This window comes from Mus caroli, unplaced genomic scaffold, assembly GCF_978045245.1.
Source record: "Mus caroli unplaced genomic scaffold, Mus_caroli_1 scaffold_2, whole genome shotgun sequence".
Lineage (NCBI taxonomy): Eukaryota > Metazoa > Chordata > Mammalia > Rodentia > Muridae > Mus > Mus caroli.
This window is the reverse complement of record NW_028227257.1, coordinates 10,546,222-10,690,400: the sequence shown is the minus strand read 5'-3', so window position 1 is coordinate 10,690,400 and position 144,179 is coordinate 10,546,222. Positions and strand designations below refer to the sequence as shown.

The following is a 144,179-nucleotide window of genomic DNA, read 5'->3' as shown; positions in this document are numbered from 1 at the left end:
ACACTTGAACTCACAGACAGACTGACTTACATACTTACACACTGATGATACAAAGTCACATACTCCCACTCACAGACACACTCACACATACACTCACACACATACTGACACACACTCACATACACACTTGAACTCACAGATACACGCACAGACACGCACCACTCACACACACTCATACACACACACACAGAAAAGGGCTTAACAGCACCCTTAGTGTTAATGAGAGGTCACAGCTCCAGTTATGACCTTTGTTTGGTTAATACCAACACAAAGTAAGCTTCTATTTGTAGCTTTGATTTTCATTGTTTAGGATAAAACCAAGTTCAACTAACTCCCTGGCTCCCCAGAACGTGTAGAATTTTATTTTATTTTTTTGGTTTTTCGAGACAGGGTTTCTCTGTGTAGCCCTGGCTGTCCTGGAACTCACTTTGTAGACCAGGCTGGCCTCGAACTCAGAAATCTGCCTGCCTCTGCCTCCGGAGTGCTGGGATTAAAGGCATGCGCCACCACGCCCAGCTAGTAGAATTTTAATTACGGCTAAAAGGAGATTAATTTGAGAAATTGTTCTGCAGAACAGAAAGTCCTATGTTTTTCGTGAATCTTGGACCCGTATTTTCTCTTTCCTTCCTTCTTTCTTTTTTCTTTTCTTTTCTCTTCTTTTCTTTCTTTCTGTCTTTCTTTTGTTCTGTGTTTTGTCTTCTTCTTTTAAATTTTTTTGTTTGGTTTTATTTCTTTATTTTTAAAGATTTATTTATTTTATATATCTGAGTACACTGTAGCTATACAGATGGTTGTGAGCCTTCATGTGGTTGTTGGGAATTGAATTTTAGGACCTCTGCTCACTCCAGTCAACCCTGCTTGCTTTATTATTTATTATTATACATAAGTACACGGTAGCTGACTTCAGACGTGCCAGAAGAGGGAGTCAGATCTCATTTCAGATGGTTGTGAGCCACCATGTGGTTGCTGGGATTTGAACTCAGGAGCTTCGAAAGAGCAGTCAGTGCTCTTACCCGCTGAGCCATCTCTCCAGCCCTTTTGTTTTGTTTTAAATATCACCATAAAACCATAATTTGGTGTACCATTCTTCTTAAGTACAGATGTTGGCACAAAAGTTGCTCCCAGGACATGGACACTAAGTTCAAGTTTGGCCCAGTTTTTACGTGCTTGTGTGTGATTTTTGAGAGGACTGGGAGTAGCTAGAATTTCAACAAAGTCAACTTGTGTTTTTCCCTCATTGTCTTTCTGTTGACCCAACAAACAACCCCAGAGTGGCATGGCTTAAGAAAGGGAGGCTGTGAGGCCTGGCAAGTTTTCTCACTTGCAAAGAGGGAAGAGGAAGCCTGTATTCCTGCCAATTATTTACGTCTCATGGTGGTCGCCAGATAATCCTTCTTTCTCCCCTACTGTCTGTGCTCTGGAACCCAACTTTGTAGTAAGAACGCAATTGACACCCCAGTGTATGGAAAGCAAGTCCTTTGTATGTGTCAGAATGAACAATTTTTCCTCTGGGCTCACGAAGCTGTTTAAACAAGAGCTCCGTTGTCCCTTTCAGAAGTGGATAATAGGAAACTGAAACGAAATCTGGAGGTCATTTGGCCTCTTCCACTCGGAGGACACAGACATAGCATCTCCAAACCCTGGAGCGTGCGAACACGTGACCAGTTACCCACGCTTGAATGTTTCACCAGAGACCAGGAGGACGCCCATGCTCTGGGTAGCTGCAGGATGGAGACTCACTCACCTTGTTGGGATTCTGACTCTACAGCAGACTGGGACCCCACCAATCAGGCTTTATCGAATCCAAGATAATAGTCCAGGAAGAGTCAGGGTGAGAACACCAGCAGGCATGGCAGGAACTGCTGCTGCTTTAGTGTGTGGTGGAATACAAGGGGAAGAACACGGTGTCTGCTCCACACACAGGGGACCAAGGGTCAGAGACAACGGCACTGGAGCCTTGAAGTTGGAACTCTGGGTTATTTTAGAAATTATCTTCTTTTCTTCCCCCTCCTTCTTGAAATTTAACTATTATTATTTCAGACAGGATCTCATTCCATAGTCGTAGTTGACCTACAACTCCATATATAGACCAGGCTGGCCTTGAACTCACAGAGATCTGTCTCTGCCTTTGCCAGTGCTAGGATCAAAAATGTGGGCCGCACTGTATCTTTTTTTATTTTTTTATTTTATTTATTTATTTATTTATTTATTTTTGAGACTAGGCCTCTCACTGAACCTGGAGCTAGCCAGGGAGCCCCAGGAGTACTCCAGTCTCTGCCTCCCCAGCTCCAGGACTACAAGTGGACACAAGTATGTTCAGCATCTCAGAATTCTCATGTTAATTGCAGAACTCACAGTCAAGTTGGAAGGAGTCAGTAATGCTAAATGAGATAAAGGGAGCTTAATGTGTTTTAAAAATTCTATCAAATTATAAGCGATAAATACATATTTTATAATTATTGTGAGAGTTGTCACAAATATGGAGAGGTCAGAGGACACCCTCTGAAAGTCTGTTCTCTCCGTCCACCATGTGGGTCTGGAGAATCAGACACAGGCCATTAGGTTTAGCAGCTAGCGCCTTTATCCACTGAACCATCCCACCATCCCCCACAAAGTGTTTGATTTTGGCATTTGTGCATTTAAAATGCTGTAAAAAGGGGCTAAGTAGCACACCACAACCTCGCTTTGGATTGGGGCGGGGCTGGGGAAGGCTGTGCCAACAGCCTTGGGCTCTGTATGTGTCTTCTGCTATTAAATATATTAAATGTATTTTCAGAGCTAGAGGAAGCAAGTGCAGGTTGGTGGGCGTTGAAATTCAATATTTTCCATACAAATGCATATCACTCTTCAAAAAAAAAAAAAAGTAATTTTAGGCTTTCAAAATTCGTTCTTCGGGGCATAGCTGCTGGTCCACTTGGGGCGCATTCATTTCCCCCAGTGTAAACCCAGCGGCACGTAGATGCCTGCATAGGGGAAGATGCGCTGTTGTTACACTAGACCCTTTTCAGCTTTAAAACGTGGACCTTCACCAAAAACTCTGACCTCCGTTCCCCCCTCCCATCCCGAGGCAGAGTGGGGACGAGGCATTGAATTACCAGCTTGTCACTGACGCCACGGGCTCTCTCAGTCCTTTGAACAGGAGCTGGGCTTAAGAAGAAAGTTTTTCTTAATAAGTAGCTGCCCCCGCTTTGATATGCACATCTGGATGCGAGGTCTTATCTGCAGCCAGCTAAGACTGCTTCCTGTGGGTAAATGATAAAAGAACAGCTCAAAATAACAAAAACGGAATAAAATGTGCCAGATGCCTCCGAAAAGCCGGACAATGTGAAGAAAGCAACTACTGACAATTGAAGCAATCATTTTAGAGGCCTACTGGCTCAAGATTTTTTTTTTTTTTAAGGGATTAGGAAGAAGAGAAAGAGGGGGGTGCCAACCTCAGCTGACAGGCACGGCTGTATTCTGTTGGAAATGAAGGGGGGGAATAACTCGAAGCGTGCTATCAATCACGTTGGGGGTTAATTTTGCTTCTGTCCTGGCCTGTTTCTGAAGCTTAAAAAAAGAAAAAAGAAAAAAAAAAAAACTTCCCTTTTCTTTGTCACCCTCTGTTTAGCACAGTTAACTCTGAGGCCCCTACTCAATGATTCTGATTCACAAATTCTTTCAGGAATGACAAAGGATTTCACACAGACCGAAACCACCAAGAAGAGTGACCCTCTGGTGGGGCCAACTTCCACTTTCTCTCCGTTTGGTTTTAAAGAATAAGTTTTTCTTTATTCCGATTCCTTCCATAACGGTTTTTTTTTTTTCTTTTTTCTTGATCTCTTCACCATCTTTGTTAGAAAGATTCTTATGAAAACCTTATGATTATCTCAGCTTGGGGACATTTTGAAGGAGCTTCGGTCCCCTCCTCCATGTGGACTGGTCTGATGTTTTCGAAGTTAGGGTGGAAGGGCAGGACTGTCTTAGGTGACACACAAAATATGAGTCTAGCTCTCTCCTGTTCATTTCAAAGCTTGCTTTGTAAACACACGCTGGGGACTTCAGTTACTCTGTGGCTGATTGTAACTGATACGTTAATAAGCAAATGAAACTTAGGGCTTTACACACATCACTCCTTAGAGAGGAAACTGAGGACAGGGTTTGGGGAGGGGACCGGGAGGGCAGGCTGCCCCGCCCCCCCCCCCCCCCCCCCCGCCCCGGAGCCTAACCAGATAACGCCTGCATTGATTCCACATTAACATACAGCAGGCATGGGAAAATGATAGACTCCTACACCACTGTCATAGCAACTGAAAAAATGGCTGCTTTAGAGGGGAAGGGGGAAGAGGGCCACAGGGAAAGAAAAGCCAAGGCCCGTCTCTTTTTTTCTGTTTGACATCTGTTGTTTAACATACAAAATTGTATTATCGTGATGAAGCCGCCGCCGCCCGGCTGAAGCCTCGCCTAAGTGAGAAGGGAGTGTAGCCCCAGTTCTGAAGTCAGAGTGAGTCCCCGACATTTCCACCTAGAGACCCCCGACCCCCAATATTCCAGGTGTGAAAAGCTTGGCGGGTGTAGGGAGCAGGGCAGGGAGGGGCCAGTAAGGCACACGCCGACTCCTATCCGCTACCTTCATTTCTCCTCTTTAAAACAGATTTTGGATTTTTCTAAAATGCCCATTTGAGAGGGCTTGTTGTCACCCACACAGCAAATCCTGAGACTACAGCTACGGTTTGTAAACACAGGTGCGGCCCAGGGTTTAAAATGCTTATTGCAGGACGGGAAGGGCTTGCCCCTCCCCCACAGATCCCAGGACCTTGCACCCATCAGGGACTCCAGCCAGAGAGGTGGCTTTTATTTCCTTCCTTCTGCGGCACCTTCCCAAATTTGTATAAAGCGGCCACTCACATAGTAACGAAATGTTCCGAATGGGACTGGAAACTGATATTTAGGACTCCCAGCATTGATATAAAACTTTCATATCGCCCCAACCGTATTACCTGGAGGAGATTCCTTCTTTGCCACATATATATTAATATATATGTTTATATATATTAATATATTATATATATATATTTCTTTTTCTTAACAATAAGTGACGTGGGCTGGCCAGATGGCTCAGTGGGTAAAGGTTCCTGTTGCCAAGGCTGATGGATGTCTCCAGTTCGATTCCAGAAACCCACTCAAAGTGGAAGAAGAGAATTTAATTCCAAAAGCTGTCCCCTGACCTCCGAGTGTGCACACACGCACACGCACGCATGCACACAGTCTCTCTAAATAAACGCATATTTTTTTAAAAAAAAAAACAGAATTTTAAATGCAGCAATTCTTAATCGCAAGCGGGGGCTTACAAGGGTAAACAGCTCACAGCAGGGGCTCAGAAACAGCTGTGGAAGATTGCTTGCATCTTCACAGTCAAACTGAGGCTTTCCAGGAAGGCTGAGATTAAACCCCTTGATAGGGAAAGATCAGATAAGTCCAAACAAAGACCATTTATATAATTGCCATCGGTCACCAGCTAAGTTAGCATTTTAAGGTGGGGAAGCAGGAAAGAAGAAAAAAAAAAAAAAAAAGAAAGAAAGAAAGAAATACCCCAAGCCAGGGCCATCAGTTAGTGACCTCAACTGTAATAACGGGGTCCCGACAAAGGCAGACTTGGGAGGGGAAGGCAGAAGCCTACGAAATTGGAAGGTCAGAATGGAATTGTTTGTTTTTCCAAATTGTCGAGTAAAGTTACAAGAAGCCACCTGGGTAAAGCCACAGCCTGAGTCTGAACCCCCAGATAAAGCATACAGGGGCTGCAGGGTGTCGCCAGTAGATTGGAGACTGGAAGGTGGAATTTACTTGGGGGGAGGGAAGGAGACCAAAGGACATTAGAGGATCAAACCTAGCTAGGAGGGACACGCTGGGTGCTAGGCGTGAAGACGCCTGCCTTCTCACCCTACAAGGGCTTTTCGGGAAAGGGCGTTGGCCAGCCTGCTCCATCCTAGCCGTGAATAAATTTTTTTGTTCCCTTTTTGTTTATTTTCTGCTTCAAGGTTAAATCAGCATAGTCTTTGTCCCGAGGGCCCACGACTTTGATATTTGCAATTCTAGATTTTTTTTTTCATTCTGTTTAGATTCCGGAAGGGCGACTCACAGTTTTTGTTTTTTACATTGTCATATTTATTGCACTCCAATTGAGGAAAGCCTTCCCAGGGGCCCTCAGACTCTGCGGGGATGGGGTGGGGGAGGGCAGAGTTCTCCCCGGGAACTTTTCCTATTCGAATCTTTTTTCTACCTAAGTCTCATCCATGGGTTTTTGAAAACCTGAACATGCTCCCCAACAACCGTCCAATAAAGTGGATCCCATGTCATCCTGCACTGTTTGAGAGTCACCCAGTGAGTGCACAAAGTGGAAACTGGCTTCAGATTTTCTGACTCAAGCTCCAAAATACGAGATTTTAGACCAGTCCGGAAAGTATCTCAACAGCCAGGAAAAAAAACCAAAAACCAAAACAAACAAACAAAAAAATCAAAACTGAGTACACGTAAGTATATGAGGATTTAAAAATAACAAGAATCCCTGATACACTGAAGGCGGCTTCCAATCCGACCAGCATCCGGGTCATATTACCCGTGAACAGCGCCTCCCCAGAGCTCAGCATCTGGCTCTTACACCTAACTCCAGCTCTCTCTAACTATGAAAACTGGGTCTGGCGGTGAGGGTCAGAGGCTGGGGTGTGTGTGTGTGTGTGTGTGTAAAGACTCTTCCCGCTAAGCTTCATCACCTGAGCTGGATCCCGGGGACCCGCATGGTGGAAAGAGAGAACCATGCCTTGCAAGTTGTCCGCTGAGGACACTGGTGAGGACCTGACTCATGTGTGCTCCAATGCACAAAGTGACTGTGGTTGGAGACAGACGTTTTAAGAAGAAAACTAAGGTTAAACCAATTATTTGATGGTTCCCAGGGCTCGAATTTGGGTCCCATCACCCCTCTTGGGCAGCTTACATTGCCCTCTTCTGGCATCCTCTGGCATTACAGGCATGCGTGTGGAGTACATACATACACATATAAATAAAAATACAAAAATGTAAAACAGTTGCTTTTCTCACCACGGCCATGAAAATGCCTGACAGAAGCAATGGAGGGAGGGAGGGAGGATACATTTTGACTCATGGTTTCAGAGTGCATCCTGGTGGGGTGAAAGAGTCTCGCTTGGTGGCAGCCGACCGGAGCAGCCGTTTGCTTGTCCACTTGGCAGCAGGCAGGGCTCGGAACACTTAGGATCAGAACAGAGGGTGTGCTTCATTTTTAAAGAGCCGCCACTAGTGACCTGTTTCCATCACCTTAACCCTCAAAATCACACCACGAGTCGGGGACTGAATGATCAGAGCGTGTGCCTGTGGGGAGATACCTAGATTCAAAGTCCAGCCGTGAGGTCAGAAGGCTGGGCTCTAAGTGGCACACTGTTGCCTTCATCTGTCATTACTTCATTATTGATTTAGTTTTTAGGTTATCACACAGAGTAATAAGGTGCTTGTTTGTTTGTTTTTGTGGTGCCTTTAAAAGACAAAAAGGTGGTGGTGGCGGGGTGAGGATAGAGGGATGGCCCAGTGGTGAAGAGCATTTGCTGTGCTTACGGGGGACCCGAGTTTGTGTCCCAGAATCCATGTTGGACAATTCATAACAACCTGTAACCCCAGCTCCAGGGGGACTCCATGGGCTCCAACTTGGCCTCAGTAGGCATCTAGCTCAAGAGCGGGTGGGCGCCTGCACACACACACACACACACACACACGCACACACACGCACACACGCACGCGCTCCTGCTTCTTTTCCTGTAAGGGGATAGAGTTACACCATGCATGTTCTCTAGGCTAGTTCTCAGATGCAGGTACCAACTGTGGGACAAAATTTGCACCCGATGCCACTGTTTTCTTCCCTTAGCAAGAACCCAAGGGTCGGGCTGGAGAGATGGCTAAGAGCACTTCTAGAGGTCCTGAGTTCAATTCCCAGCAACCACATGGTGGCTCACAACCATCTGTAATGGGATCCGATGCCCTCTGGTGTGCCTGAAGACAGCTACAGTGAACTTATACACACAAAATAAATAATTTGAAGGAGAAGGAGGAGGAGGAGGAGGAGGAGGAGGAGGAGGAGAAGGAGAAGAAGAAGAAGAAGAAGAAGAAGAAGAAGAAGAAGAAGAAGAAGAAGAAGAAGAAGAAGAAGCCGCCAAAGGTCACCGATACCAAAGAGAAACCAGCCCTACCCTTTCCTGGGTCCCTACCGGGTCCCCAAAGTCACAGCATGGCTGCAGCAACCTGAGCTCACACTCATGGAACTGGCACCGTGCAACCTCTTTGGTTAAAAAAATAAAAATAAAAGCATCAACAGCTCTCAGGCCCACAGCCACCTAGGAGCCAGATGGACGCCAGATACCCCTGCCTTCATTTTGTGCTGAAGGCACTGAGATAAGTTACTGTCCTAACACCGCGGGCCCTTAGATTCCAGGAAGAGCTGAACCTAGAAGAACAATCCACTCCCCCTTAAAGGAGGATAATTACCTAAGAGGGTGAGGCCACACCCTGGTTAAACTGCCTGACTTATCCCCTCAAGTGCAGGACAGAGGACCAGATCTCAGGATAAGGATAGTGATCATGGAGAGTAGCCCCCTGCCCCCCAAAGTCTTTGCTAGGGTACCCTTGCTCAATCTTGCATTTAAGTTTAAAGGTCATCCAGTTCCCCGAGGATGGACTCAGGGGTCTCTGGATCGCTTTGTCTTTATGCAGTTTGATTGCACTGAGTGCATCTCCTCTCTTCTCTCTGCCTCTCACCAGGACTTGCTCCTTGGAGTGTTAGGGGCAGGTGGCCAACCCTTGCCTGTTGGGGCTGCTGGCACCCAGGCTCGCACCTTAAAGACACTCCTAGCACCCTTGAGATAATGTCCAAAGCAGTAGGAGGAAATCTGGATTGAACACCCATCTTCTTGGCGGAGGGGGGAGGAAAACCCCCCAGAAAGTCATTTTTTAAGGTGCATTTATTTTATGTTTATGAGTGTTTCGTTTGCGTGCATGAATGGGTACCAGGAACATTCCTGATGTCCTCGGAGTTTAAAAGAAGGCATGGACTGGAGAGATGGCTCAGTGGTTAAGAGCACTGACTATTCTTCCAGAGGTCCTCAGTTCAAATCCTAGCAACCACATGGTGGCTCACAACCATCTGTAATTGGAACTGATGCTCTCTTCTGCTGTGTCTGAAGACAGCAATAGTGTACTCATATAAATAAAATAAATAAAAGAAAAACAAAAAAAGAAAAACAAAAAAAGAAGGCATGGAATCCCCTGAAACTGGGGCCATTAATGGTTGAGAGACACTATGTGCGTGCTGGACATTGAACTGGGTCCTCTGCAGAAGCAAAGAGTGCTCCAGGGACTGGAGAGATGGCTCAGCGGGTAAGAGCACTGACTGCTCTTCCGAAGGTCCTGAGTTCAATTCCCAGCAACCACATGGTGGCTCACAACCATCCATAATGAGATCTGACATCCTCTTCTGGCCCGTCTGAAGGCAGCTACAGTGCACTTATGTGTAATAATAAATAAATCTTTGGGGGGCTGGTGAGATGGCTCAGTGGGTAAGAGCACCCGACTGCTCTTCCAAAGGTCCAGAGTTCAAATCCCAGCAACCACATGGTGGCTCACAACCATCCGTAACAAGATCTGGCGCCCTCTTCTGGAGTGTCTGAAGACAGCTACAGTGTACTTACATATAATAAATAAATAAATCTTTAAAAAAAAAAAAAATCTTTGGGCTGGAGTGAGCGGGGCTGACCGAAGAGAGCAGAGGTCCTAAAAGTTCAATTTCCAACAACCACATGAAGGCTCACAACCATCTGTACAGCTACATTATACTCACATGCATAAAATAAATAAATAAATCTTAAAAAAAAAAAAAAAAAAAAGAGTACTCCAAACTTCCAGGTCATCTCTCCTGCCGGGAAAGTTTCTTCCTCTTCTGTTCTTGTGGTCACAACTGGGTGACATACTTGCTTCTGGAACGATCTCTGGTTCTAGGCTCTTATCAAGAGAAGTGACTTGTGGGGAGGTGGACAGGAACACTGGCCACAGCCACATTTCCCAAGTACTTTCCTGGTGAAGCAGAGCTGTTTCAGGCTACTTCCAAGTCTCTGGACCCGCTACCGCATGACCTTCTTTTTTTTTTTTTTTTTTTTTTTCCGAGACAGGGTTTCTCTGTTTAGCCCTGGCTGTCCTGGAACTCACTTTGTAGACCAGGCTGGCCTCGAACTCAGAAATCCTCCTGCCTCTGCCTCCCGAGTGCTGGGATTAAAGGCGTGCGCCACCATGCCAGGCTCCGCATGACCTTCTTGTTCACATTCCAGACCTGAAATGACCAGTTTGATGCCAGGGTGATAAAGGGGGGTGCTCTGCTGCAAGGTGGAGTCCTCCATTGCAGCCACACTCGTGGCACAGAAGCACCCAGCTGCAGACAGCTGGGAACATTCGCGCTAGCGCTGGTGAAAGTCGAGAAATCAGAAGAGGCTTCCAGCTCTGCTCAAACTGCGACCTCTCCCAGAAGGACAGAATTCTGGGACAGAACTCTTCCTCGGCCTTCCTCTCTGCTTAAAAGGAGCTGAACACTGGTCCTGAGAAGGAGGTGACTCATTGGGGAAAGATGTTTGCCACCAAGCCTGACCGAGCCTAAGCACGTGAGTTTGATCATCAGAGCCCACAAGATGGATGAAGAGAACCGACTTCCTCTGTCGTCCATGTGTGTGTTACTGCATTTCTGCGATCGTATACAAAATAAATAAACAAACACGCACAAAGCAGCTAATGGTCGTGAACAATCAGTCCAGAGCCATCTTATTTCCCTGGTGCCTGAGAGTGTGTATGCATTTGCACTACCTGTGTGCAGGTGCCCACGGAGGGAGACGAGGTCAGGGCCCCTGGAGCAGGAGTTATAAGTGGTTGGGAGCCTCTGTGGGTTCTGAGAACCAAATCCAGGAGAGCAGTGAGTGCTCCTTACCCCTTCGCCATCTCTGCGACAACCACTCCTTTATGCAGAGAATGAAGAGAAATGCACAGAGTGTGAGTGTGCTCTGGTCCCTTCCCTTCATTTCAAAGGGGGTCAGGTTCTCCACAGCCTCTACCACCCACCACCCACCACCCACCACCCACCACTCTTTGTATCTTTTTGGTCGTTACTTTTTTTTTTTTTTAAAGACAATGTCATGTAACCCAGGCTAGCCCAGAACTCAGGCGCCTCTAACCCCTCAGGCCTCTAAGGACTAGAATTCCAGGCATGCACCCAGCTGGCTCTCTGTACCTTGGAGAAAGCTTTCCCTCAGGCTACTTCCTTCTACTTGATTGAGGTTGAGATTGTGATAAGGAATGGAGGATGGGGTTGAGGCCAGCGAAGGTTAACGCTGTGGTACAGTTGCTATAAGCCACACATCATGGAAGGCACCTTCTTGCATAAAGTGCGTTTCATACTTGGTTGTGGTGGTGCACCCCTGTCACCCCAATATTCGAGGGGTGCAAGCAGGAGGACCAGGAGTTCAAGACCAGTCTCAGCTATATAGAGACACTTCCTCAAAAGCAGTGGGCTGAGAGATGCCTCTGTGGACAGAGGACTTTCTGTAAAGCACAAGGACTTGAGTTTGAAGGGCCAGTACCCACATGAGGAGAAGCTAAGTGTGACAGTGTGTCCTCCCCCTGCTGCTGGAGGCTTGGAGACAGATGGATGCCAGGGACTCTCTGTCCAGCCAATTCATTCAAAAAGAACTCCAGGCTAAGTGAGAGGCCCTGTCTCCAAAAGCATAAATGGAAGATGTTTAAAGAAAGACATCAACCCGCAGGCTCTGGCCTCCATACTGCACATGCTGGTGAACTGGTGAGCATGCTCATGCACACACACAGATTCAAATACACAGATGTGTGAGCACACACACACATGTATCAAATACACAAGTGCTTGCACACACATACACATACACACATCTAAATACATATACACATACACACATGTATCACATACAGTTGTGCACACACACATATTCAAATACACATATGTGTGCGTGTACACACACACACACACACACACACATGGATTCTAAGCTAGGTTGCAATGAACCATCACACTACAAAGTAGGCCTCTTCTCAGGGTCCCCTTACAGACACAGAAGCTGAGCCTTGTGCAGGCTAAGGAATTCCAGCAGGAGCCAAAGGACTAACACCGCTGCTGCTCCAACACTGTGCTGTGCAGGGTGTGTGTGGGTGTGTGTGTGTGTGGGGGGGGGGCTTGTTGGAAAGAGGGTGCGGCACCTGTGCTAAAGTGGGGGAATGAAAGGAGCCTGGGTTTATGAGGTGCAGACCCTCAATCCAGCGATAACCAAACTTATGAGAGAAAGAGCGAATCTGGAGGAGCCACTGAGGCATGGTTTCAGGCCAAGGCTGTCTCGAGCCAGCAGGGGATGGACCAAGCAAGGATTTTTTGCCTAGAGCGCCAGGGCAAGTGCAGGCTCTGGTGCCATGCTCAGAGGCAGACTTCCGTTTTCCAGAAGTGGGAGAGAAAACAGCTGGCGTTCTGAGCCAACGCCTCTGGGTCTGTGGTAGATCATTACAGAAGCTCCGAGAGATAGCGGGAGATAGCAGGTGCTACTGTCGACAAGCACCTGGCGACCAGTGACTGGTGATAGGCGACTGGCGACTGGGCGACTGTCACATGGTCTTCAACTGGTGACTGAGCCGCTGTCACATGGTCTTCAGCCCTCAAGGCTTGAATGACAGCAGCGACTCTGAGGAGACTGTGCCTGTGGCCATCTGAGGGGGTGCATACTGAATGCTTGCTTGCAAACCAAACTCTCTCTGTCTCTCTCTCTGTTTTTGGTTTTGTGACTGGCTGGGAATGGGCTGTAGGATTGCTCCAGACATCTAGTGAGTAGTGTCTTGATATTCTGATCAAGCTGGCCTCATGCCAGAGGTGTGTCTGAGCCTGTGATGAGGGTTGGGAAGGCACAGGGATGCTATGCTGAAGGACTTCCTGTGGTAAAATCTCCCAGCTTAGCCGGGCAGTGGTGGCTCATGTCTTTAATCCCAGCACTCGGGAGGCAGAGGCAGGCAGATTTCTGAGTTCCAGGCCAGCCTGGTCTACAAAGTGAGTTCCAGGACAGCCAGGGCTATACAGGGAAACCCTGTCTCAAAAAACCAAACAAGAAAGAAAGAAAGAAAGAAAGAAAGAAAGAAAGAAAGAAAGAAAGAAGGAAGGAAGGAAGGAAGGAAGGAAGGAAGGAAGGAAGGAAGGAAGAAAGAAAGAAAGAAAGAAAGAGAGAAAGAGAGAAAGAGAGAAAGAGAGAAAGAGAGAGAAAGACAAACCAAAAACCAAAAGAAATCTCCCAGCTCTGGCCTGATACCTCCCCACACACTTAGGATCCCAGTACTTGGCAGGTAGAATTATCCCCCTGTCCCTGGCCAGCTTACAGTCTAACCATGCAACCCCGACTGTCCAGGAATTTGTCATGTCAACCAGGTTGCCTTTGAACTTGCTATATGATGAGGCTAGCTAAGGCTAGCCTTGAACTCCTGATTCTCCTGCATCTGTGTGCCAGGAACGGAGATTATAGCCTAGCTACACATTTGCTCACACACTCACTCATTCACACATACACACACACACTCACTAACAAATACACATTTACTCACTCATATACACTCATACACTCACACTAACTCACACATGCACACATACCCACTCACACACTGACACACACTCACACTCACTCATTCACATAGCTAGTATTCTTAGAGTTCCCATTTGTGAGCCTGACTTTGTATCTGGGCTGTGATGTCACATCCTGTCATTTTGGGCCACTTGCTTTCAGGTTATTGACTGAGCCCTCTTCTAATCACCGGACCTGTGCCCTCACCCACTCCTTTCCTCAGGCTATAGGAGGGGACTTGCTGAATAGCTGTTCCCCTTCTCTTTTTCCCTTCTCTCTTCTCTCTCTCTCTCCTTTTCTTCCTCTGCCTTGCTGAGGCAAACATGGCAGTATCTCACACTTTGCTGGTGAGAATCCCAGGGAGAGAGCCATCCATGGACTGCCTGCCTGAAGTCCTGATGGAGGCAGGGTTACAGTCTACTCCAGAGAACAGATTTTTAGTCAGTGTTCAAAACCACTCCTCTGACCAGGCAATGATTCGATGCAGGCCAGCAATCCTGCATTCAGAAAGCAAAGGCACAGGGACAGGAGAGTTCCGGGCTAGCCTGGGCTAACAGCCTGCCTCTCCATTTCCCCAAAAATATTATTATGTATTTTTTTTTTACCCAAGCCAATCAGGCAAATAGAAATTTAAAGTCTTGCTTGCATTTTAGATGGCACTTTCCATTTATTTATTTATTTATTTATTTATTTATTTATTTATTTATTTATGTTTTTCAAGACAGGGTTTCTCTGTGTAGCTCTGGCTGTCCTGGAACTCACTCTGTAGACCAGGCTGGCCTAGAACTCAGAAATCCACCTGCCTCTGCCTCTGGAGTGCTGGGATTAAAGGCGTGCGCCACCACTGCCTGCCTTGCTTTGCATGTCTTTAGGGGACAAGATGGGAGAGCCCATGAGATGGCTCAGTGGGCTAAGTAAGGTGCGAGCTGTCCAGCCCGACCACGTGAATTTGATCCCCAGGACCCAAATGCTGAAAGGAGAGAGCTGATTCTTGCAAGTTGCCCTCTGACCTCTACAGGCATGTCATCTCACACACACACACACACACACACACACACACACACACACGCATGCACGCACACGCACATGCACACACTCACACACACACTCACTCACACACACACGCACGTGCACACGCACACACGCACGCACGCACACACATGCACACATGCACATGCACACACTCACTCTCACACACACATTCACACTCTCACACTCATACACACTCTCACACTCACACACACACACACACTCACACACACACACACACCACTGTGCTCCATTTACATACATGTACAAGTAATAAAATAAAATTCTAAAAGAAACTTAGAAAAAAAGAGCAGAAACAAATGTTTTAATGGAAAGAAGAAAAGAAACACGGAATCTGGAAGCAAGGCAGATAAGAGAAAATAAATCTCTGTGCTCACTGGGAGCGCCGGCTTCCCTTCCAGGACAAAATGGAATGTTGCAACTAAACTTAGGTTGTGTTGGGTGAATTGTCATCATGTCTATCGTGCTTAGGTCCCCATTTGCCTCCTTCCTGTGAGTTTTGGGATCCTGTTTCCCTGCTTTGGGACTTTTGGAATTGAATTTACTGTGTGTGAGATGTCTCGATTTCCATTTTTTTTTAAGTTTTTATTTTTATTTATTATATCTAAGTACACTGTAGCTGTCTTCAGACACACCAGAAGAGGGCGCCAGATCTCATTATGGATGATTGTGAGTCACCATGTGGTTGCTGGGATTTGAACTCAGGACCTTTGGAAAAGCAATCAGTGCTCTTACCCACTGAGCCATCTCTCCAGCCCTCGATTTCCATTTTAAGACTCAAGAACATGAGGGATAGTTTCCCTCCTCTGGGCAAATGGGATTGAGTACGGGCTGGATCCTGAGAGCAGTTCACCCACCGTTTCCACTCCTCTTCTAGCGTCTAATATATTAAGAGCAAAGTTTGTTTCGTTCCCCAACATTTTAATTGCTACTTAGATGACTGCGCTGTAATTTTGTCGCTATGTAAATTACATCACCAGCAGGGAAAGCCAGCAAACAGCATTTATTTCCATCCTCCCCCTCAGAAAGTGCTCCTTCTAGAAGCGCAGAAACTTCATTAGCAAGACCCGACTCCCAGTCCCACCCTTTGGCTTAGATTTTAAACCAGTCCCCAGAGCAAAGGACAGACAAAAAAGATACAAACCCTAGGTATTGCTCTTAGCTCTTTCTGACAATCTATCAAGCAATATGCCACAAGAAAAAAAAAAAAACATTTCCTTTTGAAAGCCATAACAATGTCTTACAGCAACCACCAGGAAATCTATAGGACAAAGACCCCAGAATTGGGAGCCTCTGGTGGCTTGGTGACATTCCTGCAGCAGAAGGATTCTGTGTCATGTTGGGTGATGTCTGGAAGGTGCTTGCCAATTGCACATTGAAATTAAATGGAAACCTAGTTTAATTTTTATCCCTGTCTAAAAATGCTTATTATATACATTCAGCTGAGAGGGGCCCGGGAGCTACCCCTGCCTCCCAGGGCTTCCCACAGGATCAAAGTTTATTTTCTTTTGATTAAAAGCTATGTAGGTGGTCCCGGGCCCAGTGGCCTTCTTTCAATCTCAGCCTCTCTCCTGGTGTCCCACCCTCCACCCCTGCCCCCTTGAGGCTGGATTGCATGCACATGGCCGATGCTGGTCTTTAAGTCACTATGTACTGGAGGATGGATGACCTTGAACTCCTGACTCTCCTGCCTGGCGAATATGACGCTGGGGATTGAACTCAGGACCTCATGCATGCTGGGTGTGTACTCTCCCCACTGAGCCACGTCTCCTGTCACTTCTTTGGGCATTTTACAAACGTCATAGGCTCGAGATGACAACATCTATGTGGAGGCAGCAAGAAAGATGGGAAGAAGGAGAGGCCGGAGAAATGGCCACATGCTGAACAGTGCTTGCTGCTCAGAGGAACCTGAGTTCGGTTCCCGGAGAATCTGACACCCTCTTCTGGCTTCCATACCAGGAACACACAAGACGCACAGACATACATGCAGGCAAAATACCCATGCACATACAAAAAAAAAAAAAAAGAAAAGTTTATTTTTAAAAATCAATAAAGATTTGAGTCATTTGGAGTTTGCTCTCTTTGCTGCCTACTTGTAGATCAAGAAGCCCTCAGCTTCCAGCCCCTGCTGACATGACTGCTGCCTCTGTCTTGCTCCCATGCATTCTTTTCTTCTTTTCAGAGACAGGGCCTCACTATGCCTAGCACTCACTACATAGACCAGACTGGCCTCAAACTCACAGATCCCTCTGCCTCTTTCTCTCTTCCTTCCTTCCTTCCTTCCTTCCTTCCTTCCTTCCTTCCTTCCTTCCTTCCTTCCTTCCTTTCTTTCTTTCTTTTTTTCTTTCAAGAATTTTTATTATTATTATTAATGTATGTAAGTACACTGTAGCTGTCTTCAGGCACACCAGAAGAGGGCGTCAGATCCCATTACAGATGGCTGTGAGTTACCATGTGGTTGCTGGGAGTTGAATCTCTGAATGGGCATTCAGAGCTTTTAACCGCTGAGCCATCTCTCCAGTTCCCCTCTGCCTCTTAAGGGCTGGGATTAAAGGTGTGCACCACTATGCCTGGCTCTGTCATGCATTCTCATCCCTCAGAACTGTAAGCCCAAATAACCCTTTTATTATTATTATTATTATTATTATTATTATTATTATTATTATTTTTGCTATATGTCCCCTTGGTCATGATGTTTTATCACAGCAACAGAAAACTAACTAAAGACACCAGGCATTAAAGGGCATTAAAGAACTCTATCTTGGGGCTGGAGAGATGGCTCAGCGGTTAAGAGTACTGGCTGCGCCGGGCGTGGTGGCGCACGCCTTTAATCCCAGCACTCAGGAGGCAGAGGCAGGCGGATTTCTGAGTTCGAGGCCAGCCTGGTCTACAAAGTGAGTTCCAGGACAGCCAGGGCTATACAGAGAAACCCTGTCTCGAAAAATCAAAAAAAAAAAAAAAAAAAAAAGAGTACTGGCTGCTCTTCCAGAGGTCCTGAGTTCAATTCCCAGCAACCACATGGTGGCTCACAACCATCTGTAATGGATCTGGTGCCCTCTTCTGGCACACAGGTGTGCAAAATTACATATACATATTCTAAAAAATATTTTAAAAAGAGAACTCTATCTAGGAGCTGGCAAGATGGCTCAGTAGGCAAAGGACCTGCCTCCAAGGCTGACCTGCTGATTCCAGGAGGTCCAGGACTCACAGGACAATGGAAAGAGAGAACCAACTCCCACGAGATGCCCATTGACCTCCACTTGTGGGCTATGGCAGCCACCGGCTACCTCCTGCCAAATATATATATGTCACCCAGTAAAGAAAAAGTGTTCGCTTAATTTATCAATGTATGGCTCACAGAGCTCTATGCTCACCTGAGGGTGACAGACAGGAAGGAGCCAGCAGACTCAGCAGCTGCTCCTCATAGGCCTGGGGGAGGGGGGTGAGGGTGAGGGTGAGGGGGCGAAGGCAGGGGAGAGTGAGTGTGAAAGCCAGCATCCGGGAACTATGAGGTGTGCTTTTAGTTTTAGTAGCTGTGTCTTTTCTTTTTGGTTTTTGAGTCAGGGTTTTTCTGTGTATCCCCCAATGTCCTGGAACTTGCTCTGTAGACCAGGTTGGTCTTGAACTCAGAGATCTGGCTGCCTCTGTCTCCCGAGTGCTGGGATTAATGGCGTGTGCCACCACTGCCTATTCATTTCCATTTTTTTAAACTCAAAAACCAGGTTGTCCTCCTCTTTCCCCCCTCCCTCCCCTTTCATTATGGACTCAAGTTACCCAGGCTGGCCTCAAACTCAACTATTGTAGCATTGTAGCTGAGGATGACCTTGAACTTGTGAACTTCTGATCCTTGTTCCTGTCTCCACCTCTGGAGTGCTGGCGTTGAAAGTGCCCTGCACTGTATCCAGTTTATGTAGTGCCTGAGGTGGGGCCCAAAGAGTCATCTATGCCTGGCAATTGCCTCCTTCTTGACACTTGGAGTCTCATACGTTTTTTGTGTTGGGGCTGGTCTGAGAGAAGAGGGAAGTCTGAAGCATTCTGAAGCTAATAGCATTCTCCCTCCCTCCCTGTGACAGGGCAAATGTCTCCAGACACTATGCTATGTCCTGCTGTCTGAGTGACAGTTTTACCTGGTGACCAGGCCTAGTGACACACACTTACTTTTAACACCCAGGAGGCTGAGGCAGAAGGACTGCAAGCTCAAGGCCAGCCTGAACCAGAACCACATAGAAAAAACTTGTTTCAAACAAAACAAACAGCTGTAGTTGATATAGACTTCTGACACTTAATATACATAATAAAATATATAGTTCTATTTATACAATTATACACAGATACATGATACAAGAATGTAAATGTTGGCCGGGCGTGGTGGCGCACACCTTTAATCCCAGCACTCGGGAGGCAGAGGCAGGCGGATTTCTGAGTTTGAGGCCAGCCTGGTCTACAGAGTGAGTTCCAGGACAGTCAGGGCTACACAGAGAAACCCTGTCTCGAAAAACCAAAAAAAAAAAAAAAAAAAAAAAAAAAAAGAATGTAAATGTTATGTATTTATGTTTGTACATACAACAAAATACCATTTTAATTGATACAAATACTGTATATTTGTGGATAAGAATATACATGCAAATAAGTGTAACAAAATATACAATATATAATTATAAATGAAACGGGAAGCATACAGAGGCATTTGTACAGAACATTCAGAAACTCAAAGGAAAGATCTCTCTGTCTCTCTGTATGGAAAGCATTGACAGGGACAGTCTAAAAATCAAGGAAAAAATTAAAAAGGCGCACATACCGAAAGGAAAAACTTAAGTAAACAAGAGGCTATTCAAAACCCGAGCCCCAGTGACATGGTATCTAATTTCTACCAAGGCAAAATGTAGACCAGATGGGATATGCTGTCCACACAGAGGAATGTGGTTTGTTCTGAAAACTCTGTGTGTGTGTGTATGTGTGTGTGTGTATGTGTGTGTATGTATGTGTGTGTATGTATGTATGCCACACAGAGGAATGTGGTTTGTTCTGGAAACTGTGTGTGTATGTATGTGTGTGTGTGTGTGTGTATGTATGTGTGTGTGTGTGTGTGTATGTATGTGTGTGTATGTATGTATGCCACACAGAGGAATGTGGTTTGTTCTGGAAACTGTGTGTGTGTGTATGTATGTGTGTGTGTGTGTTTGTATGTGTGTGTGTGTGTATCCATCTCTGGTGCCAGGTTCTTGAGTGACGGCTTAGTGAGGACAGAGGGTTTTGCTAAAATTTCCCTCTAGGAAAACATAAACAGCATTTGCCTTCTTCCTGTGGTTCCATCAACAAACCTAAATACAGCTCTGCCAATGTTCACGGAGGTGAACTACAGAGGTGGGTGTGGGTGTAGGTGGGTGTGGGTGGGTGGGGCACACAGTGATGACGTCACGGGCCACTGACAGACAGTGGGAGGGACAAGTACGCAACACGACAACACATGACACAGGGTGGGCAATACCACATGACACAGGGTGGGCAACATGGGGATATGACCATGGATTTATGGGGTTCACTAATAGAACTTTCAAGCAGCCACAGAGGAGGGTCTGGACCCAGCAAGGATAACTGGCTTCCCCATAGAGCCACCTTCCTTCTTCTTTCACCTACATCTCCAGCCCCACCCACAAGGCCACATGCAGTTAGAGAATTGTATTCAACTGGTTGGGAGTGGTGGCTGGATAAGGGTCCTGTGACTCTCCCTGCCCTCTCCTTCCAGAGAAGGCCAACAAATGACAAGCCCAGTTGTGATGTGGGAGCAAGCCAGGTTAAACTCCTGAAGATGGCGGCAGTTTGGGGTGAAGGGACAGCCTGGATGGCCGGGAGTGACTGTGGAGAAGCCCCAGACGAGAGGGAACACTGAGAGACAACATGGATGATGTTTGCCCGGTACCCAATGTTTTTAAGTGTCACCTCTTGTCCTGAGCACAATACAATGGTTCCTTTTGGAAAGTACAGAAGCCAGGTGTGGTGGCTTTCTGTGTGTTATACTAACACTTGAGAGGTGGAGGCAGGAGAATTGTAAGTTGGTGACCAACCTGGGCTTAATAGGAGGCACTTGTCTCAACAACCTACCAACATCCGTGCAAACTCCTGCAAGACAGCGTGTCTGTTCTTGTCTCACAGATGCAGGGGCTGAGACATAGAGAGCAGAAGCCACAGGCTCCCCAGGTGACGGGAACAGAGGCAGGGTTTGAGCCCACGCTACTCAAGAGCCCATGGCTTCACGCTGGACCAGTGGGTCTTAAAGGTGGTGTGGGTGAAGACATTTTGATTCCCAAGGCACACCTGGTTGTAGCAGTAGGGGTTGTCCCCAGAACCTCCAGAAGCTGAGATCAAAGGTGTCCCTGAAAGTCCTACAGCACAGGGGCATCTACCTGTGGGACTTGTTCTGCTGAAGCTCTCAGAAGCAAGTCTGGTCCCTTTGAAGATGTGGCTCAGAGGTTTCCCCGAGGAGTCAGCCATTCGACAGACCTAAGTGGGATGGGAAGGGGACTTGGAGAAGGGGTTGAAGCAGAGAAAGAGGGAGACAGAGAAGGACAGAAAGAGAAGGAAGAGTCTGGCTGGGAACACCTGGGGAAAGGAGGGTGAGCAGGAGAGTAGATGAAGGGGTCAGGGGAGGAAAAGGAGTGGGGGGAGGTGAGAGGGGAAGGGGGAGAGGCAATGAACACTCTTCTTTTATGCTTGGCTCCTGGCTCATACCTGGCAGGCAGAGAGGCAAGCTGTCTGTTGCTAGGTAACCATTGGGCAGAGCCTACAGGAACTTGCTAACGCCTGAGGTTGGTTCTTGGTGCTAGCAAACCTGAGGCTGGTAAGAAATCCAGGCATCTATTGCTTTGGTCTTGAGATAGGGTTTCCTGGACCCAGTCATGCTAGACTCAATCTGGCTACGTAGCCAAGGCTATCCTTGCACTCCTGATTTTCCTCCTGCCTCCACTGCTGGGATCATAAAAAGACACGGTCACACCTTGTCATGGTTTGCATATGCTCGGCCCAGGGGTGGCACTAATTAGAAGGTGTGGCCATGTTGGAGTGGCTGTGTCACTGTGGGTATGGGCAAAAGACCCACCCTCATCCTAGCTGCCTGGCAGCCAGTATCCTGCTAGCAGCCTTCAGAGGAGGATATAGAACTCTCAGCTTCTCCTGCACCGTGCCTGCCTGGATCCTGCCATGCTCCCCGCCTTAATGATAATGGACTGAACCTCTGAATCTGTAAGCCAACCCCAATTAAATGTTGTCCTTTACAAGACTTGCCTTGGTCATGGTGTCTGTTCACCGCAGACAAAACTCTTACAAGACACACCTGGTTAGCTTTTCTCTGTCCCTCTTTATTTAAAAATATTTATTCCTATACGTAAATACACATGCATATGTGTATGTGCACTTGTAAGTCTTGACACTGTGTGTATCTGGTGCCACGAGGACCAGGAATGGGGAACAAATTCCACTGGAACTGGACTAATTGTGAGTAGCCCTGTGAGTGCTGATATACAAATCTGGGTCCCATGGAAGAACAGTTGGAGCTATTACCTACTGGGCCATCTCTCCAGCCCCAGCCTACTGTTTTAATAAAAGGCAAAATCAGGGTGTGGTGGTACATGCCTATAATCCTAGCCTTCAGGGTGCTGAGGCAGGAGGACTGTTATGAATTTGAAGCCAGCCAGGGTGACGTAGAGCAAGAGTGTTCAAGCTACGACAAAGAAATAAAAAGCCACAGCTAGAATTTACACGAATGCTTGTCTTAATCCCAGATCTTGGGAGTTAAAAGCAGGAAGGAAGATCAGGAGTTCAGAGCCATCCTTGGCTACATAGTGAGTTTGAGGTCAGCCTGAGCTACATGAGACCCGGTCTCAAAACAAATAAATGGGTTGGAGAGATGATTTGGCAGTTAAAAGCACTTGCTGCTCTTGCTGGGGACCCAGGTTTGGTTCCCTGAACCTATGTCGGGGCTGACAAGCCTTGCTAGCTCCAGCTCCAAGAATCTGACACTCTCTTCTGGCACCTGCACACGTGTATCATACACACAGAGATGATCAAATAAATAAAATCAATATGAATTTTAAACATGTCTCAATGAAGATTATTAAAACCACACCATACAATAACATCTTGGTAGCTGAGGATAGCCTTGCCCTTCTTCATCCTCCTGCCTTCACCTCTCTGGTGGATTGCAGACCAGAACTGCCACACCTGGCTTTGTGTGGTGCCAGAGATCAAACCCACTCGTTCATGAATGGAAGGCCAGCATCTCACCAAGGAGGCTACTGTCCAGTCCTTCCCTCCCCCCCACCTCCCTCCCCTGGTTCCAATATCTTTAAATGTCTCCAATACAATCTGGGAGAAATGCCTTTGCGTTTACCTCTCATGTCTATGTGACTCATTCCTGTGTAGAGGTCAGAGGACAGTTTCCGGGAGTCACTTTTCTGTTTCCGTGTGGTTCCAAGGATCAAACTTGGGTTGTCAGTTCTGGCAGCAAGCACCTTTACATGCTGAGCCATCTCACCAGCCCAAATGAAGCATTTTTAGAGCTGACAACCCAACGTTCAACTTTCAGAGAATCCCCAGTCTGCTTCATCTCAGCAGTGAACTCATAATCTGACACACAATCGACATTCATGTTTGTAGTCTATATAGAGGAAGAAGGAGAAAATTTTATCTAGTCTTCTTGTTTTTACCATTCTTTTTTTTTTTTTTTTTTTTTTTTGAGACAGGGTTTCTCTGTATAGCCCTGGCTGTCCTGGAACTCACTTTGTAAACCAAGCTGGCCTCGAACTCAGAGATCCATCTGCCTCTGCCTCCCGAGTGCTGGGATTAAAGGCGTGTGCCACCATGCCCGGCTTTGTTTTTACCATTCTTTTTTTTTTAAAGATTTATTTATTCATTATATGTAAGTACACTGTAGCTGTCTTCAGAGACTCCAGAAGAGGGCATCAGATCTCATTACGGATGGTTGTGAGCCACCATGTGGTTGCTGGGATTTGAACTCAGGACCTTCAGAAGAACAGTCAGCGCTCTTAACCAGTGAGCCATCTCGCCAGCCCCGTTTTTACCATTCTTGACAAAGCTGAAGATATTAGCTTGGTGGTGAGACTCTTCTCTAGCATGTGTGAGGTCCTGGGTACAAGCTCTAGTCACTCACACACACACACACACATGTACACAGATATACACATATGCACTCATGCAATACATACATACATATACACATGAATGTATACACACACACTCATATATAAACACACATACATATATACATACACATGCACTCTTATGCACGCACACACACATACCATACACCTTTTACAAGCCAGGAATGGGGTGGGAGAGATGGCTCAGCAGTTAAGAGCACTGACTGCTCTTCTAAAGGTCCTGAGTTCAAATACCAGCAACCACATGGTGGCTTACAACTATCGGAAATGAGATCTGACACCTTCTTTTTTTTTTTTTTTTTGGTTTTTCGAGACAGGGTTTCTCTGTATAGCCCTGGCTGTCCTGGAACTCACTTTGTAGACCAGGCTGGCCTCGAACTCAGAAATCCGCCTGCCTCTGCCTCCCAAGTGCTGGGATTAAAGGCGTGCGCCACCACCGCCCGGCCCTGACACCTTCTTTTGGTGTGTCAGAAGACAGCTACAGTTTACTCACATATAATAAATAAGTAAATAGATAGATAGATAGATAGATAGATAGATAGATAGATAGATAGATAGATAGATAGATAGATAAAAATAAAAACAAGCCAGGAGTGGTGGTGCATACCTGTAATTCCAGCACTCAAAGGCAGAGGCAGGAGGGTCATCATATAAACAAAGTAAGACTGGTCTATTTTGTGAGTTCTGGGCCATCCAGGGCTACAAAAGGAGCAAAACAAACAAACAAACAAGCAAAAAACAACAAATAAAAACGTAACAATTTGTCTGTGGTTTTATACGTTAGTCTCAGTGCTTGAGAGGCAGAGGCAGGAGGAGCTCTGTGGATTCCAGACCAGCCAGGGCAGCACAGTTGAGAACCTGTCTCAAATGCCAGTGAAACAAACCTCCAAGCAAGCAAAGAGAACAAGGACAACAAAATATCAGCGCCAGTGTAAGAGGACAGAGGTAACATTTCCATACTGTGATTAAACACTCTAGTCCTGCCTGGCTCGCTTTTACTGGTTTTTTAGAAGTAGTTTTTAAGCAATCTGCAAGTTACCAGTTAGAGCCAAATGGATTATTTCTCACCTCGGCCCCAGGCTGGGCTTGCTCTCTAGTCAAACCCCTCTCCTATGGCTTTCATCCTCGAAGCAAGATTCTGGCTTTTATCCTAATGCCGTTTTTAAAACAGGAGCATATGTTTCCGGGAGTAATTAGTGCTTGTTTAATACAAGGACCCCGCAGGCTGGAAGGCTGTGGGTCTGAATTGTTAACAGGCAGAGCAGTGAAAAATAGCGAAGCATTAGCAGATAGCATAAATAGTCGGGCCTGACCTCTGAAGGTCAGGGAGAACTAAATAACTGGGTCCCGGCAGTGACTGATTTAAGTCTCTGCAGCCTCAATTTCCTTTCCGAGGCTGTACCCTTGGCGTTCCAGGATGAGACCTGGAGGTTTAGGGCAGGGGACAGGCGTGGATCCTCTGCCACGGAACTTCACGTCGTGTGCATGGCTTCAAGAGGAAAAAAAAATCGCCAGCAGTGTTTCAGGAGTCAAATAAAATTATGTAAGCAGAGTGCCCCTTGTGGTCCCACACCTGGCATGGGTGCTACAGGAATCATTTATGACGGATCCGTAACTAACTACATCAGATCTTCATACCCTGCTTCCTTGGACTGACAATTACACCCTCATCTTAGGAAATGGAAATCTGGGGCACCACTTCTGCTTGGCTCAACCAAATGATAAGCTTTTCTTTTTAAAAATATATGCTAAACTTGATAGCTTGTAATTTCAGATTTCCAGCCATTTAAAAAGAAATAGCAAGATCCCTCCTCTCTCCCCCCACCCCTCTTTAATGTTTTTTTTGTTTTTTTAACACATTCAGCTGCTGTTAGTTTATTTTTTTAGGTAAGAGTTCTGTATCTAGTTTTGATTAAGAAAAGAACATTTAAAGAAAAAAAATTCTTTGAGTGATCCCCAAATCACTCTAAGACCCAGGGAGACCGTGCCTCAGGACCAAAACAAATTTGTCACAAATCATCGCATAAAAGACCAGCAGGACCTAAGCAGGGGCGCAGGGGCCGCCTGCATTCATCCTTCGGCTGTTTGGGAAACTCCACCCTCCCCCTGCCATGTTCAATATCTAATTGGCATTCTGACCCTTGAGATGACTCAACATCTGCGACTCGGATGCGTCCTGGAGACCCTTTGTTCCTTCCAGAGGAGTTCAAGGGGTTCTCCACGGATACACAGAGCTCACGCAGGCTATTGTGCGCTGTGGCCTCATGGAGCTGACACAAAACTTTTGCCGGCCCATATGGAAAACTAAGTGTGCTCCATGGTCCCACCAAACCATGCTCTACTGGTTTACCAGGGATAGCCAGAGGATAGGGCAGAGACGCATCAGTTTAGCTTCTTTTTTACAAATTTCATGAATGTGTATTAGCTTTATATAATATAGTATAATAATGGGCTTCATTATTATATATACATGTGTGACTATAAGTATCTTGATCAGTTTCTTTCCAAGCGTTGGGATTAAAGGCATGAGCTACCACCACCCAGCTTATTTTGATTAGATTTATCCTCTTTCCTGTCCTCCCTCCTTCCCCACCCGCTTTGTAGCCCTGGCTGGCCTCGAACTCATGGGGACTCGCTTGCTTCAACTTCCTGAGTGGTATAAAAGACATACAGCACTACATGTGGCATAAATATATATTGTTTAGGTTTATTTTTATTTATCATTCATGTGTGTGTATGGGTACCTTTCAAAAGCTAGAGAAAGTGTCAGATTCCTTGCCGCTGGAGTTACAGATGTATGTGTCTGTATGTATATATGCATGTGTGTATGGATATATGTGTTATGTATGTATGTATGTGTATGTATGCATATGTATATATGTGTATATGTATGTGTGTATATATATGTCTGTGTCTGTATATGTATGTATGTGTGTATTGCATGTATGTACATATGTATGTGTGTATGTGTATGTATGTGTACATATGTGTGTATGTATATGTGTATATGTGTGCCTATATGTGTGTATATGTGTGCTTATATGTGTGTGTAGGTGTGTATTGTGTATGTATGTGTGTGTATAGATATGTGTATGTATATATGAGTATATGTATGTATGTGTGTGTGTGTGTCTGTATATGTGTATGTGTCTGTAGACATATTTTACACATCAGGCTTTGTGCCTGTGTGGTGAGTGCTTTTACCCACTGAGCCATCTCGCTGCTATGAGATTATTTTATTAGTTTCATGTTTTATTTTTGGCTTATTTGAGACTAGGTCTCACATTATGTAGGCAGCCTTCTCTGCAGACCAGGCTGGCCTTGAACTTGTAGCAATCCTCTTGCCTTTGACTTTCAAGGCCTGGGATAATCGGCACACTACACCATGCCTTTCTCCTCTAAGTATTTGAAGCTCATCCTAGACGAGGTTATACGTACTAAAACAAACAACGGCAAGCGCCTAGAACGCCCGCTTACCCTGGATTTATTAGGATCAAGTCCAGAGAAGGTAACTTGTGGTGTTCAGTTATCTGAGACTTTCAGTGTGAGAAGTCGCCATGAGGCCGGCAGGGGTGGTGGCCTGTGGAATTCCCAGTGTTCAGCACCCAGTCCCCTAAGCATAAAACATAAACAAACAAACAAACAAACTCCTTACTGATTTTTCAATCCTGTTTATTCAAGAGAAAAGCCAGAGGGCCCGTGAGAACAGCTGTGGACTGTGTGTTGGGAAGGGTGAACCTCATTTTGGCCTAGCCTGGCCTCCTGGGTGCTGGGCCTTCAAGTCCCTCACTGTTTACTGCCCTTGCCAGAACCTAATCCCCTGTCAGTCATGGCAGGGATGTTCTGGGAGCCAGGCCTGCATAGCATCCATGACTCAAGGCCCCTTTGATACATTTTATCTCCCCTTATCCCCACAGACACACCGTGACCCTCTGCCAGTCACAGCCACCGAGGACTGACACCCCTTCTTTGGATGGGAAATGGGGACTTTTCTTTTCTTGGACAGAAATCATTGTTGATCCGATAAGACCTCTGTCAGGGAAGTTTCAAACAGACAGTACCTGGAGTCCTGGATGCAGGAGCAGTTACCAGCACTAAGTAGCCTGGTCTGGTCATTTTTCTCTGTAAGTTTCCCACTGGTCAAAACCTAGAGCTTAGTTTTGTTTGATTTTTTTGGTATTGGGTGGAGGAAGGTAGAGGAGGTTTTCTGAATGACTAGGGTTTCTAATATGTGCTAAAGATAAAAAAAAAAAAAATACATGGTTAAATTTTGATGCTCAACCCTTCAAGACTCATGCAAAGAAGCCTGAGCGGGCTGGTGAGATGGCTCAGTGGGTAAGAGCACTGCTCTTCCGAAGGTCCAGAGTTCAAATCCCAGCAACCACATGGTGGCTCACAACCATCCGCAACGAGATCTGGCGCCCTCTTCTGGAGTGTCTGAAGACAGCTACAGTGTACTTACATATAATCAATAAATAAATCTTAAAAAAAAAAAAAAGAAGCCTGAGCATGGCATATTCCCTTGTAGACTAAATATAAATGTAGCAATGTTAATATCAAACTAAGGTGCTTGGTTGAAATTTTTACGGCTGCCGATGCTTTTTTTTTTAAACATGATAGTCTTACTATTTTATTTTATTTCATTAGTTTTTTGAGACAGGGTTTCTCTGTGTAGCCCTGGCTGTCCTGGAACTCACTCTGTAGGCCAGGCTGGCCTCGAACTCAGAAATCTGCCTGCCTCTGCCTCCCAAGGGCTGGGATTAAAGGCATGTGCCACCTTTACCTGGCTACTATTTTATTTTCCTAATTTTATTTTCAAATAGAGTCTCATTATCTAGTCCTGGCTGGCCCGGAACTCACTCTGTAGACCAGGATGGTCTGGAATTCCCAGAAATTTGCCTTTCTCTGCCTCCCAAGTGCTGAGATTAAAGGCATGTGCCACCATACCCATCGTGTCTACAAGTTAAAAAGCAGAATTAAAAAAAAAAAAAAGCTGTGTTTATTATGGTGGTAATTTACTGGGGCTGGTAAGGAGAGGGCCAGCGTCATGGTGCCCATATGGATGTCGGAGAGCAACTTTGTGGAGTTGAATATCTTCTTCCATTTGCCTGGGGAGCAAACCCACATGATCAGGCTTGCATCAGAGGGTATCAGTATAAAGATGGCAAGCCAGAGAAGCAAATCTTAATTAATTGTACAGCCGACAAATGAATTCAGTTTGTCTAGTGATTACACTTATATACTTTAAAGATAAAAGCCTTTCTTTTTTAAAAAAAATATTTATTTACTTTAAAAAATGATTTATTTATTTATCTTATGTATACATAAGATATATATGAGTACACTGTAGCTGTACAGGTGGTTGTGAGCCATCATGTAGTTGCTGGGAATTGAATTTAGGACCTCTGCTCACTCTGGTTGGCCTCGATCACTCTGGCCCAAAGATTTTATTTATTATTATAAATAAGTACACTTATTATAAATAAGACTTATAAATAAGCCTTCAGGCGCACCAGAAGAGGGCGTCAGATCTCATTATGGATGGTTGTGAGCCACAATGTGGTTGCTGGGATTTGAACTCAGGACCTTCAGAAGAGCAGTCAGTGCTCTTACCTACTGAGCCATCTCTCCAGCCCCTAGCGAGTCTTGTTGGGCATCATGGCACAGTTCTTGAACCTCAGAACCGGGGAGTAGAGGTCCACAAAGTGAGTGCCAGGACAGCCAGAGACTGTCGTAGTGAGACCCTCTCTCAAAAGCAAAACTAGCCAAACAAAAATCCCTACTAGACTTTATCTCTAAGTATGTGGGTCTGTTTTGTCTGTCTATCTAGTTTGTTTGTTTGGTTGGTTTTTGAAGATAGAGAGACCAGGCTGGTCTCCAACTCATTATCCTTCTGCCTCTGGCTCCCTGATGCTGCTGTTGCCGGTGTGCCCCACCACGCCTGGATGATATTTAGGATTTAATTTTATGGTACTTTCCAGCGTTATGGGATGGTACCTAACATGTACTCACTGAAGGTTACAGCAGTGTCCTTTCAGAACTTCTTTCTTGTTTGTTTGTTTGTTTTCGAGACTGGGTTTCTCTGTTTAGCCCTGGCTGTCCTGGAACTCACTCTGTAGACCAGGCTGGCCTCGAACTCAAAAATCTGCCTGCCTCTGCCTCCCAAGTGCTGGGATTAAAGGCGTATGCCACCACACCCGGCTCCTTTCAGAACTTCTGAAAAGGCTGGTGGTATATGGAAGGACTGGCACTTCATAGAAAGCCCAACACAGGGCTGAGAGAGGCTAAGTGGTTGATCACTGGCTGCTCTTGCAGAGGACTTAGGTTTTTTTGGTTCCCAAGCCTACATGGTGGCTTTCAAGTACCTGCAACTCCAGTTTCTGCGGATCTGATGCCCTCTTCTGGCCTCCAGGGGTTCCCGCATAGACGTAGTGCATATAAACTCGTGCAAACACACACAGACACACGTAGAGAGAGTAATAAATAAATTAGGTGGGAGGTGTTAAATGAGTATTTAAAATATATCTCATTACATCAATTTCTTTGTCACTGCAACCCAAAAAAATTAGATTTGGGGTGGGGTGGGGTGGCTAGGCGCAATTCCACTGTGATACTGAACATTGACATTTGATAGAACATGCGACACGGGATGACTTTCCTTCACCTGAAACTTGAAATCTTAGCTTGCCAAAGTTGAGTGAAAAGGGATTTTTTACAAAGGGATTGTGGTGCACGCCATATAAACCAGCACACAGGAGGCAGGGAACCCCACCCACTCTATCCCACTCCCTTATTCATAACTGCATTAGTTAGGGTTTCTATGGCTGTGATGAACACTATAACCCAAAGCAACTTGGGGAGGAGAGGGTCTCAGCTTGCAACTCTCTGGTCCCACTGCATCCGCGAGGCAGGAGTCAGGGCAGGAGTTAAGGAAGTCACGGAGGAGTGCTGCTCACTGGCTTGCTCCTCATGGCCTGTCAGCTACAGCACCCAGGATCCACAGTGGGCTGCCCCTCCACCCCGTATCAATCATCAATCAAGAAAATGCACTGGTCTGGCCAATCTGGTCTGGGCATTTCTCAACTGAGGTTGCCTCTATTTAGAGAACTCTACTTTGTATCAGGTTGACATAAAACTTGCTGACACAGCCAGGCAGTGGTGGCCCCACGCCTTTAATCCCTGCACTCGGAAGGTAGAGGCAGGTGGATTTCTGAGTTCGAGGCCAGCCTGGTCTACAGATTCCCCTACACTGGGGCATCTATGGAGTCTTATAGGACCAAGGACCTCTCCTCACATTGATGCCTGACAAGGCCATCCATCCTCTGCTACATATGCAGCTGGAGCCATGTGTACTCCTTTGTTGATGGCTTAGTCCCTGGGAGCTCTTGGGGGAATGGTTGGTGGATATTGTTGTTCTTCCTATGGGGTTGCAAACCCCTTCAACTCCTTTAGTCCTTTCTCTAACTCCTCTCTTGGGGACCAATAGAGTCTAATGGTTGGCTGTGAACATCCACTTCTGTATTTGTGAGGCTCTGGCAGGGCCTCTCAGGAGACAGCCATAGCAGGCTCCTTTCAGCATACACTTCTTGGCATCCACAACAGTGTCGGAGTTTGGTAGAGTTCTACATCTTCAGCTGAAGGTTGCTAGTGGAAGACTGGCTCAAGGCAGCTAGGAGGAGGATCTTAAAGCCCACGCCCACAGCACCATGCCCACTCCAAAAAAGACCACACCTACTCCAACAGGGTCACGCCTCCCGATCTGGCCACTCCCAGGCGGAGCATATTCAGACCATTGCAGCAGATGATCCTGAGGGTGAAACTGCTGGTTCCAACCAGAAAACTGACAGTACCAGAGAGACACACCTGGGATCCCTAGCCCCCTGCCCCTCAACACTGTCTCAGGGGGGTGTCAGATCCCAGCAACAGTACAGAGGCCTCCAGCTTAGCCTTGAAGCTAAAACCCTAGCAGTCAGGGCCCAGCTGAGCCATGGTTCATCTGCCAACCCAAAGTGTTCAAGCCAAGGCCCGAAAGGATGCAGGTACCACTTCATAGTTTGCCCTGAGGGTAGCCCCCTCACCTCACACTGACTTACAAGGAGGCTGTTTTTTAGGGGCCAGAGATTCCAAAAGCTTCCGGGCCTTCTGTGGTGAACTTTATGCTTGATCGTCTCATGCCCCAAATAGCAACGGGTAGTTGTGGCAGCTTGTGACATGAGAGGTTCGTCCCGTGGCTGTAGACCTGTACATGAAACACCACAGGCGCTCCAGGGTGCAGCTCCTCAGTGGAGTGCTTGCCCAGCGTGCTCGAGGCTTTGGCTCAGTTCTGGGCATCACGAAAGGATTGTTGGAAGTTAAAGTAGACACCTATGGGCACGATGTTGTTTTGTTTTGTTTTGTTTTGTTTTGTTTTGTTTTGTTTTGTTTTGTTTTTAATAGTGGTGCCCTCAGCTCACATTTAGGGACATACCTGGTGATTCAAGGCTTCATTCTCTCCGTACTTTAAAGATGTGGACATAGATCTTTGATGGTTACTACGATGGCCACGACTTGGCTGTGGTGTGAGGCGTACTGTTTTCAAGGGCAGACACTCAAATGATTTCCCAAGAATGAAAACAAGAGGAAAGTGGAAGATTCTATTACCACCGTGGAGGCGCTCAGGAAGGGCTGCAGCTATCACCAACTCAGCCCAGATCGCCTTCTCCGTGCTCATAAAATTCTCCTGGGCTTTAGAGTCTGCAGGACGGGGTGAGTGCTGTGCGGTGCTGGACAGCATTTTACACAGTTTACATAGCAGTTTACACAGCATTCACAAAGCCCTGGGTTCGATCCTCAGCACTGCATAAACCAGACATGATGGTGCACACCAGTAATCCCCGCAGTGACACTGGAGGTCGCAGGACAAGCACCTCTGGTCACCCTAGGTTGTGATCACCCTGTGAGCCCCGAGATTGTGTTATTTACTGGAAAAATCTGTTTTTAGTTGTGGTGTGGCTCAGCCTTAGCACACACCTTTAACTCAAGAGCTTTCCGCTTGAATATTGTAAACAGGATTAAATAAAGTCAGCCTCAGGTCAGGAGGTGGCACAGGCAACCGGTTGACACAAAGTGAACATAGGATTACTAAGAAAAAAAGAAAAAAAAAAACATAGAGAGTACGAGGCCAACAGGAGGACGGATAGAGAGACACATAGGAAGTAGAAGCGAGGGACATTTGGATTGTAGGTTTTTTGCTAAGGTATGAGGGAGGGGCATTGCTTCTGGGACATCCAACTGAGGAAGAAGGTCAGCTGGATGCTTCCTCTGACTCTCTGAGCTAGCAGGCTTTTTCCCTAGCATCTGGTTCTTGAGGCTTCATTGGTAAAACCCAACAGTTGAAATTTTGTTAAAAAAACAACACTCAGCTACTTAAAAATTTGTTGCCAGCCTTAACTACATGAAACCATATATATGTATATGTATATGTATATGTATATGTATATGTATATGTATATGTATATGTATATGTATATGTATATGTATATGTATATGTATATGTATATGTATATGTATATGTATATGTATATGTATATGTATATGTATATGTATATGTATATGTATATGTATATGTATATGTATATGTATGTGTGTGTATAAAATATATGTATGGTATGTATGTATATATACATATATATGTGTGTGCATACAAGTGCATGTGTATATGTATATGTGCGTATTGCATATATGCATATACGTATATATGTACATATGTACATGTGTATATGTGTACACATTCTCATGTATGTATATGTGTACATATGCATCTATATATGAGACTTGCATATATATATTCTACACACACACACATATTCTAAGACGCACAGCAGCTTTATGAACATTAGTGCCCTCAGATCCCGAGTGACTCACATGCCTGTTAACAGTGGGATGGGGACACGGAGATGGTTCATGAGGTGAAGCTGCGGCTGCCAAGACTGAGAACTTGACTTTGATCCCGGGACCTGCATAAAAAACATGGAATGAATGGGTTCCCACAAGCTGTCCTCTGACCTCCACTTCCATGTCATGGCTGGCTGGGGTCCATCTGGGCACACTCATATATATACATTAAATACATGTAAAAAGAAAACGGATTTTATTTTTTAAGTATTCATTTTATTTCACAAATATTCATGTTCGCTTGCATGTGTGTCTGGGCACTGCATTGGAGCCTGGTGCCTTTGGAAGTCAGAAGATAGCATCAGATCTCCTGGAGTTACAGATGGTTGTAAGCCTACATGTAGGGTCTGGGAGCCAAGCCTGGATCCTCTGCCAGAGAGGCCAGTGCTCTTAACTGCTGAGCAGTCTCTCCAGCTCCGGAAAGCACGCAATGCATTGAGAAGCAAAGGAAAGATCAGAATTGCAAGTGGCTTTCTCCATGCAGCCCTGGCTGTCCTGGAACTCACTCTGTAGACCAGTCTGTCCTTGAACTCAGAAATCTGCCTGCCTCTGCCCCCCAAGTGCTGGGATTAAAGACTGTGCCATGGCCCAGCTCTTGATATTTTCATTCAAGCACGTCCTGAATGTGCGTCCTGTACACTCCACCCCCTGCAGAGCAAGCTCTTTTCTGACTGATCACTTTCCCAGCCCTGCTTCCATTTTTACCTGCACATATGTCTGTGTGAGGGTGTTGGAGTCCCTAGAACTGGAGTTACATAGTTTGTGAGCTGCCATTTAGGTGCTGAGCTTGAACCCCGATCCTTTGGGAAAAACAAGAAGTACTCTTAACTGCTGAGCCATTTCTCCAGCACTGTTGTCTCTCGTTTTTTAAAGATGGGATCTGAGGGCTGAGGACGGTTCCAGCACAGTTTAGAACACGAACTGCTTTTCCAGAGCACTGGAGTTAAGAGTCCCAGCATCTACAACATGGCAGCTCCCGACAGATCTAACTGCAGGGGATCTGGCACTCTCATCTAGTGTCATAGGCATGTATAGGGTGGACAGACACATGTGCAGACAAAACACACACGCGTATAAAATAAAATAAGCAATAAATCTTTATAAAGAAGCCTCTTCAAAAAATATGTTTGGCGGGCTGGAGAGATGGCTCAGCGGTTGAGAGCACTGACTGCTCATCCGGAGGTCATGAGTTCAAATCCCAGCAACCACAACCATCTGTAATGAGCAACAAACAAACAAACAAACAAACAAACAAACAAACAACCTATGGGCCAAAGCGAACAGGGCCGAAGCAAGAGGGAGAAAGGGAAGAGGAAAAATAAAACAAAATAGCCACCCCCACCCCCACTCACATCCACCCCAACCCCCACCCCATATTCACACCCACTCACACATCTCCACACTCACCCCCACCACACACACACACAAATCCTCCTTCCCTCCCTCCCCCTCCCACACACAACTCTCTCAGAAACATACTGAGAAACGTCTCATGCCAGTTACAGCTCAGATCCTTCAACTCCATGAAGCTGGTGTCCCTGAAGTTAGCATTATCTGGTCCGATGGTCACAAGCTGAGAGGCGGCAGAGGCCATCTTTCTCTATACCATCACATGTGTGGGTTCTAACTGACTCTGGGACCTGGGGATCCCCTCGGACCCCTAAGGGGCCTCTCTAACGCAGTCAGGAAAACGTGAGAGCCCGAGTCAACTCTGAAATTAAAGGCTGGACAAACCCTGGGTGAATTAGAAGTGTTAGAAAGAAGCTACCTCTGTTCCCTGCTTCCATAGTTGCTCGAGTTTACAGTGAAGCCAAGCCGTTTGCAACTGAGGAATAGTGATGGAGAGGCGGGGCTGGGGCAGAAACCAGGAGGCAAGTGCTGATGCAGAGGATGCTTACTGCTTATTGGCTTGCTCCTCCTGGCTTGCTCATTCAGGACCACCTGCCCAGGGATGGCTCCCCCTTCAAGGGGGCTGTGCCCTCCCAAGCAATCCTGAATCAAGTAAATGCACCAGGGGCTCCCCCTACAGGCCAATCTGGTAGGGGCATTTTCGCAGTCGAGTTTCCCTTTTCCCAAATAGCTCCAGCTTGGGTCAGGTTGATAGAAAACTGGATACCACCGTTGACGAGCTCTAGGCTTAGCAGAAGACCACATCTCAAAGCCACAAGATGGATGGCCAGACATGGCGGTGTACACCTGTGATCCCAGCACTCAGGAGGCTGAGGGAGGCAGGTCTCTGTGAGCCTGAGGCCAGCCTGGTCTCCAGGATTACATAGTGAGAGCCTGTACTAATATCACAGAGAAGTGGCTGAGGGAAGATGACACCTCGCATTGTCCTCTGGCCTATGCATGCACATACTGTCCCCCGACCCTCCTCTGTGCCGTTTGCACACACAGCCTCCAATGCTGAACGGAAACCTTTTATTTTTACCAGAAAAGGCTTTAAATAAATACCGCATTATATATAGGTGTGTGTGTACACATGTATATGTATATTATAGATACATATAAATGTGTGTGTCCACTCACGTGCATGTGCAAACACATACACACACACACACACACCCCTTCAGATGCTGAACAAAGCTGGAAACCAGCAGCCGGGCGTGGTGGCGCACTCCTTTAATCCCAGCACTCGGGAGGCAGAGGCAGGCGGATTTCTGAGTTCGAGGCCAGCCTGGTCTACAAAGTGAGTGCCAGGACAGCCAGGGCTACACAGAGAAACCCTGTCTCGAAAAACCAAAAAAAAAAAAAAAAAAAAAAAAAAAAAAAGCTGGAAACCTTTTCTTTTTACCAGACAAGGTTTTAAGTAAATACTGCATTATATATATGTATACATATATACATACATACAAACATGTGTGTGTATGTGTCTATTCCTCTCATGCAGGCCTGGTGTCCACAGAGGCCAGAAGAGCACACCAGATCCCCTAGAACTAGACTCACATGCGCTTCCGAGCCATCATGTGGGGACTGTGACTCAAAACCGGGGTCCCTGATAAAAGCAGCCCAATGAGCCAGCTCTACAGCTGTGAAATATTTTTATATCAAAATTTAGTATGTGTGTGTGTGTGTGTGCCAGAGGACAACTTTCAGGAGTTAGATCTCTTTTCCACCTTGTGGGTCCTGGGATTCGAACTTGGATCATCAGGTTTGGCATCAGGCTCTTTTATTTACAGAGTTATATCTCAGCCCCTTTTCTTATTATTTTTACATTTTGCCCACCAGCCTCCGCTAGAAGGAGGAAAGGGTGAGGTTTTGATTTGCGTAAGAACGGTGCTTGCCTCGAGCTCCACAAAAGATCCTGGGTGGAACCAGAGGAGGGAGAAAAGTATCAATCATTCTTTTTTTGATGGCTATTTTAAATATTTAGCTGAAATTGTCCGCATCTGTGTGTCAGCTGTTTTCTCTGCATACAGCTCTAACCCCCGGTGCTCACACACAATACGGGGAGGCGGGCCCCAGCTGCGGGGGGCCCCCTCTTGTGTTTTCAATTTAAAGCTTCTCGTAGACCGGTCACACAAACACGGATAGAAATACTCAACTTGTGAATTGAGAAAGCAGTAGTTTTGACTCATAAAATCCTTTGATAGTTTAGCCATCTGGTCAGAGTGAAGCTGCGCATAAAAGAGGTCCAAGTAAGGTCAAAGGGCACCCTCTCCGAGGGTCAAGGGGCCCGGGCAGAGTTTGCTCCAGTGGACTGGGCTAAAAGGATGCCTGACAAATTATTGCGCATTCCATAGCTTTTTGCGTAAGTATTTGATTACAGTGGGCAGGAATGTTGTTGATATTTCTAACCTGAGCGGGGGGAGGAGAGGGAGGCAGGGCTGTGTCACTGATGCTTTCTTCCAGTCTTAGGGTTTCCCGGCCACTGCCAGGCTTTCTGGCCATGCCTCGGGCCCTATCGCAGGGCACTTGTCCCTGATCCAGAGAGCAGCCTCTCCCTTGGGAGAGAAGGAAGCTCATAGCTTTGCTTGGAGTGTTCCAAAAATCTCCGCTGCCCATAGGTAGTAAAACAGGCAACATCGCGGTTGTTTCCGGCGTGAATGGCAACAGAGCCACGCATATTTATGGTTGTGTTTCTCAGGCAGATGGGGATTTAAGATGATTTAGCGCCCCCCCCTACCCCCCCCCCCCCCGCTTGAGCCAGAACTCTGGAGGGAGCCACTCGGATCTTGGGAGCTGGGATCTTGGGAGCTGGCGAGATGGTTCTTCGGGTAAGAGCGGGTAAGAGCACTCACTGACTGCTCTTCCGAATGTCCTGAGTGTAAATCCCAGCAACTACATGATGGCTCACAACCACCCGTAATGAGACCTGACGCCCTCTTCTGGTGTGTCTGAAGACAGCGACAAAGTACTTATGTAGAATATTAAATAAATCTTTGGGCCTGAGCAAGCAGAGTTGACCTGAGTGAGCAGGGCCGACCAGGGCGAGCAGAGGTCCTAAAAATTCAACTCCCAACAACCACACGAAGGCTCACAACCATCTGTACAGCTACGGTGTAGTCATATACATAAAATCAAATAAATAAATCTTTATAGTGCCTTGGCTACAGGAGTACAGTAGCCGAGTAACAGGTCTTTGGATGGCCCATTCATGGGATGTTTTGTAAAGGGCTAAGGATACATGGTCTTGCTGAAAATCTTGGAGAATTATTGGGGTGGGGGCGGAGCCACTGGTTTTTTTTTTTTTTTTATGGTGATGTCTGCTCACCCACAGCAGCGTTGAGACACTTCCCAGTAGACTTTTTTTTTTTTTTTTTGGTTTTGTTTTGTTTGCAATCTTTCCAGCTTTCAGGTTGGGAGGAAGTAGATGTGGAGGCCAGCACGCCCCACTGGCCCAGGAGGAAGCGCTTCTCAAATCTTCTCCAGCACCTGGGGATGCCCTGCGGTGGGGAATCAGGCTGTGAGGAGTCTCCTTGTCACCCTGGGAAATTCTCCTGGGACTCTCTAGTTTGCTCATCATAATATAAAAAATGTAAGGGATGGGGGCTGGTGAGATGGCTCGGTGGGTAAGAGCACCCGACTGCTCTTCCGAAGGTCCAGAGTTCACAACCATCCGTAATGAGATCTGGCGCCCACTTCTGGAGTGTCTGAAGACAGCTACAGTGTACTTACATATAATAAATAAATAAATCTTAAAAAAAAAATGTAAGGGAAAAGTTAACTCTTTTTTTTTTTTTCTTTTTGCGATTGCTGGAGTTCAAAGCCAAGGCCTTATGTGCGTTAGGCAAGCACTCCGCCAGTGAACCACACCCAGCCTAAGTGCTACCATTTTATAATATTTGTATTTTATGTATTTTACTTGCATGTATGTCTATATATTATATGCATGCAGAACCTGTGGAGGCCAGAAGAGGGCACTGGACCCCCCAGATATATATATATATATATATATATATATATATATATATATATATATATATATATACCGCCAACAATTCCAGTCTCAGAAAGCAGAAACCAGGTCCTCTGAGCAAGCTGGCTAGTGACAACAAGCTCTGGATTTGATTGACTGACCCTGCTTCAGTGAATTAGGAGAGAGGACCAAGGGTAAAACCTGATGTCATCTTGGGCCTTTTAAAGGCATGTTCCCCCACACGTGGAAACTTGCATGCACACACAAGCACACTACATACACACACACATATGTGAAGTGGGGAGGAGGTGGGAAAGCATTTCCTAGATCTATCTGTTTCTTGGTCTGTTTTACATGAAGTCTGGTATGAAACAATGCAGACACATTAAGATGTCTGGGGGCGGGGGGCGGTGGGACACAGCTTGAATCTCTGGCAGTGGACAGAGCAGTTATACCATTGTGGCACACACCTGTCACCTCAGCTTAGCCTTTAGGAGGCTGAAGCGGGCAAACCATGATGTCAGGGCTGACACAGTGAGGTCAGTGCTAGCCTGGGCCACACAGCAAGGCTGTGGAAAAGGGTGTTGGGAGTTTAGTTCTGCTGCCAGTGAGGGCTGCACAGGTCACTGTGGTTCAGGTGATTTCTCTGAGCAGCATATTAAAACCTCGTCTTGGTGGCTCTTGGTTTTCTCATGGGTTGAAGATGGATTGGACAGGTGGGGCTGGCTCAAGAGGTAAAGGAGCCTCCTGCCCAGGCTATGACCTGTATCGTATCCCCGAGACCCGCATGGCAGAAGGAGAGCTGACTTCCACACACACCCTGTGGCACACAAACCCTCATGCATAGATACATACGGGAAACAAAATAAAAAGATGTATGGGTGTTGGTGGCTTTGATCATTATTGAAAGTCATAAAAAATAAAAAGGAAGCTTGTGGAGCTGGGCAGATTGCTGAGTGAATAAGCTTGCGTAGGCATGAAGGCTGGAGTCGGGCTTTCCAGGACCCACATACAAAGTGGGAGAGTTGCAGCCATGACTGTGTTCAGGATGTAGAAACAGGTTCCCTGAGGTGGGCTGGCTGCCAGCTAGCTGAGCCAGACGGGAGAGCTCTGGTTTCAATGAATAAAGAATGATTGATCTTCATCGATCAATCACTGATATTAACTTCTGCCTTCACATGCACTTGCACATGCACAAACATACACCCATGCACACACGCACATGGGCATACATGTACACACATCCCACATCCACACAAATCTACTATCTGTCTGTCTGTCTGTCTGATCTGTCATCTATCTATCTGTCTACTTGCCTGTCTATCATCCCTCCGTTCTGGGACTTGGGGGTGTGGCTCAGAGGGAGACCCCTGTCTAACACAAGCACGGCCCAGGGCTGCATCTCCAGTACTAAGGGTAAAATAAAAACTGACCACCAGGGCTGGAGAGATTGTTCAGTGGTTAGAGCACTGTGGGCTCCTCTGCACCCTGCCCCCACCAGGACCTGAGTTCTATTCCCAGCACACAACTGTCTGTAACCCCAGTTCTAAGTTATCAGTGACCCAATTCTGGCCTCTGTGGGCACCAGGCATACACATGGTACACAGAAATTCATGCAGATAAAATATTCACACGTGCTGGGTGGTGGTGACACAGGCCTTTAATCTCAGCATGGGAGGCAGAGACAGGTGTGTCCTTGAGTTTGAGCCCAGCCTGCTCTACAGAGCAGATCTCAGGACAGCCAGAGATACACAGAGAAACCTTGTCTTGCTGGCTCTTTGCCGGTAGGTCCAGGCTAGAGGAGAGAACCCGGTCCAGCAGGGTCTGTCCGGAGCTGAGCTGGATGGCCAGTGTCAATGGCCCAAAAGAAGCACACCGGGCCGGGAGTCTTGTTGAAGCAGGAACTTGTTTTTATTAAATCAGCCTCTTGCTTATATAGGGCTGAGGGAGGAGTGAGGAGTTTTTGGTGGGTTGAGATGATGTAGGAGGTGGGGAAGGGTGACTCCATCGTATGGGGTGACTGACAGGGCCAAAGAAGTTATTCTATATCAGCAGTAGCTAGGCAAGGGCGGGCTTAAGCAGGTCCTGCTGAGTCACTCCAGTACGGAAGTGAGCGAGGCAGGTTCCTGGACTTGAACCCCGCTCAGGTCTTTCCACTAGGCTGTAGATTTTTGGCTGAGTTAGGCCCAACGTTGTCAAAAAAAAAAAAAAAAAAAAAAGTCAAAAAACAAACAAAAAACCCCACAAACACAGCCATAAATTAAAAATAGATGAATATATATTTTTAAAATGTAATTTAAGCTGGAGAGATGGCTCAGAATTAAGAGCACTGACTGCTCTTCCAGAGGTCCTGACTTCAATTCCCAGCAACCATGTGGTGGCTCACAACACATCTGTAATGGGATCTGATGCCCTCTTCTGGTGTCTGAAGACAGCTACAGTGTACTCAAATAAATAAATAAATAAATAAATAAATAAATAAATAAATAAATAAATAAATACATGAATAAATCTTAAAACAAAACAAAACAAAACAAAAACCAAAAAAACTTAAAAGCATAAAAATATGGTCTTAAAAAAAAATCAGTAGGTCTCTCCAAAACCACTTTAAGATTCAGGTAGTATTTATTTGCTCATATGTTGTGAGTTCACCAGGCTTGGCAGCAAGTGCCCTTACCCACTGAGCCATCTTGGCCTGCCCATACACGTGTATCGTATACATTTTTTGCCAGGTCCAGTTAGTCCATTTTGTTGTTTGTTTTTATTTCTTGAGACAGTGTTTTTTGTTTTGTTTTGTTTTGTTTTGTTTTGTTTTGTTTTTTTCCTTGTAGCCCTGGCTGTCCTGGATCTTGCCATGTAGACCAGGCTGGCCTTGAACTCAGAGATTCGTCTGCCTTACCTCCTGAGCTCTGGAATTCAAGGCATGTACCACCATCATCCAGTTTATTCCCTTTGGATAATTTGGAAGGAAAACTACCGGTACATGTGGAGGACCGGCTGCCCGGAGAGCACAAGGAATGGCATGGGGGTGGGGCAGCAGCAGCCCCTCCCAAAGGGCACCTGGCCAGGGGAGCGTGGTTTCGTACACGGATCCAGGGATGTCACATCTCAGATTTCTGGACCAGGCTTTGGCTTGCAGTGTGTCCAGCCCCCAGTCATCACGTGTCAAGCTTCCTTTGGAGAAAGGCGATGATCCCATCTCACCCGGTGGTACCATTTGTCACCAGGAAAGACATGTTTAGATGGCATTCCAGTCCCCACCGATTCATCTAGGGCTCCTTGGCTCGCTGTTCACTCCTCCTCTGACACTTCATCCAAAGTTCTGGGATCACCTGTTCCAGTTGGCATCTCCTCCGGCATGGGCTACTTATCAGAGGCAAGGGGTCTCCTGGGCCTACAGCAAGAGCTTTGAGACGAGCCCTCAGAGGAATGGCCCCTTCCTTCTTTCGTGACAGCTTACTTCTGACAAGTCTGCTAACTTCTTTTTATTTTTCTCTTACCAAGAAGGGAACAATTTTCAACCCACACCCCTCCCCCCATTTTGAAATAATAAACATTCAAACTAGCAGAATATAGGAACTAACGCTAGTTACCCGAGAGGGACTCTGACAAAATCGCAAAGGAAACTGCAAAGTTAATTGATTTTTTCTTTTCAAACTCGAAGCTGGGGCTGGAGGGATGGCTCAGCTGTTAAGCCCTCTCTCTAGCTGCTCTTCCAGAGGACCCAATATTGGGTCCCATCACCCGCATGGCAGCTCACAGCCAACTGTGACTCCAATTCCAGGGAATCCCACGCTCTTTTCTGATGATCACGGGCACTGTGTGCATGTAATGTGCGTGCGTGCGTGCACACACACACACACACGTGCGCGTGTGTGCACAGACACTTGAAGCTGTTAGCTGAGCATGGGGGTAAAGGTCTGTAACCGCGGCACCTGAGACATGGAGACAAAAGGATCAGAACTTCAGATTCATCCATGGGTACAGTGTGGGTTTGAGGGCACCTGGGACACATGAGCCAAGTCTCAACAAAAAACCTGTGTGTGTGTGTATACAGGGTTTGAGAAATGGCTTATGGTCAAAATGCTCTTGCAAAGGATTGGAATTTGGTTTTTTTTTCTTAAAATTTTTTTAAAGATTTATTTATTTATTTATTATATGTAAGTACACTGTAGCTGTCTTTAGACACTCCAGAAGAGGGCACCAGATCTTGTTACAGATGGTTGTGAGTCACCATGTGGTTGCTGGGAATTGAACTCAGGACCTTTGGAAGAGCAGTCAGTGCTCCTAACTGCTGAGCCATCTCTCCAGCCCCTTTTCTTAGATTTTAAAATACATGAGTACACTGTAGCTCTCTTCAGACACACCAGAAGAGAGCGTTGGATCCCATTACAGATGTTTGTGGGATGTGGTTGTATGGGAGTTGAACTCAGGACCTCAGGAAGAACAGTCAGTGTTCTCAACCACTGAGCCATCTCTCGGCCCTGGGGTTTGGTTTTCAGCACCCATATCAGCTAGTTCCCATCTTCTGGTAACTCCAACTCCAGGGGATCTGGCGCCCTCTCCTGACCTCTCTAGGCATTGCATACACATGAGGAAGGTTTGGTTGGTTTTTGACACAGGGTTTCTCTGTGTATTCTTGGCTGTCCTGGAACTCACTCTGTAGTGTAGACCAGGCTGGCCTTGAATTCACAGAGATCCTCCTGCCTCTGCCCTCTGGAGAGTTGGGATTAAAGGCTAGCGCCACCAGGCTTGTATTTTGGTCCTTATCATTTCAGCCAGAGTCCTTCACTGAACCTGGAGCCCATGGTTTTGGCTATGCTGGCTGGCCAGTGGGGTTCATGAATTTGCCTGTTCTTTAGTGCTAGGATTACAGGTGGGGTATGTGTGTACCCCGTTTTCTCATGGGTGCTGGAGATGTGAACTCAGGTCCACTTTACTGACCGAGCCACCTCCCTAAAGCTGGGGTTGTGTGCAGCAGGAAGGATCCTGGGAGATCATGAAGAAGAGACTCCAGGATGACCCAGGGCAGGGCATGTAGGAGTGACGGACACATGTGAACCTTGCTGTACATAAGAAAGCCTCCCTCCCCCGAGTGAGCACCGCTGCTGTTTACCCAGAGAGTGATCAATCAAACAGTGGAGAATGCAAACATGCAGCCCCAAGCTGGAGACAAGAACTGGAAACCAGCCTCCGTCTGGGGAACACGGGGAATGCTCGGGAGCAGAGCAGAGCCTTTTGTTGGCTTGCTTGGTTTTTTGGTATCAGGTCTTCCTATGTAGCCGGGTTAGCCAATAGAATGAGATTGTATTAAAGGGGTGTATTCAATTGGTTTACATAATCCCGTCTAGGACCCCTTAACAATGGCTCTCTCCTCCTGGAGAGGCTGAGAACCCTGAAGCTGCTCAGTCCACAAGAACGGATTCTACAGGGAGAATGGCAGTGTAGGCTACTGCAGCACCAGGAAAGAAGCAGAGCTCGCCCGGCTCAGGCTTCCCTTATCTGGGCTGCCACTGGATGGTGCCGCCCACATATAGGGTGGGTCTTCCCTCATTTTTGGGGGGAGGGAGAGGTTTTTTTTTTTTTTTTTTTTTTTTTGAGACAGGGTTTCTCTGTATAGCCCTGGCTGTCCTGGAACTCACTCTGTAGACCAGGCTGGCCTCGAACTCAGAAATCCGCCTGCCTCTGCCTTCGCCTCCGCCTGGGTCGGGTCTTCCCGATTAAATAAAGAGATGGAGAAAAATCCCTCACAGGTGTCCTCAGCAGTTTCCTGTTGCTTGAGTCCAGATCCAGTCAAGCTGGCAAGGAGTCATCATCACAGTAGCCCAGGTTAGCCTGGAACTTGTGATCCTCCTGCTTCAGCCTCGTGGGTACTAGAGTTCTGGAGGAGGGTTCTTCCCTTGCATTCCGTCCACGGGATGCAACAGAAATAGCAAGCAAGTTTGGTTTGCTCTGCCTACACGGGGAAGCTCTCAACTCCAGCTCTGTGGGATATGGCGTCCTCTTCTGGCCTCCACAGGCATCTGCACTCACACACATATACACTAATAAAAATAGATAAATCTTCAAAAAACTAAACTCAAGACAGGGGAGTGGAGCGGAAAGTGGAGAGAAAGAAGAGGCAGCGCTGAGTCTGGTGGTTCAGCTTGTACTCTCGGCTGAAGCTGAGGCAGGAGGATTGAAAGTTCAAAAGACAGCTTGGACAACATAGGGAGACATGGTTGCACAATTTAAAAAAGCCTGGCAGGGATGGGGTAGGGAAATAACTTAAGGGTGGAATAGGCTGTGTTCAATACCCATCACTGTAAAAATTATATGTGTGTGTATGCATGCATGTATTTATATTTATACACATGTATATATTCTAGGCAGTCCACAAGTATCCTTCTGAAACTCAGCCCTGATGGGTACTAAGGGTGGGTGTCACCTAGTGTTCCAGTCTGAGCTGGAGAAAAATGAAAGACTTTCTGGAGAGCTGGGCAGAAAAAATAGCCCCGCAGGAAGATACTGAATTTTTGGGTTATCAGTGAGACTGAGAACCCCAGGAGGGGACCCCCAGGAGGGGACCTCAGGAGGGACCTCAGGAGGGACACTGTCTGTGTGTGTCAGGTGCATGTGACTGTCAGATGAGAACTTGAAGGAGGTGGCTCTCTTCTCTTACGTGGGGCCTGGGGATGGGTTTCTCAGGCATTGCAGTTCCCTGGTATCACAGGCACACACACACACACACACACACACACACACAGAGAGAGAGAGAGAGAGAGAGAGAGAGAGAGAGAGAGAGAGGCACACAGACAGGCAGACAAACACACAGAGAAAGAGGCACACAGACAAAGACAGACAGACACACACACATACAGAGAGAGAGAGGCACACAGACAGACAGACACACACACACACAAACACAAACACACAAATACACACACACACACACACACACACACACAGAGTTGGAAGTATGTCATTTGTTGGACTGGGAAGTGCCAGGGAGTCTTTACATGTCACCTAGCTCTACATAAAGCTTCAGATCAGAGCAACAATTCAAGGGACTGGGTCAGTGGGCCAGCAAGATGGCTCTGGCTCAGCGGTAAAGGCACTTGCTGTCAAGGTCTACCTCTGCTCGCTCCGGCCTAATATTCAGGCAGCTACCAGAAGAGGGCGTCAGATCTCATTATAGATAGTTGTGAGCCACCATGTGGTTGCTGGGATTTGAACTCAGGACCTCTGGAAGAACAGTCGGTGCTTTTAACCGCTGAGCCATCTCTCCAGGCCAGTTCACTTTTATTGTTTTGATTGTTTATTGCTTTGGGTGCAGGTCTGTTGTAGCAGGAACAATGAGGCCACCTCTATGTAAACTCCGGGGCCACGAAGGCGAAAAGCATCTGCTGCAGGAGGACCAGGGATGGCTGATGCAGACAATGCCAGCCAATCAGGAACTGCTGTTTAGAAGAGATGCTTTCTTGGGACCACGGGGGGTGGAGGGTATTAAAGGAGCTTGCTGCAGAGTTTCTCACCTGCTCCTGGAGTCTGTGGCATGGACTCTGTGCCACCTCAACTCCAACTGCCAAGGGCAGGTAGGGTCAGGCGGCGAGTCGTCCAGGGAACAGTCTGTGTCTGATCTGAGTGTCCCTCTGTCTGGTAGGAGGCCTCTGGTGTCTGCTACTCTATCAGTACTGGATCCTTACTGGGACTCCTCTCGGATATCTCCATGTCCTGCGTCATGGAGATCCTGTAGTTTTGGATCTGTAGGTCACGCCTCTTCATGCATTTCAGCAGTTTATCCATGGGGTAGATGTTGGCGTGGACCAACTCAAAGCACTGGATCTGGCCTGTGCCTCATCTCAGGCTTCTCCCCATCCATCCCGCGCAAGTGGCCCCTTGTGACGGTTGTCTGTCTTAGGCTCAGTTTTGTCCAGGCCTGAGGTCCCAGGAGGGGTCCTTCTAGTCTCCAGCTTGTTCCCCATCTTGGGAGCCTGTCTGGGCTCGCCTGGAGCTAGACAAGTGGTCATTTCAGGCTTTCTCCTTTCAGCTATACTAATCAATCAGACGTTCATAGCAGCGTCAGAACACCGATCCGTAGACATAGCCTCTCTCCTTACTGCCACCTACTGAGGACAGGTTACACAGCAGCCACACCCGCAGCCTCTAGGGGCAGGTACCAATTTTATTTAAGTTGAGCCCATGTTTGTAACTGCTAAATTTAGGAGGCAGAGGCAGGAGGATTGCTAAAAATTTTAGGCTAGCCTGGTCTACATAGCAAGACCCTGTCTCAAAAAAAAAAACCCTAAACAAACAATAAATCAAAAATGAAAACAGGGCTGGCAAATGGCTCTGCGGTTCTGGAAGCTTAGCAGGAAGCCTGAAGACCTGGAGCTCCATCCCCAGCCCCCACAGAAGAGGAGGAGTGAACCAAGCTCCTGTGAGTTCTCATCCGACCCCCGCATGCACCAGGCATGTGCACCACACTCACACACATGCAGGAATTAGTAAGAACGTTAGAGCCAACACCATTTAATAACGCTTCGGTGCTGACTGGGGGAGGCGACAAGGTGTTTCTGTTTCTGACGGCTTGCTCTGGCATTCCTTCTTAAACACAAGCTATTTGTGTGTGTGTGTGTGTGTGTGTGTGTGTGTGTGTGTGTGTGTGATTCCTATAAAATCATTACAATGGGTGGTTCACATGACATCTGGAGAAGTTTTCTTTCTCGCCGAGCTCAGTTATGTTCCAACTCCAGACGGAATTTTACAGATTCAAAACTAAGAACCCTTGGCTACTTCTCTCCTAGAGAAGCCCCACGTTTGTTTCGTCTTTATGCATCCCACTAGGCTAGCCCAGTTTCTTTGAGGGAATCCCACCCATCATGACATCTCAGTGGGGAGGGGGCCAATTTTAACAATGTGAGAATTTCTGAAAAGCCCAAACCCTGGGTGGGGATAGGTGTGGTGGGGGTCATTGCCAATCCTACATAGCATGGCTATGCTACTGGAGGGGGTTGGCTCAGAAGCCATCCTCCAGGCCTGGCTCCCCAAGGATGGATCTAAACTAAGGACAGGGCACAAGGGGAATCACTGCAGCCTGAGCGGCCTTTCCCTGTGACAGTCCCCTCCCTCCACCCACCAAAGAGAAGCAGTCAGAATGCCTAGTGTCCTCAAAATGTCCATTCCTCAGCTGGCATCCTGGTGGCGCTGAGGAGCTGTTACAGGTGGGTGCAGGCGCTGGCTACTTCTTCTTCTTGTTCTTCCTCCCTGAGGTGTGAACTGCCGGTAGCCATACTTTTAGTGTTTCTAAGCAAAACCATCTAGGCAGCCAAACTTATTTTGTCTCTGCCCTCCACAAGAAAGAATAAAATTAAAAAAAAAAAAAGGCCAGAAGAGGATAAAATGAGGAACTCAGTTGACAGAGTGAAGAGAAATGAAACACCTTTGAGGCCTTTCCTTCAGAGAGGTGGCCCTCTAAGTTGGGTATACCCGAAGCTGAAAGAGGGGTCCCCACTGGGTCCCTAATTAAAACAATTTTAGATCCTAAGACACAGATAAAGCCCAGAAAACTGGAATTGTCTAGGGCCACTTTTTCCTTCTTTTTTGTTTTTTTTTTTTTGTTTGTTTGTTTTTTGCTTTTTTTCAAGACAGGGTTTCTCTGTACAGCCCTGGCTGTCCTGGAACTCACTTTGTAGACCAGGCTGGCCTCGAACTCAGAAATCCGCCTGCCTCTGCCTCCCGAGTGCTGGGATTAAAGGCGTGCGCCACCACGCCCGGCTCCTTTTTCCTTCTTTTAAAGCATTTTTGTGACTTATGTGTGTGGTGTTTTGCCTTCATGGGCAGTAAGACACTGCATATGTGTCTGGTGCCTCAGAGGCCAGGAGATGGAGTCAAGTCAACTCAAGGTGGGTTGAAGGCCAGGTGGGCAATTCAAAGAAATCCTACGTACAAATGAAAGAAAAAGGCTGGGTGGAGTTTAGGGTTTGAATGCTTGCCTTGTGCATGTGGGGGCCTGAGGCCAAGGTCTAGGATTATAAAGCCTCAGTCAACCAAGAAAACCAAACCACAGAAGCCCAAACAAAAACAATTCAGAGCCTACTGTTAGAGTTCAGGCATTACGATGGATGGCAAGATGTCCAGGCACGCTCCCCCAGCTGCCCCTCACACCAGCATCCTGTATAACATAGTGTATTTATTAAAATGAAGACATAAATAGTATAAAGTAAAACCTGGGGCTGGAAAGAAGCTTGGGGGTTAGGAGCACTGGCTGCTCTTACAGAGGACCTTGGCTTGTGTCCTAGCACCCACACGGCGGTGCACTACTGTCATAACTCCAGTTCCAGTCCCAGGGGATCTGATGCTCTCAACTGGCCCCCTTGGACACAGGCATATGAACCCACATCCTCCAGAAGAGCAGGCAGCATATATTTATTATTATTTTTTTATTTTATTTTTTTAAATTTTCCATTGCACCATCCTACTAGCCTAAGGGCAGAACTACCATGGGCCATTTCTCTGAAGTCTACCTAGAGCCCAAGTGACGGTGTTGGGTACACAGCAGGTGTGTGTGTGTGTGTGGGATATGAGGATCAATAACAATGGGAAGAGGTTATCTGTGCGTCCCAACTTATGAAAGTTCAAACAGAAAGTTCCAGGGCTTCTGAGGATCAGGTGCGCCAGGCCAGCTGGCAGAGCAGGTGGGGCACATCAGCACACTTGTCCCTTTGTGTACCAGGCATTAGGGGAAGTGGGAGATTTGTCATAACACTGGGCCATTTCCTCCTGACCACCCAGCTAGGGGCACGGCCTAGGTCACTTAGTGACACCCTAAGGCGAGGTGGAGAACTGGCTGCTAACCTCACAGAAACTTCTCCATTCAGAGTGCCCTCCTTGGGGTGTGGCCACAGGGAATTCGGAGGCTAGACATTGAGTAAGCATTACATGGTGCCTTAGGAGGCCATGGTTGTGGCTTAGCAGGCAGTGTTTGCCTAGTATACCTGATGTCTAATATCTTTAATCCCAGCACTCAGGATGCAAAGGATAGCCTGATCTACATAGGGTTCCAGGCCAGTGAATGCTACATAGTGAAACTACCTCAAAATAATAAGATGCAACAATAATTATAAAAATTATTTAAAATCATAAGCATGCAATAATCTTCCTCTCTCTCTCTCTCTCTCTCTCTCTCTCTCTCTCTCTCTCTCTCTGACACAATGAGCTTGCTCTGCAGATCTGTCTACTTTTATTCAAGGTGGTCCCCAGCTCTCTCAGCCCTTCCGGATCCCCATCTCTTCCCACTGTCGAGATGACATTGAAATGTGGGAGTCTGAGCAGCCATGAGAGGTAATCAATGGGGAATGGTTCCTTCCTGGTCGACTGCAAGGAGGGACATCACCAAAATCCAATTGTGCTGGCAGCTTTGGGTCACGGGGAGCATCCTGTCCCGTGAGCAGGTCCCATTAGCGTTTGCTGAGTCCTGGGATCTTAGACAAGTGATAACTTTTATGTGGACGGAGCAAATCAAGGAATGGAGGATAAATTCCCACCACTCTTGGTGTGAGAAGCCCAACATGTTAATAGCCTGCCCTTTGGACGGTTACTATAATGGCTCTGCATTAAAGTGACAAAGTGTTAAACAAGTTGACATTTAAAAAGCTTGCTGTAATTTTTAGACTTGGTGGCCTTGACAGCTGTCTATTGACACCTCATTCGGGGCCTTACTAGGCATGCACTGGGCACGGTGGCACACACCTGCAGTCTATTGACACCTCATTCGGGGCCTTACTAGGCATGCACTGGGCACGGTGGCACACACCTGTAGTTCCAGTGGTTTGGAGGTAGAGACAGGAAGATCACAAGTCCAGGGCTAGCCTCATCTATATGGTGAATTCCAGGACAACCTAGCCTATGTGAGACATTCCCATATCCAAAATTGTCTCACGAAAGAATACTCCGTGACTTGCTAATGGTATGGTGATAGTCAGCTTGTCTAAACTAGCAAAGAAGTTAACCAAATGGTACCCACAGGGAGAACGCAGGGGACAGGGGGGCCTCAAGCTCTGTGGGAGGGAGGCGTGGGCAAATGCAGAGCCTTTGGCCTAGCAATTCAAGTTTGGGGAGTCCAGCCGAGGCAATTCCCTGTCTACAGAAAGAGCTTCATGCATTCAGGTGAAAAAGTGCAACATCCTTTAATTATGTATTAAAAACTAGGGGGCTGGTGAGATGTGCCTGAATTTGATCCCAGCATCCATTAAAAGCCAGATGTATCAGCACCAATCTCTAACCCAGTGCTGGGTGTGCGCAGACAGGAGAACCCCGGGCCCTTAGTGTGGCCAAACTCTGCGTTCAATGAGGGGTTTGAGAGATGACAGAAAGAGATGTCACTCAATAGTGAAAAGTGGGCACTGACCAGGCAGTGGTGGCATATGCCTTTAATCCCAGCACTTGGGAGGCAGAGGCAGGCGGATTTCTGAGTTCAAGGCCAGCCTGGTCTACAGAGTGAGTTCCAGGACAGCTAAGGCTACACAGAGAAACCCTGTCTCAAAAAAAAAAAAAAATTCTCTCCACATCTGCTTCATTTACCAGAGGTAGCCATCATTATTAAACTTAAATCTTTTATGTATCAGGTATTTGTCTACATGTGCTCTGCATACCAGAAGATGGCAACAGACTGTTGCAAGCTGCAGGGTGGTTGCTGGGACTTGAACTCAGGACCTTTGGAAGAACAGTGAATGCTCTTAACCGCTGAGCCATCTCAAGCCCCTAATTTATAACTTTTAACTCAATGTTATCTCTCTCTTCCTCTCTCTCTCTCTCTCTCTCTCTCTCTCTCTCTCTCTACACACACACACACACACACACACACACACACACACACACACACGGTTTTGCTAGTTTGGGGACTGACTGAGTCCAGGCAGGTGCTGTGGCAGTGAGCCCCTGTCATTGCCCCATCTGCATATTTAAAGCATAAGAGTGTGGCTGCTGGTGAGGTGGCTCGACAATCAGTCTCGTGCTGCCAAGCCTTACGACCCAAGTTTGATCCCCAGACCCATGTGGCAGAAGGAGAGAACCGACCACAGGTTGTCCTTTGATCTTCACACACGTTCCATGGCACAGGCGCACTAACACACCTACCCACGTGCACATAGATTAAACACACGAAAATGTAGAAAAATAAAAATGACAGACTGGAAGGGATTATCTTAGAGGAGTTCGGGGCCACCGCATTAGTTAGCAATTCTCAATGTTAATACAGATGGGTCAACTATTCCTTGTAAGGCTTGTCACCTCCACAGTGTGACAATGCTGTGTGGCCCTTATGCATACCATACCTATTTCCACAGCCTTTACTTAGCTTTTGTGGTTTGGTTTTGTTTAGCTGTTTTTTTGAGACAGGGTTTCACTATGTAGCCCTGGCTGGCCTAGGATTCAATCTGTACAGGAGGCCGGCCTTGAACTCATTCAAAGTGGGTTTCACCTTCAGACTGCTGGGATTAAAAGTGTGTGCTCCCACACCTGGCTAAAAAGAAGCAACAACAACATGATTGATTGCATGTATGGTGGGGTACATGTGGAGATCAGAGGACAGTCGGAGGGCACTGGCTCTCTTCATCCACTATATGGGTCCCAAGGATTGGAATTAGGTTGTTAGTATTGGCAACAAACATCTCTACCCAATGAGCTACCTTGCCAGACCAAAGTTAGAAATTTTAATAAACTCAACACTTTGGAATTACCCCCTATCCCACACCTATCTTGTTTTTAGACAGAGTCTATCCAGATAATTTTGGCTGGCCTGGAACTCATAGAAAGCCCCTGCTTCAGCTTCCTGGGTACTGTGTGATTCCAGGTATCATACCTGGCTTTGGATGGCTCACTTCCTGGACTAAGAAGCAGCTCATCATAGCTGGGCAGTGGTGGTACATACCTTAGTCTCAGCACTTGGGAGGCAGAGGTAATGGGATCTGAGTTCGAGGCCAGCCTCGTCTACAGAGTGAGTTCCAGGACAGCCAGGGCTACACAGAGAAACCCCGTCTCTTAAAATTAATTAATTAATTAATTAATTAAAAGGCAGCTCATCCCCTCACTGTCAGGGGTCTAGCACATCACACTGGTGGCATCAGGAGAGTTTGTTACATCAAACCCCAGATCACGCAGACACCAGAGGCTAAGCCTCAAGCTTCCTTGCTGTACCGGGTTCCTTGCTGTCAGGAGGTCAGGAGGTGCTGTGTGCTCACAGACATGAACACAGCAGGCTGTGCATCCCCAGAAGGTTGACAGTGATGTGTGAGATGCTAGCGGCAACCAACCCAGAAGCAGAACTGGATGACAGCTAACGTCTGCCTTGGAGAAGAGAAAGAGAGAGAATTCCTGCTTAGGAAGCTGAGGGGGTGGCAAGAGCCCAAGCCAGGAACACAATTTGAATATGTTTTTGGGGGTGACATCTACAGAAGTCATCAGTGAAACCCAAATCATGTTTGCCTCCGAGTTTGGAGGTAAAAACAAGTATAGATGGGGCTGGTGAGATGGCTCAGCTGGTAAAGGAGCTTGCAGCTAAGGCTGACGGCCTGAGTTCAAACCCAAGAACCATATAGTGGGAAGAGAGAGAATCTACTCTCTTCACCCATGAGGTGGCACTCACTGCCTCCCCCCAGAGCCAGCAAAGGAGTGAGACAGACAGAAGGACACAGACTCAGAAACCCAAAAATGCAGAAGCAGACAGGAGTGGTGATATAGCAAAAATTCAATCAATCAATCAATCAATCAATCAATCAAAAGGATGGACAGACTGAGGAATAAGGGTTGATCCCTGGGCTCCAGGAGCACAAGCGTGCACACGTTCGCACCTCCCCCAGGGACGGCCGCGTGCACACGGACTCCCAGATACACAAAGGAAAAGGCCATTTCCAACCTTACAAAGCCCACATTGCCCTCAGAGTGTAGATGACATGTAGGCATCCAGAATATCTTTCCAGGCTTTAACACATCACCGGGAGCTGCCTCCCAGCATCCTTTGTGGCACAATGGCTGTGAGATTGGATGGAGGCAGGCTAATATGAAGCGCAACTTTCAAGCTGCGTGCAGGGGAAGAGGCACACCCTCTGTCCTCAGAGTTTAGGTTGTCACCTGGGCCCTGGTGTGGAAGATTCAGAACAGGAAAAAGGCAGACAGAGAGCCCTGTGCCAGACAGAGAGCCCCAAGGCAGACAGCTTATCACAACAGGTGGCTTCTGGAGAGCAGAGCAGGGATTCCCAGAGCCTGGGGGAAGCCAGCTGCTCATCAGAGGGCACTGATGTTTAGCTAGGAGATAGACAGGATCCAGCATGGAAGGCGTGCGCAGCAGAGCCGGGTCACCGGTCACACAGGTGCATGGGTTACCAGGCTGCCATGCTGGGTGTGATGAACACACTCTCTGTTGAGTAGATATTTTAAGAAAGTTCCTTTGGGATAGTTTTGTAACTACTACTGAGATCCGTCACTCCAAGGGCCTCATGGAGGCTAAAACAAATGCATCAGGGGCTGATGAGATGGCTCAGCGATGAAGGAGCTTGCAGCTAAGCCTGAGTTCAGTCACTGGAAGCATGTGGTGAGAGGAGAGAATCAACTCTTAAACATTTTCTTCAGACACACAAAGCCAGACAGGGGCGTGGGGATATACTACTGCAGAAAGACAGACAGACATATGACCACTGTGGGGATATACTACTGCTGAAAGACAGACAAACATACTATCACTGTAAGTAGAGACAAACTGGGGAGCTCTGGGCAGGGACTGAAAGCAACTGTACTTGGGTTCGAGCGTGCTCCCTGTGAATAAGAGCAGGGATGGGCTGGAGTGTGGGTTGAGTCCTGTCTCAGGCACATGGTAAAAGTGGGGCTGAAACCCCAGCGATTAAGACAAACCATGTAACACAAACCTGTTAAAAACCAAAATTAGGAGCTGGAGCTGGAAAGATGGCGTCTTTCTTAGGGTTTCATTGCTGTGAAGAGACACCATGACCAAGGCAATTTTTTTTTTTTTTGAGACAGAGTTTCTCTGTGCAGATCTGGCTGTCCTGGAACTCACTCTGTAGACCAGGCTGGCCTCAAACTCAGAAATCTGCCTGCCTCTGCCTCCCAAGTCCTGGGATTAAAGGCGTGAACCGCCACTGCCCAGCCCGACCAAGGCAACTCTTATAAGGACGACATTTAATTGGGGTTGGCTTACGGGTTCAGAGGTTCAGTCCATTATCATCAAGGTGGGAACATGGCAGCATCTAGGCAGGCATGGTGCTGGAGAAAGAGCTCAGACTCTACAGACAGACTTGGGCATATATATGAGACCTCAAAGTGACATACTTCCTCTAAGAAGGCCAGATCTCCTAATAGTGCCACTCCCCATGGGATGAGCATATTCAAACTAGCACAGATGGCTTGGTTGGAAGTGACACTGCACAAGTCCGGAGACCCAAGCTCGGTCCCCTGAGCCCAAAGAAGCCAGGAGTGCAGTGCTGGAGAGGCCCCCCAGTGGGCACCTGACACACATTTCCAAAAGATCCACCTTCAGTTATCTGCACCCATGTCAGGTTCACAGTACCTGAGACCCCATCCCGGAGAGATTCAATGCCTTCTGGCCACCGTGGCTCTGCATTCAAGTGACATGCATTCTCTGTCTCTCACATACGAATGAGATAAGTAAAAATGAAATCTTGTGTGTGTGTGTGAATATTTCTTTTTTTTTTTTTTGGTTTTTTCGAGACAGGGTTTCTCTGTATAGCCCTGGCTGTCCTGGAACTCACTTTGTAGACCAGGCTGGCCTCGAACTCAGAAATCCACCTGCCTCTGCCTCCCGAGTGCTGGGATTAAAGGCGTGCGCCACCACGCCCGGCTTGTGAATATTTCTTAAGAAGAGGAGGCAGGAGAATCAGAAGTTCAAGATTGCCCTTGGCTACATAGGATGTTCAAGGTAGGGCTATCTAAGACAGTTTCTGACAACCAAAAAGCCAGGAGTACTGGGGTTGGGGGTTTGTGGGGAGCCTGATCAGAAATAGGAGGACCCTTGAGGCTTGATGGCCAGGTGGCTATAGCTTAAGCACTTCAGTGAGAAACCTTGTCTCAAATGGATGGCCATCTGGGGAAAATGGATCGAGAGACAGAGAGAGAGCGAGAGCAAGCTTGGGATGCAGCTCAGTCGGTAGATTGCTTGCCTATAACGCCAGCATTCAGTAGGTAGAGGATGGAGGATTATGAGTACAAGGTCTTCTTGGCCACACAGTGAATTAAAGGCTAGCCTGAGATATGTGATATAGAAGAATGTCTTAAAAAAGAAAAAGAGCCGGGTGTGGTGGCGCAGGCCTTTAATCCCAGCACTCGGGAGGCAGAGGCAGACGGATTTCTGAGTTCAAGGCCAGCCTGGTCTACAGAGTGAGCTCCAGGACAGCCAAGGCTATACAGAGAAATCCTGTCTCAAAAAAAAAAAAAAAAAAAAAGAAAGAAAGAAAGAAAAAAGAAAAAGAATAAGCCGGGTGTGGTGGCGCAGGCCTTTAATCCCAGCACTCGGGAGGCAGAGGCAGACGGATTTCTGAGTTCGAGGCCAGCCTGGTCTACAAAGTGAGTGCCAGGACAGCCAGGGCTACACAGAGAAACCCTGTCTCGAAAAACCAAAAAAGAAAGAAAGAAAGAAAAAGAATAGAAGGAGGGGGAGGAAGAAGGGAGGGATGGAGGAGGAAAGAAAGAAGAAATTCAAAATGATGATCTACAGCCAATATTCTTTCTGGAACCCCTTAATACCTTCACATGGTGTTAACCTCTTGGGGTTCTAGCTCTGGAGAGGATCCCAGAGCACAGGGGCAGCCAGGACAACTCGAGAAAGAGATGAGGCAGCTTCCTTCTTAGACATTGTCTATAAAGCAGCCAGAAACCGTGGTCAAAGGAAGGAGGGTTTACTCAGTACCAGCTCTGCCTTGGAAGACTTCACAGCTGAGGTAGATAAGACCAAAGGAGGCCAGTCCTCCAGCATGAAGTCTGGACACTCGCAACCCTTGCTGGCCACTGCAGCTCTCCCCCTAAGCACTGCCAAGGCTCGACAGCCCTTCCTTGTATTTCTCCTCACATCGAACAGGGCCTCAATCTGTAGCCCCCAGGCTGGCCTTTAATTCACCCACCTTCCACCTAATGCTACAATTGTGGGTAGCCTGGGCTAGCCTTAGTCTATGTAATGATGACCTTGGATGGATGGCAGGGAGTTAGTTACCTGTTTCCATGACGACTAGATTGTCCCTGGTCTTGCTGCCTTTGGTTGCTTTTGTGTAAACGTGGCAGAGCTGGGGCTGGAGAGACAGGCCAGCGGTTCAAAACATGTGGTGCTCTTGTAGAGGGCATTGGTTTGGTTCCCAGCACCAACATGGCAACTCACAACCATCTGTAGCTCTAGTTTTAGGGGATCTGATGCCTTCGGACCTCCGTAGGCACCTGGTACACATGTGATGCAGACATACATGCAAGCAAAACACTGCACATCTACAAATAAAAATTAAAAATCTGAAAAAATGATTGCAGGCCCTCAGTGCCTAAAGCACTCAACACCTGACCCGAACTCTCTGCTCCCTCTGTGTACTGTGAATCCAAATTTGCTAAGGGAGCCAGATGTGGTGGCACACACCTTTGATCCCAGCATTTAGAGGGTGGGGGTGAGAATGGGGGAGGGGCTGGGGCAGAGGCAGGTATATCTCTGAGTTCAAGGCTAGCCTGGTCTATATAGTGAGGGCTATCCTTTGAGATCCTGTCTCAAAGACAAAAACAAAACCAAGCTTGCTGAGTGATCTCAGGTTGGGTCTAAGGCCCTGGCAATCCACAAAGCCATCAGCCCAAATGCTTTGAAAAGTCTGACTTCTTTCCCATTTGGTGGAAGGTGACTGTATAAGTTTCCTTCTATGGTTTGCTACTTGAAAAGTCCACAACCTTCTGTTTCTAGAAACGTAGATGAGATTCATGACAAAGGGCGAGAGAAACAGAATCCACACAGTGGCCTGGATGCTCACACTACAGCAACCCTGTGAGACAATCACAACACACGAGACAGTGCTGGGGAATTACTTGATGGAGTCTGCACCTTTTGATCTTGCTGTCTCGTTCCACAGAATCTGTGTGCTGTTGTCTGCTGCTCCAGAACGCATCCAATTACAGCGCCACCATCCTAGAACAAATTATGCAGGGGCTCCACCACTGAGTCACTGGGGGATTCTAGACAGGGCCTCTACTACTGAGCCATGTCCCCCAGCCCTCACTGGAGAATTCTAGACAGGGGCTCCACCACTGAGTCACTGGGGGATTCTAGACAGGGGCTCCACCACTGAACCACGCCCCAGCCCCTCCCTGGGGATTCTAGACAGGGGCTCTACCACTGAACTACACCCCCAGCCCCTCACTGGGGGATTCTAGACAGGGGCTCTACCACTGAACCATACCCCAGCCCCTCACTGGGGGATTCTAGACAGGGGCTCTACCACTGAACCACACCCCAGCCCCTCACTGGGGGATTCTAGACAGGGGCTCTACCACTGAACCACACCCCAGCCCCTCACTGGGGGATTCTAGACAGGGGCTCTACCACTGAGCCACACCCCCAGCCCCTCACTGGAGGATTCTAGACAGGGGCTCTGCCACTGAACCACACCCCAGACCCTCACTGGGGGATTCTAGACAGGGGCTCTACCACTGAACCACACCCCAGCCCCTCACTGGGGGATTCTAGACAGGAGTTCTACCACTGAACCATACCCCCAACCCCTCCCTGGGGGATTCTAGACAGGAGTTCTACCACTGAGCCACACCCTCAGCCCATCTCTTAGTGATTCCTAAGTAAAATGTTCTTCAGCCTACAGAAAATTCTCATCCTGTCTCCTGTCCCACCACCAGATCTATTTAGCCCAGTTCCAAAAGCCTAACCATGTAGCTAAAAAGGCCCAGTTTTGTTTTGATTTTGAGACAAGGATTTACGTAGTCAGGGTTGGTCTCGAGCCCCCCGATCTTCCTGCCTTCACCTCCCAAGTGTAGGGATTATAGAAGTACACCGCCATGCCCAGCTCACACAAAAATGTATATTAAACAAGGGTGGTGTTTGAAGAAAACAAAATTTTGGATGACTGACAGGTCAATCTGGATTCTGGAACTTGCAGGCTTTAGAGCGAATAACAGATCTGACTGGAGGGTTAGGTTAGGTTTTCAGTTGCCATGGTGAGCCAAGGCTGGGAACTCGGTACTGTGTGAAAGATGCCAGTTGAGCGCCCTTCCACTCACCACACACCTCGGAAGCCCGCCCAGGATTCACTGGGCCCCAGACTTTTCTTTCCCAATTTGCGTTTCAAATTCTGTTACAACAGACAGGAGGCTGAGTTAGGGCTAGCTTGATCTTTGGCGCCACCATTAGTTCAAACTGTGTTCTTCCTCATGGGAAATGACGCTCACATCCCTCCAGGGAGAAGTTTGCTTTTTTTATTGGAAAAAAAAAAATCAGAGAAAAGAAACCACACAAATATATAAGGCTAACACTAGCAGCTGCTACCCAGGTTAAGACAGGATTTTACCACACATCCTGACAGAGCACGGGCTCCTTTCTTCCCCCACACAGCTCAGTTCAGATGCAGTGCAGTTAAGATGAGTCAGTTTTCCAATCTCAACTCACAGGCAGCGACTTTCCCCAGGGGGGTGGACTTGTGCTTAGTGGAGCCCACCTTTGGATGGCCGAGGCCACAGCGCGCTCACGGAATGCTTGTAGAAGGAACTGAGCTGTGTGTAGTCATCCCTGTGACCTTGTGTTGGCACCTATGCCCTTGAGTAGCCGCTCCACTGCTGGAGGCTGGGGAGGACGGGCTGCCAAGCTCTAGAAGAGAAGGCAAGATCCTCCCTACGGTGACGCGCTGGCATCGGGCTGGCATCGGCGCTGTCAGATTCCTGAGTGGCCACCCATGCTCCTCTAGAGGTCGTGGCTGGGCTCCAGGGTGCTCTCCAGCTGCCCCACGGAGACCAGGGGGCCAAGCTGTCCGGAAGCAATGCCTTCTGAGGGGAAAGTGACCAGGTTTGAGTTCTTGTTCTCGCCCCAGTCACTATGCTGCTTCCGATGGCACCTCAGAGAGTCATCCCGGACAAAGGAGGCACCGCACTTGTCGCATCCAAAGGCTCTCTGGGTGCTGACGTTGGGCACGTGGTGGGGGCTGCTCTCCCCCGGACCATCCTTGCCCGGAGGGGCCCTGTTCTCAGTCTTGGCACCTTCTCTGTGCATCTTATCGATGTGTTTGGCCAGGCTGCTGGGCCGCTTTGTATCAAAGCTGCAGAAGTCACATTTGAAGGGCCGGTCAGTGCAGTGGACTCTGCTGTGTACGCGCAGGGCGGCTGGGTTGGAGCAGGAGTAGCTACACTCGGGACATTTCTCCGGGTGGTCGGCCTGATGCAGGCGACTGTGCTCCAGCAAGTCTGCCCGGTCCCGGCCCTGGAAGGCACAGTGCAGACACTTGAAGGTGTGCTTGATACGGATGTGGGACTTGAGGTTCGCCTTCATGGTGCAACGGACGTCACAGAACTCGCATTTGAAAGGCTTCTCCCCTGAATGCACGATCATGTGCCGCTTCAAGTCCGAGCTGATTTTGAATTTGGAGCTACAGAGCCAGCACTGGAAGGGGGTGTCCCCTAGCAACGGAAGGCGTGATTACATTAGAGTGGGCAGGCAACAGAATTCTCCACTAGACATGTATCACATACCTCGTCAGGAGACAGGTGGTCTTTTGATCAGGACAACACTTACCGTGTATAATCACTCATACTGTTAGCCCATTTATAGATGGGACAGCTGGTGCTCAGAGGGCTCAAGTGGTGGGGCCCAAACTCCTGTACCACCCTCCACCCCGCAAATCCACATTCAATGACACTTGAGTTCTAGAAATGCAGTATATGTTGCATACCAGTTCTCCAAAGACATTTAAAGACACACGGCTGGGTGGTAAAAGCACCGGCTGGTCTGGCAGAGGACCCACGTTCAGTTCCCTGAAGTCACATGACAACTGGCAACCAATCACCAGTTGCAGAGAATCTGATGCCCTCTTCTGGCCTCTACAGGTACTCCACACATGTGGTGAACAGACATACATGCAGGCAAACTACCCGTACACATAAAATACACATAAATAAACCTTAAAAACAGTAACTAGAGAGCCGGGCGGTGGTGGTAACGCCTTTAATCCCAGCACTTGGGAGGCAGAGGCAGGCAGATTTCTGAGTTCAAGGCCAGCCTGGTCTACAGAGTGAGTTCCAGGACAGCCAGGGCTATACAGAGAAACCCTGTCTCGGAAAACAAAAACAAAAACAAAACAAAAACAAAACAAAAAACAGTAACTAGAAATGCTTACAGGGATGGTTACAATTGTGTTTAGTGTGCAACAGTTGTTCAGCATGTCTTAATAACCTTTTCAATTTTCTAAGTGCACACTGACTCTTTTGAATCTTGTTTGTCTCCCAGAGACAAGGTCTCACTATGTAGCTCTGGCTGTCCAAAACTCACTATGTAGGCCTGGGTGGCCTGGAACTCACAGAGATCCACCTGCTTCTGCCTCCTAAGTTCTGAACAAACACCGCTCTGCCTGGCTCAGAATGGAAGTTATCTCTAAAGTTAACATACAGAGGCGGCACCGTGCACTGGGGACAGTGAAGAGTCACAGCTTTCTATGGTGGCTCAGTTTTCAGTCTTTTCTCTGAAGGCCTCGCAGAGGTTTTGGTAACTTTGGAGGTGGCGATTTTATAGTCATTATTGGCTGGCGAAAAGTTTGTAAGTCATCTTTGCTCGCCCTACCTAGCAGCTGTGTACCCATGGCAACGGCCTGATTTTCCAGCATTGCCATCTAAGGCAAACAGCAGCCCACACCAGAGTGAGGGCTTCTTTTGAATATCCCTTCTCTTCCCACTAGCTCTCCAATTGCCAGGAGTCTCTTTATTTATACACGTAAGTTCAAGTACATTTTCATTGTTCTTCCCCTCCCGGCTCCCTCCCAGGGTCTCACTGTATAGCTCTGGCTGTTACTGAACTCACTATTTAGACCAGGCTTGCCTTAAACTCAAAGCTCCTCCTGCCTCTGCCTCCTAAATGCTGGAATTAAAGGTGAATGTCACCATGGCCTGGCACGTTTGTTTCATTCTTACCAGGCATGGTGGCTCATGTCTGTGATCCCAGCACTCAGGAGATCACAAAAAACCAGCGTAGGGAGATGGCTCAGTGGGTGATGTACCTGGAGGACCTGAGTCTGCATCTCTGGCTCCATGGTAAAAGGCTGACTGTGAGGGAATGCACCCAGGATCCCAGTGCTGGGAGCAGAACCGTGAGCGCCCCCCCCTTTCCATGGCAGCTGATTGGCAAGTGCTAACTTTAGTGGGAGACACAGTCTCAAAAGAAAAATAATAAAATAAAAACATTGGTGGGGAGCAGTGAGGGAGACACCCAGTTACTCCCCTCTAGCCTCATCCTGACTCATGAGTAAATACACACATACACACACACACACACACAAGCATATGCATACACATATTTTAAAAGGCACAAGATTTCCACTCTGTCTGTGATTTGATTTGCCCTGGTTTGTTATCATATTTCCATTTTTGAATTAAAGTATTAATGATTTAGGTTAGGACCAAATATGCGCAACCACTAGAGTCATTCGCTGACCTAAGACTACGGGCACCCCACAGGCCACCGCGCAACCACTAGAGTCATTCGCTGACCTAAGACTACGGGCACCCCACAGGCCACCGTGCAACCACTAGAGTCATTCGCTGACCTAAGACTACGGGCACCCCACAGGCCACCGTGCAACCACTAGAGTCATTCGCTGACCTAAGACTACGGGCACCCCACAGGCCACCGCGCATGGGGTTACTATTGTCAGATGAAAGATTCTCTTCCTGTGTGCTCCCCTGGGGGCACCGTAGCTTGCTTCTTCAAGGAGACTCTTCTCCTTTTTGTTAAAAAGATTTATTTTATTTACACAAGTGCACGGGAGCTATTTTCAGACACACCGGAAGAGGGCAAGGTCCTTTCTTCCTTTCCTTCATTCCTTCCTCCCCTCTTCTTCCTCCTCCCTCTTCCCCCTCCTTTCTTCTTTTTTTGGTTTTTGACAGGGTTTCTCTGTGTAGCCCTGGCTGTCCTGACTCTTATTATAGACCAGGCTGACCTTGAACTCAAAGATCTGCCCACTTCTGCCTCCTGAATGCTGGGATTAAAAGTGTGGACCACCACGGACTGCCTTCCAAGATTCTTTCTTTATCACTTAATTTTCTTCCTCAACTATTCAAAAATAATAATTTTAATTTCTGGGTTTTTTTTTTATCCTCTAGCCCATTTATTTTTTTTTCAAAATTTGGGAAGTTTTGTTAAATAACTAACAACTCTATTTCTTCCTCCCCATCTCATTGAAAATAGACCCTTTCCCCCCACCCCAAATTATAACCTGATTACAGCTCTCCTCCCTTCACCCCTGCAGACACACCACGCCCTTCATTCCACCAAGGTCTACCCCTCCTCCACTTCCTACTAGAGAACAAACAGGCTCTAAGGGATGATGGTGATGACAATAATTAATAATAATAATAATACAAGTAAATATAATAAGATGAACAAAAAAGCAATACACTGGAACACGACAAAACAAGCAGAAGAAAAAGAGCCTAGGAGAAGGTCTGAGGAACAGAGGCCCATGGCTCACTCACTGAGGAATCCACACAAACACTAAACTGGAAGCTATTTCATATATATACTTTATATCTATATCTACATCTATATCTATGTTTATGTCTATCTATCTATCTATCTATCTATCTATCTATCTATCTATCTATGTGTGTGTGTAAAGGACCTACAGAACAAAAAGAGAAAAAAACTATAAAATAAAACAAAAACAATAAAAAACAGTAAGATAAAGAAAATATGAAAGCTGGAGAGATGGCTCAGGGGTTAATAGCACTGACTGCTCTTCCAGAGGTCCTGAATTTAATTCCCAGCAACCGCATGGTGGCTCACAACCATCTGGAATGGGATCCGACATCCTCATCTGGTGTGTCTGAAGACAGCGACAGTGTACTCACATACAGAGAATAATTAAATAATTCTTTTAAAATAATATGCCATTATGAGACAAGGACCCTCCAAAGAAACTGCTGACTTTGTTTTCTGTTGGCTTCCCCTTGTGGGCACCCAGCCTGCCCTTAAGAGTAGCCTGTGTTCCCAGGGGACTCCCTTGGAGAAAACTAAGTCTCCATTTGCAAGTGGTTATCAATAGGCGACAGCTCCTGGGTTAGGGCCAGGGGTGTGAGTCACCTCTCCTTCCGTCTCTAGGACTCCATCTCATGCAGACCCTGTGCAGGTCAAGCCCCCAGCACGCTACTCTCTGCCTCATCTCCATGAGTTGTGTGTACACTGACCTTGCTGATTTAGAGCAGCGGGTCATGACCCCTTTGGAGGTCAAATGACCCTTTCACGGGGGGTTGAGTAAGACCATCAGAAAACACAAATCTCTACATTGCGATCCATAACAGTAGCAAAGTTACAGTTATGAAGTAGCAATGGTAATACTTTATGGCTGGGGGTGGCCACAATGTGAAGGACTGTATAAAGGGGGGCACGCAGGTCAGGAAGGCTGAGAATCACTAGTGTAGAGGGCCTTCCTGGCCCCGTGTTCTCCAATCCCTAGCAACTCGGTTCTTATTCACACCTCTTCTTTTCACTGTCTCTTCACGAATCCTACTTGCATCTCTGCGGGCAGGAGACATCAGTTCGAAGGCAAACTCCTCTAATTCCCAGCTCCTCTCTGACTTTCCAGGATCTGTGGCTCCACACAGCATATTTCATGGCACTTAACCGAGTGGGTCAGAGTCCTTGGCTGATGTACCTGGGAGGAGGTGAGTGCCCTAAGCAGGAGACACACGGATGCATGGCTTTACCTGGAACTGAGCAGGCTGTGCAGCCTAGGCACTGGGTACTGGCTTCTCCCCTGAGCTCAGTGAGGCCCTAGATATCTGTACCCCAGGTCCAAGTCCACAGTTCTCAGGGTACTGAGATGTCTGCAGGGAAGGCTGGCTCCCAGGACCGTGGCTAGCTCCTTCTGTCCGCTGAATACAGCTTGACTATAGCTTTCTTTACTCAAAGACTTGAGATCAGACCTACTCCCTCACTCTTGCCCATGGGATAGTTTTGCTGGCTATAGAATTATATGTTCAAAGTCAAGCACTTTGTGACACAGGGTCTCATGGATCCCAGCCTGGCCTTGATCTTCACTTCTGATCTCCACAGCTTTTAGCTCCCATGTGCTGGGACTACAGGTGTGATTTATGTGGCACTGGGGATGGGACCCATGGCTTCATGTATGTTAAGTAATTTCTCTACTAATTCAGCTAAGTTAGAAATGCCAGCACGTTTTCACTGGCTTGCTGTCCTCTATGAGCTTTTTGAAATGCTTGTATCTCATTGGGAATGCCTCAACACTCTCCCTGTTTGGGTGTGAACCAGTGTGTGCGTAGGATAATGGGTTGTTTTTACCCAGATAACATTAGTTTTGTGGAGTCCCACAAAGAAGGGAAGGGGAACCTTCCAGAGCAAGATGTGTGTGGTTTGCAACCACATCCAGCTGACTCTTGTTATGTTCCTGAATGAAGCCAGGAGAGTGGAGAGTAAGCGAAAACACTACAGACATCTAGTTGGGCGGTCACTTTTATTTGAGATGCACACTTTGACCCACCCCCACCGGTACTCTACACGGTGATCACTTAGATCACAGACGTCACACTGTTCTACTGAAAACTGTCATTCTGGCAAAAGAAGACCCAAACAAACCACATTGGGTCAGACTATACAAATTACTTTATTTCTACCAGCAACTCATGGCGGTTGCTTGTGACTTCAGGAAGTATAGGAGAATAAGTAGGATAGTTAAGGCAGGGGGCTCCTGGGCGAGGGACTTACCCGTGTGCGAGCGCAGGTGCACGGTGAGCTGGCTGGAGTTGCGGCTGGCGTAGGGACAGAGTTGGCACTTGTATGGCCGCTCGTCCGAGTGGATGCGTAGGTGCTTCTTGAGGCTGCTGCTGTCCACGGCCGCGTAGTCGCACAGGTGGCACTTGTGTGGCTTCACGCTCGTGTGGCAGCGCATGTGCATGGTCAGGTTGTCCTTCCGGCTGAAGCACTTATCACAGAACTCACACTTGTGTGGCTTGTCGCCTTCAAACACAAAAGCAGTCAAGGTTACAGGGTGTCTTGGTCAGGGTGATGTCTTGGTTTCTTTTTCTTTTCCCTTTTTCGGCTCACAGTTCAAGCTTTTAGTCTATGACAATGGGGAAGTAGCTTGAAGTGACTGATTGCATTGCATCCACAATCAGGAAACAGAGGAATGGATGCCTGCTGCTGCTCAGCCCTTTTCTCTATTGAACCAGTCCAGGATCCCATCTAGGGAATAGTGCCTCCCACAGTGGGCATGCCCTCCCACCTGGGTTAGCTCCATCAAGACAATGCTCCAAAGATGCACCCAGAGGCCTGTCTCCTGGTCGACTCTAGATTCTGTCAAGTTGACCATCACTGGTGATAGTGTGAGCAGATGGGCCTGCCTCCTCCTCTGTCCAGTACCACACCGAGAAGAAAACCAAAAGCCAGAGTGGGGAACAAGAGAGAGAGAGAGCTGTGCATTGATGGCTTCCACATTAAGGAATCCTGAGAGACCGATTATGCACAAATGAGAGGCTAAATCCCATTTAGAACAAAAGAAATGGTTGCAGAAGGACTCAAGGTAAGAAGTGACAAGTGTAGGGGACAGGCTTCTGGCCCCTGGATGAGGAAGTACTTAGAGAGTGACCTTTTGCAACTCCCAATCTCTATCCTGGGCCTCAGGTAGCCTATGTTGACCTTGAACTTGGGGCTGACCCTTCTGCTTCCTTCTTCCTGAGTACCAGGAGCCTTTATGCCCTTCCTTCCTTCCTTCCTTCCTTCCTTCCTTCCTTCCTTCCTTCCTTCCTTCCTTCCTTTCTTTTCTTCCTTTCTTTTCTTCCTTTCTTTTCTTCCTTTCTTTTCTTCCTTTCTTTTCTTCCTTTCTTCCTTCCTTCCTTCCTTCCTGACAGGGTCTTACTGTATATCTTGGCTGTTGTGGAACTTTCTATGTAGACCAGGCTGGCCTTGAACTCATAGGTCCGCATCTACCTGCCTGTCTCCCAAGTGCTGGGATTAAAAGTGTGCATCACCACAATACCCAGCCTTTATATCCTGTATGGATTGGAGTTGCTTACCTTTGAACTTTTATTTTATTAGACACACACCACACACACACACACACACACAGAGAGAGAGAGAGAGAGAGAGAGATAGAGAGAGAGAGCGCACTATGACACAGGAGTGGTGTGGGGTCAAGAGGATAACTTTTGGAGGTCATTTCTCTCAATCCACTATGGGTTCCACAGATCAAACAGATTGGCAGCCTTGTTCACCAAGAATCTTATCTACTAAGTCACCTCATTAGCTCTTTTTGGTAATAATAATAATAATGCTATTAAAGTCAGACATGATTGTAGATGCCTGTGAATCTAGCCTGTGGGAGAAAGAGACAACAATCAAGTGTCCAAGGTCACTCTTCACTACACAGTTAGCTGGAAGCTAGCTTGGGACACATGATGCCCTGTCTCAAAAACATGAAAATGCACTACCCAGAGGCCATGTTATCGTAAAGTATAACTTTTATTCTCCTGTAGTTAGAATCCTCTTGCAGGCTTTCTGCCTCTGTCTGACAACCTAGGCCCAGTCCTGGAAGCTTTTAGCCTTTGTACAATCTAATCCAGGCCCAGCATGTCTTCGGCCTCTGAGACTTGCTGCTGAGTAAGCACACCCTTTCTAGTTCTTTCTGAACTCTGACTTGGCTGGATCAACTCAGCTGTGCTGGCTCAAACTCTTCTCCAAGCTCACTGATTCAATCTGGCTTCTCTTGGCCTCTCCTGAACTGTTTGTTCTGCTTGGCCTCACACTAACTCTAGCAATCTGTTCTAATCTTCTCCCTTCACCTGTGCCTAGCTTGTTCTGTCTTCTCCCTGTCTCTGTACAATGTCCCGGTCAGTCTTCGTCCTTCTCCTTGGCCAGCACCGCTCTATCCTCTCTTTCCTCCTGAGAACTGGGCAGGGCCCACGCTCCCAAAGCCTTCTCTGATCTATCACTTTGTCCACAACTCAATTGGACATTATTTTCAAACATGGTTGCTTCCTTCTACGAACTAACTTTACCTTCGTTGTTTGGAATCAAATGTGTGTGCTGAGGGCTGAGCCACACATCAAGTAACAACAGCATCAGGTATTTTCAGTAAATAATACAATCTTAGCATTCATAGTGTGATCAGATATTCTACAACATGTTCACTAAGGAATTCGGGCCATGATGCTGTGCCCATGCAGACTTGCCTGTGACAACAGGGACCTTTCATTTGGGATGTCCTGAGCAGGAGACGTTGTGGGAAGTAGGGCCTAGGAATATTTGGGAGTTGCTTTTGGTTCAATTTCTGTGCACTTAAAGCTGCTCTGAGAAGCAATATGGATTCAAAAAAGAAAAGGAAAGAGAATCATGGTCATGGCTGGTTGTGTAGCTCTGGGGTAGAGTACTCGCCTAGTATACACAAGACTCTGGGCTCGCTGGGTGGTGGTGGCGCACGCCTTTAATCCTAACACTTGGGAGGCAGATACAGGCAGATTTCTGAGTTCAAGGCCAGCCTCGTCTACAAAGTGAGTTCTAGGACAGCCATGGCTATACAGAGAAACCCTGTCTCGAAAAACCAAAAACCAAGACCAAACAAACAAACAAAAAAAGACTCTGGGCTTAGGTTGGAAAGATGGCTCAGTGGTTAAGAGCGCTGACTGCTATTCCAAAGGTCCTGAGTTCAATTCCCCACAGCCATCTGCAATGTGATCTGATGCCCTCTTCTGGTGTGTCTGAAGACAGCTACAGTGTACTTATACACATAGAATAAATAAATAAATCTTAAAAAAAAAAAGAGTGTGGGCTCTGATCATGTAAAATGGTCGGGAGCTCTCATTTCCAACCACACCAGTGGCCGGAGTGTCAGTCCCAAGCAAGAAGACACACATGCAGACGTAGGTATAGGAACCTGCTGACCAGTCCTCTCCAGCAGGGGGCGCTCCAAGGCGTGGGCTACGTTTCTAATCAGGTTTTGCGTCGTTAGATAGTTACTGCTCAGTAAGCTGTCATATTAAGTTGATGGGTCTGTGGTTATTATAAAATGAGTAGTTAATGTTTCAGCTTTAATTTCTAGTGTAGAAAGCACAAGAGGACATCAGCTTGTTGGAGGCTGTGGTGGTTTGTGGTGGAGAACACTTGGTCTTGGGTTGGCGTTGGTGTTTGGGGGGCGGGGTTAGGTGGTGCAGCCTTGCTGGAGGAGAGCTCACTGGCGGCTGGTTTGAGACTAAAGCCCTGCGAGACTAAAGCCCTTACGCGCTATTCCGCAGTGTGCTCCCTGCTTCGTGCTCGGGCCGAGAATCCTCAGCTTCCTGCTCCAGCCACCATGTCTGCTGCTGGCTGCCAGGCTTTCCTGCCAGGACAGACTTCTTATTCCTCTGAAATCGTAAGCCCCCACGGACCCTTCTTTCTATAAGTTACCTTGGTCATGAATTATCATAGCTTCAGAAAACTAACGGATACAGAGCCTTCAGCGTTCAAGTGCAGACGAGTCCTCAACAAGGGTCTCACAGCTACTTGGCATTCTAGCGTTCGGCCACCATTGCCCGGGTCCCCTGAGGGAGGGATTCTGTAAGCTCCCCAGGACATCCTAGCTTTTTCTTATTTTTAAAAATGACATTCATTTATTCTCACCGACCCCTCTCGTGTGTGTGTATGTGTGTGTGTGATGGTGTGTGTGTGGAGGTTAAGGGACAATCTGTGGTTCTCTCCTACCACCGGATGGTCAGCTTGGTGGCAACTGACTTTATTTGTTAAGCCCTCTCTATTCCCCACTGCAGGGTCTCACATAGAGCAGGCTGTCCTCAAATTCCTTTGGTTTTGTTTTTCAAGACAAGGTTTCTCTGTATAGTCTTGGCTGTCCTGAAACTCGTTCTATAGACCAGGCTGGCCTTGAACTTATAGAGATCCACCTGCCTCTGCCTACCAAGTGCTGGGATGAAAGTTGTGGGACATCATCAAACAGCTCAAATTCTTATTGTAGGTGAGGCCTTGAACTAACATATTCTCTCTCTCTCTCTCTCTAAAAGACAGAGCTCTTTGTGTAGCCCTGGCTGTCCTCTGTAGACTAGGGGGGCCTTGAACTCAGAGATCCAACCAAGTGCTGGGATGAAAGTCGTGTGCCACCACCAAACTGAAGCCTTGAGCTCTTGAGTCTCTTACTTCAGTTTCTGAGTGCTGGGCTACAGGAGTCCACCAGCATGCCCTGTCCCCTCCTACATCCTGTCAGTTAAGAGATGCCAAGAGGCAAACCAGATGCCGTGAACTCTAGGAAGCAGCCCTGTCTTCTTACCTCAAGGGCGGGTCTGGCTTTTCCAGCTTCCTGGATTCCCAGCATGCTTGTATCAAGCAGGTAAACACCGTCAGAAAGTCCACTTCTCGAGGTCACCCTTGGTGCAATGGACACGCAGGGCCAACCGATTTGGGGGTGTAGTTTCCTTCTGCCCACTAGATGGCAGCAGCACACCCCCAGCTCCTAACGAGTGCTCCAGCTACCCTGGCTACACTTACTGGCTTTGAGTTGTTAGTGTCCCCACGTCCTGACCCCTGCATGTTTCCAGGGATGCCCGGCTGCCTCATCTGCTGGGGTGAGGTACAATCTTCCTCATTAGGAGGAGAAAGCTGACATTCCTTCATGCTTTGCCCTCCTATGGCACCCTGCCGCCCTGCCCATCAGCAGTAGAAACTAACACAGGTCCAGAGGCTCTATGATCGCCATGCTGTAGCTCCATAGGTAAGCTGGCCAGTGACCCACGACAGTCTCTGGAGCCAGGCTGTGCCCCTCCAGATGCCAGGGCAACATGATTAAATCTGCTCATTTCATGAAATCAGAAGGGGCATGCTCCTGAGCTTCAGGCAGAGGGAGGGATGCTGTAGGTATCTTATTTTCCACTGAAGGAATTCACAGATTGAGACCAACTGCCTTGGTCCCAGAGATGGCCGAGCCTCTAAAACTATACAGGAGACAATCAGGTTGTATTTAATGTAGGAAGCACAGCTTCCAGAAAGCGATAGAAAGAGCAGAACTGGGGCTGGAGAGATGGCTCAGTGGTTAAGGACTGTTCTTCCAGAGGTTCAGAGTTCAATTCCCAGCAACCACATGGTGGCTCACAACCATCTGTAATAGGAGCTAGTGCCCTCTTCTGACCTGCAGGTGTACATACAGGCCTTTTTTTTTTTTTTTTCTTCTAAGAAAGAAATGTCCACCCTGAAGGCTGGAGAGGATGTTGTCTAACAACCTGGTGACCTTTCCCTATTCTGAGGAGCCAGCCTTAGGCCTTAATTTTGAGCTTTGTCTCTCTGCAAATAGAGAGCCCTTCCTTTATACAGAGGCTCCACTACTCTGCATCCATCCTTAGAATCCATCCTTATGTTTATCACAATCCCTCCTCCCCAGGCCCGGATTCCTGAGGCTTGCTTATCTGTCAACTCGTCCTCATGGTAAGGATCTCCGTTGCTTTGCTAAGGGAGTGTCCTGAGCTTTGTTGTGATAACTGTGGAGACTTTCTTTCCAAAGCTTTACGATATTTAAAGGCTTAAGAAAAAAAAAAAAAACTGTCTGGCCAAACTCTGGAAGCTTTTAACCTAGAGCCTGCTCACTCAACTTGGTTCCATTAGCAGTAAATGAACCAATTCAGGTAGTAGCTGTTTAGGGATTTGGGGGGCACCCCTCTTTGCCCTCAGCTCCACCACCCTAGAGCTGCATCAGCCAGAAGATAATCGGACAAAGGAGTGTGGCAGTGGCTGGGAGGGCTTGGGCTGAAGTTAACTGAGTCTGTTTCAGAGACAGGGGTGGGGGGGTGGGTCCATCCCAGGGCCCATTACCCTACAGCAGGAGAGAGCTATGAACTTGGCCCAGACAAAACATTCTGAGATGCCCCTCCCCCACACCCTGGTAATTTGAGTCTTTGATTCTGGAGTGTGAAATTTATAGATAATAAATACTCTGCCACTATGCCAAAATGTTGGGCACTCCAGTAAGTCAGACCCAGACCCTCTGTTTTAGCAACTCTCTTTGATGCTCTGTAACTGTCTTCAGGGGTGTCCTGAAGAAGTAGCATGGCTGCATCCAGAGCTCTATCAAGGGCACCTCACATCCCCTTGCCTTCCTCCTCCAAGCCCACTCCACCCACTAAACTAGAAGCTAGTAGGCAAAAAGACTCTCTCTCTCTCTCTCTCTCTCTCTCTCTCTCTTTCTGAATGGACACATACCTGTGTGGATTCTTAGATGGCGGTCCAAATCTTTCATGCCATGAACGGTTTTGAAATGACAACCTAGAAGAGAAGAAAAGCTCGTTCTTAACGGCCCAGCCCCAGAGTCGCCATGGTTACCTCTAGTGGAAGCCCACCCATGCCTCCATTTCCCACTGTCAACATATGACAGCTGAGGACAGCACCCGCCAACACTTTAATCAGGAAACAGACTTTGCGTGAGGTGGCTTTGATCAGCTGCAGTCTAACGCTGGTGTCCTGTCCGTGGCTTGGAGGTTTGGTGGGCGAGAGTATCAGGTGCATCTCTCATTTTTCTTCTGCCTGGTGGTGCTAGGGATGAAACCCAGAACCTTCGCATCCTCAGCGACACTGTGCCTCTGGAACACATCCCTGGCCCTCACGCTTGCCTTGTCTCTTTCTTTACAGCATCTGGCAAGACTGGAACCCACTACCTCACCAGACTGTTGTCAAACTTGCAGCAATCCTCCAGCCACTGCCTCCTGAGTGCAGAGATTCTAGATGTTTCAACTTAAAATGTTTTGATGGAGGCCTGATTACACCCTAAGTTAAGGACCAGGTACAAACTTAATTATAGTCTCCCGAGGAGCTCTGCCAGTGCTCACGGCAGTGGGTCTCACGGAACCCACCCCCAAGAGGACATGCGTCAATCCTGTGAGTACCTTGGAGGGTAATACAATGCAGGTGTGGAGACTCCCTGCACTGTCCCAGCCACAGTTGGGCTCCTTCCACCATGTTTGACCCTTTACCTGGATAGCGGCAGTTAAAAGTCCTTTCTCCAAGGGTGGCCGTTCTCTCCTTTGCTTCCGAGGACAGAGCAACTGCAGGGGCCTGCTGGGCATCAATCTCTTCAGCAGGGAGGCCCGCCGGTTTCTGAACATCGCTTTCGAGCGCAGAGGCTGAAATGGAGACAGGAAGTTTGGCTTGATTGCCGAGCGACAGCTGTCACGGTGAGCCTGAGAGGAGCTTTGAGCTGCTTTCATCTGTTGCCAGTTTCCCAGAATGTACTTTAAAATAAGAAAACCAGGGGCTGGAGAGACAGTTCTAGATGAGCCTCTGGAGGACTGGAGCTGGGGTCCCAGCACCCAGGTCCAGCTGCTTACAATAGCCTGTCCTGCATGAAGAAATCTGATGAATCCTCCGGCCTCCGCAGACACCTGGACCCCCGTGCTCATACACAGACACACAGCTATACATATACACATATACATATAAACATAAAATGAATCCCCAAAGCCAGAGCTAGTGCTGGGACTCAGTTGTAGGGTGCTTGCCTAACATGCTGGAAGTCCTGGTGGTGCAGGCACCTGACTCCAGTGCTTGGGAAGCAGAGGCTAGATTAGCAGTTCAAGAACAGCCTTGGCTACATAAGAACATCCTTGGCTACATAGTGAATCCAAGGCTAGCCTTGGCTACATAAGAACCATTGCTGCCTGGCGGTGGTGCTGCACACCTTCAATCTCAGCACTCAGGGAGGCAGAGGCAGGCAAATCCAGCCTGGTCTACAGAGTGAGTTCCAGGACAGTTAGGGCTACACAGAGAAACCCTGTATCAAAACAAAACAAAACAAAAGCAAAACAAAACAGAAGGAAAAACTAAACCAAAAAACCCCCAAACAAAACCAAAAATCCGTTTCCAAGAACAAACAGACAAAAAGAACAATGTAACAATACATCTAGAGTACTAACTAGTCAGCAGGGCATTTCTCAAACATCAAGCCAGAGCCAACCAGCCTAGATTAACTGTGGTCTGGAAATTGTAGTGATCCTCCTGCCTCTGATTCCCAGGTACTAGGACTCCAGCCATGCTCCACCAATTCTCAAAGATGTACTAGCTTTCTTTCCCTTTGATTTTGTAAAAGGTATGCTTGCTTTTATGTGTATGAGTATTTAGCTTACATGCACACATGTACCGAGTGCGTGCAGAGCTGCCAGGCCAGAAGAGGACTGCAGGTCTCCTGGAACTGGACTCACAAACAGTTGTGAGCCTCTGTGTGGGTCTTAGGAACAGAACCCAGGTGCCCTGCAAGAACAGCAAGTGCTCCCAACTGCCAACACCATCTTTCTAGCTGCTAAAGATGTAGGTTTTCTTCTTCTTCTTCTTCTTCTTCTTCTTCTTCTTCTTCTTCTTCTTCTTCTTCTTCTTCTTCCCTCTTCTTCCCTCTTCTTCCCTCCTCCTCCTCCTCCTCCTCCTCCTCCTCCTCCTCCTCCTCCTCCTCCTCCTCCTCCTCTTCTTCTTCTTCTTCTTCTTCTTCTTCTTCTTCTTCTTCTTCTTCTTCTTCTTCTTCTTCTTCTTCTTCTTCTCTGTAGATAAGACTGACCTCGAACTCACAGAGATCTGCCTGTCTCTGCCTCTCCTACAGATGTAGTGTAAAAAAACTTCCCAGCTGGGCAGTAGTAGGGCACATTTAACCCTGACATTCTAGGACAGCCTAAGAGTTCTTACAAGGTACAACAGGGCAGTGAAGGCAGTGAACTGCTTTGTGATTATTATTCTTTCACATTTATTTTGTGTGTGTGCCTATGTGGGGTTCATGGATAAGTCAGAAGATAACCTGTGGGAGTCGCTTCTCTCCTTCTACCATGTGGACTCTGGGGGTTGAACCAGGACCCTAAGGCTCGGCAGCACGTGCCCTTATGCACAGAGCCCGCCCACACAGCCGTTCTGCAATGCTTAGGCTTGCTTTACTCCAGCAATGCTTTGCTTCAGCTCAACCGTGGGTCCAGGCCACCCTTGAAGCATTGCGCTCTCCAGGATAAAACATTTCAACAAATGGCTTGAAGGAAGGGAGATGGAGAGCGAAACCAGAGAGTACCATGAGCGGAGACCTGACACATGGGGCCTTATCTGACGCCTGAATCAAGCATGCCACAAAAGCCACCCGAGATGGTGAGACATCCTGTGTTGGGCTTTCAATTAGGGATGGATGGTGACATGCTTCCAAGCTGAATGGTACCCCATTTTGGTTTAAACAATTAAAGCAGGGAGGGGAAACATGGCTGGCCCTGAGCAGAACCTGACTAGTGGGCCTGCATATAACTGGGTATAACTCTCCCGAATACAGAACAGTGTGGGGAACCCACATGGCTTTGTGTGCATGCACATAGGTGTTCATGTGTGTAGAGGTGTGTACACAGTGCACATGTGTGCATGTGTATAGAGGTGTATACACAGTGCACACATGTGTTCATGGATGTGAAGGTGTATACACAGTGTGTGGAGGTATACACACAGTGCACATGTGTTCATGTGTGTGGAGGTGTGTACACAGTGCACATGTGTTCATGTGTGTGGAGGTATATACACAGTGCACATGTGTTCATGTGTGTGGAGGTGTGCATAAAGTACACATATGTTCATGTGTGTGAAGGTGTGTACACATGTGGAAGCCAGACATTGATGACTGTTTCTTCTGTAGTCACTCTCCATCTTATTTCCTTGAGACAGGGTCTCTAACGGAACTGGAGCACTCCGGGTGAGCTAGACAGCCTGGCCAGTGTGCCCCGGGATCCTCTTGTCTCTGCCTCCCCCAGTGCTGTCTGCAGGGATGGATAGACCTCTGCTTATCACACTAGACTTTGAAGTCTCTACCCTGGGTTATTTGGAATTCTTTCCTGCGGTGTTCTGTTTCTGTCCCTCTAAGTCACCCAGCTTTTGCTAAGCCTGTGATGTGTGGACTTTATGGTGGCTGGCTTATGTACCCTTGTTGGAAACAAGCAAAAGAACTTATTCTAAATAGTATCGTTTCATTTTCAGACTCCACTAATCATAGGGAGAGACTAAATTCTAGGTCCCAGGCCCTAGGGGAGCTGGGGACTTCCCTACAGCTGAACAGCTTCTGTTGTAAAGAAACAGTTGTCCGGGTCCAGGCATCTCAGGGACAACTTGTAAGGAGACAGTTGTCTGGGTCCAGCCATCTCAAGGACAACTTCTTCATCTTGCTGGCAGGGTCAAACTAAGTTCATGTTCCCAGGCCCAGGAACCAACTCCTGCCCTGATTGATGGAAACTCCCGTGCTCAACCCCTTATGTCAAAACATGATTGGACAGTGCTACAGCCCACCCGGCTCCCCCTCTCTTTATGGTTTTATTCTTTTTTTTTTTTTTTTTTTTTTTCGAGACAGGGTTTCTCTGTGTAGCCCTGGCTGTCCTGGCACTCACTTTGTAGACCAGGCTGGCCTCGAACTCAGAAATCCGCCTGCCTCTGCCTCCCGAGTGCTGGGATTAAAGGCGTGCGCCACCACGCCCAGCTGGTTTTATTCTTTAAACATGTTCTACAGCGTCCCTTCGGGCTCGTAGTAATTCAGCTCCCCGGTCTGTTCTGTGGCCCCGATTGATCAGTAGTGGCTTGATTACAATTAACTTTTGTCATCTGCCTTGACCTGGTGTTTGAATTATGTTGGGTTTAAGTGGACCCCACAACACCCTTACTAGGTTTTAGAATATGAACTATTTAGAAGAGCCCTCAAACCAAGCCCCTCCACTCTCAGAGTGGAGATCTGCTCACGGGAGCCCACTGAGGTCTCTGCCCAGATGTGGATGGGGGATATGGAAATGAGTTGAGTCCAGGAAAGCAAAGAGTACCCCACCCTCCCCCTCCTGCTGGGAAGCCACGGGTGGAGAAGGGTGTAAAGTCCGTTTAAAACCGGCTTCCCACCCCCTAGCCTCAGAAAGAGGGGTCAGGAGGAATCTACAAAGTCTGAAGGGAAAGAAAATCAAAGGGAGGCGCCTTAGAAAGGCCAGTCTTCCTGGGGGAAAGTACCTGAAGATGACTGAGGAATGTGTAGACATATAAAGGTTTCCCCCTTCTCCGGGCTCTTCAGAAGTGGGGGATCTGCCAGTAGGAAGGCGGCACTCGACCTAAGGTACTCTAAGGGGGAGGTGTTACCCCACTGCTCCTAACTGATCCACGGGGGTTGGCGGAGGCGGGAAGGGAGAGCTTTCTAGTTCCAAACGTGGTGGTTCCCTTACCCCTCCCCTATGGCTCCACGAACTTCCTAGAGGCACCCCAACTTCTGACAGGCCTCCGCCTCGCAGCTGCCCTGACCGTCTGCCTCACAACTCTGTTCTCCCGGTCATTCACCCCCTCCTGCATCCGTCAGGTCTCTGGAAGGTTCCCTCTCTGAGGTGGATAATGCACTTGAAACCCATCCCAAACCGATTTTTGGGGGGTTGGGAGTGGGGTGGGGGTGAGAGGGTGGATGAAGAGCTGATGTCTTGTCCTTGGCTCCTGCTTCGTCCCTTCCTGGATATCACTCGTAAAAGCGCAAGTGTGTCCCCAGCATGTCCACCTGGCCAGCAACGCAGCGGAAGCAGGAGCCCAGGTGGGTTCCGCGCACCCCGCAGACAGCCTCCGGGCTCTAAGCATCCCTCTGCCAAGTGTGGGAGGCGAACTGGCCCCTCTAAACGCTTTCCCGCTTTCCTGTAGAGTAGCAGCGCCCCCTCCCCAAGGTGTAATTGACACCACGCATAATTCACAAAGACCCGCTGACCCTTCCAGGTCTGCGGCTCAGTACTGGAGCTGGAAGCTTTGCATACCATCGTACAGATCTCCCTCCCACGCCCTCCCTAGATCTGACACTTATGGGGGGTCCGAGGACAGGGACATCAGAGCAACTGTCTCCAAATCCCAGGACTGGAGCTGGAAGCTTCGCTCACCATTTCACGTACCCCCCTCATCTGACACCTATGGGGGTACAGGGCTAGGGACATTAGAGAAGCTGTCCTCAGGTCTTTGGGCTGGAATTGGAAGCGGTTTGCACTTCACGCACTCCAACCTCCCTCTTCCTAGATCTGACACCCGTTGGGGGAGGTCTAGGGACTGGGGGGTGTTGGGGGGACATCAGAGAAGCTGTACCTAAATCCCAAGATGGGGTCTAGAAGCTCCCAGCACCATTACATGCGCCCCTTTTCCTGTCCAGACCCGACACCTACAAAATTTCCGGGGTGGGGAGTACACCAGAGTAACTGGGACATCGGAGCTACTGTCCCTGGTGTCCACGGGCTACTCACCGGGCTCCCGGGCTGCGCGCGGGACCACTTCGCCGGGCTCATCGCGCTCGAGCTGCGGAGGCTCCTGAGAGCGCAGGTGCTGGGGTTTGGCTTGCTTGCGCCGCGACATGGCGCGAAGATGAGGCTCCCGGAGGGTCCCCAAGAGTGGCCTCCCGAGCAGCGCGCGTTTCCCGACTTTGGAGGCACACCCCCACAGCGGGCCGAATCGCGCATGTCCCGGCCCCGCCGCCCGTCAGCCCGGTAGGGCGATTTATCAAGCGTCCTGACAGCCGCTTGGGCGGCAGCCAGGACCTCAGGGGTCCCGGGAACCCCGCTCCCACGCACGAGCTCCAGCTCCACCCCGGCCCCGCCACAGCAGAATCTGCATTTTAACAAGCTCCCCAGGTGATGCGCGCGCACGCTCAGGTCGGCGAAACCCGGTCTGCATTTTAACGAGATCCCAGGTGATTCGTTTGCTCATTAAAATTGCAGAAGCGCCAGCCCTCTTCCCACTTTAATGTGCTCCCCGAGTCGCTGGGGAGCTCGTTAAAATGCAGATTCTGACTCGGTGAGTCTGGGGTGGGGCCCGAACGTCTGCATTTCTAACGAGCTCCCACGTGAGGCCGCGGCCGCTGCCACGCGGGCTGGAGAGCTTTTACATTCTCTTTTAATTGGTCCAGCCCCGGACCACCGCGGTAACTGGGATATTTCTCGCAAAAACTGGCAGGGATTTTCTTACGCGTAGGCGATGGTGGAGAAGGGCCTGGGTGAGGATCGTGGCGCGTCCTCTCACCTGCGCATCGGAGTACACAATTTAAGAACAAGGGTGTCTCCAGTTTGCCTGGTGCACTCTTTTTCCTACAGTCGGGAGGGGGGTGTTGCGGGGGGGGTGGGGTGGAGTAGGTTTGGGCTGGCAAGAGGGCTCAGCGGGAGAGAACTCATTCCTGTAAGATGTCTTCTAGTCTCAAATGGGACAACACACACATACACACAAATTTAAAGGTAGAAGCTGAAAGTCCTGAATTCAGGAAGCGAGGCCTGTGACTTTACTCTTTTATCCCGCCTTCCGTTCCAGCCCGGGGACTCAAGGTCTAGGACCACACAGGAGAGGCCTTTGGGGCCAGCCCGGGCACAGGCCCCACCCAATGTGTGACTGAGGCGCGGTCCCATCCCGGGGGTTTTTGGCTAATTGATCTTTCGTGCTCAGACTAGCTGGGACCTTGCGGAGACCAGAGGGGGACCCCCTCCTTCTGAACGACATCCAACAAGGATCGGCAAAGCCATCTAGTCCCCCCAAGGTGTTTACTTTTTTTCAGATTGGGAAGTTACTTAAACAGGGCTGCGCTCCAAGCCTGCCCAAACCTGAGAGTCACATGGTGACTACAGCTCAGAAAGACGCGGCTGCTCAGCTGCGAGTTCTTGCGGTGGGGACCCAAGACTCTGTATTTTTAAATTAAGGCAGATATGGCTTTACAGGTTCTGAGTGCTTAGCAGCCGGGCAGACCTAGGGCCAGGTCATGTGTGTGTGTGTGTGTGTGTGTGCACAAGCGCGGCTTGCTTTCTTATTTATTTATGTATATGAGCACACTATAGCTGTCTTCAGACACAAGAGGGCATCGGGGTCCCATTACAGATGGTTGTGGGAATTGAACTCAGGACCTCTGGAAGAACAAGTCAGTGCTCTTAACCACTGAGCCATCTCTCCAACTGGGTTGGCTTTCTTTTCTTTTCCTTTCCTTTCCTTTCTCTTCTTTTCTTTTTTAAAGGATGCATTTTTTATTGGATATTTTACTTTTTTACATTTCAAATGTTATCCCTTTTCCGGGTTTCCCCTCCAGGACCCCCTTTCCCTCCCCCCCTTCTAAGGATACTCCCCCCTCCCACCTGCCCACTCCCCTGGGCTGGCTTTCTTAAACTTCCCTTTGGGCTCCCAGTTGTCAGTCTCTTTAGGCATCTGTAGGTAATGCTGAGTGAAGTCACAAGGTTACACTCAGAGAGCTATTCTAACAGAAGTGTTCTTTGGTACCTGTGTGCAGCCAGCCATGCCTATCCAGGATGACTTAAAGGTTGTTTAAAGGGGGTTTTACTTTAAATCCTGTGTGTGTGTGTGTGTGTGTGTGTGTGTGTGTATGTGTGTGTGAGTATGTGTGTGCATCGTGTGTGCATTTGAGTGCAGGTGTCTCTAGAAGCTAGAGACGTTGGTTCCCCTGGAGCTGGAGTCACAAGGAGTCCTGAGTTGTCTGATGACGGTACGGGGAACTGAACTCTGGGCCTGGGGAAGAATTGGACCTGCTCTGACCTGCTGAGCTGTCTCTCCATAGCCTTTACGTGTTTCTCAGGTTGAGTATGGGGCGCCTTTAGTGAATCCCACCAGAGGAGGAGAGTTTTTCTTGAGTTCAAGGCCAACCTAGGCCAGCTAGGTCTAAAAAACGACATCCTGTCTTTTCTTTGCATATTAATTTATGTAGTGGTGTGTGTATGTGTGTGTGTGTGTAGGTCAGAGGAAAACCTATGGAAGTCAGTTTTATCCTTCTACCATGGGTCCTAGGGACCCAAGTCAGGTTGTTAGTGGGTGTCTACTAGACCCTAACCCCTGCTCCCTGCCCTGCATGCAGACATTTGAACATACACATATGCTCTGGTTTAGTGTCTCCCAGATTGTCTCAGGGACAAGAAGAAGCTGGGAACAGAAACTCCCTCTCAGAAACTTGAAAAGGGGTACACTGAGGGTGACCTCAGAGATACTTGATACCACATTATACTTGGCCACGGGCCAGCCCATCACCCGCCAAACCATCTCACAGGACCGAGGAATCCCTTTTCCTTTTTTTCTTTTTGGTTTTTCGAGACAGGGTTTCTCTGTGTAGCCCTGGCTGTCCTGGAACTCACTCTGTAGACCAGGCTGGCCTCGAACTCAGAAATCTGCCTGCCTCTGCCTCCCAAGTGCTGGGACTAAAGACGAGTGCCTCCATGTCCCACTGGATCTCTCAGATTATTGCCACTGTTCATCCACTTGAGGGATGTAGGATAATCATGGGACGAAAGCACGGTAATGTATTCTTTGTTCTCCTGGGCAGCTGTACTGCTGCCAGGTGTGCGCTGGTGTAGCCTGGGCTGCCTGCATACGTGATCTTCCCCAGGAGTGTCCCGGTTTCTCCCGAGGGAACGCAAGCGCCACGTGAGTGTGTCAGAACAGAGGGCAAGAACATGATCATGTTGATGTCCCTCCATCCCAGCATGGAAGAGGAGACTGTGACCCTGACGTCATCTCCCACACACAGTCTGACCAACTGTCTTAATTCTGGGAACCATATCAATGCAAACAGTCTCTCAGTACCATCACGATTTGCATTTTCCCTGCATCTAGGATTCCAACAAAGAATAAAACAAAACGGAAATTATATTTTTCACCAACAATAGGGCAAGAGCTGATTAGTAGGCGTTTCTTTATTTATTAAGACAGGTTCTTACTCTCTAGCCCTGGCTGGCCTGGAACACACAGTCTAGACCTAGACCAGGCTCACCTTGGATTCCATGAGACCTATCTGCCTCTTCCTCCCGAGTGACAAGAAAAATGTTCCCTTTGGTTTCCCAGAGGCCAGTTCACTTAGACTGGGTGGATAGGTGATGCTGGGTATACCAGGGCTGGAGAGATGGCTCAGCAGTTAACAGCACTGGCCACTTCTCCAGAGGGCCTGGGTTCAATACCCAGTACCTACTGATGACTCACAACCACCTGTAACTCCAGTTCCAGGGGATCTGATGATACCTTCTGGCCTCCTTGGGTACCAGAAACTCTGGTACACAGACATGTGCAGGAGAAACACTCGTATACATAAAATAAAAATAATAAAAAGCTTTAAGGGTATGTGTAGCCACATCTAGTGTCTAGGTTGTACTATTTTACAAAGCACCTATTTAAAGTTCTAGCCTGCCTGCCTGTCTGTCTGTCTGTCTGCCTGTCTGCCTGCCTTTCTTCCTTTTTTCCTATCTGTTTTCCTCTCCTCTCTCTTCCAATAAGAGTCTCCCTATTTATCCCAGGCTGTCTTGGAACATGCAGCCATCCTCCTGCCTCAGTGTTCATTGCTGGGATTACAAGCCTGCTTGACACCTGCTCAAAGTCCTACTCCTATGTTAATTACTAATCTTATTTCTGAGTTCATGATTTCAAGGACCATGACTAAAAATTGTGGGAAAGAAACCCCAGGCAGGGCCTGTGTTCGGGAACCACGGTTGTCACCTTCCCTCCAGTTTTCACGTCAGCTGATTCTTTTTGTGTGTGATTAGATCTAGCTGATAACTTTTGAGGAGTGTGTGGGTATGTGTGTGTGGTGATCCCCACATGTGCACATATGGTCAGAGGCCAGAGGAGGACATCAGGTGTTCTGCTCTGCCACTTTCTACCTCATTTACTCGACACTGGGCCTTCACTGAACCCGAGCTAGGCCAGCCAGCAAGCAGTCCATCTGTGTCTCCATCCCCGTCTCCTCAAGGCTGCAGTTACACGTTTGTGCATGGAACAGGCCCATCTTGGCACCACTGCTTGCATCTGAACTCAGGCCCTCGAAGGAACAATCCCACGCCCCTCTCCGCTCTTCCCCACTGAGGCCGGGCAGAAACGGATACGTTTTGAACCTTAGGAGCTTTTACAAATTCAACTGAAAAGGAAGTCACTTTGAAGCCCTGAAGGTTTTGAGATGACAGCTAAGCTGCAGGGGTGGGGTGGGGTGGGGTGTCCTCTTTAAGGTGACGCTCTGCTCTTCCCTTCCCAAGCCTGCATTTCCGCACTCTGGACCACTGCGGGGGTTACTTCCTCATTCCGGAGAGATCCATCAGCTCCCTCTTCAAAGGCTCTCAGGCTGCCTGCCCACTTCCTTCACACAGTCAGTCAAGGCATCTTGTGGAATGAGCAGCTGGTCAAAGTGAAATGCTGGGATCCTATGACTTTTCAAAATCCAAGTTAAACAGGACGCCTCTGACTCACGAGAAGATGTACCTGGTCCCTCTGTGGCGTGTGCATGTGTTTTGCACACATGTTAGTGTGTGACTATTCACGCACACTCAGGAGCACGTGGAGCCAGAACAGGATGCCCAGTGTCGTCCTTTATCACCCTTGACAATCTTGTCTTGAGACTGGGTCTCTCAATAGATAAACAACCGTCCATCTGGCCAATCGGTCTCTCCCCCAATGTTGGGGTTGCAGGTGCTAGCTTTTGATGTGGGTACAGGGAACCCTTGTGCTTGCAGAACAGCCTCTCCTACCACTTGTTAGGAACAAGCAAAAGAAAGTTATTCTAAATACTACTATTTCATTTCAGACTCCAGTCCTCATAGGGAGAAACTAAACTCACGGTCCGAGGACCTAGGGGACCTGGGGACTTCCCTACAGCTGAACAGCGTCTGTTGCAAACGGTGGTCTGAGTCCCGACATCTCAGGGACAGCTTCTCCATCCTGCTGGCAGGGTTAAACAAGCTCATATTCTCAAGCCTAGGTAGGAACACCTATCCCACTTCTCCAAATGTTTTCTTAATTGTCCGTTAACCAGTAAAGAATATAGAAATCGCTGTTATTTAAACCAAGGTGCATAAGTTATGAAAAAAATACATAGCCAATCGCCTATATGCCCTAATTATCTTCATATAGCTGACCCTTGTCCCCATATCACTATGAGCTGTGGACCTAATGTCTAGGAGAATGAATTAAGGACCCTAAAGCCCAGTCCCTGGATATAGCCCAGTCTCCAATGGGTACTCCCTTGTTTAACCCATAATGGCAAAATACAACTGGCAAACACTGCAGCTCACCCCTCGCTCTGTGTTCCCACCCTTTATAAAAACGTTGTACAGTCTCCCTTCAGATCCAGAACTGGCCGCCTCCCTGAGTGCTCAGAAAACCAAGCTTTCGTTTTTGAAGCTTCGGCACCTGAAGCAACTTTCTCGGCTTCCACCCCAAACCCAACACACTGGGCCATCTCTCCAGCCCTGTGTGGTCTTTTGAAAGCCACCAATTGGGGGCTGGTGAGATGGCTCAGTGGGTAAGAGCACCCGACTGCTCTTCCGAAGGTCCAGAGTTCAAATCCCAGCAACCACATGGTGGCTCACAACCATCCGCAATGAGATCTGGCGCCCTCTTCTGGAGTGTCTGAAGACAGCTATAGTGTACTTACATATAATAAATAAATAAAATCTTTAAAAAAAAAAAAAAAAAAAAAAAGAAAGCCACCAATTGCTTCCCACTTTTCCTCAATGAAACGGCGATGATGCTACAGTTGGGGGACGGTGATGAGCAACCTTATGCGTGGGTACAGATGATGTCTGCTACCGAGGCGGTGGTCTACATGTTGCTAACTATTGATAACGATAGGATGCGTGTTACATTTATCCCTGGCAATAGTGAGCACTCAGTCCACTCTAACTAGACAAGACACTGTCTTCCCATGGAAACGCACTCGAAGCAAACAAGCGTGGGATGACATTAATCTTCTGAGTGCCAGAATTCACCTATTTCTGCACCAGCTGCAGCCCGTATACATTTAGGAGAACACAGAACGAGCAGGTTTCTACATTGGCAGATACAGAAAGTGCTTCAGGCTGTACCAAGTGGGATATCCAAAGGTCAAGACGCGTGGGACGCTGCTGTGACTCTATGTATGCATATCCATACACAGGCAATAGGGTATGAAGCATAACACAGAGTTGGCACGTGTATTTAGAGACACTTTGAAACTTTGAACTGCAGGCGAGGCCCGAGAGGTGGCCTGTGACTTGTCCCTGGGGACAAGGACAGACCAAAAAAAAAAAAAAAAAGCACATTCGGGGTGTGATTGACTGACGACTGGCATGTTGGGATAAATCTTTTCACAATCTTTTAAGTTTTTAAAAAGAACTTTTTAAAAGGCAGGGGTGGCTGGAGAGATGGCTCAGTGGTCAGGGGCATGGGCTGCTGTTCAGTTCCCAGCATCCACATGGTTGGTTAATCACACCATTGGTGACTCCAGCTATAGGAGAGCTGATGCCCTTGTCTGTCCAGTCCCCCACAGTCATTATGAGCATGTGCAGGACAAACATACGCAGAGGCAAAACATCCACACGCAGGAAATATTTTTCAAAAAAATTTAATTAAAAATATTTATTTTTAACTGTGCGCCTATGTCTATATGTCTGTAGAGGGTATGCAAACACGAATGTAGGTTCCCATGGAGGGCAGGAGAAGGTGTCAGAGTCCCCGGGGTTGAAGTTACAGGTAGCAGGGGGAAACACCATCTGGGTCCTGGGAACTGAACCAGGTCCTCTCAAGAACCATCTCTTTAGGCCCTACATTATTTTCAAAAGTTTAAACAATAAAACTTGGTAACATGTAAAAATGATAGCTGCGTCAGTTCAGGGCAACCCCTGCCCCCAATCGAAGAACAAAAACTAAACCTCGCTGGAGATGCCGCCTACCTTGAGGTGTGGCACATTCTTGGATTTAACAAATCCATCGGCTTCTCCCTCCTTTGCCCGCCTCTTCCACTGCCTCCTTTTTTGGGGGTGGGGGTGGGGAGTGGGGAGGCAAGCTTTACCAACAAATTTCATCACCTCACGACACACTGCACAGTCTTGCCTCTTCACTGAGTGTCCCTCCTTCCCCGGAATCTGGAAGTCTGTGATTCAACATGTTGCCACAGGCAGCCTAGTCTGTTTTCGTTCCCCCCATAATCCAGTATGTGAATACACTGCACTGGGAGTCGCGCCGCGCCCAGCCAAAGGGCGCTCGCTCTCCAGCTTGGTAATTATGAGCAATGCAGGTATGTACATTCCTGAACAGGTTTCTTGGTCCATGTATAGAAAGCTTCTCCATACCCAGAGTTTGCGCTGAACCAGCTCCCCAGGGGATTCAAACACGAGAAGCGCTGAGATCAGAATCTGAGTTTTAACAAGTTCCCCAGAGTGTCACATTGGGACGGATCCGCAGGATCGCGGGATCCTTCTCAGCCTTCCTAGGAAGCGTTAAACCCGCTTAGAACTCTGCTTTACCACTCTACATTCCCATCTGCACATTATTATTAGATTAAAAAGAAAATAATCGGGGAAAGGGGCTGACAAGATAGGAGTTTAGTAAAAAGTCTTTGCCACCCAAGCCCCAGGAAACCCACAGGAGCGAACCAACCCCACAAAGGTGTCCAGTGAGCGCCACACGCACACGGTAGCATGCGTGTACCCCAAATTCCCACACAATAACAAAGAATTTTTAAAAGTGGCTGCTTGGGCTGGGCATGTAGCGCGGTCAGCGTGCTAGCCTGGCATGCACGAAGCCCTGGGTTCAGTTCCCAGCAGCCCGTGAACCGGAACCTCACAGCTGTGAGCCCAGCACGGAGGAGATGCAGCACTAGACATCGTGAGTTCAACGTTATCCTCAGCTACACAGAGAATTCAAAGTCAACCTGGGCTACCTGAGACCTTGTCTCAAAAACAAAGGACACAAAAAATGCCCGCCCTGGGACCCCCTAAACAACATAGACTCTAACAGAGCAGAAAGGAACGGTCTTAGTAGATAAGGGACAAAGTCAGGAGCAGGCATGGGATGGGTGGCACTTTGTGTGGCTGGTTCAACGGCTCAGTGTCATTAAACTGCCTTCTCTTCTGTCCTGTCTGTCTTGATCTGTTTGTTTCCCTTCAAAATCGTATTTTGAGAAGGAAGTGTTTATGTTACAAGGATGGGGTCCAACTGGATGGATGGGTTTGTGTTCTCCTTATAAAGGAGACTCCACGGGAGGGGTATATACTTAAGGCACATTTTAAACGTGAATGGAATTTTCAAGGAATAAATAAAAAATCATTTAAAATAAATAAATACGAGACTTCAGAAATATGGGGCGAGGACAACACTGGAAGATGTCTGTGAGGAAAGTTCTGGCTCAGGTGCCGAAGTCCACCTTCTGATGGACTTCTAACGACCTTCTAACTTCACCTTCTAACGACCAGGAAGTCCAACTCTGACTTCCTGGTCGTTAGGATGACAAGAGACCATTTTCTGTTGTCTGTAAGCACCCCATCTATGGCAATTGGTTATAGCTCCTAAACAGACTAAGGCGACCACTCATCTCCTGCTGAACCCTAGACATAGGCTCTCACCAGGTTTGGGAAGGTGACCAAATCGCCCCTGGCCTGAGGGAACAGGACGGATATCGATGTGGTCATGCCTATGAGGATGGAAAGAGTTAACACTTATGGAGGCTCATTGTGGGTTAAGGCTGGTTTGAAACATCCACTTCGGTTGTGTGCATGAGTGCATGAGTGAGTGTGTGTGTCTGATGCTGGCGGGGATTGAACCCAGGACCTTGTGCATTCTAGGCAAGGGTTCGACCACTGAGCTCTCTCGCACAACCTCCATGAACCCCAGGTCCCTAAGTTGGGAGCTGTTTCTCCAGATAGTAAGAGGAACTGTGTCTGGCTGGAGAGGTGGCTCAGAAATGAAGAGCACCGGTCTCTCAGAGGCCCTGGGTTTCGTTCTCAGCACCCACATGGCAGTTTGCAATCATTTGTAGCTCTAGTTCCAGGGCATCCAATGCCCTCTTCTGGTCTCCACAGGCACTACACGCACATGGTATACAAGCATACACAGGCAAAACAAACACAAAATAAAAATACAAATAAATTGCTTAAGAGAAAATGTGTGTAAAGGACCAAGGAACAGTAACTAACTCAGAACATTAGTTACCATTCTGGGTGTGGGTAACCAACCCCTCCTCTTCCCTCCACTACAATACTTCCTGTGACTATTTTCAAATAGAAAAACGAATTGTGAATTCTTTTTTCTAATTGTGATTCACTAAAATCCATAATTTTAGTGGGCATAAAATCACCGTACAGGAAAATGCTTTGGAAGCACTTTGGTATAAAAGACAGATTTGGGGGCTGGGGAGATGGTTTAATGACCAAGCATGCTTATTGCTTTTGCAGAGGACCCCAGTTTAGTTCCTGGCAGCACATGGTGGCTCACAGCTTCCAGTTCCAGGCGATGCAGCGCTCCCTTCTGGTCTCCACAGGCACTGCATACACATGGTGCACAGACATGCGTGCAGTCAGAACACATACAAAATCAAACTGAGTCAAGTCGGAGGTGGTGGTGCAAAGCACTCAGGAGACAGAGGCAGGGCGATCATGTGAGTTTGAGACTAGCCTGGTCATAGCTACACGGAGAAACCCCGTCTTGGAAAGGAAAACAACCACCTGCATACACACAAAATAAGTAATTACAAACCCCATGTATTTTCCAGGTCACATCCTCAGACTCAAACCATTAACGTTAGAGAGCAGAGACAAAATATGCCTTCCCAAATTCGAGCTACTTAAAAACCAGGGAACACAGCTTTAGCCCCCTGGATTGTAGCTCCTCTAAACAGCTCCCTAAAACGGAAACAGCAACACAGCTGGATGTGCAGGGGAGGGACACGCCACGGAAGCCCAGAGGTGGAGGTCCAAGCAGGCAAACGGATTCCCATGAACCTTGTATGCTGTGGGGCTTTCTGATTTTTACCCAAGCTGGAGTAAACGAGTCTTTATTCTTGCTCATATGAAAGTAGTGAATTTCTGGCCAAGAGTGGAGACAGTGACGTCATACGAATTGCACTCAGATAAAGGATAAAAGAAAACAGAAGAAGGAGACAGATTCAGAAGGCAGGGATCCCAGGGACTTGAACTTCACATTTTCCAAAGGTAAGACCTGAGTGTGATCCCTTAGCCCCAGCCTCCTTATGTGACCCCGTTTGGCCTTCAACTTGCTAGAGTTGAGGTTAACCTTGAACTTCTGATCCTCCTGCCTTTAGTCCCAGACTACTGGATTTTTTTTTTTTTTAACAAGCATGCACCATGGAGGTTGTATATGTGTGTGTGTATGTGTGTGTGTGTGTATGATGGGACCCAGGTCTTCTTGCACATTAGGCAAGTGCTCTTACTGACGGAGCCTACAACCTCAGAGCTTTTAACAATTGTTTTAGACTCACCCAGTTTATTACCCAAAGCAGAAATCATCTCTTCATATAAAAGTGAGATGATTGCATGACTACTTTCATTAAATAAATTCATGTTACTGAAGAATGAAGGCAGGCAGTTGTGGCCAAGACGTGACCGGGCAGTCCCACAACATTCTAAGATGATTTTTTTTGTTGGTCATAGTGAAGGACAGCTCTCATCTGTCAATCCTGGCAGACACTGGAAACCAGAGAGACACTCCTAGACTTTTGTTTCACATTCTTGGGCATTCTGGCTTGCTCTTTGGTGCCACCTAACGACCGACTCAAAAGGGAACGGTTAGAATTTTTCCTTTGGCTTTTGAGCAAGGTCTCCTCTAGACCCCAAGCTTGAGCCGAGATGGACATCTAAGCAGAAATGTGAGAACCCTCAAGTCCGAAGTTTCAAATGTGTGGGAGCCAGGTGTGGCAAGTGGCACTCGCGCTTGTAAACTTATAATCTCTGCAGGCTGATCCTCCCAGATCTTATCTAAGGTCATCCTGGCCTACAGAGACTTTGTCTCCAAAACAAAAATAAAGACACAGCCATTTGGGTGGCTGTAGGTCTCTGCTAAGGAGGGAGGTGTTTATGAGATGAGCCCAAGCCCCTGCTGCTGAAGTTCCCTCTGATTCTGTAACAAAGCCCAGGCCCGGAGGGATGGTTAATCGGCTAAGAGTGTGTGCACTGCTCTTGCAGAGGCCCCACGTTTATGTTCCAGCACCCAAGCCAATCACTGGTAACTCCAGCTCTGAGCATCTGACATCCTTTCTAGCTTCTGTGGGTACCTGCACTGATGTGCTCGCATGCACATACAGAATGAAAAACAAATTAAACTTCATCCTTCACCCTCTCTAATCATAGTTTGAACTGCAACAAAGTATCTCTATTCAGTGTGGGGTTTTTTGTTTTGTTTTTGAAAGATTTATTTGTATGTGAGTACACTGTAGCTGTCTTCAGACACACCAGGACATCAGATCCCATTATGGATGGTTGTGAGCCACCATGTGGTGGCTGGGAATTGAATTCAGGACCTTTGGAAGAGCAGTCAGTGCTCTTAACCACTGAGCCATCTCTCCAGCTCTATTCAGTGTGTTTTAGCCAGGTGTGAGGGCACTGTTCCTTTTGGCTCATCTCCAGCACTCATTAGCAAATGGTCCATCATAGTAGGATCTATGTAGGGACATAAGTAGTCCACACAGGCACAAACAGACATGCACACACACACACACACACAGTCAGACATAGACAGGAACACACACACACACATAGTCTCTCTCTCTCTTTCTCTCTCTCTCACAGTCTCTCTCTTTCACACACACAGTCTCTCTCTCTCTCTCTCTCTCTCTCTCTCTCTCTCTCTCTCTCTCTCTCTCTCTCATAGTCTCTCTCCCCCCACACCCAATCTCTCTCTCTCACACACACACACATACATTTTCTCTTACACATACACTCTCTCACACACACACACCCAGTCTCTCTCTCTCCTCCCCACACCCAATCTCTCTCTCTCACACACACATACATTCTCTCTTACACACCCACCTACCCACCTAGTCTCTCTCTCTCACACACACACACACACAGACACACTGGGTACATACAAACTATACTATACAAACTATACGATGAAAAACCCAAACCCAAACACCTTTATTCCAGTTGAAAAAAATTAAATCCGAAACATGGAAAAACAAACGAAAGTGTTCAGTCCTACTGTGGTGAATTCCAACTCCGTATTGGAATCAGCCTTGGTAACCATTAAGACACAATCAACAAGAGCTTGAGGGAGAATGGTCTCCACGTTGATACCCTGTTAAAAAATTACATAAACTGTATAAAATACAATTATTTATGCGGGACCAGGGGCCTCTCACAGTACTCCTCTCGTAGTTTGTCTTGTCTGTCACCCCTCCCTCCAGACTAATCAGGAATGGAGTCGGCGGGACAGAGCAGGGCGGGGTGTGCCGCCCCGTGGATGATGGAGTAAGTCTGCTTGGGCAGTTCCTGCTGGGCAGAGAAGATAGAGGGTGCCGTGGTGGCCACTGCGATGCTCTGGTCCCCATCGCTCACCACAGTCACTTCCGTCGTTCCCTCCTGAATCAAAGCGTTAAGGCCTTCCAAGTCTGAGCACGTGATGCCCGAACTGGCAATGAATGTCTGGTTTCCCGTGCATTCCTGGGTCCCAACCGGGGTGGTGGGGATCAGAGCCTGCTGCAGGGCGGCCCCTGCCGTCTGATCATGGGTGGTCAGCAGGACAGTTGGCTGACTCAGGGCACCTGCTTCGCCGGGACACCCGGAGGTCTGAGGAGGGGCAATGAGACTGACCTGGCGAAGGATCTGTAGCCGGCCGTTCCCCGGGATCTCCTCTGGGGTCTGGGCTACCAGGGTGGGGGGCACAATGTTGACCGCAGCTGCGGCCGCTTGGACTATGGCGTTCGTCTGAGGCACCTGATGCCCCACGATGATCTTGACCCTCCCCTCGCTGAACTGGGGCACCTGGCTGGACTGGAGGGGGACCTGGATTTGCTCTACGGTGAGGGGCGCAGCCGGCTGCTTGCTGGGTTCAAGGTGAAGCTGTACTACAGTCACGTCCGAGTTCTTACTGTGGTACTCACTGTGCTGCCGTTTATGGCTGCGGAGCGAGTCCTCCCGCATGAACGAGGCGTCACAGATGTCACAGTGGAACGTCTTCTTGGCATCCAGCCTGGCTACCTGCCGGCTGCTCTGCCTGCCGCCCTCCTTCTTCTCCGGTGCCTCATTCTTGAGCATGTCGGCGTGGAACTTCTTCATGTGCTTGCTCAGGTTGCTGGGTTGCTTGGTATCGAAGCTGCAGTAGCTGCACTTGAACGGGCGCTCGGTGCAGTGGATGCGCTCGTGCACGCGCAGCGCGGCCTTGCTGGAACAGGAGTAGCTGCACTCGGGACACTTCTCCGGGTGCTCCGACTGGTGCAGGCGGCTGTGCTTCCGCAGGGTGGATTTGCTGTCACCCAGAAAGTCGCAGTGCGGACACTTGAAGTTATTCCCACTGTGCTTGATGCGGATGTGTGACTTGAGGTTCCCCTTCATGGTACAGCGGACATTGCAGAATTCGCACTTGAAAGGCTTCTCCCCCGAGTGCACACGCATGTGCCTTTTCAAGTCCGAGCTGATTTTGAACTTGGCACTACAGAGCCAGCACTGGAAGGGGGCGTCCCCTGTCAACACAAGGTGAGTTTCCATAAGAACAGGTAGGTTAACAACTACAGAGGATCCCCCCAAAGCGCACACCAGAAAATGGCTTGTACCAAGGCAGGAAGGTGGCCCCCCTCCTCGGTGCAGCTCCCAGCAGCCCTTGGGATTCTCTTCGGTCCCCAAACCTGAGCCATCACCGAGTGCTGGCACACCCCTACCCCTAGAAAACCCAGAAGAAAAAAATGGAATTTTTGAAAAGAGCCATTTAGATGTCCTAGATAGGATGTACAAATCTACTCCCCGTTGGTTTTTTTTTTTTTTTTAAATGATGTCATTTCTAATTTTGCATAGGGGCCAGAAGAGAGTATTGGATCTCCTGTGAGCTGCCTGGTGTGTACTGGGAATTAAACCCAGGTCCTCTAGAGAAGCAGCCAACGTTTTTATGGCTGAGCCACCTCTCCAGCCCCTTCTCCATTTCTAGTTAAGACAGTTTGCTAGCTGGGGGCTGAGGGTTGCACAACTTTATCCTTCTGAATTGTGGTTGAGTGTCAGTCAGAGACTTAGTAACACATTTCCGACAGGTCAGTGCCAAGCTGCATTCTTGAGGCTTCCTCTCACCCCCCACATGATGGCTACACCCGAGGATAATTCTTGCAGATTTTTATTAATAGAGACGTGTTTATTGCACAAGATTTATTTTTCATTTACCGCCAGCTGTGTTCTCTACTTGGGGAGAGGTCACAAAATCCAGCTGCTTGGTGTTTTTTTTTTTTGAATTTGTGTTTGTTGAAAGATGAAGGGAAATTGCAAACATCTGAGTGGGTGTGATTTCCCAAATCATTCACTCAACCGCTGCCAGGTCGGTCATCAAGCAAGGACCTTCTTCTCCAGCTCGGTGTGCTTTCGTGTGCGCCTCTGTATGTATGCAGTAAGTGTGTGTATGTGCAGGTCTAAGGACAAACTCAGAACCAGGCAGTGGTGGCACACGCCTTTACTCCCAGAACTTGGGAGGCAGAGGCAGAAGGATTTCTGAGTTCAAGGCCAGCCTGGTCTCAGGACAGCCAGGGCTACACAGAGAAACCCTGTCTCAAGGAAAAAAAAAACAAAACTCAAAACAAAAAAGACAACCTCAGGGGTCACCCAGGAACGCTGACCACCTCCCTTGAGATGGGATCTCTCAGTGATCTGGTCACAAACTGGGCCCCACTGGCCACTGAGCCCTAAGGATCCGCCTGTCTCTGCCAACCAAGTGCTGGGATCACAGCTTTGCCCCATGGCTGACGTTTTTACGTGGAATCTAGGATCAGCTGAGGCATTTTCCCAGGACTGCTTCGATTGCTTAGGCAAGTGAGCTAACAGCCAGTAGGGGTCTAAGGTTGGTTCTGAGACGGTAGGAGCCATGCCAAGCACAATACAGGGTGGTCTTCGGGCAACAGCCTCTGAGCAGTACTGTACCCACGGCTCAGGTCCTGAGGTTGCACATATGACACATTCATGTTCACCTAGCAGCACGTGCCAGGGCTTGGTTTGTGACCCATGCTCACTCTCAGGCTTCTGAGACCACGATCATGCATCACTCCTTGGTAGAAGGCCAATGTCACCCTGAGCTGCCTAATGCACTCGACAAGAGGCAGTAGGGATCACGTTAACTCGATTTCAGAAAACAGCGATTTGGGAACCAAAGAATACTTCACATGGTTGAATGCTACTAACATCAGGCAAGCTAACTGAGCCGGAAGCTGGGAGCACCAGCCTGTGGCCCAAACCCCGACCACTGCTGATTCATAAAGCTTGTTGGGTCAGGGCCATCTCTTCCTGTGCTGAAGACTGAAGCCAGGGCTCACTCATGCCAGGGAGCACAGTTGTGTAAACCTGGCCACGTCCCTGCTTAGCTTAAAAAAAAAAATCTATTTATTCATTTTATGGGAGTACACTGTTGCTCTCTTCAGACACACCATATGAGGGCACCAGATCCCAATATAGATGTTGGGAGTCACCATGTGGTTGGTGGGACTTGAACTCAGGACCTCTGGAAATGCAGTCAATGCTCTTAACCACTGAGCCATCTCTCCAGCCCCCCCCCCCCCTGCTTAGTTTTTCATCGTCAACTTGACACAACCCAGAGACACTTGGGACTCTCACTTGAAGAGCTGCCTCCCTCAGACTGGCCTGTGGCCATTCCTGTGAGGAATATCTTGATTGAGGATTGATGTGGAAGGGCCAGCCCTGTTGGCATCACCATCCCGAGGCGGGTGAGTCTGAGCTGTATAAGAAAGCCAGCAGAGAACAAGCCAGCAGGTGTGCCAGCCAGCAGCATCCCTAGAGGTTTCTGCTTCAGTTCCTGCCCGACTTTCCTCAGTGACTTGGGACGGAGAAGGGTAAGCTCTGTCTTCCTTCAAACTGCCTTAGGCTATAGTGCTCACCCGGCAACTGAGAGAAAATGAACACCGACTATGCACAGAGGAACTGCTGGGTCTGCAGCTATTTGGCCCTTACAGCCCAATATATTTCCTAAGAAGTCTTTTTCATGAATAAAAATGTAGGTGTGCAGGTGTATGTGGCGGCTAGAGGTCAGTCTCGTTGCTCAGGAGCCGTCTACCCTCACTGTCTGCCGCTATGCCCAGCTTTTTATGTGAGTTCTGGGAATCGAACTCAGGTCCTCGTGCTTGAGTGGCAGACATGGACTGAGCCATCTCCGGGCCCTTAACTGGTGTTTTTGCTAAACATTGGCCTCTTCCCTGCCTTCATACTCCCCGCCCCACCACCGTTCCAAACGTTTGGCAAAACTCACAGAACCCTTCTACAGGAAGATAAATAGCACAAACTAAAATAAAGCAACAGGAATCCGGAAGAAACCTATTACACTGAGACGGGTATTAAAAATAAAACCACTGAAAGAATTGTCCCTGGCAACACGTTCCTCGGCGGTAAGTAGCCACCTAGCGGTGGGTCTCGGAACTACGGCTTCTTCTAGACAGGTTTGCACAACCTGCAACCAATTGCTTTGAAACCCTGAGATCCTTGGGCCACAAGTTCATGCTACGTGCTCAAACTAGAATGACAAACATTTCCTCCCCCTCTTTTCTTTTCTTCTTTTTATCAATTCCATTAGCGACAAAAATCCAGGCGTGGGGGTTGGGGGAGGGGGAGAAACGATAACAAAATCTCACAGCTAGGTTCAAGAGTTAATATCGGCCGGGCGGTGGTGGCGCACACCTTTGATCCCAGCACTTGGGAGGCAGAGACAGGAGGATTTCTGAGTTCGAGGCCAGCCTGGTCTACAAAGTGAGTTCCAGGACAGCCAGGGCTACAGAGAAACCCTGTCTCTAAAAAACCAAAAAAAAAAAAAAAAAAAAAAAAAAAAAAAAGAGTTAACATTGATTTCCTAGAGATTGAGGGGTTTTGTTGTTTTTTTGTTTTTGAGATAAGCTCCTTTGTAGCCCAGGCTAGCCTCTAACTCCCTATGTAGCTGAAGGTGACCGTGAACTCCTGTTTTCACTCCCTCAAGTGCTGAGATCACAGGCATACACACACTACTGTGACCCTCTACCCTCTTTTACTTCCAAGGCAAACATTTCTTTTTTAAAATCACTTTGACCGTTCTGTGTTTTGCTCACACGTATGTCTGTGCGGCACACGTGTGCAGTGCCCACAGATTCCCCAGGCCTGGAGTTCCATGGTGGAGAGACATCGTACGTGTGCAGGCTGTGGATCAAACCTCAGGCCTCTGAAGGGCGATCCTAAGAGCCAAGCTATCAATCACTCTGGCCCTGTAAATATTTGTCTAACTTTCTTTTCATTACATCCCGGTGTTTATGATTATTGTATATTTACTAACTGGTTAATTTGGCGTGTGAATGGAGGACAACTTGTGGGCGCCAGTCCCTCTTTTTACCACGTGGGGCCTGAGGACTGAACTCAGGTTATCAAGAAGAGAATGTTTTCACTCACAGAGCTCTCTCTCTACCCCTAAATGGTTTGTTTTAAATTTGCTTTTGTTTGTTTTTTTTTTTGAGACAGGGTTAATTGTGTAGACCTGGCTGTCCTCACAGAGATCCTCCTGCCTCTGCCTCCCAAGCACTGAGACTTAAGGGTGTGCACCACCACTGCCTAAATGTATTTCTGGCTGGTGCCTTCAATGTATTCCTTAAATGAAGCGTTAGTGGTCGAAATTCTTCAGTAGCCAATGACGGCACCCTCTGCCCCCAGCGTCCCAGGGCTTAAGAAATGCTGCTGGGTGTATTTAAACCAACAGGGCTTTCACAGCTTTCAGTTAAGATGATCGGTGGCCTGGCATAAAGCGTCAGACCAACTGGCAGCTGAAGCACAGTACTACTAACTTAAAGGTGTACAAGTGTCACAAGCAGCTAGAACACAAAATGAGCATTCACGGAGACGACACACATGAATGACACTCATTTAAACTGTTAGGAGAGCCACCTTTACAGCATCTAAAGACGCCACGAATATGACCGAGTTTACCAGGTAAGCCAAAGCCGACCTTTGATGGTGTTGTGTGAGATTAGGTACCACTATGCAGCCATGGTTGACGCTGACCTATATTTTTGTCGTTTTTGCATATATTTTATTTTATTTTTCTTGTGTGTTTGTACGTGTGAGAGAGCACGGGGCCAGAGGTTGATGTCTTCTTTTACTGTTCTCCCATTCTATTTCCTGAGGCAGGGTTCCTCCATGAATTTGAAGCTTACCCATCTGGTTTATTTGGTTATAGTCAGCTCGCCCCAGGGATTCCCCATTCCCCCCTCCCCAGTGCTGGCACTACACTGCCCACCTGCTGTTAAGTCCACAGCACAGCAAGTCCTTTAGCTAGTGAGCCACCTCCTCAGCCCCAGCTCTGCACTCTTGATCTTCCTGTCTCAGTTAGGTGCCTGGATTTTGGGTGTGAGCCACCAGGCCGGGAAGAACTAAACTGAAGAAATGGAGTTAAAAACAGGTACACTGAGAGATGGCCCAGTGGTTAGGAGCACTGACTGCTCTTCCAGAGGTTCTGAGTTCAATTCCCAGCAGCCACATGGTAATGGGATGGCTCACAACCATCTGTAATGGGATCGACAGTGACTCACATACATAAAGTCTTAAAAATATATTAAAAGGGGGGCTGGAGAGATGGCTCAGTGGTTAAGAGCACCGACTGCTCTTCCAAAGGCCCTGAGTTCAAATCCCAGCAACTACATGGTGGCTCACAACCATCTGTAATGATAACTGAATCTCTTCTGGGGTGTCTGAAGACAGCTACAGTGTACTTACATATAATAAATAAATAAATCTTAAAAAAATATATTAAAAAGGAAAAAAAAAAAGGAACAGATTATAGCAGGTCAGGAACCAACTATGTCAGTATTTTAGCCTGCTGTAGTAGACTGCACAAATGCCCCCAAATCTCCCACCTCCCATCTCTTCTTGTGGCCTCTGACATCTAAATAATTACACAAACTTTCTACAAGGGCAAGGTGATGTGCTGTGACCCACGTCAGGCTCAGAGGTCACTGGATTTGGGCAATACTGTGTAACAGGATCAAGAAATCTCGGCACAAAGGTTTATTTGTTCTTGGTTTTTTGTTTGTTTGTTTGTTTGGTAAGGGTTGTTGAGAGAGGATCTTATGTAGCCCAGGATGGCCCCCACTTACATAGCTGAGGATGATCCTGCACTACTAATCTCCCGTCTCTACCTCCAGAGTGCTTCGATGACAGGGAACAAGGCACTTTGAAACGGCTCTGTTTTGCTCACACATTGTGAGAAGGCTGCTCCTGGCTTGTCCACTGGTCGGTCCCAGAAGGATGTGGACATGTGGAGCACAGGTTAGACCACTCCAGCCCAGGGTACAGGGACTTCTCGTCACAGCCAACAGCTTCTCCATTAAAGCCCAGATGAGGACAGAGAGTTACTTACAGGGGCCTCAGCAGATCCCAGCACATGAAGAACAAAAGATGCTGCTATATTAAAGAGGGTTTCGGGGAGGGGAGGATAACGGGGTCCGGGAACTGAGTCGGTCAAACAGAGGACCAAAATCTTCAGCATGGGTTTGGGAATCAAACTCCAAAGATGGTAACTCATGCTTAAAAGCAAACATGTACCAGTTAAACTTAACGCAGTCCATCTGCACACTGGTGCACACAGCCAGGCAGCCAGGGCTTGCAGGGGGCATCTGGCTGGTGGTACAGCGGGGAAGTTCACTAAAGAGCCAGCAGCTCCCAAGCAGAGTCCGGAGGACACACAACAGTTTTCTAGACATGGTCCGTCCATCTCCAGCCAGCATCTGTGAAAATCTCCTACTGACTCTTTAAAAATTTTACTTCAGTCAGGCGTGGTGGCTCACATCTTTAGTCCCAGAACTTGGGAGGCAGAGGTGGGCGGATCTACATGGTGAGACCTTGCTTCCAAACAAAATGAAACACGTTTTTTACACAACTGTGTGCGGGTGTGTATATACCAACCCATGGAACTCAGATGAGGACTATGGAGGCCCCAAAGCTACAGTTATAGCTGGTTTGTTGTAAGCTGTGGGTTCTGGACCTTGGACCTCGGACCTCTGGAAGAGCAGTGATTGCATCTCTCCAGCTACTTTAACTAGCTTAAAAAAAAGAAAAAGATAAATATTAGGTATGCATTCTATCTATATGGGTGTTTTGTCTGCAGGTATGCATACCACAAGAGGATATTGTCAGAGATGATTGTGGGCTGCCATGCAGATGCTGGAATCGAACCCAGGACCTCTGCAAGAGCAGCCAGGGCCCTTAAACCACTGAGCCATCTCGCCAGCCCCTCCAACTAGCTTCTTAAAGTAAGGCAAAAAAAGCATGGGAACCAAGATCATGTCCTCTGATGAAGACCAAATAAGAAGGGGAAATGCACGATTCTGGTCAAATCTCCAAAAGAATTAAGTTAATGCCAGGAGGTCACTGTCAGAGGAAACGTCTACAACTGAGCCCAGACAGAGGAGGGATGCCCGGATAGTTTTAAATCATACAAATATACAGGAAACTCAAAGGGTGTGTGTGGTTCTTTTTTTCTTCGTGACAGGGTTTCTCTTGTGGCTCTGGTTATCCTGGAACTCGCTCTGTAGACCAGGCTGGCCTCAAACTCAGAGAACCGCCTGCCTCTGCCTCCCCAGTGCTGGGATTAAAAGTGTGCACCACTACTACCAGCTCAGGAAACTCAAAAGTTTAAAGATGGCTCTGGTAGCAAAAGGACACAAATCTACACTAAAACAAAACCAGAAAAGGACCCGTCGCTGGCCTTGGCATGCACGTACATCAGCACACGTCCTACTGCAGACAGCAAGCACGGGGAGATGGTGCCTCCCAAGGAATGGAACAGGAAAGCATGGGCCAAGCGGGAGGAGTTAGGAGCCAGAGCTAGACCACCCCCAGAACCGAGAAGTGCCTCTTGTCCCCTAGGAGGATACGCCTAGAGAGAACCAGTCATAGCTAGGGCTCTCATCCCCCCTTTCCTAAGAACAGGATTACTGTCAATGCCGGGGCTCAGTGTGTCATGGCATATCAGAACCAGACTCCTTATCCTTTTCTGACCTGAGAAGCTTGGTCAGTCTCCATCTCTTGGCCTGATCCTGTGGCTGCCTGAGATTTATGGGGGTCCTGAAGATGTAATAGATGTCAGAGCTGAGCCTGGTGGTGGGGACAAAGGTGACCATGACTGTTCACATGAATGGCTCCAAACCTTCACCCCCCCCCCATGTCCCTGGCCTTTGCCATGTAATCTGATGGCGGCCTGGCCTTTGCCATGTAATCTGATGGCGGCCTGGCCTTTGCCATGTAATCTGATGGCGGCCTGGCCTTTGCCATGTAATCTGATGGCGGCCTGGCCTTTGCCATGTAATCTGATGGCGGCCTGGCCTTTGCCATGTAATCTGATGGTGGCCTGGCCCATGGCTAAACTCAATCCCGTCCCTGACACCTGTGTCCTGCTTTAGGCCCACTGTGTTGCTTGTGAACACATGCAACCACAAGATTCATTGGGCTTCCCCACTGGGCTTGCTTTCTTGTTCCTCTGTGGTGGTGATGATGGTGATGGTGATGATGATGAAGCCAAGCCTGGGCCAGCCACTGCCTGGTCACCCCAGCTGAGACCAGCACACACCTGCCCAGCCCACAATCCAGTCCCCCCCCCCCCCCCAGCAGAGACAGGCAGACGTGCCAGCCTTCTTACCTGTATGGCTAATTTGAGCCAACATCAATAGCAACTCCTGTGGACCCGAGGCAGGTAAGTGATATCTGCTGCGACCCACCATGCAGACATGGTTGTGAGGAGGCCCCGCTGTCTCATTAGCTTACTGATACATCAGCCCAAAGAAGCTCTACTATGTAATCAGAGCCTCTGGCTCTACTGGCTTTGCTGTGTGTGTGTGTTTGTGTTTTGCAGACCTGAGTCTACACAGCCCGGGGTCTCTCATGGGCAGGCAAGTATCACCACGGAGTGACGTCTATCCTCAGCCCTCGTTGTATGCTTTGCGATCCAGGTGCACTAACTATTCTGAATGTGCGAGCGCATCATCTAAAAATGCCTGAACTGACGGACTGCAAGGCAGACGACTATTAATTAACAGCACATTGTTGTATCTATTCCACAGACTATGGACCCTCAACCCCACACTTATACAATTACATAAAAACACACAGAAATCTATCGACTTGACAACGGCTCCGCCGTGACTGGTACAGTGTGGTAGGGAGGAGGATGGACGACCACCATAGCTCCTTGAAAATTGTTTCTTTGAGACAGGGTCTCAGGGAGCCCGGGCTGACCTTGTGCTCTGTATGCAGCCAAGGAAGGCCTTGAACTCCTGATCTTCCTGCCCTCGCCTCTTGAGTAGGGAGGCTCCTTCCACCATGCCTGGCTTATTATGTGGTGCTGGGGACTGAACTCGGGGCTTCACACAAGTGTTCCACCAACGGAGTCACATCCCCAGCCCCTGAATTAAAAATGGTAACAACAGTAACAGTGATTTTTAAAAATGTAGTTTTCTTACAGGGTTTTCTTACAGCCCAGGTTGGCCACGCCTGGTTTATGTGGTAACTGGGGATGGCACCCAGGGCTTTGTACTGCCAAGGCAGTCACACCTCCAGGCTGTGAATTAAAAATAATAATCACAAAAATCATATTTTTCAAAAGGAGACCAGGTATTCATATAGCGCAGATCGGCCTAAAACCCCCGATCCTCTTGCCTCCACCTCTCCAGTGTTGCGGTTACAGGCAGTGAGCCTTTAAAGGTGCTGAGGATGCGGGCCCCCCGTGCATTCTGGGTAAGTGCTCTGCCCACCAGGCCCCAGCCCCAGCTCCTTCCCCCTCTGCCCCCTAGCAGGCAAGAGCCCGCGGGAAGCGGCGCTGCTTACCCGTGTGCGAGCGCAGGTGCACAGTGAGCTGGCTGGAGTTGCGGCTGGCATAGGGACAGATCTGGCACTTGAAGGGTCGCTCGTCCGAGTGGATGCGCAGGTGCTTGTTAAGGCTGCTGCTGTCGGCCGCCGCGTAGTCGCACGTCTTGCACTTGTAGGGCTTGACGCCCGTGTGGCAGCGCATGTGCGTCTTCAGCTTGTCCTTCCGGCTGAAGCACTTCCCGCACACCTCACACTTGTGGGGTTTGTCACCTTCAGGCGGGGAAGCAAGACCGAAAGGTTAACATTTGCTTCCCAACCTTAGAAGGGGACTAACCCGCAGGCCCCGGCGGTTGCTTAGAGACCTCACAGGCACCAGGCAGGGTGGTGGCTACGCTGCATTGCTTATTAGAATTTTCAAGCTTTCCCCCCCTAAGATGAGTATGAATTCCTTATTAATTAAAAGCACACAGCAACTAAATAAATACACAAAAATATTTTGTTTCCAGACGCCTCAAACTTGGTATGTAATGCAGGCTGGCTTTAGTTTCCCTGCCTTCGATTCCAGAGTTCTGGTATTACAGGCGTGCCTCACTATCCAGGCTTTAAAACAAAGCAGCTTTCTGCTCCTCTTCTGGCGTGGATGGTATTTCGCCCCCCCCCCCCCCCCATACTCGATGTTCCCTAAGCCTTACAGGGTCTGGTATAAATGTTCTGTCTACCTAGCTCAACGTCTATCATCTTTCTAACTTTCGTTATCATATTAATCTCCCCCCCCCCTTTTTTTCCGTTTTCAGACAGGATCTCACCATGTAGACCAGGCTGGCCTGAACTCACAGAGACTTGCCTTCCCAAGTGCTGGGATTAAATGTGTGCATCCACCATACCTGACAGTTTTTAAATGCATATTTTGATATTTAAATCTTTTCCATACTAAAGTACTATTTTTTTTTTGACACACACACACACACACACACACACACTGAAGGACATTAATGCAATCGGAAACAGCTGTCTTTTCTATCCATTTGCTTTTCCCAGCCCTGAGCCACAGTGGCCTGCCTTCCTCAACTGCCTGATCGCTCCGTGCAGTTATGTGAAGGACAGACACACAGCTATCTGGTCTAGGTGCTGTTTAGGTTTTTCTGTTATAGCAGCTTAATCTAACACATCGACCCTTGAGCAATGGCTATGACCTGTATCGTCCCTATTTAGTGTGTGTGTGTGTGTGTGTGTGTGTGTGAGAGAGAGAGAGAGAGAGAGAGAGCGAGCACCAGGGCTGTCAGAGGGCAACTCGCAGAACTTGGTTCTTTCCCCTTACCAGTGTGGATCTTGTAATCGAACTCATGTCTTCAGACTTGTCAGGAAGCCCCACTAAGCCATCTCACCAGCCCAGTGAGGTAGGTGTGTGTGTTGTTAGGGAATGAGCTAGGGTCTTGGGATTGCTAGCCAAGTGTTCTATAACTGGGCTACAGTCCCACCTCTTTTTAATTAACTTTTGTATATGGTCTTTGATTCTATCTCCAGGGCGTTGGGAATTAAGGCGTGGACCATCGAGTCCCATTGATACTGTTCTAAGGATGGAAGTCAGGACTTCCTGCATGTCAAGCTAGCGACAAACAGCCTGAGCCACGCCCCTGATATCCAAGGTCCTATCTGAGGATTGTTTTGTTTCATCCTCTTTACAAAGCTGGGACTAGGGGGCTGGAGAGATGGCTCAGAGGTTAAGAGCACTGGCTGCTCTTCCAGAGGTCCTGAGTTCCTATTCCCAGCGACAACATGGTGGCTTATAAGTATAAGGAGATCTGGTGCCCTCTTCTGGCCTGCAGGCATACATGCAGGCAGAATGCTGTCTACCTAATCAATCAATCAATCAATCAATCAATCAATCTTAAAACCAAATAAGTCTGGGACTAGGATCCAGAACTTTCCTGCTTTCCCAAAAGGTTCTACACCATTCCCCCTTGACCTCGTTTTATATAGTTATTTCTGTCTTTTCCACGTCATTAAACAGCTAAGGTTGAGCGATTTTACTTTATAGATGAGTCATAAAAGACTGAATCAGTTTCCCAGTTGACCAGTAAGAAGAACGAAGTAGAGAGAGACACACACAACAGCACAAAGACATGCAATCTTAAGATAAGAGGGCTCTCAGGGTTAAAGGCGCCTGCCATTATAACCTGAGTCCAATTCTTGGACCCACACGTGGCAGGAAAGGACAGACCATGATAGCTGACCTCTGACCTTCACAAGGATTCAGTGGTACACACACACACACACACACACACACACTAAAGTTTAAAATAAGGACAATGTTAAACAGGAAGATGAACACCTTATTTACTTAGTAAGAGATGATAAAACTGCATGCCTGGAGCTGGGTGTAGTGGCCTTTAATCCCAGCATTTCCGAGGTGCATGCAGGAAGATCTATGTGAATAGGAGGCCTGGCTGGTCAACACAGTTTCCAGGACAGCCAGAGCTATATATCGAGACGGTGTCTCAAAAACAAAAACAAAAAAAAGGTATGTCTGTCTTAGGCCTTATATCTGCATGCAAAAAATTCAGAAGGCTGCATAGTGGACCATCATGACTTTGAGGTGTTTTACATAGGGACTTTGAACTCTATCCGCCTTTTTCTTTTCTCCCCTGAGACAGGTTCTTTTTACATAGCCCTGGCTGTCCTGGAACTCACTCTGTAGACCAGGCCAGCCTTGAACTCACAGAGATCCATCTGCCTCTGCCTCCTGAGTTAAAAGCATGAGTCACCAAGCCTAGCCTGCCTGCCTGCCTGCCTTCCTTCCTTCCTTTCTTTCTTTTCTTTTCTTTTGAGATAGTGCCTCATGTAACTCAGGTTAGTCTTGAACTTGCTACCTAGTCAAGGTTGGCCTTGAACTCCTGACCCTCCTGCCTCTGCCTCCTGAGTGCAGGGATTACAGTTTTTGGGTGTTACTACTCCAGTGAGATTTTCACTTTATACTCTGTAGACCAAGTACATAAAGAGCCTGGAGCTGACACCCTGTCAGCCAAAGCTGATCGCCATTATGTGAGCGTAAGGTTAGGCAGTTAAGACTGTATCTGGGAGCTGGAGAGATGGCTCAGAGGTTAAGAGCACTGACTGCTCTTCCAGAGACCCTGAGTTCAATTCCCAGCAACCACATGGTGGCTCACAACCATCTGTCATGGGATTTGATGCCCTCTTCTGATGTGTCTGAAGGCAGTGACAGTGTACTCATATACATATAATAAATAATTAAAAAAATATATCTGCAGACAGATTTCTGAGTTCGAGACCAGCCTAGTCTTGTACACAGCAAGTTCCAGGATAGCTAGGGCTACAGAGAAACCCTGTCACACACACACACACAAAAACCAAACCAACCCAAAACAACAACAACAAAAACCAAGAAAACATAATTTTATTAAGCTGGGCTATAACTCAGTGGGCAGAGGACTTGTGAGTTTGACCCTCAACATGGCAAAAATAAAATCATTTTACTGAAACTGTTAGCAGTCAGGTTATAAATTCCTGGCTGGGTCATCTCTCAGCTCCATCAGCTGTCTGGTGTTCCCTGTGCCTACAGGATTGTCAGTTTGCACCAACTGGTGTTTCTTGCTGGTGCTGCGGTGGCTGGTTTCCAGTGGCAGTGTTGGGCAGGAACCACATTAGTGCCTCCCTGCCACCAACCCCTGGGGGCTATTTAGTACCCTCCTTAAAGAGGCCAGTAAGGGCACCCTCAGGCCAGCTGTGCAGCCAGCGGTGCCTTCAGAAGATGTACAAAATCAATCTAAGGTTGCTGTACCGTGTGTACCCTCTGGTTGGATCCCCAACATTGACAAAGACTCCTCTCTCTTAATGTGATTGGTAGACACAGACATTCACCTCATCTCCAGCATGGAAGCCATCTGTATCTGACGCTAATGAATTACAAACGTGATGAGTTCTCACGCGGCCACGGCAGTTCCCTACCCCCTCTCCCCCGGCTGAGCGCTTACCCATTGCTGGTTTTTTATTGCTTTAGATATGTTTCTGCCCGAATCACATGTACAAACAGTATCTTAATTTACTTTGTACCCATGTTCCTTTGCTCTCTGTGAGTCTTGGGCCTTGCCGCGTATCTGACATCTCTAGGTCCCCAGCTCCTCACTGGCTGGCTGTTCAGGGTAACCTCGCTAATGGCCACCTGCTGCTTACCAGTGTGGATCTTCAGGTGTCGCTCCATGTCCTTCATGCCATAGGCGGTCTTGAACTGGCAACCTGAAAAGGCCAAGGGAAGAAGTTCAGAGGGAAATGGCAGACCTCCCTCACCATATGGAGATGGCTAGCAACATAGGAAGGACACGATGCCCTGTGCCTGACACACAACCACATTGCTTTGGTACAACCTCAAAAAACACAGGGAGCCAGCAGAGGGACGCACAGACTCACACTTTACAACATGACCCATAGGCTAGAAAGATGCTGTCATGAAAGACCTGACTCTCCTGTTTACAGGAGACTAACGACTTGGGAGAACTAGGACACTGAGGGATGGAGATGGGGTGGCAGTTAGACCACTGGCCGCTCCTCCCGAGGACCCAGGTTCAGTTGCCAGCATCCACAGAGGCTCACAACCACCTGTAACTCTAACGCCAGGGGATCTGATGCCCTCTTTTGACCCGATGGGCACCAGACACACTCGAGGTGTAGATTGTGTGTAAGCAAAGCATTCATAAATCTTCAGAAAAAACGAACAAAGGATTTTCAAAGAGTCCGGGCATGCTGGCCCTGATTCCAATACTTGGAGGCTGAGGCAGGACAATCATAAGTTCAGAGCCTACCAAAGATATATATAGTGAATTCCAGGTCTGCTTCATCTACACTGTCGGGCCTCCGTCTCCCCACCATTAAAACAAATGCTATGAAGAACCCCTTTCTGCACATGCGATGCATGGCGCTCCCTTTACCTGGATAGCAGCAGCCGAGTCTCTTCTGAGCAGGGGTTGCTGTGGGCTTTTTGGTGCGTGACTTGGTGGGGAGAGAGATCACGGTGGCTGTCTGGTTGTCAGTGCTCTCCGTGGGCAGGTAAGTTTGGTAGCCATGTTCAAAGACGAACTCTGGAGCTGAAACTGAAGAGTGCAGAGCTTGTGAAGTTCCCCAGGAAGACGGACATAATTCACCCCAGCCAATGAGGCACGAGAGAACGTCTGTGGAAAGAACGTCCTTTCTCATTCGAAAATCGAGTGCCTCACCTGGAGAGATGGCTCGCCGGTTAAGAGCACTAGCCGTGTGTGTGTGTGTGTGTGTGTGTGTGTGTGTGTGTGTGTGCACGCGCAAGTGCAGAGGCCAGAGGTCATCGCTAAGAGTTGGAGTGTGCTGGGGTCTAAACTCCCGTCCTCATGACTTAGCAGCAAGTACTCTTAAGTGCTGAGTCATCACCCAAGCCCTGCCTTCAGATCTCTTGGCAGTAAAGGTTTTTAAAACGGATCCCATATAGACATTACTAACTGTAGGCACAAGGCACTTTCCTAAGGGTCTTAGACTTCTCTCAAAACTCCCCTGAGCACGGCACAGACATCCCTGTCGTCTCTCTGCAATTAAGAGGTAAAAGGAAACGAAAAAAAAACATAAACAGAACCAAAATATCAAATAAGATATCATAAAAAGTAAGACAGAAGTCGTCTTGAATTTTTTGCATATATATAATTACATATAAGAACAGGCTGTCGGGATGGCTCAGCAGATAAGAATACTAACTGCTCTTCCGAAGGTCCTGAGTTCAAATCCCAGCAACCACATGGTGGCCCACAACCATCCGTAATGAGATCTGACGCCCTCTTCTGGAGCATCTGAAGACAGCTTCAGTGTTCTTGTGTATAGTAATAAATACATCTTTGGGCTGGAGCGAGTAGGGACTGAGCGAGAGGAGTTGACCGGATCCAGTGGGGCTGACCAGAGCGAGCGGGGTTGACTAGAGCAAGCGGGGTTGACTAGAGCAAGCAGAGAGCCTAAAAATTCAATTCCCAACAACCACATGAAGGCTCACAACCATCTCTACAGCTACAGTGTACTCATATACACAAAATAAATAAATAAATCTAAAAAATTACATATAACATAATTATACATTTAATATTTATCTATATGTCAATATATTATAGAATATATCATACACATTACACATAGTTACATAATAATTATATAATATGTATTTATTGTATGTAATATATAATATACATATTTGTGCTCACTTTGTGAATTATGTTCTTGGTTTGGGGCTTGCAAAGGTCTTGTCTCCTTCACTAAGACAGCGCTTGCCCATTGGAGGCCCAGTTCCAGATGAGAGTGAACATAATCTATGTTCCTTAGGAACAGGCAAGGTGTAGAGGCCCCGTGATGGTCTTGAGAGCCATCGTTGTCTGCTCCAAGCCTCAGACCTCAAGCTCGCAGCAGCCACCCTCCCTGACCTGCTATGCCTACTTAGCTCTGCGCTGCCAAAGAAATCTGCGCCACAACTCATTTCCCTCCAACCCACAGAGCCAACTAAATGAGAAACACGGTAGACAAATCCCACCTGAGAAGACTTCCCCCCAGAAACCACCCAGGTCATCAAAAATGAAGCCTGAGAAACTGTCACAGTAAGGAGGGATCTAAGGCGAGGCCACGACCCAGAGCATTGTGGTGTCCTGAACCCTCACTGTTAAAGATTTATTTATATTCTATGCATGTGAGTGTTTTGCCTGTATGTGTCTGTCTGGGCATCATATGTGTGCCTGGTACTCTTGTGGGCCAGAAGACCCACATTGGACCCCCTGGGATGGGAAGTACAGATGACTGTGAACCACCATGTGGGTGCTGGAACTTGAACTCGGGTCCCCTGTAAGGGCAGCAAGGGCTATTAACCACTGAGCCATCTCTCCAGCCCCTTACACATTGATTTTAACATGTGGTCTCCTCCTCCCCCTCCCCACCCAGAGATTCTTGTTTTTGTTTTTGTTTTTTTTTTTTTTGAAGAACAGCTGCCTTGGCTTGATTTTTGTCTTTACATCACGTCAAAGTCCACACCCTCACCTCCAGTGCCCACAGCATCCCATCCCATTCTGGGTTCCTCACGGGGGAAGACCAATTACCCATATGGAGCCCATGTGAACCCCTTTAAAACTAATCGTGAGAGGGGTTGGAGAGATGTCCCCATGATTAAGAGCACTGGCTGTTCTTGCCAAGGACCTGGGTTTGGTTTTCATCAACCACGAGGCGGCTCACAACCATTCATAACTCCAGAGGTATGCACACGGTATAAACTCACACAGGCACACGTATGTGCACATAAATGAAAAACAAGTAAAGACCACGCACGCAGGAATCACCTACTACCATGCTACTGTACAGAGAATATCCTGTGTACTGTATGGATGCATCACATGTCCACTAAAAAGCCTGTGGCCTATGGCTTAGGCAGGAAAGAGAGGTGGGGTATCTGAGAGGAGAAAGAATTGTGGGAGAGAGAAGGCAGGAGGGTCACTCACTGAAAAAGGGTGACAAGAGGCACGCATGGCAGAATGTAGGTTAAAATAATTGGGTTATTTTGGCTATGATCTATTCGGAATAGAGCCTAGCTATATGGCCAAGGTATCTGAAAATCTATTTTGAGTCTGAGTCTTATTTCTGGGAGCGTGGGGCTGGGAGAAAGAACCAGGTTTAATGACAGCAGGCATCTCTTCAAACTCTTCTTCTACTATCACACTTCTTTTTTATTTTTTTAAGTTTTATTTATTTAATGTGATTAGTACACTGTAGCTGTCTTCATACACACCAGAAGAGGGCATCAGATTCCATTACAGATGTTTGTGAGCCACCATGTGGTTGCTGGGAATTGAACTCAGAATCTCTGGGAAGAGCAGTCAGTGCTCTTAACCGCTGAGCTATATCTTCAGCCTTCTATCACACTTCTTAAACCCACACTCTGATCTCTGGTTTGCCCAGGTGTACCCACCTGCACCTTTCTAGCATCCTCAGGACCGTCACTGATTCGCATCAGATGACACCTGACTTCTGATGGCTTTTGGCAAGTGAGCAAACCCAGCCTCCACTTTTCTCAATGGAAAAAAAAAATGTCCTGAGATGTCTGACTGCTCTAAATCAGCTGCCTGGTTCTGACAAGCACTGTCTCCTCTTCAAGGCCAGTCTCTGGGCAGCTCACCTGCCTGTGTGCTCCTGCTCACAGGCGCATGTTCAGGGCCCAGTCCCAGCTGGAAGCAGAGGAGGCCTCAGGACTCATGACCACGGCAGATTCTCAGCCAGAATGCCAGACCTACTGGATCAGACATTTGTGGTGTCGCCATGGATCTGGGTTCTAAAAAGCATCCTAAATGACACCTGCTGGGTATGAGTCACTGCTTGGAACAGCCTGACTGGGTACACGCCATACTTTTGCATCAGCTCCTGCCTCCAGGGTCTTGTCCTGACTTCCTTCTATGATGAGCATCGATATGGAAATGTAAGCCGAATATTCCTTTCCCTCCCTAAGATGCTTTGGTCATGGTGTTCTGTGATGACAGAATTAGTAACCCTAAGATAAATTGGTACCATGATAATGGGGTATTGCTGTGACAGACCTGACCATGCTTTTGGGAGGATTGTGGAAGGACTTTGGAACTCTGGGCTAGGAAAGCCATTTCTGTTGAGAGTTCAGTGAGCTGTTCGGTGGGAGCTTGGAGGATAACAATGTTGGGAGCAGTGCAGAAGATGGAGGCCTGGCTTGTGAAGTCTCAGAGGGAAGCCAAGGCTCCTCTTGGGCCATTTGTGTGAAGAATCTGTGGTTCTGGTCAGGTGAGGCTGAAGAATCAGCTGTGATCCACAAGAGACCAGAACCGCTAACGTGAAACCTTCGAGTTGCTGGGACAGTGGATGCTGGTTGGCTGGAAGCTGAGAAGTTAGTGGTGATTACCAAGAGGCCAGCGACATTGAGGTAAAGCCTTCCGGAAATGTTTCTCAAGAGTCAGCACACAGACGCTGTGCTCCAGACACGGCCAAGGTTGTGCTTTGTGCCGGCACCTGGACTTGGTGGTGTAAGCGTCACCAGATGGTTCTTGTTTGAAGGAATAAAGGGCTCTTAGAGAGCACCTGAGGCTTGGCACTGTCTGGCAGGGCTCGAGTCCCTGAAGAGACTCCAGGAGAGGCTATTGGTGAAAGTGCTGCGCAGTTGCAGCAAGGGGTCCAAGATTTTGGAGATGCCAGTGCTATGGAATGACCACCAAGACCAGCAGCAGCAGTGGAGTGGAGCCAGTCGGAGCCTGGAAGACAAGCTGTGTGTGCACTGCAGAGGGCGGAGCTGGAGAAGCCACCGAAACCCCCTGGAGGAGTCAGATCGTGAGTGAACCCCAGATTATTGAACGCTGAGCAGTTGACACTGTTGGAGTTGGGTTTGCTTCGTTCAGATTATGACTACCTACTGGTTCTTCCCTCTTTTTAAAAAAATTTTTATTTTTATTTTTTTGGTTTTTCAAGACAGGGTTTCTCTGTCTAGCCCTAGCTGACCTGGAACTCACTCTGTAGACCAGGCTGGCTTCAAACTCAGAAATCCGCCTGCCTCTGCCTCCCGAGTGCTGGGATTAAAGGTGTGCACCACCTTGCCCGGCTTGGTTCTTCCCTCTTAAAGTATTTAACTTAACTTTGATTTACAGGAGCCTACAGCTGAAAGATGTTGCCTTTTAAAAGCGATTTGGGATTTTTTTTTTCAAAGACATTGGTTATTTTAAAGAGACTGGACGGAACATTTATCGTGTTTGGATTCATAAGGACTACAGGACTTTTAAAGTTATCTGTGTTTTATAGTGTGATATTAATATTAGCATGTCATCTTGGGGATAAATGGTAAATGCAAGGTTCTAAGTGACAAGTGATGACCTTGTCACGCTGGCGAGGGGCCGGTTGTACTGGCAAGTTTTATGTCAACTCAACACAAGCTGGAGTCATCGGGACAAGGAGCATCACCTGAGAACGGGTTTCCGTAAGACTGTGCTGTAGGCAGTTTCCTAATTGGGGAATGATGTGAGAGAGCCTAGCTCACTCTAGGTTCTGTAAGAGCGGCTCTCACCCTTCCTAACGCTGTCACCCTTTAATGCCGTTCCCTCCCCAGCCATGAAGTTATTTTCATTGCTACTTCACAGCTGTAATTTTGCTAGTCGTGAACAGTAATGTAAATATGTGTTTTCCGATGGTCTTAGGCAACCCCTGGAAAGGGTGTTCAATACCCAAAGGGGTCGTGACCCACAGGCTGAGAATCACTGTTCTAAAGGAAAGCAGGCTGAGCAAGCCATGAGGAGCAAGCCAGTAAGCAGCACCCCTCCATGGCCTCTGCATCAGGTTTCTGCCCTGTTTGAGTTCCTGTCCTGACTTCCTTTGATGATGAACAGTGATGTCCAAGTGTAAGCCAATAAACCCCTTCTCTTCAAGTTGTTTTGGCTGCAATAGTGACCCTAACCATGACAATGACCCCAGTTTCCTCTCCTGTCAGTGGGATCACCTCTATGTCTACCTCATAAAGTTACAAAGCTGAAGGAGGAAATGTAGTGGCTCTGGGCTGACCAGTTAGTTCTCCAGCCACTAAAGCTGGCCTGACCTGGTCTTGAACTCCCCTACACACTGAACTCTCGACCGTCACACTCAGGATCAAAAGGGGTCATGATGCCCATTGGTGGCTCTGAGGGTTTCCCTGAGACATGGGACTCAAAACCAGGTTGGTGGGGTTTGAAAACGTGACCTTCCATGTCCTGTTCCACAGCTGTCCTAACCGGGAGGCTCCCGTGGTAGAAAAGCAGGGTAGTGTCTGTCCGACCTCCACAGGTCAGCTCACTCAAGGCCTACAACCATCTTGAAAGGCAAGCATGGGCCTCCTGAGTCAGGCTTCTAGTGGGCTTCTCCTGACTGCCTCCCATCCTGCCCGTATCCCCTTCAGGAGCATCCCACTGAGAGACATGGCGATATTCTAGCTACGATCCCCCCTCTTGGACTATCTTCTCTCTCTCCAGAGCTCAATAATTTTTTTTTTTTTTTTTTTTTTTTTTTTTTTTTTTTGTGGCCATTGCTGCTCTGAACGTCAAGGTGGGTGGGTGGGTGAGTGAAACCCAGCAGGGACACCCAGGTACTAGCTGGGGTCATTCTAGGGACAGTGCTAATCACCTGGGACCACTGAGTCACCCTAAGGCAGTATCACAGGCCAGAGAGAGTCCGCACTGAGGAGCAAATCTTCACCTCCCCCATCTTGGTTTCTTCCTTTGTTACATTTCTTATTTATGTGTGCGCCATAGCACATATGGGGAGGTCAGAGGTCAGCTTGTGGGCATTTGTTTTCTCCTTCTGCCATGTGGGTCCTCCACAGGACTAAATTCAGGCTGTCAGGCTTTACCTATAGAGCCATTTTGCTGGCTCTGGCCTCAGTTTCTTCGTCTGGGAAATGGGGCTTTTCCTCCCTGTCTCTGGAGAGGCTGTGAGGGTTAGAGATGAGGTGGGGAAAGCTTTTCACAGGACTGCCTGAGAGAAGGCCTGGCTCCATCAGGGGCAATGTCAGGCCTGGGAGCCATCAGGGGTTATGATCTTGAGGCCTTGGGGCAAGTGAGTGACTTTCCAACCTGCCAGAGACTGGGGTGGCCTGGGAGCTTATCACACTGATGTTGGAATTTCTGCCTCAGAAACCCTGATTCCTTCTGGGATGCTGCCTGAGTGCTGGTGTTTAACAAGTTCCTCCAAGGACCCTGATCTATAAGTGGGTCTCAGAGCTGACAGCTACCCGAGCAGCTAAGTCCAAACTGGGGGTGGGGGTCAGTGCGGAGTCCAGAGATGGTGGGCAGGACTCTACCTGTTTGGTTGTTTGAAGAGGGGCAGCTAAGTCACTTAGACACTTGAGGCCAGACACCTGAGATTAGCACACGTTAGACTCTGCACCTTGAACAATGCCCTCAGCAGACATCCTTGCCCTCTAGTGGACTATCACAGAATTCCTGTGGCAGCCCAGGCATGAAGAGGTCTGCCTGTGGCCAGAGTCATCAGACTGTGGTGGGATATGACACTTGGAGTCTGTCTCTGGGGTTTAGATTGATGTCTGCATCATTCCTGAACTGAGTACCAAGAAGACCCCAGGGCTGGCCTGTTGGGCAAACCCACAGGGCTACAGGGCAGGCTACAGGGCAGGGTGAAGCTGAGGTGGGGTGAAGAGAAGCCTGCTATTTGGTTGTGGGGCCAGCTTCCCATGGATGGGACATTTTAAGCTGTTTGGACTCAAAAAGTAACAAATTCTCCCGTCAGAGGCCACTGTCACTGTCGGCACTGGGTGTGCAAAGTCTAAGACGTCAACCTTGACCTCCCAGGGCAGACACGGGTGGACCTGGACTCTGCTTCTCCAGTGATCACTTCACCAGAGGAAATGACCTGGCCTGAGGAAGCCCGTGTGCGCACGTGTGTGTGTGTGTGTGTGTGCACGTGTGTGTGTGTGTGTGCGCACGTGTGTGTGTGTGTGCGCACGTGTGTGTGTGTGTGTGTGTGTGTGTGTGTGTGTAAAATGCTCCTTGAGAAAATGCCTCCAAGCTAAGCTCAGAAAGCTCAGATATAAGCATAAGAATTAATTTTGAGTTCCAGGCAGAGGAATACCTCCTACCAGGACTCTAGGGTGCTAAGAAATGGGGTTCACCGGAGAAACTGCAAGGAGTTCACCCTGCTGCACACTCAGAGGGCATTTGTGTGCTAGAGAAGCCAGAGCCTGTGTGTGTAGACTGTCTCTTGTCAACAGGTTCCAGCAGAGGGAGCAGACGTCCTGACAGGCAGACATCAGAGTTGCCAAGGCCTTCCACAGTGCACAGCTCAGAGCCTCCATGTGGCAGAGTCCCTCACAATTCTGTTTTTCAACTCTTACTGGGGCTTTGTGTTTTGAGGTCAAGAGGTCAAAAATCTCTTCAGGGAGATGCCCTTGAGAAGGGACAAAGCCCTCAGCCCAGGGCAGCCTGGATCTGTGGGGTCTTCCTGGAGATGTTTCTTCCTAACAGGCAGTTTCTCCTTGTCTAGCTGAGATCCAAACAGGTCACAGCAGGTCTCAGGAGGCCACCTCCAAGGTGACTTCTTGCCTCTACATTTTCTTGATCACTTCCTTAATGATTTATTTTTGGTGTACTATCTGGACACAAATGTTGGGAGCATTAAAAATACCCCTGAAATTCTGCTATTGCCCCAAACTGGTTTTTTTTTTTTTTTTTTAAAGATTTATTTATTGATTATATATATGTAAGTACACTGTAGCTGTCTTCAGACACACCAGAAGAGGGAGTCAGATCTCGTTACGGATGGTTGTGAGCCACCATGTGGTTGCTGGGATTTGATCTCTGGACCTTTGGAAGAGCAGTCGGGTGCTCTTACCCACTGAGCCATCTCACCAGCCCCCGCCCCAAACTGTTTTACGTGCATGTGGGTGAGCCCGAGTGTAGTCTGTTTGCCATGTTCCAGCAATGCCTTTGGAAAGCCAGAGAGAAGGCACTGGATCTCCCGTAACTATTTCAGACAGTTGTGAGGTGCCACGTGGGTGCTGGAAACTGAACTCAGGTCCTCTGCAAGAGCAGCCTGTGCTTCTAATCTCCAAGCTCTCCCTCTCCAGCCCTCATGGCCCAAGTTCTAAACAGCACGCGGATAGTTATAAAGTGCAAGCTAGCTGCCTCTCCACTTCAGTGGATCTAGCTGGTCAAGGCTCTCTGAGAGAAGACTAGAAGAAGCTTATAGGCATGGTCAGGCTTAGTGATGGTGTTTAGCCAGTGACCTCTCAAACACTGAGAACATTTGGACTGTGGAGATGGCTCGGCTGGTAAAGATGCTTGCTGCCGAGCCTGATGACTTACATGGCGGAGAGAACCAACTCTTGCCTCTGCCTGTGTGATATAGCATGCATGTTGGGGCACATACTGGGCAGACCCAAAGAACAGCCGCTTTGCGCATGATTTTCCCACTTTACCAGAGTCCCCTGCTATGCCCTAATAGCCCCCTATCGGCTTTCATTGATTTCACTTCCTGTTCTAGAAGCTTTTATTAACACTGTTCTACACGCACACATCTGTCCTGCAGTTCACACGGACCTGGTCCGCTTTCTGAGGCTCGGGTACTTCAGCATGTCTGACATAGCTTACCCATCTCTCTCCTGATGGTCACATGTAAAATCTTGACTTTTTGCACAGCACAGACTGGGATGAACGGCTTTCACTTGCTGTCGAGTTTTACAGGATACTCAGAAACAGACCCATTAGAGGTATTTAAGTATATTTTATCGATTGATCCTTTCACATCTGTGTGTGTATGCATGTGCCCAGACACTCAATAGTACGTGCATGTGGAGGTCGGAAGACATCCCTGGGACTGGGTTCTTCCCTTTTGCCAAGATCAAACTTAAGTCATCAGGTTTGTTGGCAGCCCCTTTACCCTCAGAGCCATCTCTTCTGCCTAGTCCTCCAGTAAAATTTTAAAACTGAGATTTAAAATTTAAGAATTAAAATGTAAAAGATATCACGAAGTGATCCAGGGCACAGGTGTTTTCATATGCAGAACACATATGCCTGGTTTTAATCCGTCTTGCTCTCACCCTGTGCCCCTTCACGCCCCCCCCCCATGTGCTCAGTACACCCTTATAAGTCATCTGCGTCTTGTATTGACTCTTCCACTTGCTTCTTTTCTGCTACTTTTGTTGGTTTTTAGATGGTCTTTATATAGGAAGGATGCTTAGAGCTGTGAGCGGCAAACTTTTTCTTAACATGCTCATCTTTAGACTTTTGTTTTTCTGGAGAGAAAGAAACCTCAGTTGCAGTCACACTCAATGATTCTCTTCCTCTGGGGAGGGTAGGCCAGTCAGGACGGAGTGTACCATCCAATTCCTACAGCACCCGCCATATTGGAGATCTGTACATTTATAAAGCTGCTGTCTGTTCACTTTATGAAGGTTATAGATGTGTTAAGTGTGTGTAGGTGTGTATCTGTCACTGTGTGGATAACATGCACTCTAGAGCATAACAGACCTACTTTATTATTTACGAATACATGTGTGTCAATGTGTGTGTATGCACATGTGTGTGCAGATGCCCTCAACGGCTAGGAGAGGGGATTGGATCCCCAGGAGCTGGAATTACAGGCGTTTGTAAACAGCCCATAGTGGGTGCTCTATAAGAGCATCGACCACTCCTAAGCACTGAGGCATCGCTTCAGCCCCAGACCCCAAACTCTTCATGGTTTCATTCTGTACATTTTTTTTCTTAATTAATTTTCCCCCAGGCTGGTCCTGAATTCACTATGTAGTCAGAGATGACCTTGAACTCTCAATCCTCCTGTCTCCACCTCTGAACGCTGGGATTACATGCCTGCCCCCTCTAGACTGTCTATATTCAACTTTTTGATGCCTTTATAATTAATGTTGTCTGCATGGAGAAAAGAGGGCGTTTAAAGGGGGGCAGACAGATGTTCATTTACAGATTTAAAAATCAAGACGAGATGAAACCCAAAATCCACACAATGTTTTTGTTTTGTCACACACCAATGCCAATACAGACAGGGCTCACATGCATACCCCACCCCCAGACAGCTGCGAGGACCTGCTTCTTGGAATCGAGAGGTTTGGCTTAGAAACCTGGCCTTTGGGGCTGGAGAGATGGCTCAGTGGTTAAGAGCACTGACTGCTCTTCCAGAGGTCCCGAGTTCAATTCCTAGCAACCACATGGTGGCTCACAACCATCTGTTGTGATCTTATGTCCTCTGCTGATGTGTCTGAAGATAGTTACAGTGTACTCACATACATGAATTAAATAAATAAATCTTTAAAAAAAAAAAAAGAAAGAAACCTGACCTTTGTTTTGCTTAAACATGTGACATTTCTCATTACTCGCACCATCTGAACTAGCAGCTTCCGGGCCTGGTCCAGCAGCTGTTTCTCCAGCAGCTGTTTCCCAGAGGTGCTGGTTAAAAATAATTAGTCTTAGCCACTAGGAGGCAGAGGCAGAGACAGGCAGATCTCTGAGTTCAAGGCCAGCTGGTCTACATTAAGAGAATTCTAGGCCAGGCGTGGTGGCGCACGCCTTTAATCCCAGCACTCGGGAGGCAAAGGCAGGCGGATTTCTGAGTTCGAGGCCAGCCTGGTCTACAAAGTGAGCTCCAGGACAGCCAGGGCTACACAGAGAAACCCTGTCTCGAAAAGCAAAAAAAAAAAAAAAAAAAAAAAAAAAGAGAATTCTAGGACAGACAGGGCTACATGGAGAAACACTGTCCCAACCCCCTCAATAATAATGACCCTTAACCAAGGGGCCCTGAGCAGGCCTTCCGAACCGGCCCCAAAGAGGTGGGGGATGTGGCCAGCCTCCTCTGTCCACCCTTCACCACCCTCCCCGCTCCCCGCGCTGTACCTGTGATAGTCTGAGTCTCTGAACTGATGGTCGTTGTGGTGGTCTGGGTGGCAGGCTCTGTCTCTTCTGCCACAAACTGGACCGTGCTGGGGGCTGTCACCGGCGTGGTAGTCAGTTGGCAGCCGCTCTGTTTGTGGGCCACAAAGGCATCCAGATTGCTAAACTGCTGCTTACAGAGGCCACAGATGTGGATGTCCGGCGCCAGCTCCACCAGTACCGTGGTGCCTCCTGGGACTTAGAGGGACAAAGGAAAAGTTACAGATTAATTCCAAACAGCCCAGCTTCCTGGCAGGGGGCATACATGGCTAATGGATGGACTATGTTGCTTCTTCTTGCAAACCTACTCCAAATTCCATCCTAGCAGCTGTGTCCCGAGATGTGAGTCATGTCCTACGAGGCAGTACTGCTCCCAAGGACCACTGAGAGCTTGGGGTTTGTTTTACAGGGGCTGGGGAGACAGTTCACAAATCGTTTGCCTTACAACGTGAGGCCCTGAGTTCAATCCTTAGAACCCATGTAAAATGTTGTAAATGAGGAGTATCTGTAATCTCAGCATAGGGGAGGAAGAGGAGGAGGCAGGAGGGTCCCAGGGCTTGCTGGCCAAGTGACCTAGCTTACTCGGCAAGCTCCAGGCCAGGGAGGGAGCCTGTCTCAAAACACAAGGTGGATGGTGCCTGAAGAACAACCCGGAGGTTGTCCTCGGACCTCCACATGCGTGTACACAAGGCTGTACACACTGGTGTGTCCATGTTCCCACAATCAGTAGAAAAGAGAGTGCCTTTGAAGTACAGGGTGCGTAGCCCTTCACAGGCCCGAGGCCATCTCCTGACCCACTAGTCACAACAGTGGTTCACGTGCGTGAACTCTTTCAGCGCACACACCACAAAGGGAGCGAAGAAGGCCAGCTGTACCTTCCTCTGCTTTTTCATGTGAACGCAGATATAACACTGGTGCTTCTGCAGCCATTTCATAACTACGGGGAAAATTCCAGAATCCCCGATCTTATTCTCACTTCCTTGGTCCCTGAACACAACAGGGACCAAGGAATTGAGCAACGCTGTTTCACTGCTGTAGAAAAATGGTACCCCTGTCAGGTAAGGATGAATTCAGTCTACAAGTGTCAGAAACATGAACTAAGCTCAGTACAGCACTGAGACTGTCAAAGCATCTAAACACTGTGCCTGGTTCTCTATTGGAAAGTAATATAGTTTCAGATGCAGCTCAGTGGGTAGAGCACTGGCTTTGCATACCCAAGGCCCTGAGTCTGACGCCCAGAACCTTCTAAAAATGGGCCAGTGGGGGCTTACAGGCCAGTAACACAGTCCCAGCCACTCCAGAGGTGGAGGCTTGAAGACTGGATATTAAGATTTCTCCTGGGCCTCCGACAGTTCAAAGCACCCAGGCCCTGTCTCAGACCAACAGCAAAAGAAAGTACTGTAAAAAAATTTTGTTAAATAGATAACAATTAGTGAGTCTCAACGTGAGAAATTTAACTTTTATTCTTAAAATTTTTCTTTTGTGGAGTTGTAGGGGTGGCTCAGTGGTTAGGAGTATGTACTGCTCTTGTAGAAGATCTGGGTTCCGGCTCCAGAACCCACACTAGGCGTCCCCAGAACCCACACTAGGTGGCTCATAACCAAGCACCCCCAACTCTAGCTCCAGGGCGTCTGACGCCCTCTTCTGGCCTCCACGAGCACTTGTAACCGCAAACATATGCCCATCTTTAGCTACAAATAATCGAAAATAAAAACTGGATTTTTTTCTCTTGTATTATAAAACTTACCCCCCCCCAAAAAAAAGAACAGTATAGGTTTCTGACACTTGTAGAAACATCTGGAAGAAATGGTAAGAATTGCCAGAAAAAAAAAATACCCTCATTATAATATTTCCATTGTATCTTTCATGGACATTGCAAAAACACTTTCTACTATTTATGCTTAAAATTGTGAAGCTCATCTTTCTCCTACCTAGTACCACATAGGCGTGTGCCACACCGTATCACTCCACGGTATCCACACATCATACGGTAACGTCTGGAACCCGTGAAATTGAACCACACTCGTGTAACACGATGGGGCTGGGCGGACAATGTGATTTTCTGTAGGCTGCTTTGATTCTGTCCCGTTTCCTCCTGCACTAACACAAGGCATCTGCGTGTTATGGTGTCCTGTGGTAGACATACCAAGGACAGAGATGCTAGGGGCGACATTTTGTAAGTCACCTTGCAATGGCCTTTGAAAGCAACAGAAGGCCTTCCTCCTTGGGACTGCCGCTGCCAGGTGGCTACAGGAATAGCCCCAGGACTAAAGAAACACAGAGGAAGGAAGCCATATTTGCATAGCTCCTTAGCTAAGGGTGTCTTCGTGGTGGTGGGAGACTGGGGTCCAGAGTGAAGGAGTTCGGTGCTAAGTTATGCTCTGGTATTCACAAAAGGAACAAGTCGCAATGGGGACCTTTCTTAGCACCCTGAAACTGTCACTGTCAACAGCCACTTTACCCCTTGCTTTCTCATCTGCAAAATGGGGACAAGACAGATGATCTCTTCCCGAGCCATCCTGCTCTATAGAGTGAGTTCCAGGACAGCCAGGGCTTCGCAGAGAAACCCTGTGAATAACCAAAAAACAAAAACAAACAACAACAACAAAGACAGATCTCTCCTTAGGATCCTTATAGATGAAATTCTCTGATGTGGGGACTGATTTCCCATTCCAGAGTAAGTCATCTGGTGGGGTCGTCCCTCTTTAAACACAACCCGAAATCCACAGCACTGGAAGACACTGAGACACATGGGGTGGGTGGGGACTGGGTTCAGAGTTCAGAGGACACTCAGGCAAGTTTGGGGAGCCAATGGCTATAATATCTGCAGTTAGCAAAGTGACTCAGGTGTTTGCGAACCTTGTCCACAGCTTTTCAAACATCTGAGGCTCCAGGCAGTAAGGAAAGACCTGGGATTCCGGGCCCCACCTTCCCTCGGAGACCTGCAGGGGATGGACCAAGCAGCCTGTTTTGAACACATGCGCTCCAGGTGGCCGGTCCACGGTTCAGTCCGTGGCCGTACTTTGGGGAACAAAGGCACATGGAGATAGCAATAGCTTATATGATGTCAGGAAAATAGCAGAACCTCAAACTCAGTGCAAGTCACCCCCAGCCAGGTCTTTCACACCCATATCATCCCCTACCCTGAGTGCCAGGATGGCTCTGCAAACCTGTCCGCGAGCCCCTCAGGGATGCTCCAACCTGAGCCACTGAGGCAGAAGTTTCCCTACCAGTTGGCCTGGATCACCCCACTTTCTCCTCTCCTCTGCGCCCCAAACTCCACCCGGCAGGGCGGGGGAGGTGGTGACAGTCTCCTCACCGCGTGGCCTCCCCTGGTCTTGCCTCCCGGGGGTACTGCAAGAGTTCCAGGCGGTTCCCAACCTGACACGCCGACTGGGCTGGCGGGGACAGGCATGCAAGGTGCGCCGTCACCCCGATCCCGGGGCCTGCTGGCTCTGTCCGGGCCAGGCCCCAGCTGCGTCTGTCCAGTACTTACTTTGCATCGATCCAGGAAAGGTGTCTCCTTCCACGCTCGCGTTCATGGCCGCAGACTTAGGGGCGCCCCTCCCGGAGCCCCACGGCTTGCTCTACATTATGCAAAGACTTTTCTCCTGCATATTTCCCGCACCAGCCAGTCTTCTCCCAACTCTGTGAGGCGGGGACGGATGTACAACCAGCGCCACTTCCGCTGCCTAGAGGGCGCTGGCCCCGTGCACCCAGCCCGACTCCCAGGCGGTGCTCTCCCGAGGAACCGGGAAAGGTCGTGGAGTCTAAGACCCGAGTGTCCCGATCCCTCCACCCTATCCCAGGCATGCCAGGGACTCTGTGGTCGCCTTGCGCCTTTACACCTTGCCCTCCGGAGACGCTCATTCCTTCGCAGATGCCAAGAAGATGCGCTGCCGGCCTGGGAGAGTGGAGCCCCAACACCGGGGTGCTCCACTAGGGCAGATCCAGCAGCGTAACACCGGGGCGGGGCCTTTGCCCTGCTGCTGGGTTGAGCTGGTGAGATGGCTCAGCAGGGGTAGGGCACACGTCATCAAGCCTGGTTTCCTGCCAGCCAGCTCACTTGGTGGAAACAGACTCAAGCATCTGCATGTACAATATAAGTAACTTAAAAAAAGAGATTAGTGTGTAGTAGATGGGAGAATTCATTGGGGCCCTGCTCCACGGGGCTTCGGTATTTCACGCAGCATGGAGGGTTTGTTAGAATTGGTTGGGGATGGTGAACTGGAAAGAAGGCATAGTGGCTAAGAGTATGTGCTGCTCTTGCCATGAATCCCAGCGCCCTCATTAGGTGGCTCACAACTATTTGCAACTCTTCCCGAGAATCCTGCACTGAAGAACTGACCTTAGCTCTAACCTTGAGCTTACCCAGAAGGTTCCACAGACCTTTCTTATTTCCTGTTATGATCTAAGCCACAAAGTCACTCCAAGGGTCAGACATCGCTCTGAGAGGTTTATTGGGGAGGGGCCTAGAGTGGCCTCTGGGAAGGGTGGAGGTGAGCAAGGGCGTTGGTCAAAAAGAGGCGGGAAGAAAGTCCACCTTTTAGGGACTATAGCACATGCGCAGGGGAGGAATGTGGCTCAACTTGGCCCTTACTGATGACGTAATTGCCGTCTCAGGGTCCCTGGGTAGGTGGTGGAAGATGTCTGGTAACTACCATACCTCCCTTTCGTTCAATATAAAAGAGGAGGAACTAAGAAGGGGTGATGTTGAGGCCGGAGAGCAATTTGGACTATTTCCTGTTGTCCGGGGTTGTCGCATGTTCACACATTCGGGCATTGCTGATTCTCACCATCAGGGCACACTCGGTAACCATGAGACTCAGGCTCTGTGGCTAGCAGCCCGTAGTCCTGTAACAGTAAATTAGTTGTTTGATTAGAGAGGTTTTTGAATTTGTTGGAGAAATGCCAGAGGAGAAGAAATTGATAAAAGAGGGTTCGATGACAGCCAGGAGGGGCAAGATTTGAACTGCCCTTTCATCATGTCTGGCAGCTATTGCGTGCAACCGGAATTGGTAAGAGCTCTTTTCCGTGTGTCACTCCCAACTTGGGGAAGAGAAATATTAGCATGCAAACTCCTGACCAACTAGGTTGGAAGGCCAGAGTGCCACAAAGAATCGAGGGGATATGAACGGGCGGGCGCTGGGGCTGAGATGAGCTAGCAAGGTTACGGTTTTGTTGCAGTCTAGGGAACGTGTTCCAGGTGCCTTAAGACAGTTAGTCACACCAAAGAGGGTGATATGGAAAAAAGGAGTCAGAGTGACCCCAGGCTCAGTGAATTTGGTGAATGGGGAGGGAGGGTCATTTGACAGGGTCACAGGAGAAGCTAGAAGAGGCAGTTGTGAGCTAGTCCCAGGAGGCTATCTCCACAGCCAGCCATCTCCAAAGCTGCCACATTGGGTGACATTAAGGAGCCAGTAGACCGAGGCCAGAGTCTGAAGCGGGAGGCAGGTTTGTATTATTTAGGAGAAGGCAATCAAAGATGTCAAACACACCTTGGAGGGGTGTTTAATTGCCTCCTTCACCTATCTCCAGAGGTTGGATACTCAGTCGGAATGTATTTTCTCTGATATTAATTGTGCTCACTGGGTGTCTGGGGTTGAAGTGATGGTAGAGTTTACCAGCGATGTGCATTTCCTACCTGGGATTCTCTGGGTCCCGGATTTAGAGGCAGATGGCCCCATCTTGTAGATGGCCGAGGGACTCAGGATGAGATTGTATGTATGATGAATAGTATGGGTAGTTTCCATATCTGCCTGGCCATAGAGGGAGCAGACAAAAACATCATTAAAATGAAGGAGAAGGTGGATATGGGGGTGATGGGAATTCTAACTGGCTCCTGAGAGCCTGCTATGAAACAATTTCCTGACCCTATTTGGAGGGACTTTGTTATAAGTGAGTGTGTCTTGAGTCTGAATCTCCATATGTAAGAGTCTCCAATGGAGGGAGTGGGATAGGGGAGGGTATGGATGTAAGATGGAGTCAGAACCGGTACATGAGCTCAGAGGACATTTTGAATGTTCAGTCCCCAGTTTGACCCTCCACCACGCCATCATCTCCCTTTATCTCCATTTTCCTCCATTTGTAGGGGAGGGAGGGCAGCAGCTCCTGGGTGTCATTTGTCTCTGGGCTATCTTGTCACTCAGTATCAGTTCTTGGCCTCTTGAGGTCTGCCATCCTCTGAGTGGCTTCTCATTTCTCTAAAGGACATAGCTGGGAGGAGGGCATGGCACGCTGGAGTTTTCGTTTTGCTTTTGCATCTAGATCCCGCCACAGGTGGTGTTACCTGGATGGGTGTTTCTCACTCTCCCAGGGAACTTTCCAAGGCCACACATGGTTCGGGTACCACCCAGATGTTCTGGAACAGAATGCCAGGGCTGTGGTCCAGACATGCCCCAGGTGACTCGAGCTGTTATCTTAGACTGGGACCAAGGGGAATTCCCATTCTAAAATGGGTTTGCTAATGTTTAGCAATGGCTTGGAATCTTTTGTATAAACCTAAGTGTCAGCAAAGACAGGCTTGAGATTACAATCCTGGCTAAACCTCTGTAATGGGTATGTTCAAGACCGAACCTGCTGGGGACTGGGTGGCTACAACCATTTCCTTTCCTGAGAGCTGGCCTGGAGTCCCACATGGCACCACACTCAGGGTGACACACACACCTGGGGCTCTCTTGAGTGCTCAGGAATAACTTCACACAGAGCAAACGCACACACGTTTGCGTCTCTTGTATAGCAAAAGGGACATGGAAGCCTCCAAACCTTACCATGGGGCACACAATGAAAGGACAGATATTTTCTCCAACCTTTCTCAGCCCCATCTCCACACCCCTCTACCCCAGTTTCCCTGTATTATACTGACTGGGACCCCAGATCCTCTCCCAGGAACCAATCGCTGAGACCAGTTTCTCTTGTTTCTTATTTGTGCCCTAAAACTGTTTTATAGATACACAAAAGGGCATGTGCATATTCAGGAATTAAAAAAAACAACAACAAAAACCCCACATGGCTACAAAGCAGAGAGAATCCCCTTTGTGTATTTTTGCGAAACAATGAGACTGGGTAAACTTCCGGTTTCATTTCGGACTTCTGAAACACTTCCGGTTAATCTAGGTCTGCTCCCAGGGTTCAAGGAACAGTTAAGAGTCCCCTTTCTTTCACATTCTCTTACCCCTGGAGGTCAGAGGACGACCTGCTGGTGGCTTAGTGGGATCTCAGGATTCCACTTTCCTACTGGATTTACAAATGGTCTCCATTCCCTGTCCACCAGCTTTCACCACAAGCCCTAGTCCACTGCGCATGCTCACCAGCCTGTGCCTCAGGGTTGCAATCCTCCTGCCCCAGCTTCTTAACACATCCTACTGCTATGAGGTGAGCCACAGCTGCTTGCTGTATGCTGCTCTCTTAAAATAGAAAACATAGGTGAGGAAGTTTTAGAAAAGAATCAATAATGCCACATCACGATACTTCTAGTTGCCAAATGCTAGCTTGGTTATTTAGTATGATTATTATCTGGTTTTGGTTATTTTTGAGATAGCGTCTCACTACATAGTCCAGGTTAACCTCAAACGTGCCATCTTTCTGCCCCAGCATCCCCAGGGCAAAGCTTACAGGTGTGGTACCACCATACCTCGCTCAGTATGTGCCGGAGGCTGGCATGAGAACTCAGTCTGGTTCCTGTGGACACTGTTAAAGTGTCAAAAACCAGGAGCTGACACAGATGTTTCAAGGTAAAATTTTATTTTCATGGCTTGGACAGATTTACACCCTCCACTGGCAAGGATATGAAGTGGCCCGGAGCCGGGCAGTGGTGGCGCACGCCTTTAATCCCAGCACTTGGGAGGCAGAGGCAGGCGGATTTCTGAGTTCGAGGCCAGCCTGGTCTACAGAGTGAGTTCCAGGACTGCTAGGGCTACACAGAGAAACCCTGTCTCGAAAAATCAAAAAAAAAAAAAAAAAAAAAAAAAAAATGAAGTGGCCCGGATCAGAAACAAAGGTCTTTCTATGGAAAACAAGGAATTGATCAAGAAAGAAGAAAGAAAAAACAAAACAAAATAAGACAAAACCAAAAACCCAGAATTTTACAGTTATTTTCTATGATCATGGAAAAAAAACGCGTCATGGGTTTATGGTCAGACCATTAACATATCATGAAATATTTTATGGTTAGTCAATTCTCAGAACAATGGAAACACTTTTTAAAATGTGTGATTCACCGTATTATTGGGGGAGGTGGTGGAGGTGACCCCTAGCTACAGACATGATCAAAGTCTAACATTGTTTAACTAAAAAGAAAAATGGAGTTACCTGTTCCTTAACAGACACACAGACACATCTTTTCATGTCAGAGTTGATGCTTGAAGTGACTCTGGGCACTTGGCTAGGCCCTTTTATTGACAACATTGTTTTATCTTTAGTGAGCACCATCAGGTGAGAGGTGGGCTAGCACGGGAAGGCTGTGGAAGATGACAAACTACTTCCCATTAACATCCAGTATAAACATTTCACTAAAAAGATCAACAACCAAACATGTGGTGGTTTGATAGAAATGGCTCCCCATAGAATCAGGGGTTTGAACCTTTGGCCCACGGGGAGTGGCACTATGAGGAGGTGTGGCCTTGTTGGAGGAAGTGTGTCACTATGGGGGTGGGCTTTGAGGTCTCCTATGTTTGAGCTCCACCCACTGTGGAACACAAGTCTCTTTCTTGATGCCTTAGGATCAAGATGTAGATAAAGATGTAGGCTGGACAGTGGTAGCGCAGGCCTTTAATCCCAGCACTTAGGAGGCAGAGGTAGGTGGATTTCTTGGCTCTTCCAGCACCACATCTACCTGTACATTGCATGTGTCCTTCCATGATGATAATGGACTAACTCTCTGAAACTGTAAGTCAGCCCCAATGAAATGGTTTTTTGTTTTTAAAGAATTGCCTTGGTCACGGTATCTCTTCACAACAACTAAGACACACATGTCCCGTGCTTTCACTGGCAAATGTTGAACTTCCTTGTGATCCTTCAAATGGTCTGACCTATCAGATAGAACTTCATGCATTTGCTATAGCAATGATGCTGGAGCTGGTAGCCATCAGCGTGGTTACAATGATGTTCCACAGCTAGCTCCCGTGTCCTAAAAGGGCACAAACAGGAGTGTACAGAAATAACTAACATCAAGCCAGACACTGGGAAAACTATTACTAATTCCAACCAGGCCCCCAACCAAGTCTCCTTGGCACCATTTTCCTTTGCAGCTGGAAACCAACCACCTCCAGCAGCTCCACTGACCTTGGCCATTGTACCCAGCAGAGAGCCCTGTGCTAGCTCCCCGTGGCCTCTCCTTTAGGTGGGCCACCTTTTCACTACTCCAATGTAGGGAGCATCGTTGGTGCTGTTCAGGGTAGGACCCACCAGAAGATTGATACTAATGTTTGGATGGAGTGGCTGTAGTTAGTTTATATTCCAGAAAATTAAAAAAAAAAAAAGAGTTTTATTTATTCTGTGTGAGTACACGGTTATCTTCAGACACACCAGAAGACATTACAGATGGTTGTGAGCCACCATGTGGTTGCTGGGAATTGAACTCAGCATCTCTAGAAGTGCTGTCAGTGCTCTCAACCACTGAGCCACCAGGTATTTTTTTTCTTTTTTGTAAGTAATTGTTTGTTTTCAGACTCTGGGATTAGGGGCCCCCAAGAACAAAATTTACATATCAAACAGATTTGGCCTCCAGGTCCTCCCAGGATCCTCCAGGCCCTGCCTTTTATACCCTGCCCCAACCTAAACTTCCCAGCCCAGTGGCTGGCTGGGCTGCCCTCCCCGCAGGGGCTCTCCCTATAGAATCCAGACATTTGGTCTCCTTGTGCTTTCTCTCTTCTCTCCTCTCTGTGCACACATTCTTTCTTTCTCTCCCTTCCCCCTCTTTTCTCTTTCCCTTCGCACGGTGATTTCCTTGGCTTCCTTCCTTGAGGCCAGTGAACTTCCTTGCCTGCTTCCCAATAAACCTGCCCTTAGTATAGTAGCCATCTCTCTCTGCAACAGTGTTACTGACTGACTAAGCTGCTCGTTTTAAGTCTCCTGCCATTTTGGCAGCAGGAAAGTTTACACAGTGGGTAAACAGCACAAAGCTGTTGGCCATCTTGGCTTTGAGATAAAGATGGTGTGGTCAGATTTTCACCGCCATCTTGGTTAAGGGCAGTCATACACTGGCAGCCATCTGTTATGGGAAATTATGGCTTGACTCCCATCTTGCCTAAGGGCAGCAACACTTGACATGAGCATATCAGGAAAGCAGGTCTCCAACTATTTCTGTCCTGTCTTGATAATTTGTTACACTGTCTAGGTTTTTCTTTTTTTTCTTTTTTTTTTTTTTTTTGGTTTTTTCGAGACAGGGTTTCTCTGTGTAGTCCTGGCTGATCCTGGAACTCACTCTGTAGACCAGGCTGGCCTCAAACTCAGAAATCCACCTGCCTCTGCCTCCCGAGTGCTGGGATTAAAGGCGTGCGCCACCACGCCCGGCTGTCTAGGTTTTTCTTTACTCTTTAATAGTACTAAAGACAATGGAGAGATTTTAAATTCTTTTTTTTTTTTAAAGATTTATTTATTATATGTAAGTACACTGTAGCTGTCTTCAGACACTCCAGAAGAGCGCGCCAGATCTTGTTACGGATGGTTGTGAGCCACCATGTGGTTGCTGGGATTTGAACTCTGGACCTTTGGAAGAGCAGTCGGGTGCTCTTACCCACTGAGCCATCTCACCAGCCCGAGATTTTAAATTCTTAAAGTTTTAGAGGATTACAACATTAAAAAGTTAAAGATCACTGCCATGTTTTTGCTAGATAAAGGAATAGCAAAAAAAAAAAAAAAATCCATCTGAAACCTGTTTATCTCTTATCACGAAGCCTGTGAGCAAGGCAAACCTGTTCACATTTCTAATAAGAGAGCTCGTAGGTTTAACTAGCTGATGGATCGACTAATGAACTAACATGGTGTTAACTTAACCTGGGGGTAAGGAGCTAGTTGCCTATTCTCTAGCTGTTATGACAGTTAGCTTAGCCATCCATGTGATCAGAGAACAGAGAAAGATAAATGATAACCTAAGTGTCATATATTAATTAACATGACAGAGATTAATCCACGGTCTACTACCCAGGAAGTTCTCCCAGGTTCCTGTGGTCTCCATTGCATTGTGGCCAGAGGCTGTCTGGCCATCAGGACCAGAAGATGCGAAGTCTTTTTCTGTGGGGTAGGATTGTGTGTCTTAGGCAACACGAGACATTCAATTTTCCAGATGTCCTCTGTCCATAGTTCAGGCTGGGCCCTGGCAGTGGTCAAGGCATTGAGGCAGTCTTTCCTAGTAGTTGACATACCACAATCTAGGTGGAGTCCTTTGTGGCTTTGCTCATATCTTCTTGGAGACCTTGGGGGGGGGTCACTTTTAGGTTAGAATTTAGGAGTCTCTGTCTGTCATAGTAATTTTCAACATTTAATACCATATTCAAAAGATCTCTGACACGTTTGAGAGCTAATACCTACTAAGTATATTTAGGTTAGACAATATGTATTTATTTCTAGTTATCTGTTCTGAACTGTACCTAGTAAACATAAAGTAAAAGGTTAAATAAAGCGAAATAGGGGCAGGAGAGATGGCTCAGTGGTTAAGAGCACTGACTGCTCTTCCAAAGGTCTTGAGTTCAATTCCCAGCAACCACGTGTTGGCTCACAACCATCTGCAATGTGATCTGACACCCTTTCAGGTGTGTCTGAAGACAACTACAGTATACTCATATACATTAAATAAATAAATCTTAAAAAAAAGCTAAAAAATTAATTGCATCATTTCTCAACATGACTTTAAATATAGTTTTGAGCACATTAAATCATATGCTCATTTATAAGGTTACTGGCTACCAACTTGCATTTCTTAAGTATAGTAGCTTTTATGAGACTAAAACTGTTACAGTAGCTTTTGAGACTAGAACCTGTTAGGTTTGAGCCTTAAAAATCACAATTTTGAATTGAAGCTCCTCGAGCATCAGAACAAAACTCTTCAATCTATAACATGCTCTATAAGGAGAACGGGGAACTTTTTGACCTTTATGTGGTGTATCATTATAGAAATCTATAGCTTATAAAAATCTAAGACTAGAGCTGGGCATGGTGGCGCATGCCTTTAATCCCAGCACTTGGGAGGCAGGGGCAGGCAGATTTCTTAGTTTGAGGCCAGCCTGATCTACAGAGTGAGTTCCAGGACAGCCAAGGCTATACAGAGAAACTCTGTCTCGAAAAACAAACAAACAAACAAACAAACAAAAAAAAAAACAAATCTAAGACTAGATTGTAGCTTAATAACATTAGCAACAACAATGCCAAACAATATTATTTTGTTGTTGTTGGGTGATGGTGGCACATACCTTTAATCCAGATGTTTAGGAGGCAGAGTCAGGAAGATCTCTGAGTCCGAGGCCAGCTGGATTTACACAATGAGTTCCAGGGAAGCCAAGGCTGACAGAGAAACCCTGTCCTGAAAGATGAAACAAACCAAATTCTTATTATTTTTGTTAGTTAATCCCACACTTGGGAGGCAGACCTATGGTCTATATTGTGAGTTTAAGAATAGCCAGGGGTACACAGTGAAAGTCTATTAAAAAATTAAAATATTTTAATTAATGTATATAACTGTACATAATAGTGGACTTCGCTGAGATAGTTTCATACATGTATCTTTGGCTTGACTGTATTTCCCTCTCTTGTCCTCCCCACCCTTCCTGTCTCTCATGTTATTGATGGGAAGCATCCAGTGACCTTCATTAGTATTGCTTACAGCAGATGGCTGAGAAGTTGTTCACAGGAGTGTGTACCCCTTCCCACTGACTTCAACACAGGATAAAACACCTCTTCCCATCCCCAGCAACGTAACTGCCAGAAGATCCTCAGGGAGAGGTGGGACCTCGAGAGCTCCTCCCACATCCATGTTGAGATGGTGAAGGGAAGAATCCTGTGCAGGAAACCACAGCTGCTGTGTACTGAAGGGTGTAAGGACCATACCACACCCAGAAGTCTGCATCTGCCATGGTGTGTGCCTTCTTTCCCCTCTTCCGCTCTTTCTTCGCCCTCATCGGTTAAGTTCTCTGAACCTTGGATATGTTTGGCAGGATTCTTTTGGTCTCCGGAGAGAGAAGCCCAAATTTCAACTGGTTTCCTACAATGGACGGAACTTACAGTTCTGTTAATAGAGTCAGAGACAGCTCCAGGTGTGACATCATAGGAATGGCCCTTTCTTAGTTTTGATTTAGAAAAACAAAGAGACTCTATCCTGTTCAACACTTGAATTTAGTTTCAATCCTCACCTGTGTTTGAAGGACACCAGATTTTAAGATTTACTCTGAATGTTATGAAAAGGCAGTCTTTACCCTCACTTATCAGACTACACTGACAGGGTGTTTTTAGACAAATATTCAGTGTTCGTATCAGGCAACCGGTGGTCCCAGCTGATCTAGAGTGTGTTCTGATCACTGTACTTTGTGTGGTAGTTTCTGTTTTCATCGGAGTTAACACAAGCAAACCTCTTGTGACTGCTTGCTTTTCTATGCAGCCATTTATCTGAATTACTCACTGTTGGCTATGCAAACAGCTCAGTGTATTCAAACACAAGCCAGCACCGGTTGGTTTTGTGTTTTTAAAAGACAGTTCCTCAGTCTGTAGAGGGCAGTCGAGAAGCAACTACCCTGGAATACTGTTTTCAGCATCACCCTGAAGTTCCTATTTATGTTTGGATGCCCTGTATGTATGTATGTGCACCATGTGGGTACAAGCGTTCGCAGAGGCCAGAAGAGGGTGTTGGATCCCCTAGAGTTGGAGTTACAGATAGTTGTAAGCCACCCATCATGGGAACACACTGGGAAATGAACTCAGGTCCTCTGGAAGAGCAGCAAACACTCTTAACCACTGAGCCATCTCTCCATCCCCTACTATTTGAATTTTAAGAGTTAATATCTTGGGGGCTGGTGAGATGGCTCAGAGGTTAAGAGCACTGACTGCTCTTCCAAAGGTCCTGAGTTCAAATCCCAGCAACCACATGGTGGATCACAACCATCTGTAACGAGATCTGACGCCCTCTTCTGGTGTGTCTGAAGACAGCTACAGTGTACTCACATATAATAAATAAATCTTAAAAAAAAAAAAGAGTTAACATCTTTCTAATATTGTGGGTGTGGAGTTTAATTGTGGATTGTTGGTTGGTTGCTGTTGCTGTTGGTCACAGTTTGTTAAATAGTCATGTGCAAAGAAAGAAAGAAAGAGGGAAAGAGAGAAAGAAGAAGACAAGGAGGAGAAGGAAAAGGAAGAAATTAGATATCTTGATAGTGAAGATCAAACTTACCCCAAGAAACTTGATGCCCCTAATGAACACAAAGCAGTGTAATAATAACATGTCCTTTCCTCTTTATCCATCTTTCTTTCCTATCTAGTGTTAGGGGGATGAAAGGGTGGAAGAAGAAAGAAAACCCCACAAAGTAGCCAAAGACAGGCTACAGGTCTAGGTTCGTGAAGCCAGTTCAGGCATAGGAGCCATGCTGGACCCCACAGCTGCCTACTCAATGGTTCACAGACCCATCGCCCACAGGACAAGGCAGCCTTTTGCTGTTTAAATAATCAAATAGGATGGCAAGAAAATTAAAGTATACTTTGAAACATTAGAAGCCTATGAGGCGGGCTGGGCTCTTTGGAGACAAGATTTAGAACTGAAAGGAGAGGGGGTGCAGCAATGGAAAACCACACCCGGCCCCTTCTCAGGCATGGTATCAAAGGTTAGACTGTTTGCTGTTACCGGTCTTCTGTCCAAGAAGGGAAGAAAGAAAGGTCAGTATGCTGGGAACTGGTGAATATATTATCTCACATGGCCAAATGAACTTGGCAAGGCTGGATATAGCCGTGCATGCCTGGAACCCCAGCGCCCAATGGGCTAAGAGGAAAGGACCAGGTCAGGCTAAATGTGATTAAATGAAGGCTCTAGCTAGGGAGCACCCTGGATCACCTAGCGCTCTCAGTGCCATGATAAGATTCTCCGTGGGTGTGTGAGGGAAGCAGGAGAAGTGACTGACCAGACATGGGAGAGGGCAGGATGGAAGGTGGGAAGAGGGGAGAGGTGAGGTGGGCTTCCATGCAGGACTCGAAGCTGCTGAAGGACCAGGAGCCAAGGGCCACAGGCAGCCGGTGGAAGCTGGAAAGGCAGGCTTCTTACGGGAGCGCCAGGAGCAATTCTGCATGCCTCCTGGCCTTCTGGCCTTCTGCCCTTGGCACCTATGAGGTGATGAGCAGCCAAGTGCTTCGCAGAAGGGAACACAAGCCTATCTGGAACTCACGTTTCAATAGTTCTTACCTAGGAACGTCTGTTAATTTGGATTTGCTTTTGAATTGAGCCCAGTACCGTGTGGAGGAACCAGCCCCACTAACGCCATAATTGCAGGCAGATGAGTCTGATCTTGGACTTCTGGCCTCTGGGGCTGTCACACAACTGCAAATGTGTATTGCGTCAAGCCTCTGTGCTCTGAGTTGTTTGTCATAGTGCTTAACAGATGAAGAAACCAAAAGCCAAAACCAACCCGGGTTACTCTGGGGACTGGAGAGAGGGTTCATCAGTTAGGAGCCCCTGCTGTTCTTCCAGCAGACCAGAGTTTAGTTTAGTCATTCCAGCTCCAGGGAATCTGACTTCTCCCTCCAGGCTCCAGGGGCACCAGCATTCACATGTACATATGCATACAAACACACATGTGCAAGAATGAAGTTTCAAGGTAACTGGGGTAGCCCACACTGGTAGGATATGCTGGAGAGGCAGACACAAGAGGGTCGTAAGTTTGAGGCTAGCCTGGAAATTACCTTAAAGGACTGGAGAGATGACTCAGTACTCAGGAGCCCTTTCTCATGGTGCTGAACACCTTTAATCCCAGCACTTGGGAGGCAGACACAGGCAGAGGCAGATCTCTGCTTTCGAGGCCACCCTGGTCTACAAAACACTTTCCAGGATAGCCAGGACCACATGAGAAAACTTTGTTTAAAAAAAAAAAACCAAAAGAACTAAAGTGGGAAATCAAAACCAAATCAACCAACAACAATAAAAAACCCAAAGCAATAAAATAAAAAAGAGCCCTTGCTGCTGCTCTTCCAGAAGACTTAGGTCAGATTCCCAGCACCCATGTGGCTCACTCAGTAATGTATACACACACTCACACAGACATACACACATTCGATCAAGCAATCATTCAATAAAAAGTAAATAAGTTTCAGGATGGGAGTGGTGACACATGGGTCTTTCATCCCAGCACTCAGGTGGAAGAGGCAGACAGATTTCTGTGAGTTCAAAGCCAATCTCGTCTATATAGAAAGTTCCAGGCCAGCCACAGCTACATAGTGAGACCCTGTTTCAAAAGGAAAACAAAACAAAACAAAACCACCGCACCTTAAACATAAACCATAATACTCTTCCTCTGCTTGGGAATAGGAAGCAACCTTGGTAGGAGAAGGTGGTCTGCAATGAAGCGGTTGCCGTGGAGACATTCGTGATGAACTCGCTACGGGCAAAGAGCTCCGAATGAGCCCGCCACCTGAAGTAAGCAAGGTCTTACTGTACTGACATCACTTATAGTTTAAAATAACGTGTCGAGGGTCCCGAATTCCTATTAATACAACATAAATTGTACTGGAAGCAAGACACAAAGATCTGGTCTGGAGCCGGGCGTGGTGGCGCACACCTTTGGTCCCAGCACTCGGGAGGCAGAGGCAGGCAGATTTCTGAGTTCGAGGCCAGCTTGGTCTACAAAGTGAGTTCCAGAACAGCCAGGGAAACCCTGTCTCGAAAAACAAACAAACAAACAAAAAAAGATCTGGTTTGGTCAATATTCCTGCTTGGCTGTGGGACACTGAAGGTTGATGTTACCTCTGGCAGTCACCGGAAGAGGAAGTCGGTGCTAATGAGGCCCTGTGCAGCAGAGCACCCAGGGAAGGTCATGGGGATCAGGAGTCGGGGGCGGCGACATCCGGGAAGGTCATCCGGGAGCGACATCCGGGGAGTGATATCCAGAGAGCGTCATCCATGGAGCAACATTCAGGGTGCATCATCCAGGGAGTGTCCTCCAAGCGCGATATCGATAACATCTGGAAATGTCATCCAGGGCGTGACAATCGGGAAGGTCATCAGGGGAGCGACATCTGGGGAGGGTCATCCGGTGAGCATCTACCTTAGAGCAACATCAAGGGTGCATCGTCCAGGGAGCGTCTTACGTGGAGCGATATCTATCGACATCCAGGAATGTCATCCAGGGAGCGACATCCGGGGAGGGTCATCTATCGGGGAGCAACCTCCAGCGTGCATCGTACTTTGTCCAGGGGGGTGACATCCAGGGAGCATCTCTGACTTAATTCTCTTTTCCTGTTTGTTTGTTTTTGTTTTTAACAAGGGCGAGCTCCTAGCTGAAGCCATCCATCACTGATGCTTCCGGTTCTTAGTTCCTTTGTTCATTTTTGTGTTTGTTAGATTTGCCGCACTCTCCCTCCCCCTATCATTTTCCCTTCAAAAAAAAATTTTTTTTTTTTTTTTTTCGAGACAGGGTTTCTCTGTATAGCCTTGGCTGTCCTGGAACTCACTCTGTAGACCAGGCTGGCCTCGAACTCAGAAATCTGCCTGCCTCTGCCTCCCAAGTGCTGGGATTAAAGGCATGCCCCACCACGCCCGACTTCCCTTCAAAATCTTTTTTTTTTTTTAAAGATTCATTTATTTATTATATGTAAGTACACTGTAGCTGTCTTCAGACACTCCAGAAGAGGGCATCAGATTTCGTTACGGATGGTTGTGAGCCACCATGTGGTTGCTGGGATTTGAACTCGGGACCTTTGGAAGAGCAGTCGGCGCTCTTAACCACTGAGCAATCTCGCCAGCCCTCCCTTCAAAATCTTAGTGGATGGAGAAACAAGGACCTGGGTTTGGTTCCCACACCCACGTGGGGGCTCACAACTGCCTGTAACTCCAGTTCCAGGGGGACCTGATGCCCCTTTCAGCCCTGTAGGGCTCTGCACACATATGGTGCACACATACACATGTAGGCAAACAGTCACACACATAAAACAAATCTTTTTTTTTTTTTTAAAAAGTCTTGTCCATCTGTATGCTATTCTTCTTTTCAACAGGATATTTTACTTTATTATTTGAGAATTTCCCATCATGCGATCTGATCAAACTCACTTCCCAGTCCTCCCAGGTCTACCCTCCACCCCATGAGTTCCCCACCCCCAAAAAGACGAAAAAAAAAAAAAGCAAAACAAAACAAGTTCTATCTTTGCTTCCCATGCATTCACTGGAGCTTGGTCAAACTCCTTGTGGTCAGCTCTTTAAAGAAAAGGAGCCCTTCCCCTATCTCCCCCCATCACCCCCCCCCCCCCCGCGCGCGCGCGCGCGCACCAGAACCATCCTTATCCCAGTTTCTAAGAGTTCTCTTTGATGGCTTCCTGTCCAGGCTGTTAAACCGTGAGTCTGCAGTCATTAACACCACCATGAAAGAACCTTGCGGTTACAGTCAAGGGGAGCACAGAGCACAGACTTCCACATGGTTTTGGGCCACAGCATGGACAGAGATCATCCACCGCTGCAGCTCAGGCCACAGTGGTCTCCGGGACACAGGGCAGACATCAACAAGGCCTTCAGGGCCAGCACGGACCTTACAGGTCTTTTGAAGAGGTCCAGTGCAGAAAATGAACCGTATTTCATCTCGGACATCCCATCATTGCCCAGAGCCAGGGTGATTGATTGGTTGGGCAGCCATTTGGGGTGCCAGTGGGGTGGGGGAAGGACTGAGTCTGTGCAAGCTCCAGGCTGCTGCTCGCCAGTACGTCAGACTTACTCAGCAGTTCAGCCTTCTCCCTCAGTTACCTGTTGCAGTTCTGCCCCTCTCCACCACCACACACCTTTCACCACATCGTTCCCCCACCTTTCCTTTTTTTTTTTTCCCCAAAAACAGCTTTATCTGCAAATATTCATTGCAACTATTTGCAACTAGTCTTTGGTCTAGTTCAAGGTTTCTGCTTGCTGGAGCAACATAGATGCTGGGCCATTGCCAGCTGCATCTTGGATATCCTGCTGTTGTCCAGAGTCAGGGTGATGCTGTGGCTAGGCAGGGCTTCTGGGGGCAGGTTCTGTGCAAGCTCCTGGTCTCCACACACCGCCCTGGCTTAGATGTCTGACACCCACTTTTTATTTTATTATTTATTTATTTATTTGTTTGTTTGTTTGGTTTTTGGTTTTTCGAGACAGGGTTTCTCTGTATAGCCCTGGCTGTCCTGGCACTCGCTTTGTAGACCAGGCTGGCCTCGAACTCAGAAATCCGCCTGTCTCTGCCTCCCGAGTGCTGGGATTAAAGGCGTGCGCCACCACACCCAGCTTTGACACCCACTTTATTTATTTATTTATTTATTTATTTATTTATTTATTTATTTATTATATGTAAGTACACTGTAGCTGTCTTCAGACACACCAGAAGAGGGAGTCAGATCTTGTTACGGATGGTTGTGAGCCACCATGTGGTTGCTGGGATTTGAACTAAGGACCTTTGGAAGAGCAGTCGGGTGCTCTAACCTGCTGAGCCATCTCACCAACCCGACACCCACTTTTTAAAGACATCTTTCCATTAGACTTGCCTTCTCCTTCCCCCCTTTTAGTTGTTCCAGGGCTACTGTGGGCACTGTAGACTCCTTTGCTGATCCCACATCACTCTCTAGAGCATCCGTGGATCTCTTGAGTCCTTAGAGCTTTTGCAGTGGGTGCTGGTGGCTGCTACCATCTTTGTTTTCTACTCTTTAATCTTAGCCTGTCTGCCTCAGGATAAGGCAAACAAATAACAAATAGACAAGAAACAGTCAGACAAACAAACTCAGGTCTGGAATAGGAAGGGAAAAGGGAAAACAACAAAACAAAACAAACAAAACAAAAAACCCAAAATAGAAGAGAGCCCAATGAGGCGTCCAGAGATCACCGCTTGCTAAAGTCTCATGTTTATATTATCTATTTCTTTCCTATGTTTTCCTCTGTGACTCCTGTATTTCTTACTTTTCTGTTCCCACGTCCAAATTACCTTATGTGAACACGAGAAGGAGGAAGGAATTATTTGAGGTCCGGGTTTGCAATGGTCTGTTTACCATATCAAGAAGACACGAGGGATCAGCCCAGCTGCCCAGGAAGAGGAGGAAGCAAGAAGTAAATAATATGCCCCAAGGACCTGCCCCAACTCCCTCTTCCCTCCCTCAGCCACCTCCCAAAGTTTCTACAATCTCCAAATAGCATCCCCATCACCTCAGGACCAAGTGTCCAAGACATGACGCAGGTAGGAAACATTTCATTTCCAGTCCACAACCCCCTACCCAGAAATGTTTAAGGAGACTTGTGTGGCTGCGTTTAGGGGACAGCTTCTGTTGTGTCTTGATCTATAACCTCGTCCTTAAAGAAGATGTAATGGGTTTCCAGCCCTCTTAGCTGTGACTGTGTCTTGGTTTGTTTTCTGGTTCATGTGATAAAAGTAACTTAAAGGAGAAATAACTTATTCTCACATTCCAGGTTAGAGTCCAAGTCACAGAGGCAAGAGGTCAGAAGGGTCACATGATGGTTGTAGCCAAGAAGCAGAGGCTGGAGAGATGACTCACTGGTCATCTCTAGACCATCTCACTGGAGCGATGAACAGCTCTCACAGTGGACTTAGGTTTGATTCCCTGAGCCCACAACTGCGAAACTCACAACCGGCTGTAACTTCAGCTCCTAGGTGATCCCACACCTCTGGTCCCCAAGAGCACCTGCACTCACAAGCACAAATAAAACCACAATTAAAAATAAATCTAAAGAAAGGGAAACAGAGAGCAATGAATTCGGGTATTCAGGTCCTGCCCATGAAATGAAGCTGCCAACACTAACACGGAGACTGCCTCACTCAGTTGACCCTGATTAATCAATTCCTCAGACTAGGAAAATCTGATTAGTAAAATCCCTCGGAGGTATGCCCACAGGCACGCCTAATCTACACAGACTTCCACTGAGACTCCCTTCCTACGTGACTCGAACTTCTGTCAAATTAACAATAAACACTGCCTGTCATAGTGACCTTATTTGGAATCGGATCTTTGCCCATGTCACTGAGATCTAAGTTAAGGTGAGGTCTCATGGGCATGGGAGTAGTGTGTGTCCCTAACCCAATATGACTGGTGTTTGTACAAGAAAGAGAGGGGGAGGAGAAAGAAGTGGAGGAGGAGGAGGAGGAGGAGGAGGAGGAGGAAGAGGAGAAGGTACAGACATTGGAGGATCACTGCTTGGGCCAATCAAAAATACCAGTATCTCTAGAAGCTAAGAAAAAATATCAGAAAACAGGCTCTACGTCAGAACTGTCAACGTATGCTTACCCCAGTGACATCTCCTCTCAGATGTTCAGCTGCTGCAACTGCAGAGAGTAACCTTTGGTTATATTAAGTCACATGGCCACTAGTATTTTGTTTTGGCAGCTTTAGGAAACCCATACTTTCTCAGCTTGGTAGATTGACTCTTGGGAGCTGGATGGTTTCCTTATCGGGGCTACAAAGAGTATGTAAGATGCTTGGTCAAAACCCTTGTCCCTACCCAGTGAAGGTCAGTAGAATCCATCCCCTGACAACCAGAACCATTCCTTGACACTGTCATGTCTTCCACTCATTGAGGTTGGTTTAAGACTCTTTTGGCCCTGGAAGTAATGGAAATGTACCCAGAAGCAGTGATATAATTGGTCTATAACTGCTCCTCTTGACCCAGCCTTCTCTGGGTTTTAATCCCACTTGGTGAAATATTTATTTCTCAGGTGTTATATTCAAGTTCTGAATTTAATTCTATGTATATGAGTACACCATTGCTCTCTTCAGACACACCATAAGAGGGCATCAGATCCTCTTGCAGATGGTTGTGAGCCACCATGTGGTTGCTGGGAATTGAACTCAGGACCTCTAGAAGAGCAGTCAGTGCTCTTAACCGCTGGCTGAGCCATCTCTCCAGCCCCTTTCTTTTTTCTTTAAATGTCAGTGTTCATACTCAAACTTCTGTCATGACGTATCCTGTAAGCTTTGGCGTACGTATTGAGTTTTGTTTTTGTTTTGGCTCAAGATATTTTCTGCTCTCCCTTAAGATCTGGTCTTTCACCATTGATTGTTCAAGACTGAGGCCTTAGTTCCCATATATTTGTTAATGTGGTGCCTGGGTTTAAATGTGAATTTGCCACAACCTATAATCACCTCAGAATAGGGGCTAAGTTGAAGAACTGTCTAGATCAGGTTGGTCTGTGGGTTATTTGTGGGGAACTGTCTTCATTTTTTTCTGCCAAGAATAGCCCTGGCTGGCCTGAAACTCTCTGTGTAGACGAGACAGGCTTCAAACTCACAGAGATATGCCTGTTTCTTCTGCTTTTTAAATTCTGGGATGAAAGGTGTGTGCCATCATGTCTGACTTGATAGTCTTGATTGTAAATTGACTTAGACTTATCCCATTGTGGGCAACACCATCCCCTAGGCAAGAGGTCTGAACTGTGTAGGACAGGAGAAAACTAGCTGAAACAAGCAGGGTGCTCGGTACACTCATCTGCGTCTGCTCCTAACTGTGAAGGTGATGTGCCTAGATGCTTAAGTTCCTGCCTCGACTTCCCCAAAATGATAGACTGAAACCTGGAACGGTAAGTCCAATGAACCTTTCCTTTCCTTAAGTAGTTTCTTGTCTGTTAGACCTGACTACAAGTCCTCTGTTACCTTATTAATCCCTCTGGCCGGTCTATGTATTTTATAGCTTTGACTATAGTATTTCAAAATGGAAACCACTCGACTTCAGTTGTATAGACAGACTCTATGAAGGCCAAGGGAAGTGACTTGTTCATGGTCACATGACTGCTTCAGGGATGGGGCCCGCAGGAGTAATTCCAACCCTGAATGAGTTCAAAGATGCCCTTGACAAAAGCTTTGGGACAGAGTCCAGCAAGCATCAAGGGCATTTGGTTCTCCTGGATCTGGAGTTTGGGAATTCCACTAACCACACACGACAGTCTATTTGGTTCCTCGAGAAAGCCAATGTCCTGCTTCTTCCTGTGTGTGTGTGTAGTCCCGTCTATTCCTTGTCCCAAAATAGTAAGCATTTTGGAACATTCTGGCAAAATCCCAATGATCATGAATTTTCAGCAGAGGGGTTCTGCTAATGGAATCGTCAACTAGCCCCTGATATGTACAATTACTATCCATCCCCCTTCCGTTGGATTTGATGAAGCCATTTGGATCCCCCCCAAAGTGGACGCTTCCTGCTGTGTTTATGAAACAATCATAAAAATGAGTGGTTATCCTTTTGGAAGTTGTTTTCAGATCCCATCCCCCACTCGACTTATTGACACGTACGCATCAAAGCATGGCTGAGCAACGATGATAATTTTATAACAGCGAAGATGCGTCAAATTAATTATGTCAAAACAGCAATCTGCCTACTTCCTCTCTAAAATGTGTAATTATTAATTTGGGGGAGGATATGGAAAGCGCCAGCCACACCGTTAGAGCCAAGGCTCACCCTTGGGAGCAAGGCTTCCGTTTCCTTTTGAGATGCATTATTGGAGAGTTTACGTTTGGCAGGATCCATTACGTGATTGGCACCCCCAAAATATTTTAAAGACTCTCAAGAAAGTTCTAGAACTAAAGTGTACTCATAGACATAAAGTAAATAAATCTTTTTTTTTTTTGAAAAAGAAGTTTTAGAACATTGTCTTGGACTAAGACTGTGGGTGTGTGTGTCCTCAGAACATTCTTTTTTGGCTATAATGAGGATCAAGCTGTCCTTGTTTGTTGGCGTCTCTGTCCAGCTAAGTAGAGAGAGTATATAAGAGGCTCCCCGCCCCTATTTCTTAAGTGCCATGTTAAATATACACACTTAGAGAGTCTTCCTCAGTCAGGGCTATTTATTTCCATATAGGTGTATGTGTGTTTGTGTGTGTGTGTGTGTGTACTGGCCATAGGTCAACCTGAGGTGTTGTTCCTTTGACAGTGTCCCATCTTGGTTTTTGAGACAGTTTCTTCCTAGACAGCGTTCACTGATCAATTAAGCTGGTCAGCCAGCAAGCCTTGGAGATCCTCCTGTCCCCACCTCCTCAGTGATGACGTTATTAGCCCTGGTCACTGCACTTTATTCTTTACATACGTAGGTCTTGAGGCTCAAGCTCGGACCTTGTCCTTCCGTGGCGAGCACTTACCGAGTGATCTCTGAAGCTCCAAGGCTATTTATTTAGTTTTAGGTTTATTTATGTGTATAATTTGCTTATGTGCATGCATGGGCATGCAGTACTCTGGGAGACCAGAAGAGAACACGCATCCCTTAGAACTGGAGTTACAGGAAGTTCTGAACTCCCCGTGGATGCTGGGAACTGAACCTGGGTCCTCTGAAAGAGTGACAAGTGCTCTTAACTGCTGAGCCACCTCTAAAGCCCCAAGGCTGAACATAAAAAAAAAAACCCATCTTTATTCATTTTTTGAATTTTTCATATATGTATATAGTATATTTTAATCATATTCATCCAACCCCCTCCAACTTCCCCTCCTTTCCCTCCCTCTCTTCCTCCCTCCCTTTCTTGCCCTCCTCCTTTGTGACCCACTGAGTGTGGGGAATTGCAGGCTGGTTTCCAGTCGAGCTGAGGTCTGAACCCCGATGGTCATAATTCACCTACATGGCACACGGTAGGCGTTCCCTCATGGTCTTGGCACTCCAGGCCCTGCACTCCACCTCCCACAGCCCCCACAAGAGAAGCATGGTCAGTAGTCACATAAGCAATGGCCCAAGCTTCTGACCTTCAGGCTAAATTCCTCCCCAGTTACCTAGCAACAGTGAAGGCCATAAAAAGGGGCGCTCAGCCCCCACCTCACTCTCTTGTTTTTGTTTTGTTTTTTGTCTTTCTGAGACAGGGTTTCTCTGTGTAGCCCTGGCTGTCCTGGACTCACTCTGTAGACCAGGCTGGCCTCGAACACAGAAATCCGCCTGCCTCTGCCTCCCGAGTGCTGCCACCTCACTCTCTTACTCCTTTGTTCCTTTACTCCCACTTCTCTCACTTCTCTCTCCTCTTCCCTTTCTCTTTGTCCTCTCCTTTCTCCTTTCTCTTTCTCTCTGAGCCCCTCTCTCTCTCTCTCTCTCTCTCTCTTTCTCTCCTTCTCCCTCTCCCCCACCCCCCTCTCTCTCTCCCCTTCTCTCTTTCCCCTGATTTTTCTATAATAAAGCTCTTAAACCATGGAGTGTCTCTGCCCTTCAAGTTCCGCTGTGCCCTCTGGTCAGTGTTGGGAACTTCTTCCCCCATTCCCTCTCTCCCACAACCCTGGTGGCTTTAGCAAAGTAGCTTGATGGGGGGGGGGTCCCAGGCACGGCTGCCCCTTGGCCATCCCCTGAAGAGTGAGATAGAGGAATGCCCACCCAGGGATGAGTGGATAGGATAGGTAGCAGCTCTCCCACGCCTGACTGACCAGAGAATAGGGAAACCCTGGTGGGGAGTTGGGCATATTTTTCCTTCCCTTCTTCCCCAGGACCCCCCTTTTTATTTTG

General features: G+C 47.8%; 1 protein-coding gene and 1 non-coding gene across 4 annotated transcripts; both read right to left on the bottom strand.

Annotated features, from left to right (window-relative positions):
* Nucleotides 1-47,236: 47,236 nt before the first annotated feature.
* On the bottom strand, nucleotides 47,237-47,371 carry LOC115030521 (small nucleolar RNA SNORA17). The gene has a single exon (XR_003836111.1). It is a non-coding gene; the product is annotated as a small nucleolar RNA SNORA17 (small nucleolar RNA).
* Nucleotides 47,372-59,655: 12,284 nt separating this feature from the next.
* On the bottom strand, nucleotides 59,656-122,614 carry Zfp64 (ZFP64 zinc finger protein). Of its 3 annotated transcripts, XM_021150670.3 has the most exons (9): nucleotides 122,082-122,614; nucleotides 118,550-118,783; nucleotides 107,102-107,263; nucleotides 106,350-106,412; nucleotides 102,177-102,428; nucleotides 73,401-73,550; nucleotides 72,634-72,696; nucleotides 66,172-66,423; nucleotides 59,656-60,860 (listed from the first exon to the last, which is right to left on the bottom strand). In XM_021150670.3, exons 1-9 carry the CDS (start codon nucleotides 122,125-122,127, stop codon nucleotides 60,151-60,153), a joined length of 1,932 nt encoding a protein of 643 aa, XP_021006329.1. In that variant the 5' UTR covers nucleotides 122,128-122,614; the 3' UTR covers nucleotides 59,656-60,150. The 3 variants fall into 3 exon arrangements, with proteins under 3 accessions (XP_021006329.1, XP_021006339.1, XP_021006321.1); XM_021150662.3 differs by lacking the exons at nucleotides 59,656-60,860; nucleotides 66,172-66,423; nucleotides 72,634-72,696; nucleotides 73,401-73,550 and adding an exon at nucleotides 91,255-92,827 and having other exon boundaries at nucleotides 122,082-122,605; XM_021150680.3 differs by lacking the exons at nucleotides 102,177-102,428; nucleotides 106,350-106,412; nucleotides 107,102-107,263; nucleotides 118,550-118,783; nucleotides 122,082-122,614 and adding an exon at nucleotides 78,663-79,040.
* Nucleotides 122,615-144,179: the final 21,565 nt, after the last annotated feature.

Coding starts and splice junctions, on each gene's coding strand:
- Zfp64 (XM_021150662.3), bottom strand. CDS start 122,127: ATGAACGCGAGCGTGGAAGGAGACACCTTTCCTGGATCGATGCAAA. Junction 118,784..122,081: donor CTTTCCTGGATCGATGCAAA/GTAAGTACTGGA, acceptor TGTCCCTCTAAG/TCCCAGGAGGCACCACGGTA. Junction 102,429..106,349: donor ACACCTGAAGATCCACACTG/GTAAGCAGCAGG, acceptor CCCCGCCTGAAG/GTGACAAACCCCACAAGTGT.